Consider the following 119,631-nt stretch of genomic DNA (forward strand, 5'->3'; position numbering starts at 1 on the left):
GAGTAGCCAAATATCTTAAAAATTTATTTAAACTGACTGTGAGAGATAACCCCTCACATCGAACTATCTGGGCTGTGAGAGATAACCCCTCACACCTGACTAACGTTCATCGCTTAGATCATCTATGAGGGCATATCTAAAGAAAAGAAAACTCTTATTCAAAGCAAAAACACAACCAGCAAACAGTAGCGGCGGCCAGAGAGGAGATGAACGGCACAGCACGGATGTAAATGGACAGATGCATAGCAAAGAGGCCAACATTATTGATCTAATCGGAGAACACCTACAAACAAAAGAAAAAATCAAAATGGGAGGAGGATGGTAGAAACAGAGAGTAGAAAGAGAAAATGAAAGGAGGAAGAGCAGATCTACTCACTCTTCCTCTCAAATCTGTTTTCTGAGAAGTAAAATTAGGGCTGGCTTTTCAAGAATAAATAAATGGCTGCATAAATAGGGGGGGAAACATACGCATGCACGCATGGCATGAATAATCAAATAAAGAGCTATCATTTATTACGACTTATGCTCCGTTTGTTTCGACGTAAAATGGTTTCCGTCGTAAAATGGTTTCAGGGAAGTCATTTTTCAGGAAACCATTTTCCGTCGAAAGCATTTTCCGGTGTTTGGCGCGTATGGAAAATCGTAAATATTTTTTTATATTTTTATTCAATCATATTAACTTATAAAAATCAATTTTTATTCACAACATAAAAATATTAATGTAAAATAATATAAAAATCATCGATGACGAGATTTGGTCACTGACCGACTAGATTCTGACTATTTTCACCTGATTCCGGCTAATATAACTAGAATTCGAGATAAAGGCCAGAATCCGGACAGTTTCGTCGGAATCTGGGATAGCCGGATTCCTGCGAAAGTGGCCGGATTCCGGCAGTTTCGCCGGATTCCGGCACAAAAGGCCGGATCTGGCCAGCCGGGAACCGGCCTCCCTCGCCAGGGCCGGCCGGAATCTGGCTCTCTGGCCAGATGGCCGGAATCCGGCCGGTCTGGCCAGATCCGGCCAAATGGCCGGATTCCGGTCAAATTGGTCGTCGGAATCTGGCTGACCGGATTTCGGTGAAGGTGGCCGGATTCCGTCGTCAGATTCCGACGACATTAACGGATGTTGGATTCCGATACCGGCAATATTTCGATGGTGGTCGGCTGCTTGAACGTGAAGGTGGACTGTGCCGTTTAAAATAGATCGACTGCGTCTGGCATCTTCGGGAAATGATTTATGCTTTTAAAAAGCATAAATCATTTTTCGAAATTTACTAAGCATTTTTGGTCAAACAGAAATCATTTTCCGGTTGACTATTATTTTCGCCCCTACCAAACACCGGAAAATGCCGAAATCATTTTCCAGAAATCATTTTACGCCGAAACAAACGGAACATTAGTTTAAGCAAACATGAAGACATGGAGTCAATGACAGTCGTACTATAACAGAAAGATCTATGCATAGCTCTCTTTCCACATTCATGTGCGCATATGCTTGCGCACCGCAAAGCAAATAATTTGAGCCTTGATCGAGGGTCCGACATTATCGAAAATATAAGGGTAAAACGTAGAACACAACAGAATAAATTACAAAGACGAAGAAAAAAATAAAGGCACTTGAAAAGTGAAAAAAAATGAAGAAAAACAATAACTTCCAAATCAAAATCAAACAAAAACTTCCAAATATAAGGGAAAAATATAAGAGAAGTGTCCCAAAAGCGAAGGAACAACTATTTTTCCTGCGTGGAAAAGAGTCCACGCAAGGAGTTGACTCTAAGCCGAACCCAAAACACAATTTTATTACAGACATAATGGGCTTCGATCATTAGATCCCCCTTGACAAATTCGAGAGTTCCTTTCTTGCCATATGCCATAAGAAAAATGCTAGGCTTAGGGCTGTTTCGGATTGTTGTTTGACATGCATGTACGTGTCAATTATATATATTACATATGATTAATGGAGGGTACATACTGTTAATTTTATTTTTATATATTTAGTGGCTTACATGTCTTATGCTTACATGTATCAAAAATTGTAAAAGAATTGTAAATGTAGCATTGCTAGTGCCAAAAACAGCTGCAGCATTAAATTTGACTAAGGGTGCGTTTGAGATTGCGATTTCGTAGACAATAAGTGCGATTTTAAACCAAATCGCAGAACATAGATCGTTTGGGAATTGCGTTTTTAAAAATTGTGATTTGAAAACGCAGAAAATCTGCTTTTTCAAATCGCAGATAAGATGGTGCTTTTTTGAAAACGCAGAATTTTAAAGGTAAATTAGCGATTTTAAAGGCCAAACTGCGATTTTGCCAAACGCTTAACTGCGTCTTTAAAAATCACTTTTTTCAAATTGCACATTTTAAAATCGTTATTTTAAATCGCACTTTTTGAAATCGCACTTTTTGAAATCGCAAACCCAAACGGACCCTAAATAATACAAAACTATTTTATGTTTGACAATATTTTGTATTATTTAGTAAATTAAGAAAAAAAAATTATAAAAGAAATTAATATTGAAATAAGAAATTGATTTTTTGGTATACTTTGTGTCCTATAATATTGATAGAACGAGGACCGACGTGGCCGGCCGGTGTCATATATATATATATAGAAGAATGATTAGGATATGATGCAAGAATAAAGAGTGGAATAAAGTTAGCACCCAAAAGAAAGTATATATATATATATATATATATATATATATCCATCTCGGACAATAGACAACTGAATTGTAAATTTTACTATTTAAAGTGTCCTACGCCCTGCCACGATAATTTTTGTTTAGAGAATAGAGACTTCTTTATACAGTGGAGGGAAAAAGTATCCTGGAAGCTAGGAGTGAATCAAGCACTTTTCAACCATATAATATATTGAGAGCGGGTCAGAAAGTTGAACACCATACACGCAGGCAACAGAAATGAAATCCAAACCATGATCAACTTCTTTCTTTTTTTTGGTTAAATAATTAAATAGCATTTTTACGGAAGAACATTAACCATGCTTTTCTTTAATTAATTAATGCATTTATCAAATAATTTTAAAAGAAGAAAATAAAATTTTCCAAAAATAAATTAGGATAATCAATAGATGGTTTGTTGGATCTTGAGATTTGTTTGAGAACGTAATTACGTGGTGGTTGGGCCATCTCGAACCACCCCCTTAGGCTGGGATGGTGTAGCTACCTTCGAAACCTCTTTTACGGGGGTGGCCAGGCCCCTATCTCTAAGTGAGGTGCTGAACCAGCCACCCCTAGAAGACAAAGAGGGGAAAACCACCTCTTCAATCTATCATGCACCTTTGTTTTTTTCGGAACTTTTCTTCTTCTTTTTTTCTTTTTTTTGGTGTCAAGTTGAGATGAAATTTTGTAAAGTGACAACATTTTGTTGGTCTTATATGGCTTTTTAAGTCATGAAAAAAATTTGTTAGGCAGGTTTCTAGACGATAGATAGAAGAAAGTATCAAACTGATAAAGTTATAAAATATAAGTATCAATTTTGTCATTTTTTAAAACTTGGATACCTAGCCTTTTTGACAAAGAGGTGCATCACATCTACTAATTATGTATTTAACCATTTAGTTAATATAAAACTCCCGAACAATCTCCAAAGAGTGAACTTAATATATGCCGACAATCTTACTTCTTTTTTCGTTAGGGGATCCTAGGGATAGCTTATTAGCTTATAATAGCACAATCCTACAAGCTTGTGTAGATAAGCTGAGTATCAAAGAACTAAGCAAGCATTAGCTAGGCCTGCCCCAAGATAAAACTACTGCGCCTACACACTCTGGGCTTAAGCTTTAGTATAATTGGTATGGGGATTTCCTCTAAATTTGGTTGGAAGAATTTTTTCTAACCCAATCTATAAAACTACTATGCATGTGTCCCTTTTCTTAATAGTTTTATTATAATAATAATAAAATAAAATAAAATTACTTATCACATGCTAATTAAAAAATTATGTACTTTTCACATGTTAAGAAATACATGACAAGTTTATAAATATATTGGATTGAAAGAAATTTAATTATGTCCATTTGGTATTTAGCATTGTGGCATGTATTTCGTATATCTTTTGTGCATGAGGACATGTGTTTGCTGTAGGGATGGGTCGTGGACTCGTGGGTGCATGGCTGCTCGGAATTTCAACTAAAGGTTGGAATTTAAATGCGTCAAGCCACTAATTAATTAGTTTATTAGCTTATAATAGCACAATCCTACAAGCTTGTGTAGATAAAGTACTTTTGCTGTCAAAATGGTTTTTGCTATAAGGGGACGATATTGAAGTTGCAACCTTTTCTTCCTCGATCCTTTAAGAAAGTTAACTGGTCTCGCATTGTCAATTTATTCATTGAGGGTTTAGCGATGTAGAAAGGAAATATAATATAATTAAGCTAAAGTTTATGATTTTAAGGACCACATGCGGGTTCATTTTTAGATTCATTAGCTATAATGCTTATTTACTAGGCTTCTTAATTAGGCTGTGGCTTTGATACATTAGGAAGAAAAGAAATTGTTAACTGATGCGGCGCACCCGGGTTCTTATTCAATTAATGCAGCTTGGGTGTCGCGGATCACAAAATCAAAACAAACACTAGAATCGCAATTCTTCTCAAAACTAAAAAGAATCAAGAAATTGAGAAAAAAGGGAAGAAAACTTAACCTTAGAGAGTTTAATTCTTATTGAAAATGGATAAAAATACAACACAAATTACGGCCTAAGCCGTCCTTATTAGGCTTATATATAAAATAGAATCGTAACCCTAAGAAAAAATAAAATAAGATACCTAGTCACAATCTCGATTGTTCGAGCATTATTAAGTCGTATTCGAACAAGACATGCAATGAAACCTAAAAACACAAAAAAACCATCATCAATTGGAGGGGAACCGATCGAGACTTCGATCGGACGCCTTAGGAATAAGTATAGAATATGCTACAACACCTCGTTCGACGTAGTTCGATCGAGACTTAAACTGAGGCTCTCGAGAACAGTTTTTGTATTGTTTTCTTGACGGTTCGTTTCGATCCATGCAATAAATATTTGAATGGAAAAATCTTTCAGAAATACGAATATGTAGCCCTAATTATTATGACTAGTCTACTTGTAATCTGATGGTGCATGCAGGCCATGATGAGAGTGAGGGAGTACTTCATAATTCATATTATTTCATACCATTCGTACACTTTGGAAGAAAAGAATCAAAATTCTTCTGGTCTGGCCATCATGTGCAATCGGGCCCTTTAGGTTGGGTTCTGCTTTTTGTGACTGCACATGCTTCCCCCTTGTGAGATAGAAATACAGCTGAAGTGATGATTTGTGAAGTAAAACCATATACAAGACTAGTAAGACCTCAATTGTTTTTTAAAAAACAAAAGATACCTTCACTTCCCTAAACATGAAGTATGAAAGGTGAAATCATACTTCCAATCATGTAAAGTTAAAAAACAAAACAAGAAAAAAAAATGATAGAAGTATTCCATGAAATAAAATCGAGATACAAATATACGTACGTACAATAAGTATCCCACTCAAAGGGCGAAGTCGGTATCGATCATGGGCAAGTACATTCCAAGGTCGACACCTTTTCCGCTCTTGTAAGGTTATTTTTATTAACCCATGTGCTGCAAAGCTATACGAAGAGCCATGTAAACCTTTCTTTGTGAAGTGTAATAGCAGCCGCTAGATACATGGAAACAAACATTGAAAAGGCTGCAGCTAGAGTCCGGAGGTATGTGGTTGGAAAGCTGACCAGTCTGGCTGAAAATATTCACGTCTGCGTGAAGAGAAGTGGGGGGCCATAACAAAGGAACCATTACAAATTTTGGTGGGGACTTGGAATACCCAACTTGTCCTCCACATACCTTAACTATATCATAAATGAAATATTTTAAATATATATTATATATTACCTCCAACTTGTTATTACACGATCGAGTTAAAAATAAAAATGCTCGTGGTACATTTGTAGCTGTCGCCTTACATGATGATCACTACTTTGAATAGAGTAGTGTACCCAGTACCCGTATAATATTGGTATCCAACACGATGCTCTTTGGATTTTCTGCACTATCTCACTTTTTCTAGTGTTAAAATAACATAATAATAAAGAGGGTTTGCAAATGAACGGTTTGCATGGTGACGTGCAAACTTTTTGACAGGCCATCCTACGAACCTAAGCTAACCTAAGCTATGACCACTATAGAGAGAAGTGGACTAGTCATTAATTATTATTCGATCAGAACGCGCGTCTCTCGCCTATTGGTAAAGTTTCTTCAACTTGTATTCTCGAAGTTCTATAAATACCCAACAGAGAGAAGGGTTTAGGCAACTCAGATGCTTAGTTGATTTAAGCTCCAATTTAGAACTCCCTCACTGATCATTACCTCTCCCTCAATCAGTCTTTCGATTTCTCTCAAACTAGCTAGATGGCCCAGAACAAGTTAACCTTGGCTTTTCTTTTCCTTGTTTTGATTTTCTCCCAAGAAACTCAGTGTGTAGAGGGAAGGAGTTTGCTTGTGGCGAAGAATAACGAATTCCAAAACCTCGGAACTCAAAATAAAATCTATGAAAGGGATCAAACTATTAAGCACGGCGGAAAGTTGCGCGGTGATGACTCAGCAAACGAAGCAATTACTAAAGAGTCTCCTACACCGGCAGCCGTAGGTGTGTCTCAGCTGATAGATCCAGGTCATGACATCGATGACTTCAGACCCACAGTCCCAGGCCACAGTCCCGGTGTCGGGCATTCCATTGAAAACTAGGGCTACTTCTTAGTACTCTTGCGTTTTCATATAACATGCATGTTCTCATTTATCGCGCAGGAAATAAGATGAGCTCATCACTCATGCAGCTGTCTATATAGCCTCGTCGTTTGCATTTTATCATGGATGTAAGATTTGTAGGGTTAAAGTTCTTTCCATTAATTTGCTTGTCCCCACGTCCCCAAAAAATAAAAAATAAAGAACGTTTGTATTTATAATCTACGCTCTATTTAGGTTACCGCTTTGGATTTCGGTTCATTTTAGTACGCAACTCAGTATATATATATGGATGTGCAGCATTGTAATTCGTATATTTATTTGGTTTTCACTGAAATCTTATCGAATTGTTTATGTTTCTTTATTTTATTTTTATGGTGACCTGATCACGTACACAAAAGGTCGCAAACGCAACTAATTGATGGGGGAAAATTCCTACTTGCTGTGAGTGACGAGCTCAATGTACAAATCCGGTTTATCCAATTAGGTCAGTAACCAAAGGCAAAAGCCTTTTGACCGTCCGTCAGATTTAACTAAACTAATTAACCACATTCACATGCCTTTTAAGTTGATAAATTTCTCCAACGTACAGAGAAAAGTATGTTGTACATGACGCTGACGCATATAATATATATAGCTCGGAGAACCATCAATAGTACCAACTACCAAATGCCTAAATGTTTGTCCGGTACTCCTGAAGTAACCATAATTTGTATTTGGGGTTAACTTTACAAAAGGGTAATGAACTATCCGACGTTTTGATAGAAGGGTACCAAGTTATCATTTCTCTCCAACCGGGGTGTTAAACTATCAAAAACCTTCAAATAAGGATATTCCGTCAGCTTTGAGCGTTAAATCCTGACGGAATACCCAAAATACCCCTATTATTTTTCTAGAAAAAAAAATGCTAGGATTTAAGTGTAAGGTATTGGTCAGAATTTAACGAAATTTGCAAAAATACTTATGTCTAAATCATTGAAAAGTTTTATAAAAAATTTTTAAAAAATTAACACACGAGTATTTTGAGAATTTTGACATGATTTAATGTACAAAGCTGACGAAATACCCTTATTTGAGGGTTTTTGATAATTTAATACCCCGATTTGAGAGAAATGATAGTTCGGTACTCTTCCATCAAAATGTCGGATAGTTCGGTACCCTTATGTAAAGTTAACCCTTTGTATTTGATAAACACCTCACTTAGTACTCTTCACCAACCCATTGGCTGAAGTGTTTTCACCATAAAAATGACAAATAGACTTATGAGGAATGTCTGTCAACTATGCCCAAAACCGTGTCCCATTCATTCAAAATTTTAGCACTCTAATTACCAAAAAAAAAAAAAAAAATTATATTAGCACTCTTTATAGCGAAAGAACCTGGCCTACAGTGCTAATTAATGCGACCCACCGAACTCAAGTGGCAGGTTTTATTAGATTACATTCTTATGCTAACTTCATAAAATGATAATCCTCACTTCATCCCCTTTTTCTTTTCTTTTTTTAAGGATTAAATATATACCATGCATTTTGGTACTGTAGTTTGCAGGCTTATCAAATAGCTAGCTACCCGAGTTTTTCAAAAGCGTGAATCAAGCTACTTAATTGGATTTTACACATTTTTTATTTTACTATCTCCGCCAATGTTTTGTAAAAATAACTAACAACTATTTTGCCATTTGTACACGTGACCACATTACCACTTACGGCCTATAAAATTATGCTACGTGTACACCTAACCAGAGTAGACTTGTCATATTACTCATAGGCTGTCATATCAAGAAACGGAATTAGGGAGTATTCGATCCTTGTAAAAATAAGAAAAAAAATTTCTTTTCATATTTCTTTTGACAATTTTGTTCTTATTTTTACAAGGACTGAATACTCTATTTGAACCGAAGAGGAACCAAATATGTCATATCAGTTAGGGGTGTACAAGTATGGCGGTTATTAACCAGAAATAACCGGTAATTGCCAATAGCCAATAACCGCTAACCGAGAAACCGGAAAACTGGAAATAACCGCAACCGGATAACCGGGTACCCTGTTGCGGTTACCAGTTATTACAATCTGAAAAACCAATTAATAACCAAGTAACCGCAACTGATTTTTATTATTATATAAAATTATAATTATAATTATATATATAAATATATAAGATTAAGGCAAAGATGCCAGGGAGGCCGTAGATAAGAGGAAATCTTATTTGCCGTACAGGGTTGGATTTTTCACCTATGTGAACAGGTTAAGCAGGAATGTGCATCCCTTCTAATTAATTAGCGCGATGCTAATTTTTATTAATTAATTTTTTGGGATTTGTTGGGGCTAATGTATTGAATAATTAATTTATGCAAATATGAGCAGAGTAGAAGTATTCCTTGTTTGCAGGGGTTTTCAAATTCTCAACTCTGGATCCAGTATTTATGTTAACGTGAATATTTTCAGTGTTTATGCTAATTTGATATTAAGCCCCCCTATTTTGGAGTTCCTCATTTCCACCAGGACTGCTTTGAATCCACTTGTTTTAGAACATCTTGCAACTTCTACGACATCTTAGAATTCTAAAGTAATTTTTATTTTTTGAATAGTTTCACAAAACCGATTATCCGGTTAATAACTGGGTTAAAATAACTGAATAACTGGCGGTTGGTAAAAATCGCAACCGGCCGGTTGCGATTGCGGTTATTGAAATAGCAATAACCGATAACCTTGGTTGTGGTTGCGGTTATGAGCTAATAACCACTACCGCATCAGTTGTACACTCCTAAATTTAGCCCTTACATTAATATTCAAAGCAGAATTAAGTATACAATACATGTGCCTCCATAATTAACCCGAAAAAAAAAAACAAAAAAACAAAAAACAAAAAACAAAAAACAAAAAACAAAAAAAAAAAAAAAAAAAAGCCAACTAATTTCAGGTCACCCCCATTACTATACTTGAGATCTAGCCCGTTTCAACCCCATTGCTCTTTCAACTGGTCCTGCGCTTCCATCCCCATCCAATGCTAGCTATGCCTGGCCTATCTGCCATTTGGTTATATTTTTTTCTTTCTTTTAATCTTATCCTTTAATCTTACCCCTGAACTCATTTCAAAAGTGCGGTTGTTGGGTGTAGGTAGCTCATTGGACTGCGTAATAAGGCTAAAAAATTTTAACACTACCAGCAAACCTGATCACAAGAAATTAGTATATTAGAGCTGTGTATAATTATGTTAAGGTCAATTTCGGGTCAACTCGCTCAACTCATGGGTGACCCAAATAACCCATATAAATTAAATTATATTTTTTTATAATTAAAAAAAGAAAAACCCTCAAAAGGCTAAAATTAATTCATATAAATTAATTTTTCTAATAAAAAAAATTTTATTTATTTTTATTTTTTATTTTTGCATTTTAATTAATAGACAGATCTAAATGGATCGTGTTTGAGTCAACCCAACTAATATGAGTCCCCTCAATTAGCCAGGCCCATCTAAATTATTTGGGCCCGGCCGGCCCACCTGATCGGGCCAACTGACCTGAATACATTGCAGCATCCGAGATCGTAGATATCTCGGAACCACCCGAGATTCAAGGGATACGAATCACAAAACGTACGCTCGAAGTCGCTTCAAAGAGGTAACGGATCCTGAAAGATCCGTACGCCCGAGTCATGCGGCTGTGGATCTCAAAAGATCCGTACATCCGAGGTCACATTGCCTTCGACTACAAATCCCTGGAACTCCGGGATTCTCATACCAATCTAACTGCACCAAAACCTCTATAAATACATAGGAATATTAGGTTTTACTGAGCACTCTGTCTTCTCAAAAATTACTCTGAATACTCTCTCAAATTGCCTACTAACTTAGACATCGGAGTGGGATTGTCGGCATTTTCCGACGCAGTCCTTATTTTGCAGATCCCAAGAAAGGCGAAACCAAACGAATTGCAAAGTGACATGTCACCTACCGGAAAACTGTATCAACACCAACACAACCCATTTCTTAAATGAGTTATGCGGGTGATCGAGATTGTGTTGAATCAACCTAACACGACTTGTTTATTAAGTGGGTTATGTAGGTCGTGTTAGGGTTGATTCAAAGGTTATATTAGACCCTCTTACATCAATTTTATAGAATATTTATGAGATATTTATATGATATATAGCATTTATCCGTTACCAAAATGTTTTTGTCTCCCTTCCGACCATATATCACCGTAGTATATATTTGCTGCATTTAGAACAGTACGTATAGCTTTCAATGAAATGCTTCAAACTATTACAGTGTGATGAAAACAATTAGTATATATGTATAGCTTTGGCTAGCTATTACACTAGTAGACAAAAAGTCCAGCTAGGTGCAACAAAACTAGACGTAGTGAAAGATTACAGAAGATCTTGAAATTATTCTTGAACCTTGGAATATTTCAAAGATACCATAGAGATTCTCTTTCCGCTAGAGTCGCTATCAAACAACGACCGTTTGCACGTTCTTGCTGCATTTTTATTAAACCAACCGGCCACCAAGGATCCCCCAACATTGCTCGTGCGCTACAGCCCTGCACAAAAGAGAATCAATTTCTCTTTGTTCTCTTTTGTATATATAATAAGCTATCATTACTGTGTTTATATATATGAAGTATCTGATAGCGAGGGGCTTCCCTGGTTCGAGGAACCAACTACGCAGAAGTTCTTTTGCAAGATTCTCTGTTTTTAATTAATTCTGAATGGAGGGGCCGGGGCACTTTGGAGCTTTAATCATTTGCTTTACTTTGACTTATACGGCTAAAACTAAAAATTACTAACAATAACTTATTTTGTGACAAAAGGGAGTGGTCGGGCCTCCAACGGGGTTGGTGGCTGTGGTGCGTTTGACTTGAGTTTTTTTAATTTCTAGGCTATGATTTTGTTTTTTCTAATCAAAAGCATGTCCACTAAACAGTATGAAACAGGCTCAGGTCCATTGAGATGAAGGTCTGATGCATATGCATGTACTGACACTCATTCGCAGCAGGAAACTGAGCTCGTGATTTCATCCATCAATCCAAAGGTGCGGCGTGGATGTGTAATTTCACTCAATCAAGACATTTCTTCGATATTCACAGATATTTTTGTCATACGGTGCAGAGCCGCAGAGGTTCTTTTGGGCTCCGATTTCAACGGGCATTTATTGGATTCAAGGAAAATATGGAATAATACGTTCTGAAAGTGAAAAACATATACAGTAACTTGTGAAGAAGGCAACATTAGGTTTAGGAATGACAGAGAGGCCGTAACTCATCTCCGGCCATATATGGTGCAGGATCAATTAACTGAGGTAAGTTTCAATACATGGCAAGTACAATCCTAAAACAACCAACGCATTCCTAAAGTTAAAACAATTGAACTTTCTAAGCCAGCATCTTTTCTAATCCAAGCGATCTTGTCCCATGATTTTCGGTTGAGCTCTCGTTGACGTGGCCTTTGCCTTATCACTCCCCCTCAAGTTGGAGGGCGGTGGAGGGAGGACTCCAAGCTTGATACGAAGATTATGAAAATGAGCTTTGCAGAGGGCCTTGATAAAGACATCAACCACGTGTAGAGCGAAAGGAACATACCGGCTAACAAGAGTGCCAACATCTCGGGATGAAATAACCGCCCTCTAATAACCGTCCGCTAACCGTCTATAACCACCAACAGAATAACCGCAAAACTATTAAAACCACTTTAAAAAACCGTAAACTGCCTTACATGGACGGTTAACCGTTTTTACGAAGGCAGTTAGCAATTATAACTACGAACCACCTTTATTTTATATATATATATATATATATATATATTTTATTATGAAACGACGTCGTTTTGATGTTTAATACCAAAACAGCTTTGTTTCACTCTAGGTTAAAGAACTGCACCTCTCATCTCTACTATTCTCAACTAATCAAGCTTTAAACCTTTCAATAAAACCATCTATTTTTTGTTTTATCCGATGAACTCACTTATTTCGAATAACATTGTGGTTTTAGAGGTTTTAGACAAATGGACCAAGTTCCATTTGATAGTAAAGCATCAAATTCCTTCCCCATAGCAGCCTTCCATCATGGATCAACAACAACCTTTGAGTAACATAAGGGTTTAGTCCCACTCATTTAAAATTTAAAAAAAAAAAATGAAAAAAAAAAAAAAAAAAAAAAACATGCTTGAATAAATACACTTTATCACTAATGAGATCAAGACACTTACAGCTAGTAGGACTATAACCAAGGAAAATGTAAGCCTTAGATCTATACAATTTATGTGAGCTGCAAGGTCTGAGCAAAGGGCAACACTTGTAACCAAAGATACAAAGCATTGAATAATCAGGTTCTTTGTTGAAGAGCTTGGTGTGTGGAGTTAAGTATTGAAGGAAATGCGTTAGCAAACGATTTATGATGTAAACTGCAATAAGGAAGGCATCTGCCTAGTACCTATTTGACAAATGAGACTTATCTAAGAGACTTAATCCAATTTGAAGGACATGCTTGAGTTTGCACAGGTGTGAGGGCATGATTTATGATGAAGGATTCCATGTTCGGTAAGAAATAAATGACATTGAGAATATTTATACTCACCCCTACCATCCGATTGCAACTGTTTGATATTGCAAGAAAACAGGTTTTCAACTAGAATCTTGAACTTTACAAAACACTCAAAAACCTTTGATATGTTGCGGTCGAAGTGTTCTGAGCCAATTAGTATACAGTGAAAAGTCATCTACAAAAATTACATGATACTCGCATCAACTTATTAATTGAACCGGTAAAACCCAAACATCACAATGGATTAATTCAAAATGACGAGTATAGATGCAATTAGATGAAGAGAAAGGTAAACGTTTGCCCCGAATGACATGAATCACATATAATTTTATTATGTAAATCATCACTTGAAATTGGCAAGTGAGTATTTTTATAACACGGGATACAATAACATTGGAGGAAAGTCTTAATGTAGAGTGCCAACCCGAGAGGATGGTCTTTATTCGTAAAGAAGCTGTAAAGAAACATTTATTCTTGAGAGAATTTCTTTCAAGTCGCAATGGGTAGAAACTATTCTCACTCTTGCCTTCCAAAAATTTTACAAGTGTTTGGGTGTCCTTCGCAAAGAATTAAGATGAGATTAGTATGAAATAAGAATCATATATTGTCAAGACAAAACTTTTGAATTGTTAAGAGATTAGCAACTAATTAATTTAGGACACTGGAAAACATTTTTGAGGTAGAATTTAGAAGCACAAGAATGTAAAGCAGAGGAATGTAAAGTTATATAACCAATATTTTTTATGGCAAGACCTCCTTAATTACCCATTGCTACAACATATATAAGTACCTTGGAATGGCAACTATATGTTCAAATTCTCAAGCTAATTTGATTGCTACAACATATTTAAGTACCTTGGCATTGCAACTATATGTTCAGAATTCAGATTCTCCAGCTCATTTGTGATGTGAGCATTAATCACTGTCAGCATACCACTGTTGTTCTTCTATTTGATATGCATATATAGTCCATTCTATGGAAATAGTCAAAAGCTTGATGATTACTCTTAAGCAGATTTGACTTGGGGCACGATGAATAAAATTTGTGTTATTTACAGAATTGGTGAAAATTTGTGTTATTTGCAAAATTTGTATTAAAAACATTTTATTGTATAGTGATAAACTCTATTTATAATACATGTGTATGGATCTAGACTCCATGCAATGAGTAGGTGGTGTAATGGGCAGCCTCCATAAAAGACTAGCTATCTAAACCTCACTTGTTCAAACAATTGTTCAAACAGTTCACATCCCATATACTCAAACCGTTTGAACAAGTAGGAGCAGAATAGCCTCTCATGTAAGACTGCATTATAGATTACTCGGGATGTGTCCCATATGAATATTTGGTACAATGATGGTTACTACAATATAAGGGATTGAATAATGTTATATACTATAATTTTATCTTATTATTGTTTAACGATGTTGGCTTGACACTCTAAATTAATCATAAAATCGTTTTTATTATTATGTAATGAGGATTAACCCAATAGTTAGTCAGAAGAGTTACATCAACCTTAATAGATGAATGTTTGATAGAATTATAATATCTAGCATTTCTACTTTCATTTAGTTGGGAGTGCCACATCAACCTTATTATATAAATATTAAACAAATAATATTTAATATATAAGAAATGCTTGGTTATACACTCTCATTCGGGCCATCCCACTCCTATCCGACCTTCATTTACGTGGACTAATAATATTATTAAAAAAATCAAAATTCCACCAAATTCTCTTTACTATTTTTTATATTATTAATCCATGTACACAAAAATAAAATAAAAATAAAACGAAAATGAACAATCAAACATTTCTCATTAACATAAATAATCGCTCATGCATACTCCCCTCGGTTTCGTATGAGAGGAATCTAAAACAAAGAATCTTTACCATTTGGCGGCTTGTAATCATTAAACCCACCGGGACATGTTTAGATACCATAAACAAAGAATTTCAAAATACAGAATCAAGTACGGCCATCCTTTTTCTTTTAGGGTAATAATGGACAGATGTGTTTCTTTGATTTTGTTTGACCAAAAGATCACGAGCTTCTACACCAGCCATCCACATATAATACAATACATCTCTAAGTGGAGCGTGCAGATCAGATGGTGGGGTGAGAGGCCGACTAATTATACTAGTTGTTCTAAATTAACATATCTTAGTTTGTCAAATAGATCGATTAAGTAGATTGCCGTCTTCTCAGACCTTTGAGCAGTTCAGCAACTCTTCAGCCTGACGAGAGGTCATCATATATACAGTCGTAGGTCGATCGATCAAGGATCAAGCTTCAAGCTTCACTTTGATATATTTTATTTTCATTATTGTCAAAAGAAATAATTGCATGAGATAGATCGAGGTTAGGAACAAAAGATGAGTAGTATTAACGACCATCTTTTGACTTTTTTTATTCTTTTAAAATTGACGTGACCTTTAAAATTATAATTGAATTTAAGATGTCTCACTATTGAATTTTGATCCAATAATAATATCAACGGATACGAAAATTAGTTATGGAGAAAGATCGATCTTGGATCCCATTAACGTCCGTAGTGGATTAAATTATTAGTCTCTCTGGGGGTGCTTTGAAAGTCTATGGCTTACGAATCTATTTAAATTGACATCAAGCAGTCCAAACTTAAGGCCGGTTTATAGAATAATTAGCGGTTAAGATTCTAATAGGGGGCTTACTCTCCAAGATCATAAAGACTAATCGAAACAAGAATTATCATCGTGGGGTTTTCTAGCTTCTTGGTCTCTGTTTATAATTAAGATCTAACCACTTGTTGCTAATAATTAAAGTGATCGATCTATGTAATGAATTTCATATTTAGTGACGTCTCTACCCACCTATCGGTCTTTTCTCTCACATACCTTTAAATTTCTCTGACCTTCATCTTCTCCTTATATTATTCACCACTTACTGATTCTTACAACTTCCCATGACGTATAGCTAGTTTAAAAAAAAGAGTCCAATAACTTGTTACAACCACCCACACAGGTTTGTTTTCCTCCCGCGCGCACTCTCCAAAAAATTCAAGTCAAACTCATGCATATATGAAACGTACACCACCAAAATCACCATCTTCATGATTATTGTATCTCTAGCTAGCACTATTCTATAGGAGTTTGTTTCCAGTACTGAATTCAATTGAACTCATTTCATGTTATGTTTTCTTCACAAACCCTTTCATTAATTGATTGGTTCTATATATTCAAGCCAAAATTATCAATAATATTCACTTTTTCTATACTCTTTTATCATAAAATAGAGCAATCTTTACCCTTTAACATCTCCACGCATTCTTTTGAGTGTAAACAAGATTAATACAGCTGTTTAATTTTTGGAAAATACTTATGGCCAATTTGATTGTCTTCGTGACAGGAGTTTAAACTGCCCATTTGTAATTTCGCGGAATTTAATGAATAAAATCGTCATATTGTTATCAAAATAGTTGGAGCTATCATTGTGATATGTAGATGGCATAACATCGATCATGAGTTCAAATTTTTTTCAGATAATATCTATTATCTTTAAGGCTTTTCCCCATTCAATAGTGATTTGTTTGGATGGCTAAAAAAAAAAAGAATAAATAATAATGGTTACAGTTACACACAACAAAAATACTGAAGAGAAGTTGCGTCTTGCCAAGGGAATATTGTCTTTCTTCGCTGCTTAAGCCCTTACTGGCATGGTGAGCATCAACGGGTATTAATTTAGTAAACCTACGAGGTATTCGCTGGATGCATGTACTCACATCCCCAGCAAGAATATATGGACTACGCATGTACATAGATAGACTTCAGCTAATTTAATTTTTTGCAATTCAATTATTAATTAATATTAATCCTAAAATTTAAAAATTTAATAGTTTAATTCAATATGTGTGTATGTATAATTTATTTATTAAAGTTTTAGACATAATGTTAAAATATTAATTAAATTATTAAATTATTATTTTTTATCAATTTAAACTTTTCGATTAAATGGTGGTTTAACCTCCTCTTCTTTTCTTTTTTTTTTTATTCTTTTTGATTTTTATGGGAAAGGTGGGAGGCCATCATCACGGAATAATTTATTTCTGTTATATTTATAAAAAATAAGAAATCGGTCTGGTGGGAGAAAATAACGTATATAAAAGATGTAAGAAACAGATAAGCAAGCATTTCACTTAGATTAATGAAAATTGGATCAAGATATTCGTATTAATTACAGCTAATTGTACCCTCCGGCGCAATTAGCTGTCAGTATTGGCAGCCGCAAAATTGAGAAGCGTGGATATCCTAGGGAATCCACTGGGTAGGCATGCAGGTAGATTCCTAGAAGAGTGTGCTACTGAACTTTTACTAGTCTTGTACATGCAGCTTAATTACAAGCTGTAGAAGACAAAGAGAATCACACGTTAGAAAGTTGCACAGCAGTAAAGGGTGGAATCCCATGTGCAGCCCAAGCTCCTAATTAATCGACTTTGTTTAGTAAAAGCTAACTTCATGCTTATTTAAAATGCAAAGAATTAATCCAGTGGAACCAGCCGCTAATGTACATTGTATGTAACCATATTAAGCCCAAAGAACGATAAGTTATAGAAATTATGAAGGTGACCATTTCATTTTTACTATGCCAATTGATATGAATGCTTACTGATCATGGAAAATGATATTTATTGATCAAGTTAAATATGATGACTTGATTTCGATCTAATTAGTCATTTTTATTGATCATAGGTTTTATTTTCTGGATACTGCGCGCAGAGAGGGAAGGCCAAAATTGAACCCCTCCAGCCTCCAGGCCAACTTATCGGGTCAGATTTTGTCCCCTAAAAAAATTGAAAAAAAGAAAAGAAAAAGAAGGAAACGTTTCATCGGCACGTGCAAATGCTCAAGTACCAACATTTTTTTTTTTTTCCCTTTTCCTTATAAGAGAACCTTGGAGAGAAATATTGAAAATAAAAAGTAAAAAGAGCAACATTTTTTTTTGGATGAATAATAATAAAAATAAAAATAAAAACGACTATGTCTAATGTCTACATATATTTATTTCCTAGTGAAAAGGTGCAGCCAATTGTAGATGTGGAATCTTCCATAATGCTTGGGGATTCACTTTTTTTTTCTAGCTAGCTTTCTCCTTTTCTTATTTTATACTTCAGATACTCAGATAGTTTGGGGCCTCGGCCTTAACTCACATGCATGCTTTTGCTTTTGAACTCCTTAAATACCGACGTACGTGATGGGTTCTCAGCATTCATTCCTTCATTTGTAAACATTAGACCCCTCTTCTTCTTCCACGCATTCCACATATATACATCTTCAAATCCATCATTTCTCTGATCACCATGGGCAATGCCAGTCGCACTTGCTTGTTTTTTCTAATGATAATTTTCTGTCATCAACTTCTCTTCATTGAAGGAAGAAATTTGAAACCAAGGAAGAAGTTGATGTGTGTAAAATGCTCCAGTCCAAACACTAAAGGCATTGCAAGAAAAATTGTTGCAAGCCCAAGCCATTTGCACCATGGTATTAAAAGTACTGAAGCTGCAGGATCCGTTGAAGCTTTCCGACCAACAACCCCAGGTCACAGTCCGGGAGTTGGCCATTCCGTTGGCAACTAAAAAAATTAATTTGCAAGATTTAGATCGCATGTAGTAATATGTTAATGTACTAGTAGTCCTGCATGTGATCAGGTACGTTGCTGTCAATGTGTTCCATTTGGATTCCTCGAAGGTGTTTAATTAGACTTTGTGCTTTTAATTATGTATGTATTTGGACTTTGTAATTGGATTGTTTTGTGTTGTATGAGACTTGTTCTCCTATGTAATTTGTTGTGTTGCTATCTCATCTGTATTCCACATCTCTCTCTCTCTCTCTCTCTCTAATAGCAAAATCAAACAACATAATAAAACTCACGACTCTTTCCAAAACTAAGAACCAATCAAGAAATGTGAGGCTTGTGTACCGGCACAGAAAAATTAATGTAGGATTTTTGTACTAAGCTTGTGATCTTGGGGAGCACCGGTACTTATATAACTCAATGTTATATATATGGTACATAATGAACGCAGGATTCAATTGAAAAAGAAATAGTTAAGGACTTAAGTTTATAATTGAGACTTTTAATAGTCATTTACATTTATAGTACTCTCACTTAGTATACAATCGATGCGAGCCTTAACACGTACATACAAACCTTCATAACCCACCAAATGTTACATTTTGTTACAACTCATACATGCGTTAGACACATTTATTTTACTTTTTGGGTTTTAACGAAACAGTAGCGACTAAGGAGAAAATCAACGATACAATATGAAAGTAAATTCTTCCTTAATATATTCCTTATGTTAGTGCTGGTTGGCCTTCTTTCGAGGCTCATTCTTGCTGGTAGGTTCTTCCTTCCTAGTGTTAGTGTTCTTTTATTTTCCTGCCGGTGGGGGTTGCTTTCCGGCCTTACGTACTGATGTTGTAAGAGGCCGGTTTTATTGGCTGGTCCCTCCTCAGTCCTCCCATGAAAACAATGGTTAACAAAAAAACGTTTTTTTGCATATTTAGGGTTTCTTTTTTTAACTTTATTATAATATTGGTCGCTTTAAAAAACATGAATTTAGTCTAACCCCTCTAAAATTAAATTTCAGTTTCGTTTCTCATGTATCTATTCTTTTGTTAAAAAAAAAAAAAGAAAAAAAGAAAAAAAGAAAAAAAAAAAGGAGACAGACTATCTCTAAACCTTAAAAGCCTATCATGTCAACATCGCGTGGACATAAAAGAACAAATGAATCCAACATAATACAGGCAGAGAGTTCGGGGCAACAGTATGATCAGCAAGCGATAAAAAACGTCGTCTTACCCACGTCGTTTTTCTTCTAATTAATTACAATTTCTATAGACATATTTTATTGACAAAAAAAGGACAGTTAGTGTCGTATATACTAGAATTATAGGAATATTATTTCTTACAAGGTTTTGTTTTTTATGTGAAAATGTCTCTAAGTATCTATGAATTCTGTGTCTCTGTGTACGTAAGAGATGTATTTCTCACTACAGAAATATTAGATGGTCTTCTGATTCATCCCTTTTTTTTCTCTTGGACCCTTTTCCAGTGCTTAATTTCCCATGTCAAAAATTCACCGCAAGCCCGGCCTTCACGTCAATCAAACCTAAAGAGCGAACCTCTTATATTTTGGAATATTGTCCAAAAGATGGAATTTGGGTGATGACTACCTCATTGCATTAGGACTGGTAAATTTTTATACAATCTATAAATTTAACAAGAACTCAATAGGAAATTAGTAGATTAAAATTGCGGGATCCGACTTGTTTAATATAATGAGTCGGGTTAGTTATAGTTGATGACCTAGCCTATTAATTTATACCCATATATACTTTAACATAACTCGAATTTGACATGTAACATAGGGCCGGGGTTGATAATTTTATACACGACCCGTAAATTAATCGGACACGAAGAAATTAACATGCATGGTAAAGTTAAGGGATCTGACCTATTTAATTAAATGCATCAAGTTATAGTTGACTTATATAATTTTATACTCATATCTCGATATGATCCAAACCCAACAACAAAAAACAAGTCACCACCCCTACATTGCCTAACCCATGACTCAAGAGACCCACTCCATTAGATTAAAAAACAAAAAATCAACGGGCGGAAATTAGAGATCTCAAAAGTAAAGCTATGAAAACTTCACCAACCCCTATACATGGTATTTTTGAAAACAAAATGATAATAAAAACTATACACATCTCACTGGAATAGCACTGTGAGTCTGTGCCGGGCGAAAGGCAACTGAGTCCCACTAGTTTCTGTCTGTCGTACTTCCATTAAAATTATATGCATGTAACACGGGACCCAATCACTTCCCCAAGCTGGGGAAATTAACTACCTTTTGTTTGTTTAATTAATTAGTTCAATCTTGCCATTAACTGCAAGGGAATATAATTCCTCCTTGGTGGTTAGTGATCATGTTCATTAGCTCGATCGGAGGCTTATGAAAGCTTGGAACTGCAAAAAGTTGATCGAAAAGATATAAAGTTAAGTCGTCTAATCTTATAAGAAAAGCAAAAAAGAAATGTTTAATTATAGTATCCAATTAATCGGCATAAGTGTTGAAATTTGAAATTAATTAACCTTTTGCAGGTGTGGAATTAATTAATTAATGTTCCCTACGAAAAAACTAAATCATACATTAATGTAAAATGTATTGTAAAATGTTATTATTATTATTATTATTAGAATCGAGTGCATTTCATAAATAAACATTTAAGTACAGTGCTCAAACGCTTGTTTGAATAGAATAAAGCCCTGCAAAAGTTTCATAATTAATATATACATATATGATGTATTCTTGAAAGTACGTTTAAATAATTAAAAATATTCTATTGCTATGGGTACGTAGTGGGATGGTTAGTGGCGGAAGATGCATGTGGAATGGTGGCAAATATATTATATATACGTTTACATTATATTGTATGGCTCTTATGCAAGCTCCTTGAGTTAATTGTTTGAAAATGTTAGAGTATATTAGGAGATTTGATTTTAGAGATTTATTGTAATTATTGTAATCTCCTATAAATCAGATTTGATGGTAAAATCTGATTGATTTGATTGTAATCAAATTCGATGATAATCAAATCACATATTTATCTATTCAAATTCTCCTATAAATAGAAGTCTTATGTATTGTGAAAATATAAGTGAATAAGAGTACGTATAATGTAGTAGTCATTTAAGCTTTGTGCTGTAAACGTAAGTCATAAACCGAACCACGTAAAAAAATTATTGTTCTTATTTTATTTATTCCGCTTTTTATTTTATATTTCTATGGCATTATTTTTTCTTTCAGAAAAAACAAAATACAAGGAATCAATCTGAATAAAAGTCCATTAATAAACCTGGAAAGATCCCTTAAAATTGTGTTGTTGGGGCTTATATATATTAAGGATCTACATGAATTCGGTATGTAGTATATATAATTAATAGATTTTTAAAATTATTGGAATGTGAAAGTTAGTCGTTCAGACAATTTTTTACCTTAATTAATTATGATAAACTCAAAATTTCAATATATTATGACCCATCTAAGCTTTTGGCCCCACGTGCACTTAGACATAGTTGTCGTTAAGTTAGTTTAAGCTGAAGGCAGAAATCGGTAAATTCAACCACTTTAATTTGTTGCTTTCTCTGCATATAGTTTTTAACGATCGAACGACAAAGATACTTTTGACCAGAAAAGACCATCTAACGACAAAGATACGCCCCTAAATCTTTAATCTTAAAATAAAGGCCGCTCAAAGTGCTTTGGTAGGTTTCTTAAAATGCTAGCTATTTTTTTTTTTCTTTTTTTTCTATTTATAGAGTTTTGGCGTAACATGGAGATCGACAAAGCCTTGTGGGTGGGCAACTGTACTATAAAATACGCTATTTGAAGCATGCGCTTTGTACGGATTATGATTCGGTTTAAGACTTAAATAGGAGTAAAGGCTTGAACTGAAAGTGAGACCGTCGATAGAAGCTTTTCTTATATATTCCTTTTCCCCCCTTTTCTTTGTCCTTGTTTGTGGTGTATACTATATATGCATGTGGGTTTGAATTGAAATTGCCTAACCACTGAGTAATGTTAGACCGCGTCACTCTCATATATATTCTCTTTTTGTTCTTCTAAAATTAACATGTCTTTTAAAATTATTATTAATTTATGTTATATCACTATTGAACTTTGATCCAATGGTAATTTTGAAAGCTACATCAATTTTAAAAGAAAATTAACAAGGAAGACATAAGAGTTAGATATATGTTCGATCGCTTGAAGTTTTGAGTAGTAGCTGAAAAATTAAATTTATCTGTTAAATTTTGTTGCTTAATTTTTTTTTTCCATTACCACATTATCACATGAATTTATAAGAAAATTGTAGTAAAAATTATAATATCTCAATTACTTTTCCTATATATATATAGTTTAAGATCTGTCCGGCCTAGACTCACTTGGGAAAATTAATACTATCAGTGTTGATCCGAAGTAGAACAAATATTGTGTAATTAAGACGATGAGACCCTGGTCAAGTCTAGTGGCCCCTGTGGAGGCCCGTTGGACTTCATTGCTGGACTTTAATTTCCATGGATTAAGATAATTAATTGAGGATTTACTAGTGTGTGTTTATGAAAAGTTTACCCTTTAATTTGGAGATCAGTATATGCTATTATTGCTATATGTGAAATGGAGTAAAGTTTGTTTCTCTTTCTCTTTCCCTATTCGCGTTTTTAATTAGTTGACTGACTTGGTAATTGGTATATTCTGCTCCAGTTATAAGATCCTCCTAAAGTTATAAAGTATATACCATACCAATAATTCACAAATATTTTGTTGACATGAGAAAGTCTAGTAGTATATTAGATTTTTTATAGGGATAAAAAAAAAAAAAAATGTTAGGATTTAGGTGTTGGTTAGAATTATTGGAATTTGCAAAAATACCCATACCTGAATTTTTAAAAAAAAATTAAAATTTTTTTAAAAAAAAAAAAAACACATGAGTATTTTGAGAATTTTGGCAGGATTTAACGACAAATCCTAACGGAGTACCTGTAATATTTGAGACTTCTTAAAAATTGGATACCATAGTTTGAGGCGTTTTGAAGTTCACTACATTTAAGTCAAATAGGTCGATAGTTTGATACCCTTAAGTGGAGTTATCCATTTTTTAAAAATAAAATAAAATTGAGCTAATCTTAAGAGGGATATAAATTTTCTACAAACTAGTTTATTGAAAACTCATACAAATCAGCCTAGCTCTAAAAGCAACGTGCGTTCTTTAAACTATTAAAAAAGCATGTAAGAAACACATGCAATTAAAAAAATATGTGTTTTTCACATGCAAGTAACACATGTCATCGTTAGAAGTTGGTTTGTATGAAATTTATGTTCATTTAAAAGCTATTAAATCATGTCACATCAGCATAATCAGCTATTTGTAAAATATTGACATGGTATATAATATATATTTTTTAAAAATTTAAACATTAGTTAAAATTGCACATCAACGTTCTAAAATAATTATAGAATAAAAATGTAGTTTATTTACATTATATGCGACCGCTAATACGGTTCTCTCTTTTATGACCGACAGGCGCAAGTTACTTTTGTGCCTCTTTTTCTCTATTAATTTGTTGGAACATATATAATGCCACAACCAACAAAAGTGCAAACAATAGTTTAAGAATTTCTAGTAATTCTGCAGATCTGCTGGAGTATATTGTTGATAACATTATAGTGGAACAGCGCGCATTACGTGCCTACTAAATCTAATCATATCAACCTAGATTTATCTGAAGAATCTCGCCTAACCTCATCAAATGATCTAGCAAGCTAGTTTATGCCTATATATATATATATATATATATATATATATATATATATATATATTCTAGAAGATTATGATGAAGCTTAAGTAAAGCAGAAAAAATCCCATCATTTTAATATCTTTTGTGCGATTGGGTCGTTTACTAAGAGCTAATATGGCGGTTCCAACCTCACATAGAAGTTCGGAAGAACTGGGTTGTGCTTTTCTGCTACGTACGTCTGTCTTAATTTATACTACAACTAGCTTGTGTGTGTGTGCGCGCTGTGGCATTTTACATGCTGATCAGGTTAATTGTGATCGATGCAGAAATTGACTGAATCAGTCATCATTTTCCAACGACCAACTCAACTGTCTAACCAAATGCTGACAAGTATTTAGACAAGATTGTTTGTATAAATTAAATTCATTCTGGTTAAGGTAGAAGTAGAATAAAACGTGTAACGTTCAGACTCTTTCTCTATAAATTGAGTCTTGTATACATTCAAATAATTAAAGAAATACGTAGTCAAAATATGACTTTGACTTGTAGATGTAGGCAATAGGTCAAACCACCTTACTTCAGTCTCTCTTTCTTCTCTCATCTCTTTCTTAAATTATGTGATCTTATAATGAGGATGTCATTCTCTAAAGATACAAATGGATGAAAAGTTCAGTGTATTTGGTAATGAGTTTTGTTATGAGTTTTTTGCTTAAATAGAAATAAGAAGTTCTTGATGTAATATAAATGTGAATTGATGTATGAATTCTTTATAAGAGAAAAGTGAAAAAAAAAATAATAATAATAATAATTGTTAAAACAGTTTTCGGCTCGCTAGCACAAGCTTTTGGAGAGTTCTTCTTGTCTTTTCATGCAAAACAGTAAGGTCAGTAAGAGTACTTGCTAGGGGTGTCAGCTTATCTCACTCCAATGCTTAAGTCAATTCTGAGGAGAATATGAATCAAGTGTTTAATCGCAATAATTTTCAACTAGAATGTAGCTGGATTTTCTGTGAATATTTATAGTAAGGGTGATGATCGGTTTCTCCCGGAAATGGAGGAGTTGATCCTCTAATCATGAGTTTCTTAGCGTCTGGGACGTGGGGTCTCACACGCCCAGCTAGTGGAACTTACAGTATCCGAACGTGGGCTCCCCACACGTCCGAGTTATGCTCCTTTGCATGTCATGAACATGCGTCTCCACGTTCCGAATCACATTTGGGTTTTGCTCATTTGCATGTTATGAACATGTGCCACCACATTCCGAATCATGGGGTGCCTATGTATTTGAAACGTGGGTCTTGACGTCCCAGGACACCTCCGGGTATTTTGGGGGCTCGATCTCTCCATGAACTCTTGGGGAATTGATGGCCCGGTTAAGGGGCCCTAAAGCTTGCTTTCTTTGGGACCTTGAATAGTGAATGGGCCGACTTTGACTGTCTGGCCCATTGAATAATTATTGAGAATATTATCCAACAATAATAATTATTATTATTATTATTATTATTTAGTAATAGTTTTGAATGGATGTTGATTTTTTTTTTTTTTTTTAAGAGTAGTGAAATCAAACGTTTGCCAAACGATGCCTAGTGTTTGGTCTTTTAAGTCCTCTAAGCAAGATCTCTTTATAAAGTGATATACTCTGAAACGAAGAATAGGCAAACTTGGTTTATTATTTAATTATTTTTTAGAAGAGATTTTTCTTTTTGAGACGTGACTCTTCTCTTCTCCCCTTCCGTGATGAAACTCTACTAAATTTTATTTTTACCTAATAAAACCCTGTTCAACATAAAATTCACCTTTATTTTCTTTTATTCTTCTTTTGCCCTGCGTTGCCTACCTTTGACAAGCCATCTTACTCATCCATTGCTCTGGGAATGAAGTAATTTTGGCCCATAATTATATGGGCCTTTGCAGGACAAGACTAAGATGAGCCCATGAGCGATAGAACTAGGAATCAAAAGGGAGGGCTTTCGGCCTTTCCCAACTGGACCAGGGAATTAGCCTCAGGTCCATCCTTTGTCGTCAGAGCCCACCTCAGATTTTCAGGCTGTACTGAGCTGGCCCGTCACACCGCCCAGCCCATATATCCCATTTTCAGGCACATCTTTAATTGAGTTGTTTGTTTGTGACTCTGTGAGGTAGACACGAGTCGCACGCTACAGTATTTAGCTTAAGAATAATGTTATTTAATATATTGTTACACTTGTAGTATTGAAAATTATCCTTTAGATTAACACCTATTAAAAAAAAATTAGAGTTGATAAATACTGTCACATAAATCCAATTATATATAACAGTCTATTACCATTACTTGCGAGGTAAAGTAAGCTTTACCACATAGAACAATTTTTTGTTTTGTTTTTTTTTGTTTTTTTTTTTTTTTTTTTTTAAGTACATTGATAGCATAAACAAAATACAAAGGGAATGAGCTCAACCCTTTCGGGAAGAAAGGGAGGTGAATCTTTACTACTACATAGGGGAAAATAGAGTAAGGAGAAAAATAAGTGGGAATGTGCCCTAACGAAATTTAGCCGTGGCCCAATAAATCACGCAATGGACGTAGAAGTTAGCACTTATGTGAACTTTCTTAATTGTCAAGAAAAAGGAGAAGATAGTAAAGATAATGTGTCAGAGATGAGATCTGCAATCCGCCATGATAACAATACGAGAGTCTCATTCAATAGAGAAGATGCTGAGATTGAGGGAAATCGCCAATGAAGCAGCGAGACGGGGCAGCCATGGCCTCTCCACAGCAAACTTTCTTGGTTTGGGGCATACAATATATGGTGGGCCTGGGTTGAATGAGGTTTCAGGCCCAATCCTCTGGTAAGAGTATATACATTTTTTTTTGAAAGTCGGAAGAGTACGTATATACATGCAATAAAATTGCCTCTTTCATATTCTAGATGAAACAAAGAGTCTCATCATATTAAATGCATGATTAATTATGCCTAATTAATTATAGAAGTGACTAAGTTTGGAACTAATGATGCTAATAATAAAACGAAATCTTAACAGTTAAGAGAAACACGTACCCCATATATTTAATTTTGGATAATTACGTGTACCTAATCAACCATAACTTTATGGAGCTGGGAACTTGACATTGACATAAAATAATAAAAATATGTGGCTGAAGTTTTTCTCTTTTCTTTCTTTCTTTCTTCTTCTTCTTCCCTCTTTTTTTTTTTTTTTTAAGTGGGGGAAAAGGGGAAAGGGATGTGGCTGAGGTGTTCAACACTGGATCCGTAATTCCGTGGACTATTTTATGAAGTTACTGTTTTTTTTTTGTTTTTTTTTTTTAATTAATTTTAAAGAGCCAAGTATATGATATATAAAACCAAGGGAGAGCATAGGGTCGTGGCCGTCTTTTTTTTTTTTTTTGTTCAATAGAAGAAAATAGGAAAATTAATATTACATATGTGGGAGGGTCTTTGTAACTCCTTAAACAAACATAGGAAAGAAATTGTGACAAAGTGGGAATGCTTTTATACACAAACTGAAAAAAGTAGTTCATCTAACTACAACATGTACATCAACACTAACACGTCTAGAAAACTTCAAAACTTTACATTCAGAAATAAAAAGCACAGCTATAACTAGATGTCAACAATAATCGGCGCAAAATTCCAACCTGACAACATATGGCGGCTCCTTAATGGCAAGAACAGTGAGAATGAAATTTTAACCTTCAATGACCATTAAAGAGCAACCAAAACAGGCAGCTAACCGACTGCCGAGAAAGCAGCCTGGGCTTCACCCAAATTAGGGTCATAAGGGGGAGCTTCAACACATTAACAACCAGGAAATTACCACTATGATCTATAACAGTGGCTATTGCACCCTCTTACCCCTTGCTTTCCGTCTCTAAACATTACATCCATATAGGATCAAAGCGAGGGTACAATCTCTTATAAAAACTTAATCAGTTGGTTCACGCCTAACCGGAAAAGGGCTTCTCTTATAGGACTATAATTGAGCTGAACTGAGCCAAATAATTAATGTTCAAGTTCGGTTTGTTTAAATTTTTTTTTCGAACACAAGCAACGAGACACACACTAAGCCTAGCACCGAGCTTATCATCGAGTTAGATAATATGTTAAAAGCTTTATTCATTTATTTTTCGAACGAGCTTAGGCTTATTCAATAGCTACTTAATTAATTTAGTCATTCCATATATAAAGTAAATGTCTTTATTGTTTAATATTTTTTTAAAAAAAAAACTGAATACTAATTATTAGTTATTTAATTATGGTTAAGAATTATTGATTAAGTAAGTGGATAAATTAACTCAAATCTTAAATAATCTAATCTTAATTTTATATGTTTATCTTATAGTATATATATACACATACACAATATATACATACACATAAACTCACTCATATACAGACAAAGGCACATATATCTATAGAAGCTACTCATCCATTCACAGTAAGGGACCAGGGTATTACAGGGCACGGCAGAGAAATTAAAAGCCCAAATTGCAAATTTTTGAAGTTTTTGTGTAACATTAAAAAATGCATGATAGTTTGGGGCACGAGAAATTTCTCCTTTAAAAAAAAAAAAAAAAAAAAAAAAAAAAAAAAAAAAAAAAACCTCCTCCACAACTAGCCGTGGGTTTGCCGCGATCCACAATTGTGGGGCTTCTTTTTTACTTTATTTGAATAATTTTAATTTTCTTATTTCGTTTTTTCTCCTAATATTTTGATTTTTTTTTTCTTCATTTGTTTCTTAGTTCTTTTAAGTAAACTTCCTCTTTTTTTTTTTTTTTCATTTTCCTGATTTTTTTTCTCCCTTTTTGTTTCTCAATTTTTTTTTTCATCCTGATTTTTGGCCTTTTGTGTGTTTTTTTTTTTTTTTAATCTTATAGATGATATTTTTGTCATTTTGTGTCACATAAAAGGTCAATCATACCCCTCCATAATAATTTAACAAAAAATCCTAACAGTGGAAGAAGGCTGTGTTTCGATCCCCATACCGTAGCCAGTGTTGTTTCGCTCTTTGCTTCCACTTCATGTCCTCAAACTCCATTAAGTCATCTATCTCCCTTTGTAGAGCTTTTATCTGGGGGACCACAGTCGGGCATTCGTTACTCTGGAGAGCAGCCAGCTAGGCAGTTTTCTCCTTAATGAGCTCTTCCTCCTTCCCAAATTTATGCCCCCCCCAATCCAGTAGTGCCCTACGGCAGGTAAGGTCTTCAGCAAGTTTTATGAGGAGCTGTATACCTCTCAGGGGACTTATGGGGTGGAGGATTGCATCAGTGGTATTGACACAAGGGTCACGGAGGATATGAACAGAAGGCTTCTTTACGGCTTCTCTGAGGAGGAGATCAAGGCAGCCTTGTTTCAGATGCATCCTCTCAAGGCTCCGGGTCCGAATGGTTTCCCCGCTGCCTTCTATCAAAGAAACTGGTCCACGGTGGGTAGGGAGGTGTGCAAAGCAGTCTTAGCTTTCCTAAATGAAGGGCAGATGGACATGGGGATCAATGCTACCAATATAGTTCTCATCCCTAAGGTGAACTCTCCCTCTAAACCCTTTGAATATAGGCCGATAAGTCTGTGTAATGTAATTTACAAATTGATCTCTAAAGTCCTAGCAAATAGATTAAAGCCTATCCTCCCACACATAGTCTCTCCGGAGCAAAGCGCTTTTGTTTCAGGCAGGTTAATTTCGGACAATGTCCTAGTAGCCTTTGAGACTCTCCACACCATGGCTTCTAGGCTCTCGGGGAAGGAGGGATACATGGCCCTTAAACTAGACATGAGCAAAGCTTACGATAGGGTGGAATGGGACTTCCTTGAGGCAGTGCTTCTTAAGCTCGGTTTCGAGAGGAGATGGATCAACCTCCTAATGGTGTGTGTCCGGTCAATCACCTACTCTATTCTCATCAACGGAAGATCTATAGGGAGAATTTTCCCCTCGAGAGGACTGAGGCAAGGAGACCCCCTCTCTCCCTATCTTTTCATCCTTTGCGCTGAAGCCCTGAGTTCTTCACTGCGGAATGCAGAAAGGACCAGAGGAATTACAGGGGTTCCGATCTCCAGGGGAGGCATCCGGATACACCATTTGTTCTTTGCAGACGATAGTTTATTATTCTGCAAAGCGAACTCAAGAGAGCTGAACCAGCTTGAGTCTATCCTAGACTGCTATGAGGGGGCTTCCGGTCAGAAATTGAACAGGGACAAGACGTCCATCTTCTTCAGTAGAAATACCCCACCAGTAGTCAGAGATGAGATCCTCTCCAGAGTAAGGGGTGGGCAGATTCAGAGTTTCGAGAAATATCTTGGACTTCCAGCACTTGTAGGAAGGTCTAGGGTCTCCTCTTTCAACTTTATCAAAGGGAGAATCTGGGCAAAACTAAATGGATGGAAGGAGAAGTTTCTCACACATGCAGGGAAGGAGGTGTTGCTCAAGGCAGTCATCCAAGCGATTCCCACGTACACTATGAGTGTCTTCCGAATCCCTAAAGCCCTGACCAAAGATATCAATGCTATGATGGGGAAGTTCTGGTGGAGCTTCAAGGACAATTCCAGTAAGATCGCCTGGATGGCCTGGAGGAGAATGGGCAAAAGCAAGAATATGGGGGGTTTAGGCTATAGAGACATTGACTGTTTTAATACGGCATTGCTGGCCAAACAATGTTGGAGGCTTTTGAAAAAGCTGGACTCCCTAGCAGCACGAGTTATGCGTGAAAAGTACTTTCCCAAGTCGGACTTCCTAGGTTCTAACTTGGGGAAGAAGGCCTCCTTTGCCCGGAGAAGCATCTGGCAGGCAAAGGGTCTTTTACAGGAAGGCTTACTGTGGAGGGTGGGAAATGGGAGCAGAATCAATCTGTGGGACGATAGATGGATCCCTGATCCACCTCACAAAATTCTTGACAAAGAAAGGGTGCTTCCTAGAAAAGCAACAGTGGCCGACATCATAAACAGGGAAGCTAACTAGTGGGACGTTTCCCTCATCAAAAACATGTTCTCGGAGGAAACCGTGGATAGGATTTGCAGTATTCCCATAAACCCTAGTTTCCATGAGGACAAGCTCATCTGGAGGGGGACCAAAAAAGGGGGCTTTTCGGTTCGCAGTGCCTATCATCTCGAAATGGAGAGAAGAGACAGGGATAAGGGGAGTTCATCCTCGGTGCATTCTGATTCCCACCTATGGAGGCGTCTATGGAGCCTAAAATTACCCCGTCATATCCTTCTATTCATATGGAGAGCATGCAATGAAATTCTACCAACGAAAAATAACTTGTATAAGAGGAAAGTGGTCACTGACCAGTTATGCCCAATGTGCGGCTCCGAGGCAGAATCCGTCAGCCATGCTCTGTGGAGGTGCGGCTCGGCTCAGGCGATTTGGGGCTCCTGCAGGGGGCCCATTCAGAAGTGCTCGACAGGGGCGGAGGAGTTCCTCAGGGTCTTCGCCGATCTCTGCGATAAGCTGGATGATAGGAACCTCGAGTACTTCGGCGCAATCGCTCACAAGATCTGGTCCCGGCGAAACAGGGTGGTCTTCAGAGGTGCGATCCTGCCTCCGAACATCCTGATCAGAGAGGCCTTCGATCTGGTGGAGGAGTTTCGGACTACTAATTTGCAGGTTGAAACCTTAGGGCAAGGGGAGCAGTCTACCAGGGTTGGTTGGAGCAAACCAGAGGAAAACCGCATCAAGATCAATTGGGACGCTGCTCTGGATGGGGGAAGGAAACTGATGGGGATTGGAATCATCGCCAGGGATCATCAAGGTAGAGTGAGAGCAGCCAAGTGTGAAATCCTTCCCCATGTCAGGGACCCAGTGGCTGCGGAAGCAATCGGCGCTCGGAGCGCTGTCTCTTTTGGCTGTTTTATGGGGTTTCAATCGGTTGATCTAGAAGGTGACGCCCGAGAGATTATTCTAACTCTCTCTAATCTGGAGGAAGTGGATTCCGTCCATGGGCATTTTTTGGCCGAGACAAGGCAGATGTTGGGATCGTTGGTGTCTTGGAAGGTCTCCCACGTGAGACGAGAAGGAAACAAAGCAGCTCATAGTCTAGCAAAATTAGCTCTGTCAAAGCAGTGTAATCAAGTGTGGATTAACTCTTGTCCTAGTGAGTTGGTGTATGTAGTAAATGCTGATAATTAATGGAAACTATGATTTCCTTTCAAAAAACAGTGGAAGAATGTAGCATTGCAACCTCTTTGGTAGTCCAGTAAGCCCAGGGTCAAGGGCGGACCCAGTTGGTGAGTGGATGGACGAAAGTGTCCCCAAAAATTTTAAAATTTAACTTCAAATATATAAAATTATAAAATTGTCTTCCCAAAATAATTTTTTTGTCTCCCCTAAAAAATTTTCTTTATATTTTGCCCCTCCCCAACCCACGTCCTCCCCTATGCAAAGTCTGCACTAAGCCAACCATTTAGCTTTTTTTTTTTTTTTTTTTTTTTTTTTTTTTTTTTTTTTTTTTTTTTCCTTTTTTACCCCTTTCACCTCTGAAACAACAACTACGCCCATCTGGCCATCTCTTTTTCTCCCTTTTCAACGCATGGCATCCCATGGTAGCAAAAGCCCCCAATTCTCAGCAAACGCCATTTGAGAAAGCGAAAGGGCATTAAAGCACCCAAATTGTTCACAACAATCCTAAACCCCACAAACCCAAATCTATGAATTCTGTAAATTTCATGTCATGGTTCTTGCCTCTTGGTCTCATCAAATTCCTGGGCTTTGAAGCACAATAATGCGTGTGTGATGAGTGGTTGTAGAGCTGGTGTAATGGTGTGGCTAGCCTGGTTAGGGTTTCGGCTTCGAGGATTTTATTAAGAGAAAAAATCTGAGCTCAAAAGTACCATTTTTATTGAACACTATAAATTGTGCTTAGTTTATTTTACTAGTACTTTATACTATAAATTATGCATAGTTTACTTTACTAGTACTTTATACTATTACTATTGTGTGTATGTGATATCATCAAAATTTGAAATTATAATTTTGAATTGAATGGGTATTTTGATGTAAAAAAATTATACAAGTTCGTCCCCCCTTACCAAAAATCCTGATTCCACCTCTGGCTAGGGTTTATACAAAAATTGAAAGTTTTGAAATATTAAAAATTATGTGATAGTTTGAGGGGAATATGTGTAACTTCTCCAAAATAATAATTATTCTTCAACTACTAGTTGAGTAACAATTTTCTTTTGTAATATGAAGTTAGAAAGATAATCACTTGTTTTTTAGATTACTCACTTTTTTTTCTCGCATTCACTTGTCCAAATAAAAATTAAAATGATGCATAATTATATATATAACTCTCACATTTGAAATATTTAAGGGAAAGTACACTGTAGCCCATGTGAACTACCACTACATTCGCACTTATGTATTCAAACTTTAAAAAATGATATTGAAGACTTTTTATACTATAATCACATGTCAAATTAAACACTCTTTTAGAATTTGTCGTCATAATAAATGAAAAAAAGGTCAAGTGGGCCACATGCGACCACTTTTGCATATATATATATAATTGAAAAAAAATAAAATAAAAATGGGATAGTCAAACCACACTTGCATATATGGGATGGTTTGGCCACCCCTTTGGAGAGGCCAACGTCACCCGTATTGTTTATTTTTTTAATAATTTTAAGGATATTTAGATAAGAAGAATTAAAAAGTAGCCACGTGACAATTTTTTTGTTCATTTTAACACCAACTTTAAACGTAGTGTTTAATTTGACAAGTGGTGATAATATAAGGGGCTCAATGTCACTTTTTAAAATTTAAATGCGTAAATGTAAATATAATGATAATTTAGAGTGCTAAAGTGTATATTTCTCGAATATTTAATATGTAAAAATGTAAAATTTGTCCATTAATTAAAAAATTACAGTATTCCAAAGCAAAGCATTTTGAATTGAATTGAAATTAGGGTTTTTTTTTTATTTTTTTTATTTTTTTTATTTTTTTATTTTATCACCTATCAAATTTATCGTGATGAAGAATTAAGGCTCAAGGAGTCTAGGCTTAAAAAATAAAAAACATGGTGAGGAAAATGTTTTGTGTGCAGTGTGTTTTTAGAGATGCAGGGCGTGTTTGATAAACATCATGCAGTATTTTTATTTTTTAAATAGCAATAAGAAGTGATTAATGTAATATAAAATAGTAAAAAGTTTTGAATTTTTTTTTTAAAAAAAGAAAAATGTTTAAAGGTTGATGTTATATGTTAAAAGTACCAAAAAAAAAAAAAAAAAAAAAAGAAGCCCACTGTCTATTACAGCAATTGTCTCTGATGATTTCAGTATGGTTTAATTCAGTCCGGTTGTACACTAATTTAGGGCTTGCATGTACACAGTGGCGGACCCAGCCTCCCAAATATGGGAGGGCCAAATTGAAAGGAAAAAAATTTGGGGGAGCAAATCTAAAAAAGTAAACAAAATTAAGGAAAAAATTTTATTTTATTTTATTTATTTTAAAATTTTTTATATTTTTTTGAGAAAAATTCTGGGGGTTGGGGGGGCCAAGGCCCCCCCTAACCCCATGTAGGTCCGCCATTGCATGTACAGAACAGAGTAATGGGTTATTAATTTTGAAATTAATAAAAAGTGATGATGTGATATAAAAAAATGAATTTTTTTTTTATTGTAATGAATTTTTTTATTTGAATGGTAATAAAAAATTATTAATGTGATATAAAAAGTGAAAAAAATGAAAATGTTTTGATGTTGATTGATTTTGAAATATAAAAAAGTTCAAAAAAAAAAAATATATAAATAATATATGCATTACTGTGTACTGTTCTACAACTTAACAAACAAGGCCTTAGTTGTAATTTGTACAACCGTCCGTTTGTTTTTGGTTAATGGAAAGTTTACTTTTTTTTAAAAAAAAAAAAAAAAGAAAAAGAAAAAAAGAACATTACGGTCAGAAGTAACGTATTGACGCGGCTAGGACAAGTGGAGTAGCTACACCAAAACAAAAAGGAGAGCAGACAACACATCGTGTATTCGTGTGGAATGGTTCAAACTTCAAATGCCTATGCGGTCCCATGCATTTATTCAAACCGGCGGGCGTAGACCTGACCACACATTTACGCAAAGGGGTCCACTTGAATCTTAACCGTCCAATTCGAATCATTCGATCACCAACGTCCGTCAAGTCACACCAACCGTTCCAACGGACGTTTTGTTTGGCGGCCCACCTGTCCCGCAGAAGAAATGACGGCAAAAAGACTCGGATCCAGACCATCGAGGACGTCAAGCCTATAAACGAACGGTTCAGATTTTGACAACAAGGCGAGGGAATCTTGGGAACTGCGACAGCGCCGCCAAGTTGTCACTATTGCGTCAGCCGTCAGGTGCCGCAATTGTAATCTAACTTAGATTCTCCTCACGGTCAGCAAGGCTCTGGGGAATCTTCTAGGGCGCATGAGTCCAACTGCAACGAGTTGCCTTTTATGCAACATGACATGGTCATGGGAGTAATTTCAAAGAGAAAGGCTATTTTTTCAATTATTGTTTACACTTTTTTTATTAAAAAAAAAAAATCATAAAATATATAACATTTATTTGTAAAAAAATAAATCAAATGATAAATTTAAAAATAAAATAGATAAGAGTTGGACAACAATTTCAAAATATGTCCCTATGACATTTTAGTTTGTTAAAATTTTTGTTTTTTTATACACATTTTTAAAATAAAAATATTAATAAATAATTAAAATAGAAAATACTCTTAAAAGCATAATATTTTATGTCACATCAAAACACATTTTCAAATCAAAAATAAAAAACAAATTAATAAACATGATCCATATGATTGTGAATTCTACGTACCAAAACGATTTAATATTATCATTAACCATTGGAACTTCTATATCCTCTATAGAAATTTGAAAGAATTGTTCACAAATTTTGTGTTACAATATGCATCATAATAAATTAATCATCTTTAACAAGATTAACAATCCACTTGTACAAGATGGTATTATAACTGGGAGTTTTACGAAATTAATTGTATCTCTAGAGCAAATGTATTTTCCAAGAACAATGTCCATATATTATAGATAGAATATGTTCTTTACAAGAATGCATGTGCTTTTCATTCAAATTATGGTAATAAATAATTTAAATAATAAAATTGAATAGATAAAACTTATCAACCTTGATTATGACTTTAAAGTCCAGGAGAAGTTATTTAATAGACCCAATGTAATATGCATTTTATCTGATAATTATTTGCTAATGTAGTTTTTTAATCGGTCAGCCAAGTAACGTGTTTCATCCCTGGGGCGTACCCCCTTTTTTTTTTTTCTCCGATGCTTAAAATAAGATTATGAAATAGGTTTAATCATAGAAAAATTTATTACATTACATTGGTTACGAGTCAATTATGTTCTCAGATAAAATTATTAAATTCACATGTAACTTTTCAACATTGTTAGAGGTTACATATTTGAGTAGGAGTCTACATGACACACATACGAGTAGTTATGGTAGCTACTAATAATTATTGTTTTACTTATATTGTAGTGAATAATTAATGCTAAAATCTAAATTTTTATTTTACTATTATATTATTTTATTTTATTGACGTAGCAGTGTCAATTAATCCTTGTAATTTACTAAAAAAAATATACATACTCTCATCTCTTCAAACTAATACCCAGTTTACAATGTCCCACTAAACTACTAAAAATTTGTAATGTATTCATTTTGGCCAAATAGGACAATTCAACTACCTCCAGACTAGCTAGTGAGGGTGGTCAAACCACCGCTATTGCCTTGGGGTGGTTCGTCCAGCCACCCCCCATTTGGGGTGGACGAACTACCCCCCTCTTCCAGCCTTATTATTATTATTTAAATTGTAGTTTTAATTTTACTTTTATTTTTTATTAAGGATATTTTTGTCATGAGGAGTACATTGCTTTTTTTTTTTGGTAATTTAAAGAGGACATTGATGCAATTTTTAGTTCGAAAGAACATTGTAAATTAAGTGTTAGTTTGAGTGAATATGTGTACTTTTTCATGTATATATTTTTTAATCATGACCGATCTAATCACTTTATCATGATAGAACAGTAATGATAAGATAAAAGCTTAATTTTTAGCATATGACATTTATATGGATTGGTGTGTGAATTTGTTAAACAACACTAACCTTTATTATTGATTAATGATAAAAAGTACATTTTTCATCCGTAATGTTGAGGCGACAGTCGAATAAACCGTTGGGAGTTTTTTTTTTTTTTTTTTTAGCATTACTGCTTATTTATTACAGGAAATTGTGAGGAAATTGTATTAAAATAGTAGTAATCTAAACATATTCAAGAAATTTTTTAAAGCAAGCAACACTGTAGAAGCAGTTTAGTAATATCACGTTGATGGAGTGCGAAATGCGTCATTTCGTGTTCTTCTGTCTCTCTGTCTTAGAGCCCGGTTGGTCCTCCGAGGCCATTCATTTGCTATTATCAGGTTGTGCTTGCTTTCTAAGCATATACAGGCTCCGAGGCCACTGGTATCTCACAGAACCCTAGAAATTTCTCAGATGATTGAGACTTTTTCTAAGATATGGACTTCGAAACCCTAACGATCGGTGCTTCGGAGCAGCTCTTCATGTACAACCGCAGGTGACTCTTAAAACTTTGCCTCTCCATCCTCTATTTCGCACCCGATGTTTCCTACTTTCTGTTCTCTAAAGCCGTTTTCTTTTCTTTCGGTTTCTCATCATCCACTCCTTCTATCTGTTTTTCTCCTTATTTCGATGCTTAGAAAAAGAAGAAATCTGCTTTCTGCTACTCTCGGAAAGTTGATTGCTTTTTCGTTTCCGTTTCTGGGGCCTGTTTCGTGTGGTTAAGCTGGTTAGTATACTTGGTTTAAGTGATTATAGTTCTCTTTCTGGAGAATCGATTACTTACGAAGGGCCTCTGGAGCTATCGGTGTTAGGTTTTTGCGATTAGTGAGTGGATGAGAATCACTTCCAAAACTGTGGGAAGAAAGGGTTAAGGACCAATTTACAGGTTATATTGTTTCTGGTTTCGTACTCTATTTTTCTAGTTTAATTTAAAACGGAAGGAACGAAACCAGTGGTTACAATAAGCAGGAATAATTAATGTGACGGAACTATTAGAGGCTGGACTTTGTTTTAAACATCTTCTGCTAATGCAACATTGTTGGGCCTACTCATATGTTGCTTTTGTTAATAGTATACTTCTTAATGTGCCTTGTTAGTTGATATCTTGGCCCCCGCATGTTTGTATCACTTTAGCTCTGTTTGGCTACTGAGAAAAAGAAAATGAAATTTGGGCCCCCTCTTAGTCATGCAAATCTTTTTAAGAAAAAAAATTGTGTCAGAAATAAATGTCAATACAACTATTAATGCGATTATTCCAACTATATTTAGTATCATATATTTAAGGATTGTAGTTTGGTTTGTCAGCATTAAATACACTATCAAGATAACTAAAGTTCTTTTTGGCATGTATTTCTTTAATTTCCTTCTAGTAAGGAGATTTTGTGTGGCAAGTTGTCTTTTTTATGTCAACTTTTAAATGTTATGGTTAAATGCAAACCATTCTCGCATGTTGTGTTAATTGTGATTATGTCTTATTCAGGGGATTGTTTCACCCAGTCAGAGCTTTCCAATTTATAGTGGTTCTTTCATGTAACCTTTTTTTCCAAGCTACATGTGAACCAAGCTCCATGAATGGGATGCCGAAGTCGGTGGAACATGATGCGTGTAAGTCCTACAGAGATCGATACGATGTGGGGTTTGTGGATATTGATGTTGGTGATATCAGCTCAGGATATGGAAGTCCGATGACCCACTTAAGTCCTGGGACTGTTTGCACTGACTCTCATTCATTCTGCTTCCCTTCAACATTACCTGGGTTTTCTTCTAAAGAGCATGGACACAAAGCAGCTGCTTTAGAAGTTTCTGGGGGGCAGCCTGATGGTCCTTTACCTGAAGAATCTACTAAGGACAATGGGTGGGCGAGTAACAAAAGCTGGTCATCTGACTTTGGTATGTTTAAGTTGTTGAAAGGAGGGATTGTTTCTTGTTCTTTAAACTCCAGAGAGTATATTAATGAGTTATCAGACATTCAAGCTGACAATCCTAATCAAAATTATCTTTCTTCCTCTAGAAGATCTGTACTTAATCAGAATTGCAGAAGTTTTAGACCAGAAAAGAACTCTGAGAGGACCAAAGCCGGTTCTTTTGATGGTTCTTCCTCTCCCAATGTAGAAATTAACCCTACTGTACTGGATTGGGGACAAAAGCATTTATATCTTCCTTCATTAGCTTTCTTGACTGTGGCAAATACATGCAATGACAGCATTTTACATGTCTATGAACCGTTCAGTACTGACCTTCAATTCTATCCATGCAATTTTAGTGAGGCTTCTCTAGGACCTGGTGAAGTAGCTTCGATCTGTTTTATGTACTTACCTAGATGGTTGGGCTTGTCCACTGCTCATTTGATTTTGCAGACAAGCTACGGTGGTTTCCTAATCCAGGCGAAGGGCTTTGCCATTGAGTCGCCTTATGGAATTCAGCCTGTATTAGATCTGGATGTTTCGTCCAGTGGAAGGTGGGCTAAGAATTTGTCTTTGTTCAATCCCTTCGATGAAACCCTTCGTGTGGAGGAAGTGACTGCATGGATGTCACTTTCTCTAGGGCATACTTCTCTTTACACTGAAGTGATTTGTAGTATAGACAATATTCAGGGCTCTAATGACCTTGGTTTGCCAAGTGTTAAGGATCAGTTGGTTGTGAAAAGTGGTCAAATTGGTTCGCCATTTTTGGCAGTAAGGCCTCGTGGAAACTGGGAGATTGGTCCTCATAGCTTTGAGACAGTCCTAGAGATGGACCTCTCAATTGAGTCTCAGGGCAAAATCTTTGGTGCATTTTGTATGCAGTTGCAAAGGTCTTCAAAAGACAAGTCTGATACGGTTGTGGTTCCTCTTGAAGCTGAACTAGATGGGAAAGTTGCCCATGATGATTTTTCAGGATCTGTTTCAACATTTCTTGAACCTCTAGTGGGATGTGATACCAGTGGAAGTATTGCTGTTGCTATCTCTATCAAAAATGGTGCTTCTCACTTGTTGAATGTTGTTAAGATTGGTGAAGTTTCAGGCACTAAAAATTTTCATATCAAATATGTGGAAGGCTTACTACTTTTTCCTGGCACTATCACACAAGTTGCTTTGGTTACTTGTACTCTCTTGTGTCTTGAATCACGCGATTCTCCACCCGAAGTATCCGGTATATATAGAAGCTGTAAGTTATTCATACTGACAAATGACTCGAGTACTCCTCAGATTGAAATTCCTTGCAAGGAAATAACCCGATTCTGTGCAAGACATCAGAAGGATTCTTCTCTTGGAAATGAATATCAGTCTGAAAAAATTGAATCTGGCAAGACGAGGGCAGGGCCCTTGGGCAGTGGCATCCATTCACCGTCACAGGCCAAGGTATGCCGATTCTACTTGCTGTATGTCTATTTATACATATCCTTTATGGTTGACAGATCATTGTGGCACTAGGTCAGCTATGAGTTTGTTTTTAAAAGTCTAGTTACTCTGTCAGTTGTTCTAAATGCTTTACATCTGCATGTCAAAGAACATTACTGTGACTATGCATGTGCCTCACCTGAGTAAGCAAACATTTCTTTATGATTTAAAAATAGTGACATGTATTCTTCTCTTGTAATAATATTATACCTTAGTCCAGTATGTATACTGGACAGCATTTACTTATCAAAAAATGTATAATGGACAGCATTTAGCTGATAAGTAGATTGAAAATGCAGAGTTGAGCTTTGATGAAACATTTTGACATATTGGCTCATGAAAGCTTGGAAATGTAATAGACAACAAAGAAGATAGTTGGCTTTTCAAGATCTTTATATATGCCTGTGATGGGCATGGCTGAACATTAATTTTTTGCCAAAGATCTTTATATGTTTTTATACATTGTTTTGCATTAGAATTTAAAGGATACTGCTGAATGTCTGATATTTTTTGTTGGCGGCAAGAGAGGTAGTTACCTTTGTTGAGTAGGTAGTGAGATCATGTGTGGGATGTTGCACCATATTAGCAAGAGTTCCTTCATTCTGGCTGTCTTTGCAGTTCTTTTACTTCCTTTCCACTGTTCTCCTGTAGGAGATCTTCTACTTTCTTTCTGGACCTATTTTATTTTCAGTAACGTCATTCCTAATCTGCGCCCCCCCTCCCCCCACCAAAAACCCACAAAAGACAAAGGAAAAAAGAAAGATATGTACCTAAATGCAGATATGTTTTTTGGAGAAATACATGTTCCTTTTGAGCATAAAATTTAAAATACAATTTGCACCCTCATTTTGTTTGGTGTATTTTTTAGCAAGTTTGATTTTTCATGAAATCTTTGAAACGACCCATCTCTCTAATCAAGAGCTTCACATTTCATTTGGTAATTGAAAAGAATCTAGAAAAAGGAAAAAAGAGTGAATCGAATAAATGTTGCTTGATGTTGATTGGGAACTTAAAAGTGGGAATCCCATTTTTTATATTTATTTGGTGCTAATTCAGTGAAATGGGAGGGAATGTTAAGGTCCAGACTCCAGTTTTGAAAAGGGGTGATCGTATAGGAGGCTACCCACATTTGTCTGTTGTGATTTACTGTCGTTGTGGTAGAGAGAGTAGTTACTCAAAACTAGAGGCATTACAGACTCTGAATATTAGCACTTCAGTTATGTTGTTTCTTGTTATGTACTCTCATGTGTCTATGTTCTCAATAACCAAGATGCTTTTGTGAACTTATTATCTGAAAGGCTCTGGACGCAGCGGAGGCAGATGAATTGGTACTAGAAAACTGGAAATCTCAAGGTACCGTAAGTGGCATGTCTGTGCTTGATGATCAGGAGGTATTCTTCCCAATGGTTGAGGTTGGAAGTCATCGCTCCAAGTGGATCACTGTAAAGAATCCAATCCAGCAGCCAGTTGTAATGCAGCTTATCCTAAACTCTGGAGAGATTATTGATGAATGCAGGGGCCCTGATGGTTTCACACAACCACCATCCAGTAATTTGGTTCTTGATGAATCTATCCCTCCAGCAAAATATGGGTTTTCTATAGCAGAGAATGCAGTAACAGAGGCTTATGTTCATCCTTATGGTAAAGCATCTTTTGGGCCAATTTCCTTCCAACCTTTGAACCGATGTGGGTGGAGAAGTTCGGCCCTGGTAAGGAACAATCTTTCTGGTGTGGAGTGGCTATCTTTGAGGGGATTTGGAGGGTCACTTTCGCTAGTCCTACTGGAGGGGTCTGAGCCGGTACAGAGTGTAGAGTTTAACCTCAACTTGCCAATTCCTCTGAATATTTCTCCCCCTGATACTTTGGTGCACATGGAAGAGATGATTTACGCCTGTTCACAGCCATTGTCAAAAGAGATTTCTGCCAAGAACACAGGAGACTTGCCATTGGAGGTAAGAAAAATTGAAGTTTCTGGAACAGAGTGCGGGAAGGATGGATTTATGGTGCATAGTTGTAAAGGTTTTGCTCTTGAACCTGGGGAATCAACAAAGTTTCTGATATCGTACCAGTATGATTTTTCCGCAGCCATGGTACGTAGAGATCTTGAATTGGCCTTGGATACTGGTATTCTTGTGATTCCCATGAAGGCGAGTCTGCCCCTGTACATGCGCAATATCTGTAAGAAATCAGTGTTCTGGATGCGAGTGAAGAAATCCTCTGTAGCAGTCCTCCTTGTTGTTTCCTTAATGTTACTGGTATTCTGTTGCCTATTTTCCCATGTCATAGCATTGGGTTCTCTGGATGACTTGTGTAAGAGTGAGCGGAGTTCGATTGCTACCACTTTAAGGGGGGCTGGGAAATCTGCTCGTACGCATCATAAACAGAGTAATGGTAAGTTGTCTGTGTCTGGTGAGGTGGATAGTCTATTAAGGTCTATTGGGGGTGACAAAGCCTCAGTTCATCCTTCGGGTAGTAGATATCCTGATGATCAGGGTGGGGCCCCAGAACAGGGAATGACTGTTCAACATGTGAGCCCAGTGATGGAAAATCTTAAACCAATTAGCGATTCATTAGATGATCAAAAGGAAAGAGCATTTCCATCCTCTTTGCTGTCAAAATCTGTAGAAGTTGACACTTCTGATACAACAGAAGCATCCCAACCAGGTAACCTTACAGTGAAAACTGGGAAAGAGAAGGGAAGGAGGCGAAAGAAGAGAAAAGGTGCTGGTTCCAAATTTACAGGACTTTTTGAAGTTTCTAGTAGTCAAAGTGGAAATTCTACACCATCATCTCCCTTGTCCCCAGTCATATCTGTAACACCTAAACGTACACGGCCACTGTCTCCTGATATGGAACAAACTATTGAGGCTAGGTATCCATTTACTCAAGTAGCAGGCCGACTCTGTGAGGTGAACATATTGGAGCCCAGGGTTTCTGTAAAGCATTGCAATAACAACTTGCTCTTTTCTACTCAAGACCAGCCTTCGGCATCAAGAAAAGCTACTATTAAGCCTGTTCTGTTGCCTTCTGCTACGTTCCCTTGTCCTGGCAGGCCTGCCCCAGATGTGTTATGTCCTTCCCGTTTTCTGGCATCAAATTCCGCAATTGCTCCACATGCTCGAGCTCCTGGGTCAAAACTCTACAACCAGAAAGAAGAAAAGGCAGGACTTGGGGATGAATATGCATATGATATCTGGGGTGACCATTTTTCTGGACTTCATTTAATGTCAAAGGATGTCACTTCCATGATCTCCAGTCCTACAAAAGATTATTCTGAGAGCTTCTTTGTAAGGGGTCCACAAACCTTCCTGACAAAGTCTGGATTAAAATCTGTAAGTTTTGAAAAAGAAGGTTAACGATTAATTAAAAAATAATCCTTAAATTTAGTTGCAGCTGCAAATCTCTCCTAAGCTTGCACACGTATAGTAATTTCCATTCGTATATGAGATAATTTTTCACTTAGAGCTTTTCATTTTTAATTTTGTAGAAGGAAAAAAGAAATGCAAACATTTTAGTCATCCACAAATGCACTAAGTTTAAATTTGCTCTCTGAAGTTTAAAAAGTTACAATCATGTTGTCAAATAACTATAGTCACAATTAACTCATTTTGTCAGTTAGATGTAAAGGAAAGTGTTTTTAGAACAAATTTGATTGGCATGGTATATGCCACATGGATAGTTATCCAAGGGACAGCCATGTAGGAAAAAATTCTTATTTTTTTTTTAGAAAAAAGTTAAAAACAAGAAAACTTTTTAAACATATCTATTAACATGAGAAATCATCAATTTTTGTAAGAATAATAGAAAGACCTAATATCACTTTTTTAAAATGTTCAGAACCATCTTTTTCCTTTTTTCCTTTTTTTTTTTTTTTTTTTATGAAAAAAAAATGGAATCTAATTGGAATTTATGTATTAATTCACTCTGCAAGGATGCCACGCCAAGTAAGAAATAAGTTCTGTATGACTAGATTGTCAGAAAGATGATGGTGTAGCTTTTGATTGTCTGATAAATATATCAATTTAATCCAAACTAAAAAACGTTTAATATAACTCTTAAAGAACAGGATAAACTGTAATTAGGCCTAACCACATGGAGTTAAATTGTAATTTACTCCCAAGATAAAATGATGGAAAAAGATAAAGGAAGGGAAAGTAATAAACCTGTGGTTTACTTGGTAAGAGAGGTAACTAAAATAGCCTCAGAATTTAGACTAACATGGCTTTCTGTTTGCTTTTATCTTCTGCCAAAGTTAAACTCTGATCGTTTCTCTGTCCTTTTTCCATAAGTAACTGAAATATAACTCGTCTGTAATTGTTTGTTTGCTTACTTGTGATATCCTTTCTAAAACAGATGTTATTTATTTTTTATTTCTCTATCCCTGTTGATGTATAACTTCTTTGCAACAGATCAACTTAGCTCTTTCAGATAGAAGTCGTACAGGTGATTTTTTTTTTTTTTAAATGAATATTTTTATCCAATTTTGACAGTTATATAATCCTAGTCTTAGTAAACCTGTTGATTTTAGTGATTCATGGATTTCTAACCTAAGACCATCTAAGGAAACTGGGATTGAAAGTCTATAATACCTTAATTTTGAGCTGTATCACCCATTTAAAGTTATCTATAATATGTAATATATTTCAAATTCTATTGAAATATTATGCTCCTGTTTGATCAATTACTCATTGGTTTTCCAAATTTGTTTCTGGATGTATTAACGCGAGTGTATCGATAAAGACTTCCGGTAGTTCACAACTCCTAGTGACAACCGGTTCCTAGAGATAAGAGTCCTACTTGTATTGAGCGAAAGAGTTTTACTTGTATTTAAGTTAGTTTAGATTACTGATTACAGTTTTGTATTAGATAAGACTTATCTCTAAGAGATAGAATTAGATCAGGTAGCTAGAAGCTAGAAGTTATCTTGTATTCTATGTAATCTCTATATATACTGAATAGACGCTCACTAGATGAGCAAGCATTCAAAGCCAAATAATCTGTGTTTCTATAGGATGACTTTTGAAAATTTCTGCAGTCGCAATTTATTTGTGATTTATGTAGTGCATTCTCAATTTTGGAAAATGAAAAGAAAGAAACAAAGAGAAAGAAAAAGAAAGAAAAAATTCGATGCAAGGGACCACAAAGAAGGTACATATGGCTTTGCAAAATGCCACCCAAATATACCTGTGATGGGCTTATATTATTGTGCTTATGTTTGATTGTATTGATCATTCCTTCTATTTTTCATGCAAATGTAATTGACAACAATTATTTCCTTTATCGATAATTATGATATATATATATGTGCTTTTCTTGAAGTGTGTATTTAAAATTCAGATTAAATTGGGTAGGATTTTTATGCCAAGTATATTGAAGGAGAGGAATGGATAAGTGCTTTCAGATTGGCTATTCTACTTATCTATGGAGGAATTGACACTATGATAGGATTGTATTTAAAATTTAACTAAGCAATAATGCTATTAGACTATTAGTAGCTCCTCTAGTAGTATTCTAACCAATCTGCCCATGCCTGGATTTTCGCTAGTCTAAGTTTCCTTGTGGTGTGAGAGAAACCAATGGGTCAGCTTGAGACAAATCTACTGAGTTTGTAATTTATCCCAATCTTGTTGCAGCGCCTCAAATTGATGAATGCACTTCCAATTCACGTGGAATGCGAACATCAATCGAGTTTAAATTATGGTAGTTTGAAATTCTCCAGGTACATTTGTGTTGTGGAATTAGCTGGAACAGGTGGTGTAGCACACGTTTGGGATATGGCCATGTTTGGCTACAATCTACCAAGTAATTCTCTGTAGCCATGCCTGCAAATGCTCCAGCAAATCCATGGATGAATCAAACTGGACCCGGCAGCCCAAACCTCTGTCCTCTTTTTGAACAGCAGTGTGATGGTTCTGCGTTTGTCATTATGGCCAGTACCTTTTTCTCCTTGCAGTCGTACAATAATTGAATTTGCCCGTTCACGATTCATTATTTGCACTTCGTTTAAGTCCTTGCTTCCTCTGAAACAGTCGAGTTAGTGTTGCATGTAGACATGCGCATGTACATGTACGAGCAATAAAAGGAATCCCTATTCAGAGTCGTAAAGATTGTTAGAAGGCCGTAACTTTCACATTGAAAACGGGCTTACGGCACCACTGCAAAAGGAGAGACGATGAATGGTCACTTCGTGGACGTCCGTGAAGGCTGATGTTGACATGCCCGTGGATGTGTGTGGGAAGAGCCGGCAACTGAGAAAGGCTCTTTGAGTGATCTTATTGCAAAGCAATGATCGTATATACGAAATTTCGGGACCATTATTTGTCACAAGAAGAGCTGGCATGACCGTGTACGCAACTGGATAGCGACCTTGCCAACCTAAAAGCAAAACTCTTTATCTTTTCATCATAAATTTATATGCCATCATTTCATGTTATAAGATTTTGTGCAGAGGGTTGAAGACTTGAGATGGCACGCATGTTGGGTTCGGATCGCGTTGAGGAATTAATATGTTTATATAGGTCAATTTTAATCTAACCCATTTTAATTAATCGACGAGTCAAACCTCTTAACTTTTAACCCTCTAATTTTATATTATGTTCGTATAGGATTTACGGGTCATGTCAAAAATTTATTGGCATTATGTGGCATTTCAGATTCAGATGGTGTCGAAGTATAGTTATAAAACTATATAGGTAAATTATAATCCGATCCATTTAATTAAACGAGTCAGATTTCTCAACTCTACCCATTTAGTTTTGTGTTGTGTTTGTGTCGAATTTGTAAATTCATGTAAAAAATTATCAACCTTATTGAAGATCCATATAATTGTCTAGGATTTAGATAAAGCTTTGCTTACCCTTCAATCTTTTAGTTGGTTCTACAGAAATTGGACCCATAGAGGTGGTCCATTTCAATTGGACCATATTTTACAGCCAATGAGGATTGTGACTGCTCCGGCCCATTGTTTTTTTTTAATTTTTTGGGGACCTCCTAAAGTCCAATCGAGTACAATAGATCAGGTGAGTTGTAATTACGTTGACTTCCTATTAGGGGTGGCGAGCAAAATCCAGATACAAAAAAAAGGAAAAAAAAAAAGCTACCGTAACTACCATAAGAAGGAAAGTACCCTAGGTCCCTTTGATTTTTTTCTTATTGTATTTTTATTTTTTATTTTTTTTTTCCTTTTGAAAAATGGTATAATTGTAATTTAATGGGCTCCGTAAAAAAAAATGACGGAATCTATACGGTAGATGGAAGGATTGATTTGATAAAATAGAAATTTAGGAAGCGATTTCCAAAAATACCCTAAATTCATAAATTATTGGATTAATTTTCTCTTTAAATACGGCAACGTTTGAACTAGAGAGAAACTGATAATTAGACTGGAAGTTGATTAATTGGAATGCTACAAAGTACAGAGTGGTTTGCTCAATCATCAGTCCCGAACATTGGTTTAGATAATTAAACGCACGTCTTAAATTCCAATTTTATAAGGAAAAAAACAATAAAATACACTTTGCGTAATTATTCTTTTACATTTTTATTAAAAATGAATAAATCGAACACACGGAGTCACGCACCATTATTTCTGCTCGATCTGTAAAATCATCATTTCACCCAGTTGTACTGCAGATTAAGCTCACATGACACGCTGTCTTTGGATCATGCTCAAGGATCGTCTAAGAGATCTAGGAAAGCCAATGGAGATCAGAAAGTAAAAGGCCCTAAAAAAATCACATTTGGAGCCCTTAACAAGTCCCCAAAGACGCATTTATATGATCTCAAGTGCCCTAAAATCGATTTTGTTCACAAACACATTTGACCATGTAAAAGGTTTTTCCCACAATTTTCAGGAATTACAAACTTGTGGTGATTTTATAAGAATGTGATCAACATATACAAGTTGTTTTAGTCAGACAAGTAGTTAGAATTAATATTTTAGAATATTCTCTATATTAGGCTAGGCCTTTATTTAAAGTGTTTTTGTAGGACTATCTTTGATTGTCTTTCTTTATTTAGTCTTCGTTGTTTAGGGAGTATATTTCTTATATTGAAAGGAAATATATTAAAATGATATATATTGTATATTATTTTCCTTTTATAAGATTGATTGTAATCAGGTTTGCCGGTAATCAAATCAATTAAATTTGATTGTCATATTTATCTATCTCAATTCTCCTATATATATATATAAATAGGAGTCTCCTGTATTGTGAAAATATCAATGAATAAAAGTAAAATGTCGCTATTTAAACTTTATCCTGTAGACGTAGGTTAAAGACCGAACCACGTGAATCCTTGTTCTTATTTTCTTTATTCTACTTTTCATTTAATATTTCTATAGCATTAATGTTTCTTTCATTGGCTACGTTGTCTACCGCACACTATTTCCTCTATAAATATCATACAATGTAATACATTTTCATATATTTCAAGAATTTAAAGATGTAGCTCTAACGGTCTTCAACAGTCTCTAACCATATACAAAACTCTGGGATTTATAGAGGACAGTTGTATAATATAGGCCTCAGCCATGAGTTCCATGAGAGATTCTAGAATTGACTCTCACAAGTGAATGAGAGAGAAGGGATGAGGAAGACTTTCTGCATGTGTCTTTGCTTTTGCCCTTTTTCACAAATTGCATCAATCCTTGTTGTTGTTGTTGTTTCACTTCATGCTTTTGGCCTCACTAGTCACTTCAATTTGAGCCCAAAATTTTATGTTGGGGCACTGTCACCTTCATGTTTGGGACCACTCCAAAAATAAGAATTATGAAGTGCTTTGCTTGGGACCATTTCATGAATTCTTCTTTCTTTTTAGTTTTTCTCCTCTTTCTTTTTAGCCCAATATGAGAATTTATTGCTGTTCGTTCCATGATCAGCAACTTGGCTATTATGGACTCTCTGGTAGTCTGATAGGCATGGATCACTCTCAATTAAAGCCTGCATGCCATTGATGTCTGGTCCCTATATAATACAAACCTTCAACTGGTAAATTTATACTCATTTAACCACCTAAATAAAAAGGAAAAAAAAAAATATGTAATTTACTCATAAACATTTGTAATTTAGTATAGATAAGTAGAACCAATCTTGTTTGCACTACTGGTGTTCTTCAATTGATAATCCTTTTTTAGGTGTTTTTCTTTTTAATGACGGGAAACTCTTTAAGACATGATCATTTCGTATACCTAACTCTGTCAGATAACTTCTAGACCCGTGCAAAACGCTTCCAAAAAATGAATCGGATAAAACCCTTTCGCCTATGGGCATGTATTTTTAAGTGTTTTGTTTGAATATATATATGGAACTAATAAAAAAATTGTAGTACAATGATTTTGGTGGGGGTGACGCATGGCTTACAATTTTATTATTGTCGATATTTGCACTGAGGAAGCTTTGTTGCCATTATGATGAAACTTGCACACATGAAGATAGAAAACATCTCATCCAAATATGAAGAAGAACTAAAGCAACAGGCAATGAAATAAACTCGATCCTGCTCGAAAAGAAAGAAATGTCTTCAAGAAAATCTTTATTAATAAAATAGTACTCTTGACAATTAGAATTAATTTCGGTGGAAGTATCTCTTTCTGTAAAAGAATGAGAAACAGTTACAGATCCATATCGCTTATTTAATCCTGGCAAATATCGAATTAATGCTTTCCTTTTATAATAGTCCTTTAGGCCCTATGGCTTTTTCGGCCAAAATTGTATTTTTATGTTTTATTAAAAATGATTGGTTTAAAAAAAGTGTTAGAATATTAATTTAAGGAGAAATTTTTCACTTAACCTTCGTAAACTTCCATCATTTTTGTAATTACCCATAATTTATTGTATTAATATTTGAATATTTGAATATATATATATATATATATATATATATATATATATATATATATATAAAATAGGAGTATTTTAAAAATTTTGATAGAATTTAACGAAAAATTCCAATGAATATATGGATGAAATTAAAAAAAAAAAAAAAAAATTGAAAGATTAATAAACTAACTTGAGAGTTTTTGAAGTTTAAGGGGAGTAATTGCGAAAGCAGGGACAGTTCAGGGGACAAGGATCCTCTTCATTTCAAATGAAATGGATAGTATTCATTTCATGAACATGATTTAAAGTTGGTATATCTATTGGTGGACATGATTTCACACTATTTAAATTTTTTAAAAGTACTAATATTGACTTCATATACACCGTTAAATACACAAACTTTAAATCATGGCCATCAAATGGAGAGGATCCCATTCCCAATTTAGGAGAGTTAAGTGAATTTTTCCCTTAATTTAATAATTAAATTCGCTCATTCTTATCAACTTAAGATTTTGGAATAAATTGTGATTAAACATGATATCAAAGTCAAAAATCATGAGTTTGAATCCACTTTAGGCCTCTTGTTAAGGAATATGAAGATGGCTGTCTCGCGCACCACATCCATCCACATTCGGTCGCTCTCACTTTGACTAGGAGGATCAGTAGACTATGAACAAGTACGGGTGGCAACTCTGCTCGCATGTCGAGGCATGAAGATTGACTATATAAGTCAATTTTAACTCAACCTATTTAATTAAATGGCGGGTTAGATCCTTCAACCCTAAACTACTATATGGGTCATCTCTAACTCGACTCATTTAATTAAATGGGTCAGACCCCACGATTTTAATCTGCTAATTTCGTGTATAGTTTGTAGGTCGTGTAAAAAATTACCGAACCCTAAAAACAAGGAAAGTTCTATTTAAAAAGCACGGTGGCAATTAAGGTTTGTGTTCTCTCTCTCTTGTAAATGTAAGGCTGAAGTAAGGACGAATATCTAATATTATGTCAAAATTTAATTATTTGATTCAGAAATTGGTTTTAGTTGTGGGAAAGGCTTTGGAGGCACTTGCTTTTTGGCCGGACAAAAAAGGACAATGATGGATATGTTCCAAGATCTAGTTGATAGGGCGAGCATGTTTAATTACATGAAACGCACGCTCACGTGCTTATACTAATAATTTAATAAATAAATGCATATTATCATTAAATCCCATGCACCTAATCTTCTTTCCCGATCGATCTTCATATATTATTATTTGATTGATTAATTGATGCATCGGGAATGTCACTTAAAGTCCACTTTTAAACTACCTTTATTATATATTCGGGAAAATATTGTTACTGTTACATAAATAATTACCCTCGATCCCTTTTTATTTTATCATTTTCACTTCCCAAAATCCTATGAAAAATTAATTCTGATATTCGGGAAAATTAGTGTTGCTTTCGATGATTAATTCTGATAGTTGACTGACTAGGAGCGTCAACTCTAAGTCGACGCTATTAGTGTCGCCCCTACGGGCCGAATTTATTGTAGTGACATGTGCATGCATAGTGTTAAAAATCCAACTCATAATAATAATGACAAACATTTCAATAAAGATAATGAAAAGCTATTTATAATTAAAAATAATAATAACAAGATAGTTATAGAGATCTCACGATACATTAAATACAAAGCGTTAAAAGATGTATAGTAATATAGAAGATGAACAATTATAATAATTTATAATTGTAGTAGAAGTTGAATGGTTGTGTAGTTGTTATAAATATCAATACATAGGTGAGCTCCCATTGAGTTGAAACCGGTTTTTTGGGCTAGTTCCTTAGGCGAAGCCCGCGCCTTAACCTAGTCCATGTGAAGAGGGGTGTGAAGTATGACCATGAGTTTACCTTTCAAGAATGGGTACGCAAAGTGACCATTGCCTTGAGAGAGTTTTCTGTCATTAAAAAAAAAAAAAAATACCTCGTAAAAAAAATTACATCATAATACAATTAAGGGAATAACTTCAATAAGGCAATGGCAAAAACAATGATAGATTGACACTTCAACATTAGACGAGAAAAGTGAATATTAACAAATCCTAGCAAAACACTAGATTAAACCCTCCCTTTCAATCTTTTAGCCTTAAAAAAAAAAAAAAAAAAAACCATTCTAGCCCAGACGCCACCGTCGCCACTGCCCCAAACCAGAATTTGGGGTGACTGCCACCGGGCCGCGCGGCCACTCCCCAGTGGCCACACGGCTACCCTCGATCCATGGGGCGGCTGCACGGCCACCCCCGGGGTTTGGGGGTGGCCTTCGAGCCAACCCTTCTGTCCTGGCTGTCACTCACCGTCGGCCCAGGTCGATTCCGACTCCGTAGGCTGGCCCATTGGCGGTGACTGCGGTTGTGGTGGCAGTGGTAGCGGGTTGAGTTGGGAGGTGGTGAGGGTGAATAGGGATGGGGTTTCAGCGGGTTGGGTGTATGAATTTGGTGTGATTGAGTGTTTTCACCTTGTAGTGCTTTAATGTACTAAACTGACATGTCGTTTGCTTATTAGTGGGCAAAAACCTCATGGTTTCTGCCATGACCGTATAAAAGGGACTCTCTACTGTTCATACTTATTTTAAAACAAAAAACACATTAACAAACAAACAGATCAGTTGTTTCTTGTAACACACTCCACTCCAGTCCTTAAACCTCAAGGAAAGAACAACTTTAATAACCATATAATTAAGATCGATCCAGCACATCGTGGAAGTTAATTGCTGAAATTAGAGATACCGGGCAGACCATGTATCTGAGTAGATGTTACCAAATAAAATATAGCGACAACCAAGCACAAGCAGATGATTGTGCTGAGTACGTTGATGATTGTCCTCATTTCATGTCTCCATGTTTTGGATGCCACCAACAATCTTTTTCCCATTCATAAAGTAGATGGCTAGACGTGTGGATAGAACTTATCGGTTTTTTATCTCACAGAAAAAAAGACAAAATGATAAAGAAAAAGAGGCTTCTTTTTTATCCCTTAGCTATATATAACTACCTTTATGCTTCCTCCTATGCCATGACTATATTCTTTTTCTTAATGGGTAAAAGAACTACAAAGTAGAACAAAATAAAAGAGTAAAATTACATAAACCAAATCAAAGATCAATAAAATTAATAAAACTACCCATGTAACAATTCATTCTAAAACAACAGCTTCGAAAAGGATCCTCGAGATGAAAAAATGATGTGGAAAAGCTGCTAGCAAGATTGGGCTCGTAATAAAAATTTGCGAGTAATATAGACGGCATCCAAAAAATTCTTAATTAATTAACTTGAGACAAGCAGAGTGTATTTGAAAAGCAATAACTGATGTTATATATAGAGGAATGGAATTGTGTTATAGGGGAAGGCATGCATATTGTGTAGAGGGGATGAGCAATTTTTGTTTTTCCCTGTCAAGGACTCAGGCAGCTGGGTAAGCCCTTGGTCTTGGCTAGGCTAACTAGTTTTGCAAGCGGCCAAAGATTCAACCAATTTATCGTCCCAAGGCAACTAAATAGATAGCACATGTGAGGCTGCAAGGTCAATGATCGATAATGTTACAATAGATTTTTTTATTATTTATTTTTTCCCTTTAAAAGAACCCTTTTATCCTGAGACAAATTAAAAAAGGTGGGTGCATGCTATATGAGAGTGGGGAAAATGGTACATCCAAGCCCCACTTATTCCATATATTGGTTTGGGCACCACCTTGAAGGTGACTGCTACCATACTCCAAAAAGGTTTGTTATAAAACTAGTATTTAGGAGTAGTTTTTTCATGGTACGTTTCTGTTTCATATTTGTTCAGAGTTTAATTCTTGTTTTTGTCATTTACTTTTCGTTTTAATTAAATATTTTACGTATTAGATTACACCTATTCAAAAGACTGATTTTATGCATCATCAACTACCATGTCACATTGCTCGATCACATGAAGAAGGCATTATATATAGTAATAGCCCTTTCAACAAGCATTAATCAATTTCTATCTTTCATATGACAATGAATATGGACAGGCATTAACTAAGCTATTAATAATCTGCTCATCATTATGGTCTTTAAGTGAGTGAATTAATTAAGATTATCATTAATGACACCCTATAGTTGAAATTGGTAAATTCACAAGAAGTATTATTAGTTCCTCATCACGTGCTGGCAAAAGTTCCTTTGCTACTTTCACTAAAGTACTCACTTCTTTCACTTTTTTTTTTTTTTTTCTTTTCTTTTTCTTTTTCCCTAAGCACTCACTTCTTTCACTTTGAACGTTAAAAGAGAAGCCTAGGAACAAAAAGAAAAGAAAAGAAGAGAGAGTAATTAACTAAAACACATTTTTTTTTCATAAGTTGGAAGTGGTTAAACACACTGCACAAATAATATCCTTTTAAAGTAAAACTCATGACATGATGATTTGAACTTGGAAAAAGAAAAAAGCATGCCATAGTATAAAAAAGAAATTGAACATAATTTTAAAAAAAATATATTTTATCGAACTAATTTAAGTTTTTACCCGCTGCAAATTAAGGACACCTTGTTTAAGAGGGATTAGACACAAAGAAGGAAAAAGGTGCACGTTAAAATAAAGCTTTTGTGTCTCTTATCTTGTAACAACAAGAGTGTTTAAGAGGCATTAGGAGCCAATGAGAGAGAGAGAGAGAGAGAGAGAGAGAGAGAATCTGAGCGTGAACTGGCAAGAAGAGCAGCTATTCGCTTGTCTGCTTCACTTTAGCTTTGTTTGTGACAACCCGCTCTCATCATGATTCATGAACTAACATGCGCTCCTCTCTCTCTCTCGCTCGCGTACACTATATTTGTATGAAGAATTGAAGAACTATATCTAAAACTGAGAGAGAGAGAGAGAGAGAAATTCAATTTTCAGTGTCTGTCTCCACCTCTCTCGCACGTTCCTGTGTTAATCCATTTGTTTATTTCCAAAGGAAGTATTATTTTATTTAATATTTGAAACAAAATAGTTTACTACAGTTGGTTCTTGTCCCTCTGTCGCATGTTCCTTGGATGACGCTTCAAGCTCGAAACCTCGTCGTTTTCTTCTCCTTCTGCTGTGGCCTTTTGTTGCTTTCGTTCACTCTGTTCGAGATATAAAAGAAACCAAAAAAATAAATGTATTTGGCAATTTCTGTTTCTGGGTCTCATTGCTTCCAGTTTCCCGCTCTCCCTAAAAGGTATGAAAACTCTCTCTCTCTCTCTCTCTCTCTCTCTCTCTCTCTCTCTCTGTATCACTTTTTATTTTAATGCTTCTTAGATTCGTGATTATTATTTTTAATTTCTGGTCATCACTTGCTACGCATTTGTCATTTTTCAGGGTATATTAGTTGTGTTGCATCTTTCTCTCATTTTCTGGGAAAAAGTAAAAGAAGATGAATACCAGAGTGCGCACTACTCTTCAGGCAATGAAAGCTCCTTTGAACCTTGATAAAGTAAGTGCGTACCATCGTTCTCTTTTGGTTATTTATTTTTTGTTTATTTATTTATTTATTTTTTGGTTTTAAAAAAAATTCGCTGCAATTGAAAGGTCTGATCAATTACAATTTCGAGATGGGTGTGTGATTTTTCACAAGAAAATGAAGCTCTGGCCAGTCTGGAGCTTGAAATAGTAATATATTTATATCTAATGGGTTATCTGAGAGAGATGAGTTGCCTTAATTTCAAAGTTTGATTTATTTTCAACTGAAAAGAAAAAAATTAGCTTGGAGTTTCTCCTTTTAGATATTAATTGCGTACTCTTTCCTTCTGAAATGGAAAAGTTGGTGCTTTTGATCCAAATCCGAATTGGGTTCTTTCACTTCTTTCAAGAAAGGAATAGTTTCTTCCTTTAGGCCCCACCCCCCCCCTCTCTCTCTCTCTCTCTCTTAACAGTTCGATTTGATTAATGTCATTTTGATGTTGAATTCACAAAGAAGGAGAAGATGGAGACTCGGGGGAGCAGAGTAATCGACGCTAGGAAACATGTGACCAATCGACGCCGATCAAATAAAGAAAGGAAAATGGCCTTACTTCAAGATGTATTTTTCTCACCAATATGGGTCTACTTACTGTTTTCTTTGTTTTTTGTTTTTTGTTTTTCTTTGGTTTGATTAAGGTGTTCTGGAACATGCAGGTTGATAAGCTAAAAAAGAAGCTCAGACATGAAGAAAATGTCCACAGAGCATTGGAGAGGGCTTTTACCAGACCTTTAGGAGCTCTACCTCGTCTTCCTCCTTATCTCCCTCCACATGTTAGTATAATTCCCCTTTCTCTTTCTCTCTCTCATGGAACAGATATAAAATTTGCAAACTTTTTTGAGTGGAGAAGGGTTAATAACTCTATGGTCCTCAGTATTGGAATTTTGTCATACATTTTTCTCATTAACTTTTAATGAATTCAGGATAATGAAGGATGTGATTTCGTTTGTTTGCAGACATTAGAGCTTCTTGCTGAAGTAGCCGTTTTAGAAGAGGAGGTTGTTCGTCTAGAAGAGCAAGTTGTGAATTTTAGACAAGGTCTCTATCAGGAAGCTGTGCACCAATTCTCCAAGAGGAATGTGGAAAATTCGGGTGATTCGATGGATCATAACTTGATTAGAAGCTCCAAACATCAGCGATCAAAGTCTTTGCCCCAAAATGAGCTCAATTCAGCAACATCCATGGCCAGACCTCAACCTTCTCTTACCAGAAGTACTTCAAATAGGAAGCTCTTGTCGTCTGATACCGGCCCTGATCGAACCACAAATTTTTACAGTAGGCCAGCTATGGGGAGACAATCTAGTAAGAAACCCAATTCCTCTCCATCTTTTCCAGAAAATGGACGAGGAAAAGAGAATTGGTTGTGTGCTAATTCTGTAAAGGATAAGCAATCTCCCGAAAAGAAATGTACAAAAGTTGTAACCCCAGTGAAGAAACCTCCAATTAAGCATGAATCAGTGGAGAAGTGTGTTGATCCTTTAAGGTCTCAGGTATACAAATTAGCATTATCCAATAGGACTTAGTCTGTACTTTGTTATAGTCATATTAATCACGGCTTTTCTGTGTCTCAGATAGAGAGCAGATTAGTAGACCAGGAGAGAGCACAGGAGAACTCTTCTTGTTCTTCAGATGATAGAATATTGGAAGCTGATAGCACCCCCAACAAAGTATCTGAGGATATATTGAAGTGCTTGTCAAGCATTTTTGTGAGGATGAGCACATTGAAGGACAAAGTAGTAGAATCAGGGACTTGTCAAACACTAGCTTCTCATGCAAGCAACAGAGAAGCAGAATTCCGAGATCCATATGATACCTATTCAGAATTCAGAAATAGAGATGTTGGTCCTTACAAGCATCTCTGTTCAATTGAAGCAAGTTCAGTTGATTTCAACCGAACAACAAATGCTTTGTTTCTGATCCATAGACTAAAGTAAGTTCTTAGCTTTTTGTACTGATGTTTTAATGGTGTGGGGGTGTGTATTTAGAGTCTTATCTCTGATGAGATGTATTCAGGGCCCTATTTGGAAGGCTTGCCGCTGTGAACTTAGAGGGTCTTACGCATCAGCAGAAGCTTGCTTTCTGGATAAACACTTACAATTCCTGCATGATGAATGTAAGATGTCTCCCTCTCACCAATGAGTCCAGGATTTTCATAATGAAAAATCAAGGATATACATTTTTTAATATAACTTTGGGTGCTGAATGGCTGAGAAAAAGTGATTTACTCTTACCCAGCATGAAATACTAAAGCAAGACTATACTTACTTACGTGGTTATGTCAATTTTATAGGCATTTTTAGAGCATGGGATACCTGATACCCCTGAAATGGTTGTAGCACTAATGCAAAAGGTAAGATTTGTCCATCATTCTTGTTATCCATAGTAAAATGATATTCTGATTATGCTTTCCCCCCCCTCTCCAGCTATTAATCTATTAAAAAATATGGACATAATGTATCAAATTGATATACATACTTGAACAGGATTTGTGTAATCTCTCTATCAGATATTAGAAGTGGCTATCACTTTAGTTGAGATGCTAACTGTCATCATCTTTAGAGAATCCCTATTAAGCTTGTTTACCTTACATTACAATTAAGAACATGGCTTCTCCAATATGTAGCACATGGTTAACAGCAACTGTTGGATAATCATTTTTGCAATCAACTAAATTTAGAAGTGCTTGCCTCAGGCGACAATCATTGTGGGAGGACAATTGCTTAATGCAATTACAATCGAGCATTTCATCTTGAGATTGCCTTATCACTTGAAATTTGTAAGTCATTATCTCAACTTCATTATGCTTTCAGGCAGGAGTTTTTTTTTTTTTTTTTTTTGGTTTGGTAGGATTTGATTTTCTTAGGGACCCCACCTCCACACACACACACACACACAAAACTAACTTTAATGTCTAATTAAAATTCCTTTTTATTTATTAATTATTATTACTGCTCAACAGACATGTGGAAAAGCTGCAAAAAATGATGAGATGAAAGTACGAAGCATATTTGGATTGGAATGGTCTGAACCCTTGGTTACATTTGCCCTCTCCTGCGGAAGCTGGTCCTCCCCTGCTGTAAGTTTGTATTTACTTCGGATGATATTCTTAATTTATAGGGGAAGTTCCCTAACTTGTACTATGAGAACATGATTCATGCGTTCAAACAGTGCCTTGGTATAGAATGTGGATGAATTCAATGTTCTGGTACTGAAATGTATATGTTGTTTAATGAAGGTGAGGGTGTACTCAGCATCTCAAGTTGAAGAAGAGTTGGAAGTAGCAAAGAGAGAGTATTTGCAGGCAGCAGTTGGCATTACCAAGACAAACAAATTAGTAGTTCCCAAGCTACTAGATTGGTATCTACTTGACTTTGCTAAGGACTTGGAGTCATTGCTGGATTGGGTCTGTCTGCAGCTACCCGACGAACTTCGTAATGAAGCTGTTAGATGCCTTGAGAGAAGGGGAAGAGAACCCTTTTCACAGTTAGTACAAGTAATGCCATATGATTTCAGTTTCAGGTTACTTCTACAACGATAAGAGATATATTTTTTTTTTTTCAAATCTTTTTCTTTTCATTATATCTATTTCTTCAGTCTGTCTAGTTTGACCAACTATGGATGTGGTTGGGGTTGTGTACTGATATACAAGTGAGAGTACATATATAATCTATAGCATTTGTAAGTGTGGGCAAAATTTTGTTGTTATCAACACATGGGTTCATTATTTGGGAAAGCGTAAATGAATATGGTGAATTCTTTGATTCAAAATTTGAAAGGTGAGTTGGGGCCTGATTGATCCGATCCTATGATGTCAATGTTAGTTGCTACAGTTGGAATTGTGGTTGTGGAGAAGAAGCAAGAGCAACTAGTATTAATCCATTTCATAATTGAAAGGGAACACACAAATGATTGCTTTAGGAAGAACGATTGAATCAATGTTGAGAGAGAGAGTAGGTAAATAAAGCCAGGCAATCAACGACACAGCACACTTGAAACAAAGCTTAGAGATCGACGTACACCACGTGAAACTGATTAGAATCTAACCCTGTCCGACACGGCGTGTTCAAGCAAGGTGACAACATGCTTTCAAAACCTCTGTCGTCTACTGGTCAAAACGACAACCATCTACAAACATCTCTGCTTGCTTCTGATTCTTTCTGTTGTCAGTATTATCTATTCCCATTTGGAACTTCGCAAGCTTCCTGTGAAAGGCCAGCTAGACATTTCTCTGTTGCTGTTGACTGGGCGTAGAGTCAAAGATCATCATATCCCAAAAGTCATGGAAGCTCAGATCTCATTGGTACAGGGAAATTGGCAGCATACAGTACGGCTGAACGGACTCAATTGGAGACGGTACTTTCAGAAATGTTCCATTAAAAATTACTATTAGAGATTCAAAATTTAATAGTGATTCATTTAAAACCTAATTGGTGATTTTTACTGTCCCGTTAAAGAGTGCACTCGAGAGTGCTTACACTCTCGAGTAAGAATGTGTTAAGCATAAAACATTAAAACCTCAGTAATTTACATTGTCTCGTAGGCTTTGTGATCTAGTTCAAATTGTAAAATTAACATAAATAGTCCATAACCAAATCTCATTATATGACGTCATGAATTAATTGCACACATTCATTAATGAGATGTGTTACATGCACTTCTTTTGTACATCACTTTTTTAAATTAACTATTGAATCCATAGGACCTACATGTGAATTCTTGTAGGTTCCCACAAATCTAATGGTTGATTTTAAAAAATAATGTACAAGTAACGTACAAAAATCATTTATCTTCCCTAATACTGTCATCATGGACAACCAAATTGATTCTCTTTCCATGATGAAAACAGAAAAACTATTCATTTAATGTTACAAGTGATAAAATTAAGATAAAAATAAAAAATAAAAAAATCCAATGGCATGATATTTTATGGTTCTTTTTTATGGGTGATGTGTAGAATACATAACTTCAAAAGATAAATACAAAAGCAATTTCAAGCAATAAAAGAAAAACCAAAAGCATCAAAAGTGAGGTCTCCTATAGTCATCTCAGGCTAGCCCATACAGTCGTCATCGTACTTAAAAAAACTAGGGCTCATAACATTAAATCAGAAACAGTCATGATGTTATAAAATTGCACAGTTTATATAAAGACATTCACGCTTAAAAATCCCCCGTAATTATCTGTAAAATTGGACGAAAAATTCCCCACATGACAAATATTGACATTTTCTAACCATTATACTCCCTGCAGTAGATGTTTAAAAACACAATTATGCCCTCTTACATAAATTTTTTTTTTTTAAAAAAAATCCACCATAGCTTGATGGTAGAGGAAGCCATGGCAGACCAACCTCGTTGGCCATCGCCAGAGACCCACAACCATCCCTTGCCATGGAGACCTACAGGCTATACAACCTTCCCCAGCCATGAAGACTCGCGGCCTCGCCTTGGGTCTTTGGCTATGGAGACCCACGTCCGAGGTCATGGAAGATGAACCTCCATAGCCTCTATGGCCAGGCCGTGTTTAATTTTTAACTTTCTTTTTAAAAAAAAAATTCACATATTTGATGCAAGATATATATTGATCACTTTAAGTCGAAATTCGTCACTTGTAGATCGTATGGAGAATCTTCCATCCAATTTAACTCTAAAACGCTAACAGAAGGGATATCCTAATGGTGTTGCGTAGTTTGAGGGAATCAATTATCACTTTCTCTTTCTTTCTTTCTTTTTTCTTGGCAAATATAGGTCGATTTGAGAGAGATAGGTGCAATTTCCCCAATATTTATCTTATTTTATTAAAATACAGACCATTTTGTGAAGTTTCAACTATTATGTGACGGACAGAGTACCATTACACCAACAAGCATTTTCATTTTGATGCGGATGCCAAGGTTATCACAAAATGCGGAGGATGGTATGATATATTTCTACAAAAAAAAAAAAAAAAAAAAAAAAAAATGAAACCAGTAATGGCAATAATTTGACGACAACCCTATAGTGAGGTATAATAATACAACAAGAAACAATGGGGATGAAGCTAACAGAATAAAAAGAATTGACAAAGCTCAAATACAAACAGATCAATGATACATTATATACGCATTTTTCCTGCTACTTTTTTCTCTCTTCAATAAGCGACCTAGAATCCTACCGAAGGGATATGCGGTAGCAGTAGCATCCTTGAGGCGGAAGAAGAGCAAAACGTTATGGTCCAAATTCCCCAAGTTGTCTATAGAATAGAGCAGCAAAATTACCCATGTTTGGACCTCAACCAAATGGTGAAGGAACAGGCACTGCAAGTGCATCTGATCTCTTGATGCTTCCCATACCACAGATAATGCATCCAGGTGCTGAGAGAGCTGAAAATTTGGCCCCGCAAAGATCACAAACATCATATCCTATGGTTGACAGGCGGCTGAGTGTAGCAGAACAGAATTGGGAGGGATCCTCCAAGGGATCAATGGACTTGTTGGACAAACCCCTTTGAATACACATGTCAATCAGGCTCCTTAGTTCATCCTGCTTACCCGAAGGTGCTTTGGACAAAAGGAGTTCAAGCATCTGCTTGGCATAAGCATAATTCTGCACCTCGATGTTTCGCTTGATGGCAGTTCGGATGCAATTTATACGATGTTTTGCCAGAAGAGGCAATGAACCTAAATGACGTGACAGCCTTGCCATCTCATCCTTTGCACTTATTGCACTCGGGCCTTGGACTCTCTGTAACCGCCCAATTTCCTGAAGTGGAATCCAAATGAAATGCAATTATTAAACAAAACTTCATGCCCACATAAAAATAGGTTAAAGAGAGTCTACAGAAGGTAAAAATTTCATGTACGATTTTAAAAAGTAAATATCCCAGTTACACGAAAATATGTCGATAGGCAATAGCTGGGATGATTTGTAGAGTTGAAACACATTTAAAAAAAAAAAAAAAAAAAAAAAATCTATTTACTGAAATGGTATCACAAGAGTCACTATAACAGAAGCTTGGTTGAACTTAAAGTTAGAATTTGTTGGTTTGTTCGGGCTAGGAGGAATAATAAATATGGTGTATATTTTGTGTAATGCCTTTGGTCACGCTTCAATCACATGTACTAATAATAATAATAATAATAATAATAATAATAATAATAATAATAACCATAAACCATCCCCAAACCAAATAAATAAAATTTCACTAGGAAACTAGAGAACTATATAAATTTGCAACCAATACTGAATCAGGTTTTTCTTATCTTTATCTATGTTCATAATAATGTTGCATCAAACAAAGAGGTAATTAAATTCCTTCAATGATTATAATCAACAGAATATGGAGCAAAAACTAAGAACATGAGGTAAGATACACCAATCCCTCTTTGCCATTCAGCACTATTGAAGGCCTGAACCTCCATAATTCACAGCCTTCTTCGGAATTTATAACGAACAACCATCAAACAAACATGTAGTTGTAAAAACTCAGAAGCCTTCCAACTAATTGCTGTTGACTATGTCATCATACATTTAATATCAAATATATCTATTAAATCAAATTTTTGCACCAGTTGGCTTCTGTCACTTGAGTGCAAGTATGACGAGTTGTATTAAGACCAATTGCACGTTTTATTCAAAAACCACACTAGCCCCTCCACACCCCTTGAAGCACCTAATCCTAGGTAAATCAGGACTTGATCTGAAGTCTCTAGTACAACAACAGAGACTTCAACAGTTAAGCTAGGAGGAACAATAAGCCATCTACTCTACAACTCTTTTAAACCCTGGTTAGTGCTCAAAACACCAAAACACACTGACCGTGTTAACATTTACCCCAACCAAAAAGTACGTTAAACTGAAACATTAAACACTATCATTTCAAAACATAAACTTTGAATTTGGGTTCTTAGAACAAAAAAAAAAAAAAAAACCTATAGCAACTCTGAAGGTGGGGCATGGGTTACATTTATTAATACTTTCTTCTACTAAACAAAAATAGGCCACCCAGGTGGTTTCTATAACTGGGGTCAGACAAAATCTATTGGTTGACATTCCAAACAGTAACAACCATCTGATCACGTCGAAACCTGGCTATAAGGGTAAGTGCTTTCCAGATCAGTCATAAAATCTTTTCTGATGAATAGTTAGAAGAAAAAAAAACCCTAAGACCTGTCCTATTCAAAGTGTCTTTAGCCTCTACAACTAGATATGAGTAGGACACGTTGGGAATCAGTAAGGGATTCTAGAACAATAGGGGGGCATCATTAAAAGGAAGACTGTTTCAAACAACAGCAAAACGCAATCCTGCAGTTCTGCGGTCCTTTGGCTTCAAGAAATAAGGGCTCATTCTACCTAATCATTTGAAAAGGGAATAGAGATGAGAATACCTGAAGAAGAGTAACTGCTATCTTATACTGAGCACAGATGGTTGCTTGAGCTTTAATATCAGCTCCACGAGACTGATCTTTAGCTAGAGCAAGAAAAGCTTCATCAAAACAAGATAATGCATCTGAAAGTTGATTCTGCTCAAGATGAGTAAGTCCAGTCTTGAAACAAACAGAAGCAGCTGCCCCACGGGGAACCTATTATGAGAAACGCCATGAAATTAGAAAGAATGAGACAAGCTAGATAAAAGCATGTCCACTGGGCATATAAATAGTGCAAGCAGCCAATGGATTATGTCCAAAAATTCCATCCTCTTAAAGCTTCCCATTTACATGTAGCAGCTCAGGGTAAAACACCTCTTTGATTCTCTGTTGCATACTTCCCCAACACTCCCCCCCCCCCCCCCAACCAAAAAAAAAGGAAAAGGAAAAGAATTTTAAAGAGAGGAGGCTTGACTGAGGAATGTAGTTTCTTAAACAATTTATAGGTTACTACATGATATAAATTAATACAAGAAAATAATAGTCGATAGAATTTGTCCTTACAGTTATAAAAATATTATCACTAGTTCCCCACTGCAATAAAAAATCATAAGAGGACAAGTGGCAAGAAAGAGTCTCCACCTCCTAGAACTTTATTTTCTGCCCATAGTAAATGTGAGAAAGCAAGTATTCTTTGTGCGTGAGGGTGGTGTGCATGTAACATACACATATCTATTTATATACTTATACATAAATGTAGGCACGTATCCCTGTCTATGTTTACCTGTCCAGGGCGCACAGAAGACGGGGGAGAAGCAGAAGCGGCCGGAGGTTTTCCTGTATCTGCAGAACTCGGAGCTCCAAGTACACTAAGATCAAGAGGTTGTGCAGAAAGTGAGACCTGAGCAGCCCGGACCTGAGACTGTGGCAGGACAGCTGCTTGACCCAAGGATTGTGGTGGGACACCACCATCAGGAAGTCCAATGGACTCTAATGAAACGACAGGTTGCTGGGTGGCTTGGGGAGGAACACCACCATCAGGAAGACTAAAATCAGCTTTAGATGCATTGACTTGGTTAAGTGTTACCTTGTTTTCAACCCCTTGAGAAGCTTGGTCCAATTTAGAGAGATAAGTTCCCGGGGGAGGCAGTGAGGCTGCAACCTGAAGGGAAGGTATTGTGTTCTGGAAAAAGTCCTCCGGAATAGGTCTAGCTGTAACTCCCAAACCCCCAACCATAGAAGCTGGCTGTGATACTATTGAAGACTGTGTCAATGAGTCCATGCCAAACAGATCACCAGGGGCAGACACTGTAGGAGCAGTCACCATTCCACTGGTAGCAGGAGAAGGTTGGGATAAAAGCTGGCCAAGGTCCTGTGATCCACCACTTAACGACTTGGTCCTACTCATGGGCGGACCTAACCCCTCCGCAAGTTTAAGCTGCTTTGTCGCTTCTTTAATCTTATTCACATCCACCGTAGCAGATGCAATTGGCTTGTCTCGTATTCTAATGTGTATCTTTTTAGTTTTTGATACTCCCTCCTCATCACTACTGCTACCATCAGCAGCAGCACCATACATTGACTTCTTAAATTCTTCTTCAGCTTTAGCCTGTTCATCTGCAGCAGTTGAACTCGCAAATTGTTTACCAAGGGTTTCCAGACCCATCAAGGAATCACCCCTGGAATTACCGTCAGGAACTCCATTGGACTTATTAGAGATATATTTAACTGAAGGCATTTGAAGACCATTTGGCTTCTTGTCAGCACCTGCAGGTGTAAAAGCTTTGACCAAGCTATTTTCCCTTACTTCTACTATGTTGCCTCTGCCTTTAATTGAACCCAGGTAAACACCAATGTGATCTGTAATAATGGATGGGATAGGACCATCATCAGTCCTCATGTATGGCATCACTTCTGCAGCTAGCTCCCACTGAGGTATATTCTTCAAGTTAATAGGGGTTTTGATTTCCCAGTTCCCACCACCCCATTCAGGTCCCTTGGGAACCATACTCTCAGCTGAAAAGTTGGCAAAAATGCCTTGTGTCCACCCGGTAGAGCGGACTCTTAAAATCCTTTCACAATATCTCCTCAATTCTGAATCAGTGCCATCCTCTTCCAATTTTTGAGCAAGGCGCCGCATAGCACTGGGGTTAAGGTGGCATATATACAGATCAAGCATGCTTTCATAGTCTGCTATAACTTCGAAAGTTTCTTTTGCACTGTCAAACTGACCAAACCTGCAACCCTCTCATAATTAGAATACCAAAAACAGTGACCAAATTTATTAGTAATGAGAAAACGATCACTTCATCATTTCAATACTTGAGTCTTTGAATCCTGGATATGAAAAACTAGCATACTTAATAGTAGTATGCTAATAGAATATTGTTAGCATTAACATTTTTTTTTCCTTTTTTTTAGTTAGGTGTCTCTTTTGTATAGTTCCTATGTACTTGGATTGTACCCTTTCACTTTTTAATAAAATTTGATTTCTCATCAAAAAATAAAAAATAGGGATAAAAAGTTATTGGAGATTAAGCAACATTAATCATAGAAAGAATACACTTAGCATGAGCATAGCTCATAAATAATACGCCAAGAATGACTTCCCACCATTACCATTTTCCAGAATTACATGCATTTTGACTGCCATAAACCATTACTTGTCCTCCCTATATAGATAAAAAATAGAAAGTCTTAACAAGGAAAGACGGAGAAAAATGACGAGTATGAACACAACCAATAACTTTCATCAAACAAATCCCCTATTTTCATCTCCCCCTTAGGCCAGAGTATAGATATCTAGCAAATCCAGTGCAGTACAGATCTCCTAAATTTGTTTTTCTCCATTATTTAGTTCAGATACCTCTCGACTTACTACCCAGTATATAACTCTCCATGCTTATCATTACACTCATCATAATGTCCTTAACACAATTATAGTCAACTTCAGTACACAGTCACCTCATTATTACAACGGATCTTTCATGGAACCAGCAACTAGAACACCCATCTCATTAATAAGCATAGAAACACCTCCCCCCAGCACATAGCCAAACATTCTTAAGTCCCACTTAAGGAAAAGCCAGGAATTTATACACCAGCTCAAGATCAGTTATGAAAGAATAAAAAATAAACAACAACAACAATAATAATAATTGCCGCAGACATGCCATAGAACAATATTCAGGAAAAGGAAATTGGCAGGGGCAATCAGTAAAAGAGAAAAAAAAAAATAAAAAAAAATTGACGACCATCTAGAGATCATATTAGAACTAAACAGTTTCCCCAAAAGCTTTCCAGCATCACTTGTTTCATGCAAAAGTTCATCATGAAGTTAAAAAATAATTACTAGTAGACAAGCCACAATAAATTATTCTGGAAAAAAGAGTTATGCCAATTACTAGTAGAATCAATATTTTTCCAGGAAGATATTTGCAGCATCAGCAATTAAAATGAAAAATTGTCATATCTGCATACTTGATACTCGCATATCCCAACTGCCGGAACCGGTGGAACAAATGAGAGGTTGGAGGACATCTAGGATAATCTCTAGAGCGTAAGAATTCATCTTTCAAAACAGATAAAGCAGTAGAAAAACGGAGAGCTTTGATAGCATAGACACCCCGCAACACCTAAGAGCAACGTACAGCATCATCAGAAACTAAAGTAGACAGGTAAAAAAAAAATTGCAAAACAACACATTATCTATCACTCACCTGAGTAAACTGTGGGCCAGCTTGGGATAATGATACAGCAAGATCTCCGCAAACAGGAGAACCTCTAGCTAGTATATCAAGAGACCTTGGAGTTATACGCAAACTGTCAAACCTTCATCAGATAACAACTTGAGGTGTCAGAAATCATTTGCTCTCATACAGGGATACATAAAGAAAATATATAAGGGCATTAAAATCCAAACTTTATAGCTTATTCAGGGGTAAAATTCAGTAAATTGTAAGATAAATGTTCCAGAAAGACAGCGTTTGTATAGGTCAGAGAAGAAGAAGGGGGGGGGGGGGGGGAACCTTGATGTTATTTGGTACAATATTTCTGACAGGTCAAGCTTCTGTTCAAAACTTTCTTGCATAGTGGCAAATCCAATAAGAAGAGGTTCAAGAAGCCCAACAAGACAGCTCTTGACCTCAACCGCCTTCTTTTGTCTGGGATTTATTTCTGTCGGGTTGGCAAGCAACAATCGATCATTCAAAGCACCAACCAGAACTGCACAAGAGAAGTTTGTCTTAATAGCTCAGAAGAATAATGGTTAACTTTAGAATTAGAATCCATTGCATGTCAAACAAACCAAAAAAGTACACTAGGCTGCAGAGTGGTCTAGCATGCTAAAAGAAACAACCTCAGCATCAGCAGTATAAAATACATACCAGCGTTAGGCATGCTGATAGAGAGAATGGTCCTTGCTTTTCCATCCCAGCCAAGCACACTAATTGCAGTGGCAGTAGAAAAGAGAAGTGCGGGCCCAACCCATAGAAGGGATCTAAAGTGCTCATAAGTTAAGTGTTCAAACAAGCATTGAAACCTCAAGTCCTCAACGATACAAATACACACACACACACACACACACATAAATATATAAAGACATAATTCTCACTCCAATTTATTTGAGGATATTGAAGGAAGTCCTTTATCAAATTTTGTGCAGCTGCTTGCCAGTATATCAAGATCAGCAGAAACTATAAGCACCCTTTTCGTAGTTAAAATTCCAGCAACATAGCCCCTAAGAGTTTCTTGCCAGTGGACCTATCATAGTTGAAGAATACAAGCTTTTCAATAAGCATATTTAAAACCATTGTAGGCTTAATTGAATGAGACCAACAGTGGTCATTGTAATGAACATGCTTCCGAAAATATAAAATTGGATGTAATTAGAAAGCAATATTATGCTAGATGCACAGGCACAAGCACAAAAAAAAAAAAAAAAAAAAAAAAAAAAAAAAAAAAAAAAAAAAAATAAAATAAAAAAAAAAGGGCAAGCAAATCTTTGCAAATCTTTAGTTGGTATGTTTTATTTTTATCTACCAATGGTTCTTTTTCTTTTTTTTTTCATTCTAAATTGACACATTACAAGATTATTTGATAGTTAATGGTGACATTAAAATTCAGAGGCAATATGCATTATAGGTGAAGGTAGCAGTGTCCAAAACTCTATGCCAGTAAAAATTGTCCATATTGACTGTCAGAGAGAAGAAAACCACAACTAATTGGCTACAATAATTGTAAATTTTGGCATGGCAAACCCCAAAATATAAGTTTTGGGGGAAGGTAGAGAACATTTTGTTTATATATATTGTTATTTATTGAATAGGATGTAATAAACAGCAAGGTGCACGCACACACACAATATACAAGCATAAGAAAACTAGAAACTTCTTTGGCTTCAATCTCCGATTGAAGGATTAGCATGTCAGATTTTGCAATAAATGTGGAAAAGGGAGTGGAAGTTCAAAAAAGAAAATTGGAGTCGTTTATATCAAACTATAGTACTATATGGGGAAAAAAAATAAAAAGCTAGGTATTGATCAGAACATGAGAACCCATTAACATTCATTTTGCAAAATAGAGGTCACCTCCAATTAAAATCCAATTCATCTTACAGCCCAAGCAACAGTGCTCTTTGTTGACCAGCAAAGCTTCTAGCGTTCACACTCTCCTCCTCTTCCTCCTCCTTTATCTCTCACACACACGCAAATGCTAATATTTTTAATTTGATCCCACTTCGAGATGTGCATGTATCATGAATCTTGTGGTCACAGCCAGGGTACAGTTTGAATATTCATAAACTAAATGAGGTCAAATAAGATGCTGTTAGGGCTTTAGGCTAATGCTAGAAACCCTCTGCGTATACAGAAAATGCCAGCTAGCTTAGGTGGTAAAGCCTCATCAAAATGGTACTCAAGGCCATGAATTGAAATCCATCCTTGTGCTAACTCCAACAAAATCTGTCCATCACCCAGTGGAACTCCACGAATAGCATTGCTTTATTTAGGGTGTCACTTACTACCATAATCCTTGCATCTTTTATTCTTTTTGTTTGTTAAAAATAGTCTTAATAAAAAATCATGGGAGAAATTCTTCAAGATTTTCTATATAAAAAATATCTAAAAAATGCATACTTACTGACAGATTCAGTAATAAACCAATAACACTGCAATACATACAATATAAGATACAAGAGTTATCACAATCCCACCCACCCACCCCTCCCTTCCCAAAAGTGCCAAGTCAGGGCTACTAGCAAGTCAATGCCTTGCCTAGGCAATTAGACAACCCTATACTGAAAGTTCATTGCAGGAGACAATTGAAGATTTTGCAGAGCCAACATGATATTCACTAATATATTCAAAAACAGATCATACTTACTAGAGAATTCCAGTTCTAGGGGCATTTTAGTAATTTTCAGGTTCGGCCCAATTGTATTTAAATTACTAGTTATTTGGTTATGAGTCTAGCCTATTCTACTCTTGTTTAGGTTTTCTTTTGCTATTAGGAAATGTTTATTTAGCTTTTTCCATATTATGCTCGGACTTTGGTACTGTATAAGCAGCTTGTGACCCTAGTAAACAATTTGAAAGAACTTTATTAATAAAAATTCAGCATATTATGCTTTCTTCAATGGTGAAAGTTCAATGGAATTCTTCTAGGTGAGATGCTAGAAAGCCGTAGTGAGATTCCAAGGTTTTACTAATCTTTTCTTTTCCTACTTCTCTTTAACATGCAGCCTCAACCAAACGTTGCTTAGCCACCATTAACCCTTAAAAATCCTGTCTCAACAAATCCAATATACCCATCATCAATTAAAATCCAAAAACCCCAACATATTTACTGTTCCTGGTACCATTAAGGGGTACTGGACAGCACCTCTCTTTATTTGTTTTCTAGTGTTAATTCAAATACAAACCATCTGTAATCCTTAAACTAGCCTTCTTGATCATAAAACCCTTAATACTTAAAAAGTCTTTTGGCCCACCTATATTGATTGTAAAAAATGCTAATCTCTAAACTAGAAAGCCCTACATTATTCCCATTTGCAAATAAAAGCAACTGACTAGTTTTGCATTTTGCTACACCATGTATTAAAACTAGTGGACAGAGACTTTTTAGCTCAGCGTCAAATGCATTATCACAGCCAGGGGTTTCTGCAAACCAAACAACAAACTGGCCTACTGCAGCAATGTCAACTATGATTCTGGAGGTTTCTAATTGACCTACATGTATACCAATGAGTCCAGAGTTTCCTTGAAAATTGAAAATTTTACCTGAAGTACAATCTCGTTTGCTTTCAACTTGATTAACTTTTTCCCTTCAGTTTTCGTCGATATATAATGACCATCAGCAGTTGAAAGGCGGTATCCATGAACCAGCTTTGCCAAGCCAATCTGATTCCCATGCGAAGCAAACATCAGAGTTGACTCTACAATTACAGAAGAATGAGATCAGCATATTAGGCTATATAGGACAGAATATTAAACAAGAAAGATATTCTTTCCCAAGCACCTAGTGGAGTAGAAAAGATGCGATCGACTTCAGTGTCAAACATAAACTGCATGGGTCCCCGAATAGAACCAACATCAGCAGATTTATTCTCTTCAAGTACACCATTCTTTTCGTTAGCTTCTTGTGAAACCGATCCTGGAAGAATATATAAAGCCAGTCCACTCTTGTCATCATCAAGAACTGCAAACTGATTTTCATTGGGACCAATAAATGCAGCATCTTGACCTAGAAAATAGAGGGACATATATTTTGAATATTACTGGTTGCATAAAAGAAAAATTAAGATAATTTTGAGAAACAATAGAAGAAAGAAAGGAGTTTCGAACACAGGCAAACCTTTGACTGTGCTATATTTGCTGTTTGCTGTCAGTGAATCATTATTTTCCCAATAAAGCACGACTTCATTTGTAGCACTACCAAACTCATAAACAACAAGAAATAGGTGCTGCTTTTTACTGTAAAGCATGTACTTCACATGGTGCTCCACATTTCCAGGAATCTGGGGAAAAAAAAGAGAGAAAATAACTTCAGCAGCAACTTAGACATGACGTTGCAGTCACTAACATGAAAGTTGAAACCATGATCTAATGGAAGAGAACTTGTATAAAAATTATATTTATGAGACAAAACGGTATAATATTTCACAAAGAATCAACCACTTTCTACAATACCGATGTATAAAGTTTCTTATAGATACTATCTGCTCCGGTAGATAGATTATATGCCATAAGATTTACGCCATCCACATAAAAAGCCCTGACAGGATAATGAAGAACTCGATTCTCTTTATTGAAGAAATTTAGCTCCAAATGTAACGGCTGCGAGTGATGGTGTCAAACACAAGTTAAGGAAAAGCAAGAAAGATATTACGATCAAAATCAAGTTAAAATATACAACAAAGTTACCTGGCAAACCGGAATGTCCTTCAGATGATGTTTAGCATCCAAAACAGTGATGAGTGGCAGCTGAGATATTGGAGCATTTTTCGCATGACCTTCCATAAAATGCTGTAAGAATCATGCACAAATAATGAGTTAACAACATTAAAATTGAAGGAACATGAACATAGGGAGTATGACTTGGACCAAAAGCAGTTAACAAAAGCAGAAGGTCAGGCAAAGTTCGTTGGACTTTGGACTTCAATGATCAAAGTTGCATCCAAAGCCATAACAATTTTGCCATAAAAAATTTCTTAGAATACTCATTATAACAAGGCATATTGAACAAAAGCTTTTACTTGGGATAAAAATTAATTAAAAAGCAAGCAACATACACTGTAAAGAAAAGCCTTCCGAGCAATGTCTGTCATTGTAAGCTGACTATGGCTGCCATAAAGGATACAATTGTCAACAACTAATATATGATAATTGCAAATCAAAATTTATACACTGATAGCAAATCATCAGAGAAGATTGAGGTTATTCATATGAATATCATAAATGGTTCTAAAAGAATTGTTGCTTTTTCAATCTCCATGCTTTGGATATACTCAAAATTTATGGGCAATGAGGTCAAACTTAAATGGCATCTACTCTCTCGATACAAACAAAGTGGATAGTGAGGGCGGTTGGCTCGGTACCATGAGGTGCATGTCCAACTCATCAATAAAAAGGAAAAGATACACTCGCAATTATATTCAACTAGATAAGGCCTTAAATCATAATGAAAAATTTGAGAGTGTAATTCTAAAACTTGAATTGAGGAATTAATGTGTAAGAAGATTATCAATGGGAAAAGGGCTTGATTGCAACAAATCAATATGAGTAGCTTATTCCTAAAAATAAAAGCAATCACCCAGTGTTGCTCCTGCCAACATAGGGTCTTGGATGGAGAGTTCTACTATGGTCTTAACCTTCAGCATTTCAGCAGCAGTATAACTTTCAAGAATTGATCTTCCAAACATGCAATTTTTTTTTTTGATAAGTAAGAATTCATTAAAAAGCGCAGAGGAGCGCAACCCTAGTACACAGGAAGTATACAAAGGAGCCCCTAAAAAGAGGATTGAAATGAACAAAAAAGTAAAAAATCAGCGTACGGCATACTACCCAAGCTATGAGCCGACATCCAAAGATATAACATATTAAGCACATTTCTACAAAGAGCCCCAACCTGTACCTCCACATCCTCAAAAAGCCTAGAATTTCTCTCACGCCACAAGCCCCACAAGACACATAGAGGAACCTGCTTCCAAATACGGTGAACAGGACCACGACCTAGCAAAGTGCCCTAAGCACTCAATAAATCCACAACACTACTAGGCATAACCCACTCCACCCCAAACAATCTATAAAAAGAACTCCAAACAATCCGAGCCACGTCGCAATGAAGAAGAAGATGATCAACGGATTCCCCATGCTTCTTACACATAACACACCACTCTACCACCACAACACCACGCCTACGTAAATTGTCATGAGTTAAAATCTTCCCTAAAGCCGCTGTCCAGACAAAGAACGCAACCCGCTTCAGAGCTTTGACACGCCATATGCTCTTCCAAGGAAAGGAAGTTGTCTCGTGACAAACTAAAGCTTTATAAAAAGACTTCACTTCAAAATTCCTCCTCTTGGAAAGAGCCCACACCGCCCTATCAACCTCCCCATGCCGAACCCTAGTAGAGTATAACTGTTCGAAGAAGGACATCACCATCTCCACCTCCCAATCTTGAACATTGCGCGTAAAGAGAACATTCCAATGAGTCACGCCTCCTACCACAGACAAATTATCCACCACCCAAGCATCAGGAAAACGCTCAATAGAAAATAAAGCTGGAAAACCAAGCTTGAGAGGCATATTCCCACACCATAAATCATGCCAGAAGCGAATATGAGACCCATCACCCACCTCAAAACGCAAAAACTTGGCAACATTATCCCACCCTTTCGAATAAACTTCCAAACACTGACTCCAAAAGGCCCCCAAACATGCAATTAACAGCTCAATACTTAACCATCACACCAGAGAATAGTACTTTAGAGCATTCACATCCGACCCAACAAATTTTAGCTAAAGAATCACACTTTATTTTATTTTATTTTAACTACCCACTTTTTCAAAACACCTACACCCCACTCTTTATTTTAACTATTCACTTTCGCTATTCTCAAAGAGGAGAGAGAATCATACGGTTTTTTTTTTTTAGTTTATTTACGCATTGTTAAGCTACATCGCTAGCCAAAATTGGCATCTTTTTGGCTAAATTGGCTAGCGGGATGAACATGAATTATTTGCCAATTTTGACTAGCCAAAATAACCTTTGGCTAGCTCAATCAGAATGCTTACTCCCGAAAGCAATGGCTAATAATAAATTATAACAACTTTAACTGATATAATGTCTTTTATTCATAAAGATGAGAGTACGTAAATTTTTCATACTATACCACAGATCTTCAACAAAATTTCTACTCGTCATAAGGACTGAGTGACATTTGAAACAGCACATAATCCACTTATCTTTACAGGTATTTCTATCCTGAAGCTTGGGGACTATACAACACGTCCCATCTTCAATCAGTCCAGAATAAATATATTACGTCTCTTCATTTAGCTTCCGTCTAAAGTTGAGTTTCGGTGTGGTAAAAGTTTTCACAGTAGAGTTCGTTTTCAGGTGCCAAAATTTGTGACCAAGTTGGAAATTGATTTTACTATGTCCCCTCTAATAATATTTCTGTCTTTCATATTCAACAATGACAGGTTCTTCCACAAACTCAATATATCACCATAGTATAACTTTAAAAATGCATGTCCAAAACCTTAGTCACATATCAAAATGTCGCATGTGTGTCCGATGTTAACAAGAGCCAATATGTGCGTGTGCTCACATATAAAATTAGCCAAGAAATTTAAAACCTTTCTTGACAGTATCCACTCTTGAGCATCCAAGATCAAGAATAAGCCCATTCCAGATTTTAGTATTACATAATCAGATGTGACATCCAAACTACACTTCCCATGGTAATGACTACATACATATTCTTCCTGGTTTACAATAAATGTGAACTCACCCTTTAAGATGATGTTCATGAAGTTGGGCTTGAAGTTGATGGTCAGCTAATATTCCAGATGCACCCAAAGATGAAAGCTTTTCTCTCAACACAGAAGCTGCACAGTACCCCTACCATTAGCATATCTAGTCAAATAGCAATATAGCAACCGAAACAACATTTTTAAAGATTATATACATAATATTAAGATCTAAATAGGATATGCCAGCTTTTCTCATAAGAACATTTAGAAGAGAGAAAAGATTGATCACTGAGAAAAAAAAAATGCTACCAAAAATATTTAGTTAAAACAAAGACGCCAATGAAAGAGTTTTTTTTTTTTTTTTTAATGATTTTGTAAGTAATCAAAATTGCATAAAGAGCAAAGGGCTCTATCCAAGTACACAAAAAGTATATAAGAGAAACACCTAATAAAAGAAGACGAGATCCAAAAAGTCAGGAAATTATAAATAAGTAAACAATCATAGTCAACTATCCATTGTTCCACCACCGTCCTCTTGCAATATTCAAAAATTCTAGCGTTTCTTTCCCTCCAAATGCACCACATCAAACATGACGGAATCATCCACACCGCTGCACTCCAAAACTACCAAAATGTCCTCTCCAACTTGCATAGAAATCTACCACCCATCGAGGCATAACCCACTTTAACCCACAAAGACCGAAGACAGAATTCCATAACGCCCAAGCAAACTCACAGTGGAGTAAAAGATGATCTACAGTTTCCCCACTCTTCTTACAATATGAGATTCTACTTTCTTAAGTTATCTATGGTGAGGATCTTCTCTAAAGCAGCCAACTAAGCAAAGAAAGCCATCCTCAAAGAAACCTTTTTTTTTTTTAAGTAAATTTAGTCTTATTGAAAGTGTAAGGCACCCCTAAGAACATTGGAAGTATACAAAAAAAAACACCTAACTAGGAATAAAAAAAGAACAAGGAAATCAGTAAAGCTAATCGACAGTGGGGATAAAAAAGCTACCGTATGAAAAAATGAAGCTAAAATATCTTCCATAGAACTCTCTAAATCCTCGAAACACCTAAGATTTCTTTCCTTCCAAACACACCAAAAAATGCAAATTGGCACTATCTTCCAAATCGCAACACTCATTGGCCTTCCAGACTTCCACCAACAGGCAAATAATTCGATAACTCTTCTAGGCATAACCCAAGACATATCAAAACAAGTAAAAATGTTATTCCACATAGCAGAAGCCACATCGCAGTGAAGAAGAAGGTGGTCCACAGATTTCTCATCTTTCTTGCACAAGCAACATCTGTCCACAATGATGATATGCCTCTTTCTGAGATTGTCCACAGTAAGGATCTTGCCTAGGGCTGCCGACTACGGAAAAAAAACCACCCTCGAAGGAGCCTGAATCCGCCACACACTCTTCCAAGGGAAGCGTCTACCTTCAGAGCAAGCCAAGGAACTGAAGAAGGACTTGACCTTGAACAAACCTTTCTTGGAATAGACCCACCAGAGCCTATCTACACGATCTCTACTCAACATGGCTGAGTGCAACAACTGGAAGAAGGAAGCAAAGACACCCACTTCCCAATCATGCACCTCTCTAACAAAGCTCACGTTCTATTGAGTAGAATCGCCCAAAACCTCCATATTATCCGCAACTGAGGCATCTTTCACCCGAGCAATACCAAAAAGATCAAGAAAAGATTCCTTAGAACCGTATCCTCGCACCACAGATCATACCAAAATTTTGTCCTAACCCCATCCCCCACCTCAAATCTAGCAAAACTAGAGAAAGTCTCCCACCTTTTCCTAATCTTCTTCCACAACCCCACTCCAAAGACACCTACAGGCTCAAGGGAGCACACCCACCCCACAAACTACCAAACTTGGAGACCACTGCAACTCTCCACCAAGCATCTCTCTCAATTCCAAACCGTCATAACCATTTTCCTAACAAGGCGCGGTTGAACATCAATAAGTTTCTAATACCCAGCCTCCCTTCTGGAATTGGGGTACAAACCTTCAACCAACTCACCAGGTGATTTTGAACTATTCACCCATCCCACCCCATAGAAAATCATGTTGTAACTTCTCAATGTGAGCAGCAACACTCCCCAGGATAGGGAACAGAGACAAATAATAAGTAGATAAATTGGCGAGGGTACTCTCAATAAGGGTGACTCTGCCATATACTCCTCTAGGGGAAGGGAGCACTATCATGGGGGCTAAGGGCAAAATAGAAAAATTTGACCTCAAACAACCCTCTGTTGAAAGGTGTCCAAGCAAGTTTGTCTTCCACACCCCATCTCTTTCTGATAGAATACAACAAATTGAAGAACGAGGAGAATGACTCCACCTCTCAATCACACACTGCTCTAATAAAACTAGCATTCCAATGTAAGTGATCAGCAACAAAAGCACCCTTAAGGCAAGCTATACCGAATAACTCTAGGTACGCTACCTTGGCCTGGCCCCCACACCATACATTATGTCAAAATCTAATCTTAAAACCACCCCTCACCGCAAAACTAGTGAATCTAAAGAACACCTCTCGGCCCCTCCTAATGTTTTTCCAGAGACCAGCCCCATGCGATTCATTTACCTCATTTGAACTTCACCCTCCCCACATGTTGTCATATTTAGAATTCACTACCACTCTCCATAGAGCCTCACTCTCTATAGAGAGCTCGATTAAATAGGGAAAGGACCCACCACAACTTGTCCTTCCCTTCCCTTCTCATTCTCACTAAATACAGCATCCTAAAAAACGAGATAAAGGTATCCATCTCCCAATTATGAGGCGCTCTAGCAAAGCTCACATTTCAGAATGGAACAGCCAGAATATTCCACGAGCCGCAACAAAAGCATCCTTTGCACAAGCAATACCAAATAAAACATGAAAGGCTTCCTTAAGGGTCAACTCTCTCACACCAAAGATCATGTCAAAATATAACCTTAGAGCCATCTCCCACCTCAATTATGGTATGACTACAAAATTCCCCAACCTTTCCTAATATTCTTCCATAAACACACCCCATTCATCCCAACAAGCTCACTAAAACACCACCCTCCCCCTGAACTTCCATAATTAGAGTCCACCACCAAGTCTCTCTCTCATGCCCATAGCAACAAAGCCATTTACCTAAAAGAGCATGATTAAACCTCTACAAGTTTCTAACCCCCAACCCTCCCATATAGATCGGCATACAAGCCTTAGACCAATTCACCAAGTGGTATTTGAACTTTTCGCCTAGCCCACCTCATAAGAAATCACGTTGAAGCTTCTCAATACGGTTTGCAACACTCGTAGGGAAAGGAAAGAGGGACATAAAGCACGTATGTGAGTTGGATAGGGTGCTCTTGATAAGGGTATTCTTTCCTCTCTTAGACAAGTACAACATTTTCCAATTAGCCAGCCGACGTTCAATCTTCTCAACAACACCGTCACATCAATTTTTTTTTTTATATATAAATAATTCATTTCATTGAAAAAGGCAGAGGGATACAACCCTAGTACACTAGATGTATACAAGGAAAGTCCACCTTACATGCTAAAAGAAAAACAAAAAATTCACTTTTTGTATACTTCCTGTATGCTTAGGGACGTCTACCCACCTGACCCCGCCAACAATCTAACACCCGTACCACCCTGGCAGGCATCTCCCAATGGACTCCGAATAGGGTAAAGATCGCACTCCACAAGTCTCTTGCCACTTCACAATGGAGTAAAATATGATCAATAGATTCTCCACCTCTCTTACACATGCAACACCATTACATCACTAATAATCATCTCTTTTTCAGATTACCCAATGTCAAAATCTTCCCATGAGCTGCCGTCCACACGACAAAACATAACTTGCAAAGGGACTTTAACTTTCCAAAACCGTCACATAAGTGTTTAGCCTTATAAGAGGCCCCCAACAGAAAACCAAGATACTTCATGAGTAGAGACGCAACCCCACAACCCAGAATCCCAACCAACCCAGCCACATTATCAACATTTCCCACATGACCCAATTCCAACTTGGCTAAGTTCGCCTTCAAACCCGACACAAATTCAAAACATAAGAATAAGCTTCATAAATTGCGAACGTGATTTGGGTCAGTCCCACAGAAAAGCAATGTATCATCAGGAAATAGATGGGAGATATCAATCCTAGTCCCCATAGAGAAGCCAGACCACAAGCCTCCACTCACTGCAGCTAAAATTATCCTACTCAATACCTCCATCACTATGAAAAACAACAAAAGAAACAAAGGGTCGCCTTGCCTCAAGCCCCGAGAGCTGTTAAGAAGCCAATGGGAGAGCCATTCACTAAAATCGAGAAACATTGACAAAATACAGTGAGCTATCCAAGAACACCATTGAAGAAGGGAGGAGCTACGTGTATGGTTTACTTTGATTTTTAGTTTATGGAATTCCTGTATCCTTATGTTTCTCATACGAGCGATGCGTAATATCGCCTTCCTACAGGAAGGGGGTGTTACACCAATCGTTAAAGACATTTGGAACAAATATACATCTCATCATAGCAACTCCAAACAAATGCAAGATTTTTCTGAAAGATATTAAGTCAAAGATAGTAGATTTTCCACATAGCACAGTGGAATAAAAAATCAACTCCAATCATGAGCAACCAAAACAAGCCATTAACAAGATTTTGTGAAAATATTTCACACAAATACACATAACCACAAGTTAAATGAGCACAGATAGGTGGAGCCTTTTCTTTTTCCTGTGAAAATATTGAGAAACATATAAACATTATGTTCAAGCATATATGCATATTCAAATGGACAATCACCTGAAGATCCCCTTGCACTTTGCAAAACTGCAAAAAGTTGTTTCCTTCCTTCCCTAGAGTACGCAGCCCTACCTTTCAAATTGTCTCCACCTGTCATATTCTGTAAAAATAAAAATGAAAAAATACGCATCATATAAAATTTGCACTTCAGATAATAACTAACAAGGCAGTGAACCATTTAATTGATTGAACTTAACTGCAAACAGCAATGCTGCTAAATTAAGTTTTGGGTGAACTTCTAAAGTTTTGATGCGCGGTAAGGGATAAACCGCTTCTCCACCCTGCTGAGAAAGGATGAGAGGGATATCAATTGATTCAATCGCTGCAGAACAAAATGTGAGAAATCCCAGTCAGTGCAATATACTTTAACATTATATGACAAGAAGCAAGATAAGTTGTCAGGATGGTAGTTATCAACATCTATGCATTGTTAGCCCAAGTGTAAATGTAAGCACTGAATGTCATATACAGCAGAAAAAAACTACAGCATCTCAGATCTAGAATTTTCAACAGCCTTTAAATATGCTATTACTAAGTAATAATTATGCAATGAGCAGTCATGGTAACAATACAATAGCAGAATGAAACAAAATGACTTCCAGTTGGTACATTTATGGGGACAAGAGCATGTAGCAGCAACTGACTCAGATTGCTATGTGAAATTTAAGAATAACAATTGAGTGAAAAGGAGTTAGGATGAATATTAAGCTAACCAGCCGGCTCAAAAAAATTTGCTTGCATAGGCGGTCTATTAGGATTAAGCATAACTCGAGTTTTCCACACTTGAAGAGTTCCATCCATGGAAAGAGTGACAAGTAACCGCAATATTGGGAGCCAAGCAACTGATGTTATTGGTTGGGAACCCACTTGTGTACTGAAATAACAATGAAAAAAAAAACTATTAGAATCTAATTAACAAAAACAAGAGATAAATCATATAGTATATCATAATTAGAACAACTTAAACAAAACTCAAAATCATATACATGCTATAAAGCACAAGACCCAAAAATAAATATCTAAGTTTTTACGAAGGTATGACCAAATATCCCTTCAATAACTGTTTTTTTTTTTTATAAGTAAGACAAGAGAAACAAGAAAAATAAACACCCACAAAGACCCAACCACAACAACCCAACTAAAACCAAAAACCCTCAATAACATTACATCACAACAACCCTCTTCCTTTTGCCCCGAGTAGAACCAAGACTCCTAACATCATAATTGATATCGCACTCAAGGTTATGAAGTTCCCTATTCCCTTTAACCTTAGGAGTGGAGAATGGGACCTCAAGACGCTGCACCTCAACCACTTGAGTCATAACATCCAAAAAACCTTTTATGTTCCCCTCAAAAGAAATCCCCACAGTTTGAAGGCACAGCGCAGCGTCAAAGACGGCATCGGGAGAACCTACAACCTCTTCGGAAACACCTTCCTTCGAAGATTCACCCACTTCAACCGGCGGAGAAGAACGGCTGTGCGAAGAAGGAACCCACGCTGACAAAAGTGGACCGAAGGCTTCCTAACTGCCACGGACTCCAAAGATGGCGAAGGATGATGGCCCAGAGGAGAATGAGAGGCAGTGATTGCCGCGAAAGACTCGGCTAACAAAAACTTGTTCAGCTGCACATCCTTTTGCTTCCAAGAATACCTCATCACAGACTTAGACTCCGAAAGATAGATAGGTTCCCCAGACTCCGACATTACGGGAAGCAAGAGACAAAGTCGTTCACCCAACTCTTCTGCCCCTGAGGAAACACCAAGAAAAGCTAACCCACAGCTTGCTTTCCAAGTCTGAGGAGCTTGCGACGAAGAACCCAAGACCCCTAAGAAGTCAAGAACAAAAACTAGATCCGGGGCAATTGAACCAAGGCCTTGGCTCAGCAGCTCCGAAAAAGAGAGGGGAGGGACCAGTAAAGGAGGAGTTGGACCCAGTATAGCAAAGACCTCACCTAGCCAGACCAGAAGCACCACCGGCGGAATCTAGAGACACCAGAAAAGACACCTGACTAGAGGATGCTAACTGGGATGAGAAACCAGACCCCACTGAAGCAAACCCGACCGGGAGCGACTCAACAACCTCCGGAGAAGCCATGGGTGCACCAAATGACCGGCTAGAAGAACCCACCACTTCCGGCATCGGTGAAAAGGCCGCTGAGGGTGAAGAGACGCCCTGACCTCATTCAACAAACTTAGATCCATCTACCATTGTACTCATTCATAAATCCGTGAATATCATATAAGTAGATCATAAAGGCAACCCTAAAAATCATAGCCTGGACCCAACAGCTATCTTTTTGTTGGCCTGGGACCAATAACCCATTTCTGGAGATTCCCAAGCCCATAATGATTATCTGATTGATTCTCACAAAGACATGAAAGCCTTTTACTTTGAACCATAGATTTAAGAGCCAATAATGCAATGCTCTTAGCAGCAAGCTGGATGTGGAAAGATTGCTTGGAATCTACTTTTCTAAAATTAAATCTCAACCAACCCAAAATTAAGAAAGCAATAAGAAAGGTAAAATATTACAACTTGTTTAATAAAATGAACTCTAACTGTAAGAGAATGAATACACTCACCCTAGTAGAATTAAACAGTATGCAGGCAATATTCCAACTTATCCTTCATATAATATAACTATGTTGTTTTCCTTTATCTCCAACTTGAGAGAGAGAGAGAGAGAGAGAGCAAGTCAAAACCATTTGAAATAACACGTTGCCCTGAGAGAAAACCCTACAGCCATAAACAACTTACATTCCAATCATACTAGGTCGCTCAGTTGACACATCCCAGGCCAAAAGCGTACCCCGTCGATCACCAACAAAAATCCATTCCAATGTTGGGTGAAAAGCAAATGCCCCAGCGCCAATCAGCTTTATAGTGCTGTCAACTGCAACAATAGTTGAAGTTCGATAAAGATATATGCCACTTGAAAGTGGTAATATACAAAGTCCTCTACAGGAAAGAATCAGTATAGTTTCTATCTCACGTTGCAGTGTGTAATGAACAGCATAGCTATGAATGTTGTATGCTCGAATCAAACCATCTGCATAAGCCACATACTGGAGAGGAAAAGAAAATAAGAATCTTACAATATCACTGAACAAAAAGGTCAAGCAGACTAGACATATAATCTAAGCAAAAATACGTGTCCCAACTAACAAAGAAAATAGAACTTTCAATCTAACAAAAACAGATATGCTACCAGGACAGGGAGGCGAGGATGGCAAGAAAGATTGACAATAGGTTTCTTCAAGTCTGTCTTAATTTTTGTAGGTGCCCTTCCTCCTTCAACAGTTCCAACAACTTCATGCATGCAAAATAGTTCAACAATTAAAAGTTAGTATAAAAATTTTCAAATCAAATACGTAGCAGTATTGGATGGTGATGCAAAAAAAATCCAAAGTGCACTTACAATAAATGAGAAATGATATATCCATTATAAAATAAACCAACCAACAACCTACCTGTTACGCTCATCCTTCGGTGAAAACCGAAAAACACAACAGGTTGGAGAGGTGTCAAAGCAAGATGGACTTCTATATCAGAAGAAATTTGTTCCATCTTCTTTTCAGGAGAGTGCAACACACAAGTTTGCTCAGCATCAAAATCACAAGAGCGAATTGTACAATCCTACGAAATAGGGAAAAGAATCATATATTGTTTATATGCATTAAAAAACTCCATGCAGATAAAAATATAAACTAAGTTCTATAATGAAACTTGATACCAAATAAAGTTTAGAACAAAATAAAGGGAAGCAACAAGAAAAACTTGCAGCAACAACAAATTCAAGAAAAGATAAATTAAATGAAACCCACACGTCTATCCCTATAGATGTAGCAATAAATAGCAAAATAAAAATAACTTCACAGCCTTTGAATATTTAACACAATACAAACATCCTAAACAGGAGGGTGTATTGGGAACCAACCTCAAGGATGGCAATCACAGCATGCCCACTTGTAGGACTATAAGACATGCGGACAGCAGGTGCACCAACGTCAATAGAAGAGATCTTGCTTCCTGTTAATGCATCAAATTCTGTGCATACAGAAATTGGACATCAACATGTAAAAAACTTGTTACTAGCTCTAAAATGGTAAAGAAAGCACCATAAACATTTTTTTTTTATAAGTAATTGACACCTATCACTAAAAGTGTAAGCCACCCCTAAGTACACAAGAGAAAGCACATAGTTAGAAGAAGCAAAAAGAACAAGGAAATCACTATAATTAATCGTAAAAGGAGAAACATAAACAACTGTCCAAAAATACAAAGTTTTGGAGAATAAAGACTTAATCTCCTCCAATGTCCTCTCCCGGTCCTCAAAACTTCTGTCATTCCTTTCCGAAAGCACCATAAACATAAAGATTAACTTGTCAACAGAATGAAGTCACAAATAAGGACATGTTCAACATATGAATCTTTCAAGTTGAATAAAAGCAACACAGCTTTTCACCCTTTTTTGGACATCTTCACACAAAATATGAGAAACACAAGGTCCTCTTAGAAAAAAAAGCCACTCTCATCAAGCTTAAAATACTAAGTAATCCCATCAATATACTAATGCAAGCTCTGTGGGAACACAATAGTTGAAATTCTAGTAAGATGTAGCAGTTCCAGACCCTTACGAACATACCATATAATTCAAGATATAAAAGTTGAAATTCTAGAAAGTGACACTTTGAGGCATCACGCATTCTAGTGTATATCTCATACAAGTAACAAGCAGTGCTTGCCAAGTTGCCATGCTCAGAATGTTTGCAAGCGCACAGAGAAGCACAACAAATGCAAAAGGCACGCACACTCCATGCCTAAGCAATGGAATATCATTATATCAATAAAAATAAAATTAATTTACGAATAATACCGAAAACAAAGATCAAAGTCCAAGCAATAGTTTTCGATCAAATTCCAAAGAAAATGCACTTGAGGAGCTGATTCAACCAACAATTGAGTAAAGAGGTGTTCAACTGACGAGAGCAACAAAATCAACAATGACTTGACCTCGGGTTTAAGCTTACCGATGATGAAGTTTCCGATGGCGACGGCAACGAGTGCCTGATGGGGATGAAACGACGCCGCGTGCGGCTGCAAGGGCTTCAGGCCCCGTCCCACGTGGCGCAGATCCAGATGCTGCACCGTCGTCCACTCCATGGATCCTCGCCCTCGATTTCACCTACCACTCCAACATTACCCCTTCCAATCAGAAAATCTATACACACACCTCCGTATATATTCATAACACATAAACGAATTGAGAAAAGAAAAAATTCGAGGAAAAGAGCGAGTGATAAGATCTTTGTTTAGATTAAGAAATTGCAGGAAATGGCATTACCTGTTGAGAGCTATGCGAAATGGGAGTTCATTTAAAGAAGACTGGTTTTTTTATCGCGACGGGAGAGAGAGAGAGAGAGAGAGAGATCACAGAGCAAGAAAGTCTGAGCAAAAGGAAAGAGAAGGTGGGCGTAACGAAGGACAGAGACGTCGAGAGTGCTGGACCGGCCTGGGCTGGGATTTGAACGACTTAAAAATGGGTCAAGCACTAAGGCCCAGATTGGTGTTGATGATATGATCCGGATCCGGAGTCCCGAGTCCCGAGTCCATTTTGGGCGGGCCTAAGAAAGATGACCCAAAAGGATTTTGGGCGGGCCTAAGAAAGATGACCCAAAAGGATTTTGGGCTTGTAACTTGCAAAGATTCTTCGTCCTATTTTCTTATCCTTTACAAGATAAGTGCTCTTTACTTTAAGAATAATAATGGAATGCTTTAAAAAAGCTTCTAGGGGCTTGGCAAAGTAAGGGGTGGCGGCTGTTCTAAAAGCCATATACATCGGTGGCGCAGATTTTTAAGGAGAAATATTATCCGCATGGGAATGTTTTGGAATCTGGATTGAGACATATGCTATCTTATGCCCGGAGAAGCATATAGAATGCTTAAGAACTCCTAAAGGCAGGGCTTGTGTGCGAGATGGGGGATGGGGGATGATCAGTATTAAAATTTGGAAGAATAAATGACTCACAAATTCATCAACTTTTGCAATGCAATTGCCGGTGGAGAGATGGACAGAGATGCAATAGTCAATGAGCTAATTGACGAAGATACTAGGTGGTGGAACGTGCCTCTTGTTAAAGAGATTTTTAATGCATATAAGGCTGAAAGGATATGCAGTATGGTAATCAGTTCTAATAGACAAACTAGTCAATTAATTTGGATTAATTGGTAAGTCAACAATAGAATTTTCTATTAAAAGTGCATACCATATGAACAAAACAAAAACATAAAAAATAAATAAATAAAGCGATTTTTGCCGTGTGTGGAAGAGGTTTTGGAACATAAAAGTTACATGGCGTTGAAAGTGTTTCATTTGAAGCAATGAAATAACATGCTGCCAACCAAATAAAATTTATTCAAAAAAATTATTACCCAAGATCCTCTATGCCCCTATTTGTGGGGTGGAGGGATGATTTTCTGCGCATATATAGCATGTGAGCTATTAGAAAAGCTTAAGAATATGAAGTTTGAATTAATAGACAATGTAGCCACAAGAATTTGGCTCCGCATAGATATAAAGTGGTATTTGGAGGAGATCATACACGCCTCACCCAAACTTGTAAGAAAGTGCAAAAGAAGCAGTGTAGAAATTTTATGAAGTGGAGTAAAGGACAAAAATTATTGTGAAACGTACCTCAGTCACACTAGTACCAAAATGGATGTTCCCCCTAACGATATGATCAAAATTAATTAGGATGTATCAATTGATAAACACAAGAAAAAAGATAAGTGTTGGCATAATCGTTAAAAATCATGAGGAAAAGGTCTTGGCAACCATAAGCTCGTCCAAATCATATATAATTGACAAAATTATAGCGGAGGCCATACTAATTTTTTGCCTCTCTTAAGAGGATTGTACAAAGTTTGAGTTTTGGGAGGTGTTCGCACGTAATTATAGGGATACGATCTAGAGGCACCAAGCTTATCCATTGGATTGGTTAAAAAAAAAAAAAATTGCATGAAATTAAACCACATTGATATCCAATATTATCTCAAATGCGGACGTGACGGTCATAACAAAACACTTGATGAGTCCTTATATATACATAAAAGCTAATTGTGAATGGCAATATCGCCCATAGTTTTAAATGGCAATTACTTGACAATGGGCATGAAAATTGTTCATGGAAGATTGGTCCCTGGAACTCACCCCTAGCAAGGGAAGAGACTAGCTAGAGAAGTCATGTTGCTAAACTTGATTTTCTGGTCTTCCAATTACTATGGTTGTTATCGTTTGCTAACGATCTCTATCATCAGTCATCATCCCACTACCATCCATACCATTACCAACAGCTTCATCGCCGTATGTATCGTATGATTACGCACGAAGCTAAGGACATGTGAGCTCATTTAAGGCTGCCTCCCTTATTTTGTCTCCCATTTGGATTTAGCCACAAAGTTCTTCATAAGGGGCCATACAACTTGAAGAGCAGCTATTAAAGCACTGCTTGTCTTTATCTATTCCCTTTCAACATTTGGGATTTCTTTTTGTGCGATTGCTAATGAAAGATTCATCTTTAAGGTGTATTTGGAATTGTGATTTCGAAAATAATAAGTGCGATTTTAAATCAAATTGAAGAACATAAATCGTTTGAGAACTGCGTTTTTAAAATTGCGATTTAAAAACACAGAAAATTTGTTTTTTCAAATCGCAGGTAAAACTGTACTTTTTTGAAAACGTACAATATTAAAGGCTAATTTGCGATTTTAAACGCTAAACTGCGATTTTGCCAAATGCTTGTCTGCGTTTTTAAAAATCACTTTTTTCAAATCGCACATTTTAAAATCTTGATTTTAAATCGCACTTTTTGAAATCACAAATCCAAACAGACCCTAAAAAGAAATCTGGACAGAATTTGATGAAAACGATAACATAAATTAACTCTTTCTTTTTCCCCATTTATGATATTTTAATTTAAGAAGATCTCACACTGTTTTAAAGTCAAAAAAAAAAAAAAAAAAAAGATCGCAATATATAAAATTAGTTCTTCATAAATTATATATTATCCGCCTATTTTTTATGTGTATCACATACTCCTCAAGACACCCTTACATTGGCATAAAATCATAATATGATGGTAAGAAATATGAAACGTTGATACATTAATGTAGCAGGAATTCTAATTAAGGGATTTCATTAATGAGTCCGTAAGAAGTTCTTTGCACTTTTGCATTGTTATTAAACATATGGTTAAATATCCTATTAGTACTTGAATTTTAAGCTTTTTTAAATTTAGTACTTGAGTTTTTATTTGTCTTATAGGTAGATCTGAGTTTAGGATAAAAATCACTTTGATATTTTTGTTACATTTTTCGTCCAAATATTAACGATCTGCCACGTGTCAACCGCTGATGTTGACATGTAGCAGTATATAAAAAAAATTAAAAATTAATTAAAAACTGAACGACTCCCGACCGGCCAAGGGGTGGCTCCTCTTCTTTTTCTTTTTCTTTTTTTTTTTTGCCCTTTTTCAATTTTTAAAATTTTTATTAATTTTAATTAATTCTTAAAAAAAATTTAATTTTAATTTTTTTTATACAGTGCATAACCTTTGAGTTTTATCTAGTATTGATCGAGTGGTAATTAATGCCTAGCCAATTTTTTTTTTAAACAAAAAAAAAAAGAAAAAAGAAAATAACATATTTATGAGCCTAAGGTTTGAGATTTGTCTGGCTTATGTAATGATTTAGGAAAAGCAATAGTAATATCTACATTATCAATCTAAAATAACTAGTCAATTTGAAATTGTCCTTAATTACTTATAAAATATAATTTCACTTAGTAATTGTAATACCCCGACTTTTATATAAGTCGCAAAACATAAATATTATAATTCCACATGGCGCTACTACATTTACATACACTGGCAGCGGAAGAAAACATGTATGATTTTTTTTTTAAAAGGATCACATCTCACTCTTCATCACATAATACCAGAGCTTCTATCTGAGATAACATATTATAAATAGAACATAATATTATTACAACAACATAAAATTACTATTGTCTTTAGGTAAAATCAAATATGCCACAACGACATTTACACAAATAATTTTAAATATTGACTCAACATGAGTCAGTCATTCAACAGGTGAGAGGCCTCCTGCAAACCTCATGAACAAAATCCTAGACAAGCATAAGGGTCATCATTTATCTCCTCCTCAGCAGTATTTGTAAAATTACCACAATTTTACAAGGGGAATATATGAGTCCACCACTTAGTAAGTATAAAATATTTTGACCATACATGTGTGACGTGAGCCCCTCTTTTTCCTTTGAAAATCTCTATCTTAAATTTACTAAACGGTAATCTTTGTAAGATTTTCACAAAGGTATTTACTTTCTAAAATTTCATAACCATTTTGTAAATCAAGCCTAGAGTTTTGTTAATACATACTTAATAAACACCCAAAATGTTTTTCTTTGCATGTAATATCTATCAAACCCATATCTCATACCATGGAGTATTAAAACAATTTATATCAAATTAATGAAAAACGATAAATAAAAACATAAAACACTATATATCATACCACATGCTTGATTCATATAATAAATACATTAGTAAGTTCATTTATCACATTTCACACATTTAAATATTCATTTTTCATTTCATATTTTCATATGTCAAGTGTACACTTCCACTTAACCGTTGGAATTTGTTAAGTATATACCCCCACTTAACCACTGGGTTGCTACTAATTTATCCTCTTATAACTTCGAGATGCTAAGTGTACACTCCCACTTAACCGCTGGAGTTTGCTAAGTGTATACCCTTACTTTCCTTTGAAACTCATTTTCCTTTAAAAATTCATTTTCTTTAAATACATGAAACATATCATAACAACATAATTTATCATAATAATATTCCAAAATATACAGGCTCATAATCACACTAAAAATATTTTACAATTTATGCAATAAAACATCAAGTGTATGGTTAGTAAGTTTTATACTTACAGCTATGGCTTAATCTCCTGAAATGATCCCTGGTGTATTTACTACGTACTATTTCTTGTTGAAGGAATAACTACACATTTTTGTTCCTTTCTTTTACTATCCTTTATTTGTGTGTGTAATGGACGAAAGAAAATAAAAGAAAGACTTTTGTTTTGTATCTTGAAAAATAATACTCAGAAACCAAACAAATGATAACCAATACAAGAAGATGCATTGGTGTACTCTTATAGCCAAAGGCTTATAAACTATTGAATGATTTTGTTGAGATTTGCTTCTCTCACAATTAGTCTTCTTTGGTTAATTTGTTTGCCAAGCATTAATGTAGCCTACCTTTTATTTCTCATATTGTTTAAAGGCTTTTGGTTGTGATTTGTTTATCTCACGATTGATCTTCTTTGGTTCATTTGGTTGTCAAGCATTAATGTAGCCTACCTTTTATTACTCAACTTGTCTGAAAGTGACATGCATATTTTGAACTTATCAAAACAATAATAAAGAATGTGTATTTTTACAGACAAAACGTGGAGATGAATTAATTACATGAAGAGAAGCGCATGTTTTATCTCTCATTTTTTTTACTGAACGTTGGGACGGAGCCAGAAACTCTTACGGGCAGGGGCCAAGGGCCAAAAAAAATTATTGATAGGGGCCAATAAGTTAAATTTTATTTTTTTACCTTATGATTTATTTTTTTACCTAAATTTTTTTTTGTTGTTTTTTGGAATTGAGGGGGCCATAGCCCCTGCTAGCCCCCCTTAGATCCGTCTCTGGCTCTTTTCCTTGTTAAAGCATTCTTGCTATCATTTTTTTTTTATTCACCAGCTTTCCTGCCGTGAAAGCTGACCTTATTTCTACAACATTTATATATTGGATGTAAATGTCGCAGAGAACCAACATTACTTACATCTTTATGCTTTGTTGACTTCTTTGACTTTTAATTTTATTCATGTCATTTATTTTCAATGGAAGGAACTACAAAGCCAAGACTTGCTTTTCTAAAAAGAACCTATGTAAACATCTCTTCTTCTTCTTTTCCTTCAAACTTTCATATCTACAAGGTTAGGCTTTAGCCTTGTTTCCTATATGTTTCCTAGACCATTTTATTTATTACTCATAGACACTTTAGTTGACCAAATCAAATATTTATTTTATTTGTTAAAACTTCTAGTATTATTTTCTAAATTACTTCAAAATAGTATCTATTACTAGTTCTAACTACTAGCCACTAACCTTAAAAGAGATTATTTTATGCTTTATTTGCCTTCTAATATTCAATAGCTGCGTTGAATTTCCATGCCCCTTTACCAGAGAGTTCGATGTTGCAATACATCAGCCTCCACTTTCGGGTTAGCCATATACCGAAGCAGAGACGGAGGGAGGGGGAGGCTGGCAGGGGCCATGGCCCCCCCCCCCCCCCCCCAATTTCTTTGAAAAAAAAAATTTCTTAGGTTAAAAAAAAAAATCTCAAAAAAAAAAAAAATATATAAGCTAAAAAGTTAACCTATTAACCTCTACTAATAATTTTTTTTTACTATCGGTCTCTGTCCATAAGAACTATACCGAAGAAAAGGAAACAAAACAGAAACTTGGCTGGGTCGTCATTGTCGACATCCAAAATAAAATCAAATATAGAATCTTGAAAGATTTTATTTTTTATTTTTGTAAGAAAATCTTGAAAGATTTATGTCAATCAATAAATGGAAGAATCCAGATACTGTACCTGTGGGAGAGCATTCATGACTCAGCCAGTCAATGTATAAAAAAGGTTGGGATGGGGTCTATTTCTTCTGGTCCCCTAGCTAATGATTGAATCTTGGGTATCTTCTTTTTAATTTCCTTTATCAATTATTCAAATCAACATCAAGGTCTAGCTGTAGCCTCTAGTCCTTATCTTGCACGAGCGCAGAAATTTAGTTTGAGATCCATTAATTTGGGGACCATAGGGTGCGTGGGAAAAGTAATATTGCACTCATATGTATATAGATATCCTCAAATTCCACTACATTCTTACGTTCAGGATACGCTATAAGTTGTTTATTTCTTTTCTTTCTTTTTTTTTGGTTTTTTAGGTTTATCTACGTTTCACCTGATAGGAGTAATGTCACGATATATAGAATACTAGAATCTATGAAGAGGAGGCCAGGAGAGGAGTCGTCCTCCTTGTTTCCATTTCCTTCCCCTTTTCTTGTCGTTTAATTTTCCTTTTTGTTTCTTATTCTGTGCCAGTTGTTCTCTTCCTACCACCTCCACCTTTTGGCCTTTCCATTGCTCCATCAACTGATCAACAGCCCCCCTTCCATCTCGCCGCCTCCTTCCTGGCACGTGCTCCGGCCTCACACTCGTCTTTGTGTGTGGACGGAGACGGAACTAAAAATTTAACTTGAGAAGAGTTGGAATGTGTTAAAGGTTTTTTTTATGGGCCTAAATATTATTTTTAACAAATGAAAATTCCCCTGTATGTCATTGTGTGTGAGCCTCACTTTCCACGTACACCCATCGCGGACTTGGCTTTTAAACTTATGTGTCTTCTTTATGACCAAGGGACCATTTTTCTTTATTCTTGGAAAGGTTTCTAAATACCCTTAAGCCTAAACAGTTTTAATCATTCTCCTTGTTTATCAATTATCATTGTTCAAATAAATTAAAAATAAAAATAAAAATACTTAAGCCACTAGATTTATGAGTTGTAGCGGACAAGCTAAGGTATGTTCTTGAAGGTAATTAATCTTTGTAGAATAATGCCAGAAGTTCTGGAGCCACGTGCATGGTTGGAGGTGAACGAATCGTTTTACCGAAATTGCAAGTTGAGTCAAGATTTATAAAGGTTTTGGAAGTTGACTAGTTATATTACAAATCTTCTATATATGGTTGATACCTTTGAGGCTAATTGGCCCCCAAAATTAGTTTTATTTTTTAAGAGTGATCTTTGATCTCTAGAATTAATGTTTCCATTTGGTCACCAAATGCTTGTGATGATTTATTTTGATGCTTCGTTAGATTGAAAGAAGGTAATCAAAAAGACGAATCTGAATTTTAGATTTCACTGATGTAAAGCCTTTCAATCTCACCAACATCTATCGATTCCCATGTAAGCGCGCAGCATTACCCAAGCTAGGACGGGTTCAAAAAACTTTTCGAAGGAGCTAGCTAGGGACAAGATTAGATAGCAGATAGTGGAAGATGTTGAGGAAATTATATATCCACTCAGAAAGATATATCCACTCAGAAAGGTTGTCGGCCTCCGGGCCGATATATGGTCAACCTACAAATAAAATCCTAAATGATATTATACTGGCACTACTCTCTGGAATCGCCCAATCCTCCGATGCACTATTTATTGTTTTGTAGATTATGAAGAACATCATAGAGCGTGCCGTTCACAACATGCCGGAAAACAACATCAACAGAAGATATTAGCAAATCAGAAAATAATCCTCAAAAGTCCACGTATGATGGGGAAGGTCACAGGTGAGTGAGGTAAGCTACGATGAAATCATGTAACACAACAGGCAGGGGATCCAAACTAGCTTGGATATGTAATTGCCTTATTTGGAAAGCGAGAAGGGAATTGCTGTGGTGGAAAACGCAAGCCCACTTTTAAACCGAAAGCCTCTTTGAAAATTCTCCTTCATATAATAAACGATGTCTGGCAAGTGGCCTTGTCCTATGCTTCCTGCAGGTCCCTTGCAAATATGGAAAGCACCAATTAGATGGGCCATACGGAATCTAGCCCGCCTTGTCCCTGAAACGCAAAAGATAAATTGCTTCAAAGAAATTTTATGATCACAATATTTAATTTGTTCAAATTTTGTAATCATTAATATAAGAAAGACATTAAGGCTGACTTTTCAAGACAGATCGACTCTGTAGGGTAGCAGGAAGCCTGGCCTATAGATAGACTTGTTACTCTCTGGTCTCTATACACTGTATGGAATTTTTCCATTCAGAATTCTACGTGGAGGCCAGTTTCCATCAACTGATCAACTTGCTGTCGATGACGACCCAAGGGCCACCCACATTCACGTACGTGTAATGTTTAGATCCGTTAAACAAGACGGTACACCACGTTCAAGATGATAATCCATCAACTCCATTTCCAAACAAATAGCTAAAGTTATTTACTTTTCTGCAAGAGAAATGATAGCTAGCCTTTTGGACAGAAAGGAGATGATCGATCAGCAGCATTGCTTCACAAATGGAGGGGTCTTTGGGAGGGGATATGGGATTGGGTTTGAACTTTGAAGGGGGAGGCCTTTGCAGTTAGCCTTGTTCATGTAGAACCACGTGAGATGAGGTCCATTGCAATGGCTACAAAGAGCAAGGAGTTATAGCTAGAATCCTAATCCTAATTAATTAGAACCCAAGGGGGTGGAGCTAGATAGGGGCCTGATTTTGAAGGTTCAAATTATAAAAGCTGATTTGATTGAATTGATGAGGAGGAGGAGTACTCCTTATTGTTTAGAGGGTTACTTGAGGTCTGAGGACCTGATCTCTGATCAGGTATAGAGATAGAATTTCAACCTTTGAAGTTTGAACATTTGATCTTGGAGATAGTAAAACACACAAGTAACTACCAAGCCAAAGAAGGTTGGTATATTTGAGTCCCTTTTATAATATCAAGTAACATATATACAAAAGGAAAAGAAAAAGAAAAAGAAAAAAAACTTATTCTGACAATCGACATAGAGTTACAATCTGACACGTTCTTTAGGTACATCCAACCAACAATGAAAATGTAAAAATAAGATTTTATGAATTGAAAATTCACAAGTTTTTATCTGAGCCTTCAACACATGTTTATCTCAACCATGATTTTAACTTTAATAAACACATATATATTATCAACATAAAATCATAAAGTATATAAAAAAAACTTTGAGATATACAAAAAACCAAATTGAGTTGGAAGAACTGTACAAAATTATCATGCATGTGGTCTAATCACATAGTTCAATGAGGGCAGCGTTTGTATTTCATTGCTTTAATTCAAGGTATATTCAACACGCAAGGAAAATTGTGAAAATAAGGTTATCCACTTCAGAACTTTCCAACCCAATTTAAAGTTAAGAGGTTTAATGCTTTTGAGTAAATTGTTATATTGATATATAATTGAAATGCCGTGGAATTAACTCTTTATATATATATATATATTACAAGTGTTGATCAAAATACTGATTTTCATTATCACATGATCAAATTTTATGATAGTTGTATACCGGTGTATTAAATAACATTAAGGCTCGATCATTTGTATTGCTTATTTTACTGAAGAAATATAAAGAGAAGAATTCATCTCCTTCCACTATCTTACTTTCTTTTTTTATTAAAAAAAAAAAAAAAAAGTTAAAGCAAATAAGAGAAGGAAAACAAGGAATAAAAAAACCGAAAGAGGGCTAGTTTCCGACAACAAACCCAAATGAAATAGACAATGCTAAAATCTAGAAATAAAAAATAGAAAATTGATCCATAAATGATCCCAAATGAATGATAAACGACACGGTGTTCTAGATCTTTGACAAAAACCAAGAAAAATTCCGCATAAAAGCAGTACAAATATTGAAATATAAGGCACGGACAATGGCATGATTATTGTGAGACCCTTTCAACCATATCCAAACTTCCAATGCAAAGAATGCAGACATGAACATGACTCTCGAGATTCTGTTTAACCCTATCCCAACCCTTACTACCGAAGAGCATGTGAGGGGGCCGGTGACACTGTCAAAATCCGAGCGAGATCCATCGCTGAAGAGGATGCATCTCGATCGGATGCAAAAGTCTCCCGGCCCCTACTTGTTCAAACCACGAAATCAGAGACAAAAATCCAAAACAAAAAAACACAACAGAAAAACCCACTGTCCTACTTAAAGCAGAAGTGATCACAGCTGTAAAATAATGTAACACGTATCGCTTCCACCTTGGTTTTTTTGGTCGTGAATTACATTCAGACAAATTAACAATCAGGATAGACTTGGGAATTTCCACCTTTACTTCGTGTGCAAGAAACATTAGCATGGTATATAGACAAACTAGCTCAGCTAAACTGTAAAAGAAGCGAAACCCCGGCCCCCAGGCTTATACGCATCCGGACCGTTGATCCTAGCTACTAACAGTCTTAAAACAGTGCCACGAACTTAAAAATTATCTGAAGGCGGCTCTATTGTCCAGCTCCCGTTGATGATTGCAGAAATCGACGACTTATATTGAAGAGGGCTTGTTATTAATCATGTTTCCCAGCACTATACCTATACGACTATAAGAGTGTGAACAGAGCGAAGTATAAAAGAGGGAGGCAAAGCAAAATGCCTCTCGCAAAGGAGGCAACCGCTCGGACAGCGACGGAGGAGATTGCACTCTCTGTCTGATCTATCTTCTTCTCTTAAATCTCTGATCTTTTTCACAAAAGAATACAACAACTGCGATATATATATATATACCAGTTTTTCCTCTAGCTCTCTCTCTCTCTCTCTCTCTCTCTCTCTCTCATCTTTATTCACTAAGCTAATTAAACAAGATGCGCAACATGACGAGCTCAGCCTCCGCCCGAGGCATAGCCGCCATTGTCGGCGTGGGATCGAACCTGGGCCGCTCCATCGCCCGCAAGTTCGCTCACGAAGGCTACACCGTCGCCATTCTCGCTCGCGACTTAGGTGGATATTCCCTTCTCTACTTTTACCTGAATATAATTAAAACGATACAAGAAATTAAAGATTAGCATGGGGTCCAATTTTTTATTATTATTATTATTATTATTTTATATATATATATATATATATATATATATATATATATATATATATAAATACAAAGAACAATTATCAAACAGTATGTTTTTTATTTTATATTCCTGGGTCTGGCTTTTCTATTATTTGTTTTGTTTCTGGATTTTCCATTAGAATTGGCAGTGGAAATATGTACATGTATAATATCTATGCTTTAATTTGTAGGGAGATTGTCGAGGTTTGCGGACGAAATAGCGAGGGAGGAGAAAGCACAAGTATTTGCGATACGAATCGATTGCTCGGACTCGAGGAGTGTGAGGGAGGCATTCGAAGGGGTTCTCTCGCTTGGATTTGTGGAGGTTTTGGTGTACAATGCTTTCCAGCCGGTGTCTTGGCAACCTACCCACTTCACCGACATTCGCATCGACTCCTTTGAGAAGACCCTCGCCGTCTCTTCCGTTGGTGCCTTCCACTGTGCCCAACAGGTACAGTAGTACTGGCACATATATATACTCGTCAATACCCACGAAGCCCTTTGGTTAAGAGAACTAGATTATGGAGTTTCAGGCTAAAATTTCTTCCCTTCCTCGGTTTCTTTTCATTGATTTTCTTTTTAAGTTTCCTGGGTTTGATTTGATTTGTTTCTTTTATATTTTCTGCTTCAACAAAATCTGAAAGGTTGTTCCGGGCATGGTGGAAAGAGGAAGGGGGACAATTCTATTCACGGGCTGCTCAGCTTCTCTCAACGGCGTTGCTGGTTTCTCTGAGCTATGTAATTTCTCGTTTTCTTTTCTTTCTTTCTTTCTTTTTTTTTTTTTTTTTTTTTAATTTTTTCCAATCAGTCTTACATAAATTAAATTATAATATCCAAACACCATCAATTTGAAAGATTCACTTCCTCTATTTGGTCAATGTTGACAGAATCACTTCAGAAATAGTTATGTCTGATACTTGTTTGTGTGATTATTTTCCGGTGTACAAATGAGTCAGGTTGTGGAAAGTTCGCGTTGAGAGCACTGTCGCAGTGTCTGGCGAGGGAGTTCCAACCTTTTGGAGTACACGTCGCCCACGTCGTCATCGATGGCATCGTTGGCCCATCTAGGTTCGTTCATACCCCAAATATCTATACTACGACATTGTTTATTCTCTCTCTACTAGCATATGGATTCCATACTCTTTTTTCTTTTCTTTTTTTCTCCTTTTCTCTCTAACTTTCTAATCAACCAAACGATGCTAATTAAAAGCGAGTCATTAAAAAGTTGTTACTAGGTACGTATCTAGTTATGATTAGTATTAATAGATACAAGGGGGAAACTTGCAGGGGGGCATCAACTTCGTCACAGAGGGGGTTGGTTGGGGAACAACAAAGCGGAGGAGGTGATGGGTCAATGGACCCAGACGCGCTGGCTCAGACCTACTGGCACTTGCATGTTCAGGACCGAGCCGCTTGGACCCAAGAGATTGACCTGCGTCCCTCCAGTCCCAGATTCTTCTAGTGCCTCCATAAAAGTGCTACCCTAGTCCCTAGCTATATGGGTATTAGCATCACTATTTCCCAATAGTAGTAGTATTTCCGTCTTCTTCCCTACACTGCATGCTTCTAAACCCAATTACTAGCTGGACCCTACATGCTTCGAAACAACTTGGAGGATTCACGGATCGACAGCCAACGGGTCCCACACTTCTCCCCAAGTGGCTTGGAACAGGTTTAACCAAGTTGCATATTTCGTAGATTGCATGATTGCTTCTGTTACTCTGCTACTTTCTTTTCTTTTTCTTTTATTTCATACTCCGATTTGGGTCCCAAGAAATTTGTTGTTGGAATTGTTAATATAATAAAATTTTAATTTTACGATGTCTATCTGTTCGATCAAATAATTAAATTATATAATAATTTAAAATTTATTTAGTCAGATAAAACCCATAATAATTTAACAATTCAAACAATAAAATAGTTGAGATCTCTATAGTTGTTCTCTACTTTGATTTGGGTGTGTATATAGTTTGTGATTAAAGGATTGATTAAGCGTTGTACTGGTAAAAATGTGTTGATTATGCGATTGATTTTTTTGGGTGGGATGGATCTCAGTACGGAAGGACCCACGTAGGGGAAGTTGGGGTATAGGTGTAGTAGCTCGGGTACAGCTTTGCATGGACAACAGAAGGACTGCGTGTTCTAATAGAGGACACACAAAGTGGAATTGGCACTTTTTCCCATTTTTCGTGCACATAAAAACAAGGAAAAAACATTTTATACGACTACTGCAGAAAAAGGTCACGAAATACGAAAAGAGGGGCGATATTTCAAGAGCAGCCGTAATTTGGTGGGACTCACTTGGATGATGCAATCAGGGTACAAGTCCCATCCCAAAAGTTAATTACAGCAACGTATCCTGACATTACCCTAGCGAGCTTCGGATATGGCTTTTCTTAATGACGGTTAAGAATTTAATTAGAAACACACAATCATCTTCTTCTTCCTAGAAGAGTCCAAACCGGATAGGGTCCAAACCGGATCAATCGCAACAGCCCAAAATATGATATTGTAGCAATAGTTCCAAATATGATTTGAAAACTGAGATCCAAACAAGTCAAATTTTCAACAATTAGGTAGCAAATTTGGATGTGATTTTTGTAATTGGGATTAACTGTTTTTTTGGAGATTCTTGGACCAGGTAAGCACTAGCTGTATTTCCTCACCCTACAAAATCATAAGCCAAGAAACTATGAACACCACCACTTCTGATGACCACTGTAAACGGCATAACCACCATCATCAGAAAGCTAGGGCATAGGGTCAACAATCAAGCACCAGCTCCAAAACGGCCACCATAGGCATTCACTATCACACGTGATACCTCCTTAGGGTCTGTTTGGGTTTACAATTTTAAAAAATGCAATTCAAAAATAACAATTTTAAATTGTGCGATTTAAAAAAGTGATTTTTAAAAACGCAGTTAAGCGTTTGGCAAAATCCCAGTTTGGCCTTTAAAATTGCAGATTAACCTTTTAAAATACTGTGTTTTCAAAAAAACACTTCATTGCCTGCGATTTGAATAAGCATTTTTCCACGTCTTCAAATCGCAATTTTTTAAAAACGCAGTTTTCAAACGATTTATTTTTTGCGATTTAGTTTAAAATTGCACTTTTTTCTTACGAAATCGCAATCACAAACGCACCCTCACTCTCAAAGCTGTATGTCCCCATGCTATGCCAATTGCTTTTAGACGACAAAATGGTGCTGCATTTATGACAGTTAGCTACAAAAATGAAAAAGCGACAACTGCATACTTGCTTATATGAGTAATTCTAAACGTCATACCCATGTCCTTCTTGTGTCCCTCTAAAAATGATGTGGCTTTTAAAATCACCATGTGATCAAAATTCAATTTTAATCAATCACAAGTTCAATGGTGATTTTAAAAGCCACCTCATTTTTAGAGGGACACAAGAGGGACATGGGTATGACATGTAGCATTACTTTGCTTATATGGAACCAACCATTCCTCCAACCTATACTATTCACTCCAATATATTGATGGCTACCTTATGTCCACCCTAGCCTGAATAGTGTGCATCATTAACATATGAATGCAACTGTGGTTTAGGTTCATAATATCAGGCACGGTAACCAACAAAATCAAACATTAAAGAGAGAACTAAAGTAACCCCCTGAAAAATTGCAGGTCCAGAACTTATTTCCATCACTTCAGGGGGCGCAATTGGCAGAAAGCATCTCATCTCTCTGTCATGACAGCAAAACATAGAGCACCTCGAAATCTATAGTTCCTGTGTCCATAAGTCTCTGCACTCTATCAACATTTATAGACTCTGGAATGCCGTTAAAAAGTAGTATGTGGGGTTGAGTTGGCATTTTACCATGCTTTAACCCCCGATGTTGTGAAGCAGGCATAGTAGATGTACCAGCAGAGTCCCTGAAAGGCGGCAATCTCATCATGTTTTAACTAAAGCCCGTATCATACCTAGACAAATGGTGTGGCAGACTCCCGTTTTGATATTTTATTTGAGATTGGTGAATTTGTGAAGGATCAACAACATATGATTGAAAAGTTGGAACTCTATCATCATTGTGGTGAGCAAACTTCTGATGCCTCCTAGTTGGTTTGGAGGCTCCTAAGATTGCGTTTCCCCTGATATTCACCTGTCTCAGGGGAGGGGCCTCTTGACGTTGATTATGATTTCTAGATTTTGCGTGTCCTTGAAATGTCGCTTTTCCATGTCTATCAAAATGCTTCCCCTTTTCTGGCGAAAAGGTTTTTCTTGATTGAGATGGTCTTGTATGATGGAATTGTTTCTGATGCTTAACACCTAATTATCATCAGAAAATAAGTGTGAATTGGAATCTTTTAAGACTCTAAAAAGAATGAATCTTAAGCAACTCTTCCTCCCTTAATTCCATTATCCCATACCTCCATTTGTAGACCTTGTCTTTTTCGTATTCTTCATTGCTCTTACAAGTCTTGCTGCTGTACCTCGTTTGTGCTTCTCAGCAAGCACTTTCATTCTTTCTGATTCATTACTCCAGCGCTATAGAAGGAAGCAGAGAAAACATACCAGTAAACCAACCTCTTGAAAACTCATTACCTGATAATATTATCATTTCATTGAGTAACAAATTACCTGTCTGAAAGTTCTCAACTTATAGAGGTTACGGCCCTTCACAAGCAAAGGAAAAAGAGGAGGCAGTCTATTACTCCCCTTGCTCCACAGAACCTCAACCTTGTAATTAGAAACATTCATTGGATAGATGATAAATGGCTAAACAACACGGTGTTAATAAATAAATAAATATATGGTAATAAAAGCATATATCAATTATCAGCAAATCACTCAGATTGTTAAAAGTGATTATAAATGCATGTCACTTGGGTATCCAGAATATGCACAAACTCATCAAACTATAATCACCCTACCGTAAATGTATGTTGTTGTTTGGCTGCACCATAGCTTTCCTTAACAACCCTCCCAGCAACAGTTCTCTTCCCTTGAGGCCTACCATGCCTTGTCACCTTATTGAACCTGTTTGAAATAAATTCCTTAATTTACAAAGCCATATAAAAATTTTGAGCCTGGATGAAACATCAAAGATATACGAAATACATAAAAGAAGAGCAAGGATGATTGACTACCTTTCATAAACTTTCTGCGTGAACAGAACCACATCTCCCTTACAGACATCACCTGCAATATACTAAAAATCTTCTTGGGTGTATCCAAAATGCCACACACCCCCCCCCCCCGGCCCCAAAAAAAAAGGGAACAAACACATGGTATTTACCTGTACAATTGATGACAAAGGTTGATCTGGGATAAAAGGCCTCACTGCTACCATCTTTCATCCTGAGATGGAAAAATATATTTATCTAAAAGGATATTGTTGAAATATGGTTACTAAGATATAAAACAAATCTAAAAGGAAAACATCTCGCCCTCACCAAAATGAGTCCTTCTACACATGCATCCCTCATCCCCCCCTTATCACCCCTTTATAATAAAAATCAATTTTTTTAAGGAAAAGAGGGTGACAGGGGGAGGATGAAAGACTCATCTCTAGCATTTCCCCACCAAAATTCTTTCCTTGCCAAAACATAGCATGTTAACAAACTTATCTACATTTCCACGTTTCGTCCGACAAGATCTTGCTGACATATTTTATATCTACCGATTCATAAATGATGAATATGACTAGCTTTTTGTCATGCAGCAATTTTCTTATGTAACAAAAACACTGATTTTTTTCACTTAGAACTCAAATAGTCATGGGTCAATATGGAACAAATTGGACTGGGACAGTAGTCAGGTAACTAGCAGCCTTCCGAGTTTTCATGGACACATTATTTCTTCTTTCAAACCTCACTTTTTCCATTTAAGCCCCGAAAGTAGTTGAGAAAAGTTATAAGTTGGGGTTTCATAAGAGAATTTAATATCTCACAATATGAATTCCAGTGCTTGTTAGAAGCAAAAAAAAGGTTACATTCCAGTACACATCAGCAACGTGATAACATATAGAAGTTAAAGATGTCTTTCTAGATATATTAATGAATAACATAATGCCCCTAGTAAACTCCGTCCCGTTCTGAATTCTAAATATTCTTCTTATCCCTTCAATATCTTCATAAACCCTTTATAATAAGATTGATTTATTACTTATGTATATATATATCTTCATAAACCATCATCCTACTCCATTGAACATGCAGGAAACATTGGGGAGGAGGATGCTGGAGCACAAAGATACTTTCTCAGATATATATTGATCTCATATATCACCCATGAAGAAGTAAGGATTTAATCTACAAGCTCATGTTTGCATTAGTCCCACTTAACCCAAAATTGGCTGTTAAGATCCCCTATAAGTAACATTTGCGTAGTGAGTCCTACATCCTTAAAATATCTCAGGTGCCCAAAATCCTATTCTGGCCAATTTTCATCTAAACATGAGTAATCAAATTAAAAATACTTTCTTTTTTTTTTTGCTTTCTAGAAATGAATGCTTCTAAATTCAACCTCACTGAAAATTTTATAAAATGAACACCATTATGGATAGCATTGAGATATATTCTTTATCACAACAACTGAGTGGCATTACAAACTGTTGCTAAAAAAACAAAGATAGTTGCAAATGAGAACACACAAGTCTGCGTATATTTTTTGATCGAGTGATGATAGTTACCTCCAGTGTTCCTTAATTCTTTGTATGCAAACAGCCTTGGTCCCTGCTAGCCTGAGGCCATGCTTCCGTAAATAGGATTTGCAGTCTTTTAGAGTTAAAGATTCTAAATCACTCCCATCTGCTGAAGACAAGAAATAAGGTCCACGATTACATCATAATGAGAATGAGAAGAGCGGGTTTTCAAAAGTTTCACTAGCAATGGCCCATCAAATAAGAAACTCATATACTTAAGACAAAAGTAAAAACAATCGGTGCCTGAACTCCTAAATCAACTTCGAGAAATTTCAATATTTTGACGTTTAGACGCAATGTCTTCTTTGTTCTTTTCAGCCTTTCCCTTAATCACTATCCACAGTACTCGTAACTAAAAAGATCAACAATTTTTTTTTTTTTCTTTATAACAAATGATAAATTACATCCACCAAAACATTTACCTTGTAAGCTTCTGCAGTCAAATCATTTTATTTTGTTTTTTGATGAATTAAAACTTTCATAACCAAACTCATCTGTACAACTCTCCAATTAAAACTGGATCCAATCTCCTAATTAGGGACAAACCCCACCAAAAGGATCAACAAACAAAAAAACTCTGCTATATGCACAACAGCAAACAAATCAAAACAAACAAGCTGCAAGTATAGCAGCAGAGCCAAGCTGTAAAACAGAACAACAAAACTAAACTCCCGTCTCACAACCTGCATAAACCTCAGCCAACACATCAGTAAAAAGTTGGCATCAAATCCAATCCCAACACACTACAAGTTCTGGGTTTTCTGCAGCAGCTCTGTTAGCAAACAGAGACTCATCACATCACAAAGAACCAAAATCTATCTCCCCTTACAAGTTCCATTCCTGCATCAACCTCCAATTTTTAACTGAATCTTTAAAGCAGCAGCTATGGATGATCTTCGATCTCACTTCCCATCTAACATGAGCAACAATCTGTTCTTTGGTCCAAGGAGTATTCCCATGAACCAAGTCATTACACTGCCTCCATATGTGATAAACAGCAGCCCCCAAACTCAGCTTGCACAAAGTAGTCCATAGACCTTTACCTTTAAGAACAACCGAACTCCAAGTTTCTATAGCCTCCCACTCCATTTCTGGATCAAAAATGAAACAGGCCGCCATCAGCTTCCTCCAAATCTGTCTACTAAAGCTGCAACTAAAGAAGAAATGATCTCTACTCTCTTGCTTTCCATAGCAGAAAAGACAAAGGCTATTGCCTCCAAATCCCCAAAGGCACATTCGGTCCTTTGTAGGAAGAGCATTCCGGAAGGTTAACCAAAGAAGGAAAGAATGTCTAGGAATGGCCTTAGAAAGTCAAATATATTTACCACAACCAAAAGGCAATGAAGGCCAATTATGGGCATATGAGTCACACAAATTTCAATGAGAATACACCGAATTGATGAATGTACCTCTTTTATTATTATTATTATTATTATTATTTTCAGAAAATTTTGGAGAAAAAAAAAATTAGAAAAAAATAAAAATAAAAAAAAAAAAAAAAAAATTAGACACTTTAGCTCACGCTTAGAGAGAACCAAGCACGAAAAAGAAAAGGAATTGAAAAGTAAATCTGTTCAGCTAATTCTCACATAACTAGAATTCTAATCCTGGAATCAACCAATCTATGTGACGCTAAACTTTATGACACATCAATACCAAGCAAATTGATAAATTTGATTGGAAGAAAAATTCCGTAAAGTCGAAATTGAGAACCCTAGGAATACCTTTAAGAAGGCGTACGACTTTGTTGCATAGAGACTCATCGTCACCGCCCGCACAATCATCGTCGTCTTCTTCCTCTTTGTCGTCCTCGTCGTCGTCTTCGTCAGCATCGACTTCGTCATCATCATCAGCATCGTCTTCGTCGTCATCATCATCTTCTTCTTCTTCGTCTTCATTGTCGCTGTCTTCAACTTCTTCTTCGGAAGACGAAGAGATGCATATAAAAGTGCGCTTACGCTTGCTCTCAGCCATGTCAACCCAGGAAAGAGCAAAATGTAGAGATTAAGCAAATTCTATTTCTTTATATATGAATAGTTCGTTGGAGTCTTGGAGATGATATAGAAACTTTTATTATTATTATTATTCTTTTATTTTTATTTTTTTAAAAAAGATAGATGATAATAAAAGGATTAAAATAAACCGGTCCGTTTAACAACCCGCTCGGTTTCGCCCGATCCGAACTCGAGCTCCATACTGTAGAAACCCTCTCAATTAATAAGTGATACATACCCGACTCGCACGACAAAACTCGAAAAGGGTTCACGAGTTCAACTTGTTTAAAATTCAACCGAATCGCTCGCCCAGCTCGTTTGCCCGACTCATTAGCTCGTTCATATCTCTTATATATTACTAAAAATGAGTTATATAAATTTAAGCATGTATATTATTAATTAAGCATGATATGTTATATATGTTACTTAACATTTATGAGTGTGTATTAGTTAACGTAAAGATTTGTTAGTTCATAAACTAACATATTATCTAATTAATTAACATATACTAAGTAAACGTAATTAACTATATGTTACTCGATATTTTTTTGTATATTATCTATATATACACGCACACATACTAAATAAACATATAGTATATTAGTTAAGTAAATATTGTATTACATATTAATTATTATACTTTGATAATAGTGTTTAGTATGTTAAACTAACATATTAATTTATTAATAATTAGTATAGAGGTATTCAGTCTTGAACTCCGCTTTGATCATACATTGAAAAATTTAATAGCTTACATCGAGCTCTAGTTAAGCCGAGCTTGTCGAGTAACCTGACTCAACTCGATTTGGCTCAGCTTAAATTTCATTCTCAACGAGCTCGATCTCGCTCAAATTTTAAACGAGCCAAACTTGAACACACATTTTATAATTCGGCTCGATTTCGAGTTCGACTATTTAAGCTCGACTCATAAACAAGTCATTATTGAAATCTTAAAACTCAGTTCTGCTCGATTACATCCCTAAATGATATAGAAACTTTAGAAAGTATAAAAGACGGAATAGTTACGCCGCGAACGGAATCATCGTCATCCTTAATAAATTTCTTAAATCTTAAATATTATTTTTTATCAACTCAAAATTTACCGTTCATAATTTATTATATTTCTAAAATAAGAATGATCGATTAACTAAAATTCTACTAGTTAATTAAATAATAATTAAACTTTAAGAATTATGTATATATCCATGATATAATACTCTAAAATGATAAAGATATTAATTTATAACATTTTTAGAATTTTGTTGGGTCTTAAATGTATAATTTTAAATGATTGAAATTGAGATATATTAATTTCATATCTTAACAAATGACAATAAAAATTTTATTTTAATTTGAATAAATTAAATATAATTAGATCTCAAGTGGTAGTGTTACAATGTGTAACACTTTATAAACCAAATCGAGAATCATCTATTCAAATACGATTGTGAATTTGTAATTTTTCACAAAAAAAAAAAAAAAAAAAAAAAACTCTAATGAAGCGAGATTAGAAATTGAAATTGACAGTTTTCAAATTAACACCTCTATAAAATTTACATGTCTCTTAAAAATGTGAGAATCATGTATTTTTTAGTGATATTAAAAGTGTTAAGGGAAATTTTATTAAAAGAATCATGTTTGTCATATACTATTAAAAAAAGATGTGTTTTTTACATTCTAAGGGACACATTATTTATATACTGGATTGGAGAAAAAGTTTCTCAAACCTTATTTAAAAGAAAACTCTGTTCAATTGAAATACACGAAGATGAAACCAATAAACAACACTGATTTCCTTGGGGAAGGTCAAGTTGGATCATCAGCAAATTTTCAATTGAGTAATGCAATATATAATGTCACATTAGCATGATAGAATAGTGATGTAGTGTATAACATTACTCATTTCTATTCTGGGATATGAGCACTAATTGTTTCTAATTAATCAAGAAATTTCACGCTTAGTGGAAATCGATTACCGACTAGGAGATGCAGCAAAAAGACTGGGTCCGATAGTTCTTTTTTCCCCATAAACGACTTGTAAGGTACGTTCATCTATGACAGTCTGACAGAGATCATTGCCAACCATTATCGAGGACTTTGTACATGAAACCAAATGGGACGCTGTAAGAGAAATGAGTCATTCCTTGGAACATACCATTAAAACTAAACGGGAATATGCAGTAAAAACCTATAGTTATCTGCAGTAAACTGCCCGCAAATGTAAGCGTTGAGATAGAGGATAATTCGTAATTCATTGTATTCAGCTCAATAACTCGTATACGGGGGATAAGAAACTCACTGTAAATGCCAGGGAATGGGACGTGTTGGGTCTAATAAAATGCTAACTTTTAAAAGAAATCCCAGTAGCTCAAAACCGTCATCAAGCTAAAATCAAGAAATCAGAATTCTCCGACAAGTACACACACACACACAAAAAAAAAAAAGAAAAAAAGAAAGAAAGAAAGAAAGAAGAAGACTAGGATTTTATGCACACTTGGATTTGATGGTCTCCTAGAGAAAATGGGGTGAAGATGAGCAGAGACTTTTGATTAGAAAGAATGAAGCCCAGAGTGTGATCAAGGCAACTTTGGACATGTCACACCAGCCCAATGTGTCAGAAAATCAAGTGTGATCGTCAAACAAGTAACAAACATTTGATAAAATATTCTCACCTGCTACTAAACAGACTTAACTACAGCTTTACAGAGGAAGCACAAAATTCATGCGCCTCATCGCTTGAAGGAGCACAAGGGTCAACTCCAATCCTGAGTGCACTCAAGCATGGCCCGTCAAGATGAAAATAATCCAAAACAAACTGTGCTGACCCTAATAGAAATGGCAAATATCCCCCGATAGTAAAGGTCTAGAAAGTGCCTTAATCATCCATCACCAGCTCTTTTGCAGGTCAAGTCAGCATAATGCTTCTTGAATGCTTCTTGGATCTCCAGTATGGGCTACACAGCTTTTATTGAGCTTTTGCAAGGGTCCGGCTAGATACACCATGCAACAATTTGACAAACCCAAGGAAGCTCAACTTTCCATCAGTATGCCTAACCCAATCGTGAAGAACAGCGTGAACAGGCACAGAAGGGCTGAGGCCAAGTTCCTGAAAAAATGTGCACAAAAAATCATGGATCAGACTGTATTGTGTTTGTTGACAAGATGAATTCAAGCTTCACTGTTTCTCCAGCCAAGTCAAGAGTTCTTTTTCATCTGTAGGGAATTTTGTATAGAAAATGTGAAAAGAGAGTAGCTTTTGATGATCTAATCATAGCCCGCTCAACATCTATTTTTATAGATTTTAGAACGCGGTACGATTACAATAATGCCCATGTAACCATCTCTCTAGCAAACTAACCAGTCACACTAACAAACTTGTTAGCAAACTCTAATAACATCATCTTTCAGCTTTGATGAGTAAACCGGCAGAATATTCAGTGTCGCATTCCAACCCAATAAAAAGGGCAATTAGAAACTGAAAATTGAACTGAACTTTTTTTTTCTTTTTTAATAAATAATTGACCCCAAGGTTAGGAGGAAGGGAAGATTCGAACTAGTGCTTTAGGTTCATATCCAAAGCACTCTTAGAAATCATGTTTACTCAGGCAATCGGATTAATTTATTTTTGAAAAGTTAATCAATAATCACCCTGAAGATCACTGACACTGTATATAGATCATATTGGACCAAATCAAATGTCTGATATAAACACGACTTCCTTGTATAATTCATGAACATTTACATTAGAAAGCTAAAGAGGTTTTGGCATACTTCAGCATTACTAGGCTAACTTATTTTTCACTTTTAAGCTGTCACCCAAAACATGTTGCCAATAGTCCATTGAAGAAACTATAAAATAGTGTTGAAGTGCATAACAGGATTTTTTTTTTTTTTTTTTTTTTAAGTAATAATCCAATCTTATTAAAAAGGTGCATAACAGGATTAAAATCAGAAGCAGCTACAAACAATGCCAAAGGCAAGATACAGAGACAAGATGAGCCCTAACACTCACTGGCGTATGACACACATACACACAGCTTTATGCAAAAACACAGATTCAGTAACAAGCAAACATTTTGAGATTTCACCAACTTTCCCAATAGTGCAAATATTCCCATTGCAGCCAAAAGAAAAGTAACATTTGAAACAATTAAAAAATCACTATCTATTCAACTGCTTATAATGATTGATTCTCCAACTAAACCTCAAAAACATCTTTGTTTTTTTATTGATAAGTTATGCATACAGTAGTTGATTATTAATGTTTATAATTTCAGACAAAGGCTTGCACGCACACAATTTTGTTATTGTTGAACCAAACATACCGAAGCCAACTCCTCAATGACAATAGCCCTGTTTCCATCCTTCTCAAAAAGTTCATAGGCACAACGGGCATGTTGCTCCCACCGATCAAGAGCCTCAAGTTGATGCACGCTTAGTGCAGCTGCACAGAACTCCTCAAAGTCCATCCTTCTGTATTGCAATGCATTAAGCTGTGACCAAATAGATGGAACCCAATTTAGCAATAAAGTTAAGAAAAAAAACAGAGAAAAATAATTGCAACATCCATCGAAGTTGACAAGGCACCTACCGACACTAGGAAATCAGGGACTCGTGACTCCTTCATAGCATCTGTTGCATTTTTCATCAAGGCCTGACAAGAGCAAAAAAGTGAGGATAATTTACAGCATACAGTTTAAAAAGTAAAACATATGGAAAGAAACCAACCGCTTTGATATTCTCTAAGCTTATGGTGCCGCTCTTGTTTGGTTCCAACAGTGCGTACTGCTCCTTCAAATAAAATAGCTCATCTACAGTCAACGTTTTAGATAGAGCCTGCGACAACAATGAAAAGAAAAATGTAATGAACTGTTGACACTATCACATTTTGCTTTCCAGAGGCAGAAAAACAATTTAGCAGATCAGACTTAAATGATTAAGCTAGAAAAAGCCAATACTAGTAATTGCATGAACCTAATGTAAACGAACCAGGACATAAAGAATTCAACCAAACATGAAGAGAAATTTCAACGGCAACAAAAGAATCTAATAATTCAGACTCGCATAAATACTACAGAGAAACATATAAGTCAATCATCTCCATTTACAAATGGCATCATATACACACCTTTAAAGCAGCTTTTCGAAGAGAAGATGATCGCATATATGCCTTCATGAGTTTAAATATTAGTATGTCGAGTGGAACTTTTGCATCATTAAAATTTTTAATCCATGGATGACCTGCAAGAGGAATGCCTGAGGAAAAACTATACAGATATAAGAACAACAAACAGAACACTTCTGGCAGTGGATAAGGCACTCACTTAGAGCTTGAGCAGCTGTCATTCTTTTCCGTGGGTCTTTATTCAATAGGCGCTTAACAAAATCTTTTGCCTCAGCGGACAAAGAGGGCCAAGGTGGTTCTTCAAAACTTGGATCAGCTTTTAATACAGCCCGAAAGATCCCAGACTCAGTTCTGGCCCAAAACGGACGGCTACCACACAACAGGATATAAGAAATTACACCAATACTCCATACATCTGCCTCAGTACTGTACGATCTATGTAGAACTTCTGGAGCTACATAGTATGCACTACCAACTATGTCATTAAGCCTTTCATCTGCAAAGCAATTGAAACATTTTAAACTATTAACACTTCAAAGAGCTATAAACAGAAAGTAGTGCAGCTTATGTATCAAAACCTTGAGGACTAACCTGGTTTCACGAAATCTGACAAGCCAAAATCTATGGCCTTCAATTGTGAGTTTTCATCCTTTGATATAAACAGGAAATTCTGAAACAACAATTAACTACACTTAGATGAGAATAAATCAATGAAGACAAAAGCAGAGTGCAACTATCACAAGCAGTAGGAAAATATGAAATCGTTTATACAAACATTGCTGAAAAAATGATTTAGTAAAACAACTACATCAGGTAAGCAAGTATTTGCTTACTGATCTTCCATAACTTTAGTATCCTGAAAAATTGCAGCCTACCAGCATTGAGTACACACTACTTCCTCTGTTTCTCTCAGCCCTCTAAAGAATCTAAATTTCAAAATGATGTTTGACAGCGAGGGGGACAGGGGATATCTTAAAGCCATCTAGAAGGATTGAAAGGGAGATAATTACATCCAAGCAGTAATCTATATCCAAATACATATAAAGGTAAATCGCACACATGATCTATTGAAAAGAGGTGTTTAGAACTTATTACAGAATCCAAGTTCTATTCAATTTAAATGACAATTACCCTACCACTTAGTGAGAAAAGAGAGACATCTAGTGCAGTTTAGAAAATCTAAGACAAATCACATTGCAGTCTTCCTAAAAGGGCAGGAAAAAATAGAGTTGTCAAGTGGAAAGACCCAACAGGTGCTCGATTCTGGGCTGAACTGGTTCAACCAGACAGCTTGGTCATATTGTAAATTGTAATGCTCATGGAAAAAGTTTTAAGGTTTTTGTAACAGCATATTCCAATTACTAGGTGAACTCCAGCAGAAATCAATATAATTTCCTAAAGGTAATGAAATAATAAGAATATACTCCACCTCAGGTTTAAGATCACGGTGCACCACACCCTGGAGATGGCAAAACGCAACAACATTTAATATCTGTATCATGACAGCCTTTGCATCATCTTCTGTATATTTCCCACCCCTACAGAAGAAATAGAGTATGTATTTATAAGCTAATATGCATATGATAGTTTTATAAGCTACTGATCAGCTTTCTCTTTCATAAATTTCTTTTTTCTACTCCTTGTCCATTAACTTTAATAGGCTGAAAGAGTAACCTATTGGATCTTTCTAGCAAAGAAAGAAATACCTTGATAGTATTCTATCCAAGAGCTCCCCTCCTTCGCATAACCTGAGCGATGTATGACAGTTAATCAGAGCTCATTAAAATAAAATTCTGTATAAGCAAGTGATGATGAGTCCTCCCACTAATAACCAGTCCCAAGATACGGAAAGAAAAAACTCAAAAAGATATTTTCCAAATAGTTATAAAACATTAACAGCAACATCTAATTCAATGAAAAAGTTGCAGTCAGAGCTTACTCCATTACTATATACACGTTATCATGGTCTTCATAAGCATCATAGAACTGTACTAGATTGTTATGCCCAGTCAATGCTCTCAATATTTTTACCTCCCTTCTCACATCCTCAATGGCAATGGCAGTGGTCATCTAACAACAATAATGAGAATAATGATAAGCAAATAAGACAGGTAACAAAATCAAAAAAGACAGCACCTTAGAGTGCTATACACTAACATAAAAACTTCTCCCAGATCCAACATAACAATAGCAAGTTTGACTGAAAGCAAGTAACACTGGATCAACTAACAAAACAGATAACCAATCTGTCAAAAAAAACAAAAGATACAGTAAAAGAAGGCACAACGGTTACTAAAAGCTGATTTGCTTCTAGCGCTTGTAGAACTTGTAAGAAAATGAACAAGTATGTTATATATAAACCATGCGTTGAAAAACAATAGAGTAAAATGGATAATATCCAATCTATATAGCATTAGGATGACAGACATTACAGCATTCAGTTAGAATATTAAATTGAATGATTAAATTTGCTCATTATTATTAGCTTAAGCTTTTGGGATAAGGGATTATTTAACATGGTATCCAAATTAAAATATTCTGTGTGTTGGACCTCACTTGTTGCAGGAGAATTTGAGTCCACACGTGAGGGAGAATGTTAGAATATTAAATTAAATGGTCAAATTCACATCTATCAACTTAAACTTTTGGGATAAGTAGTTATTTATCACATGTTAATCTCCAACATTTAAAACCCATACGAGTGAAACCTTATAGCATAACTTATTAACTTTAAATATCTATTGCTATTACATTCTATCAGGTTCCTTAAGTTAATTCCACATAGCACTTATCCATGGCATTATCCCAATACAGATAGATTATTTTCAAAAAAGTTCTCAAAATTGCATGATATTTACACAAGTTAAAGAAGAAAAGGATTCTTCCAGTCTTCACTACCTATTTTAGAACATAAACAAATTCTAAGAAATTAAGGGTAACACATTTTCCTGTTCCAATGGAATGAAAAATTGGCCTAAAACCAATAAACATTCAAAAACAAATCAAATTTAAGAGTAAACATTTTATTCTAATTGGTTCCATACTCCATAGCCAAGCCCGACATTTGTTGACCAAATACATCAACTTAACAAGAAGAATGACATAATCATAGTCAAATGTCTCAATTAGTGTTAGTGCCACTACCGCAAGTTCCATTTAAAGAAACTGTCAACTCCAAATCTCCAATTATATCAAAGCCCCACTCCCACCTCACTCACGTAGAAACTGGCAACAGCGATCAAAGAACTCTACATATTTGTCCATGAAACACATAAGCATTCACATAAAACCATTGACAAAGACCGTTCTTCTAGAAAACAAATCAATCTATTTCACAGCGAATGAAGAATAATAACAATCCGCCTATGGATCCAATCCCTAGCAATGTCAAAAGCATACTGAATTCACTAATTCATAAAAAGTAACAAACACATTCATGCAACGATTGAAAATCGAGCAATATTAGACATGAATAAGGCGAAAACCTTGGCTTTGGGTATGACTTTTACGGCGACCTGTTCGCCTTTGAGCTCGCCCTTCTTGAACTTGGCGGCGCAAGTATACCCGAAATGTCCTCGCCCGACCTCGTCTCCGAGCTCGAACTTGCTCCCGAAATGTTTGGAGAACCCGAAGCTCTTGTCCAGCCCGGTCACGCGCTCCGCCTCGCTCCCCTCCGGTATCGATGCCTCGTTTGGCTTCACCGAGCCGTGACGCCTCGCCAGCGCGGCCCGTATGTGCTTCGCCGGCGACGGCGGTGGGAACGGCATCCTGAAGAATCGACTTGGCGTCGAGTTCGAGCTCACATTTGCCGGAGATCTCGCCGGAGACTTCTTCGAGAAGAGGTAATGCGCCGGGCTCGGACTGTAGAACGGGAAGAACGGAGATTTCTTCCCGTTCTGCTCGCTGGTAGGGTTTTGGCTCTCGCCATTGGCGGAGCTCGAAGTCTTTTTGGTGCTATCCCTGGCTGGAACAGCGCTATTGCTGGCCGGAATAGAATTTTCCTTAGCAGGTTCAAGATCGGATTTTGGAGAGGACGGGCTGGGGCTCGTGGAAGGTTTGGAGTTGCAGAGACCCATTCGATAGCCTCCCAAATTGAGAGAGTGGGGATTTCAAATCCAATTCGTCAGAGCATTGCAATTCTTATGGATAATGGATTTGAAATTCTTCGGGAACTTAAAAAATATGGGTTTTATATACAACTCAGGTTTGTCTCCGAGTGACTGAAATGCTAACAATGGTGGGAGAGAGAAAAAGAGAGAGATCCATAGAAGGTGATAAAAAGGAAACGACGATTGCTTCTTTTTGTTAATTCAACAATTAAAAAAAAAAAAAAACAAAAACAAAAACAAAAAGTGTTACTCCGTATTAATTTCTAATTGACCACAACTCGGGGTACGTGGGGACTTTGAGTGGTCGAGTATGTCGAAGCTGATGCATTCCACGTGGCGCGCATCGGGGCAGGTCATGTGAGTAATTTGATTTATTAGTTGTGGTTTTGTTCCTTAATTGATGCGATGGGATGGCATAAATAAAGAAGGCGAAATTTCCTTGATTTTGTTTCTATTTGTTTTTTTTAGACAAAATGAGCGTTCTGGTTTCGTTAGCTTTGTCTGGGCGATTGAGGCAAACGTGACTAAAAGTCAAAACCACGCCGTTTATTTACCTTCCTTATCAGACAAGCTGCCTTGGCAGAATCAGTATTCTTTTGTTAATATCGAAACAATGCTGAATATATATATATTATTAAATCTAAATCGTTAAAAAATTACAAAAAAAAAATTTATAATTATTTTTTTACAACACTAAAACCAAATTTATAACTCTTTTTAACTACCATCTTGCTATAAGCTATGTCCTGCACATTAATTTTTTTAATATGAGCCATTAAATTAGTTTAAAATATTGTTAAAAAAAGTAAAATCAACCAAATAAAAAAAAAAAAGGTGGCTGAACCACTCGTCGCTAGTTTAATCATCTTCGGTTCCCTTTATTTAATATATCTTGGATCATAATATCCGTTTGTGTACCCTTTTTTTAAGAAATTGTTCAGTATTAATTGTATACTTACAACAACAATAATAATTGAGTTGCTAAGCTCAAGAAAAGGATAGCTCATGGAAATGGCTGACACAGGAGCGGTACAAATCACATGCAATTGGGAAAAAATGTAGAATTAATGAATGCGCGAAAGGAAGCGTGAGGTTGGGACCATTTTCTTATTTTTGGATCATAGCAATGTTCATTGCATCATTTAGCTAAAAAAAATAATAATAAAGAAAAATTGTGCTTCTAGGCCACCTAATTCGATCGCTTAATATCTAAGTCAATATATGTGAGCGATTCTTTATTCTATTTTCAATCTCAAACAACTTATCTCTTTCATCTTTATTTCTCAGATTAACCGTGAATGCGATTCACCTCAATTCCTATTTTTATAATTTTTTGTTTTTCTTCTATTATTATTTGCTAAGAGAGGAAAAAATAAAAAGTCTTACAATGAAGAAAATAAATTCTAGAGCAATTTTTAATACAACCAACGTGAGAATGAATGAAATTCATCAACCATTATGCATCTCATGTGAAAGGAAAATACTTACTGCACAACAACCATATACAACAATTACACAACTCTACTTACATAGAGTGGGACCTATGTGAGTGGAACCTATCACGTGGGTCTCACCCATGTGAATAGAGTTATGTAATTGTTGTGTATGATTGTTGTGCAATAATTACCTCTCCAGGTGAAAATAATGGATGGTAATTCAACTTGTACATTGATATTTATGTCATACTAATCTTTTTCTTTTTTTCTTTTTTTTTTTTGTTTTTTTTAAAAAAAAAATCTGTTTTAAGGTTGGTATGAATATTGAATCCTTTATGGTACTTGTTGATACAATTTTTGGTATGACCTTGACAAGTTAATGACAACACACCATTGGATGTTCTTCACGTCTTCAAATCACTGCAAAACAAATAATATCAAGAGAACACATCGGAATGGCCAGCATTTCTTACTTCGATGCCTAAATCAGTATTTTAGTGAAAAGTATGTTTAAGCACAATAATTCAGTATGTTGTTCATACTTGATGTATATGCCTATTTATATATAGGTTGAGTAATGAGAATTCTCGCAGCCTTAAGATTTTGTGTTCTTTTCTTTTCTTTTTTCTTTTTGACCTAAGAGCTCCATCAAAATATGACTTTAACTCGGAATTATTTACCTTCCATATTGATATTAGCGAGATTCCCGACAACAAATTAAATCTGAGATTAGTTTTAGTTTCGGATTTCTAAGAATTGGGTGCGGTTCCGAAATATCTGGAATCACGTATTGCGCCTATCCCGAGACAATACGTTTTCGGGGCTCCTAGGTATTCATACTCGCAAGTTCATATCTGATGGCCACGGGTCCACAATCACCGACAAATCCATGTAGACTCAAAGGCTTGTAATTCCCAAAATAAACCGGAGCGGGCGGGATTATTCCTAACCGTTCTGTTTATAATTTTTGTTAAAGGACGAAATATACTGAGAACATCCAAAACGTAGACTGCAGCATCCGGACCAAGTTGACCCACCTTCAAATAATACGAAACAAAACTGAGCTTTAGTGAAAGAGAAATGACTAAGCCATGCATGTTTACCAGTCAGTCCACCCGTGGGCCACATAAGGTTGTAAAACATAAATCAGCATTAATTTAACAACAATTTAACGAAAAGAAAGAGGGCCTTAATAAAAGTCAACCAACAATAATTGTCAAATGACATTGACATACTAGTTATTAGTTACTACAACGCATTTTTCGGTTAGCATGTTAATACAAAGTTATGAATTTTTTAGGTAATTCATGAGAATGAAACCTCTGTGGTTGGCCTCTAACAATAGGACTAAAACTGAGAACAATGCCCGCTACCTGGAATTGAAGCCCACTCTCCTGCTGGTCTAATGGATAATTGGCTTAAACATAACTTAAAAGTTCAAAATGATCACCGATTACATTTGTATTTATTTTTTATCGTAATTGAGGCCTTAAGTAAAGAGCACTGACTACATTTTTTGTCATAATATTATTTTTACCATAATTTGGGACTTAATTAAAGAACATTGACTAACTTTTTTTGTCATAATTGAGGCTTTATTTATTTATTTATTTTTGTTTTTATAAAAAGAAACTTAATTATATTATCACTATTTGGAGCCTTATTTAATTGGGAGCCTTAGGCAATTGCCTAATTTCCCTAACCATTCAGCCATGATTACACAAATATTTTACAAAGTTAATAGCCCTTAATCAATCATTGTTTAATAATAATAATAATAATAATGACTACACATTGTCACATTATATTTGTGTGATATATAGTATTACTCATAAATCTTATTGAGTAATGTTAGAAACCACATTTTTATTCTATAACTATTTTATAATTAATGATGATGTGACAATTTTAACCAACTCTTTTATTTATTTTTTATAATAATGACTAATCTAAGATTTAGTTATGACAATCACATTAATATCGTAGGATAAAAATGTAATTTTAATATTAATAAACCTTATTCCTCTTCATTAATAATGCTAGAAACCACATTTTTATTCTATAACTATTTTATAATTAATGATGATGTGACAATTTTAACCAACTCTTTAAATTATTATTTTTTTAATAATAACTAATCTAAAATTTAGTTATAACCGTCACATTAACATCGTTGATAAAAATGTAATCTTAATATTAATAAACCTCATTCCACGGCTACTTTCTTTCTTTCTTTCTTTCTTTCTTTTTTTTTTTTTTTTTTTTTTCTGATGATGGGGAAAAAGTCTGGAGGGGGGTTTTCATGGCTACGTCATCTATGTGCCGTGTGCGTGTTGATCGTGCAAGTGGTAAATGATTAGGTGTACGCATGTGCATGCTGTTCGTCGTGATACTCTTTCAAGAGTGTTGCGTTTTGTTAGTTTTTCGTCGTTGCTTTA

General features: G+C 36.1%; 7 protein-coding genes across 12 annotated transcripts; 4 read left to right on the top strand and 3 right to left on the bottom strand.

Moving 5' to 3' along the window:
• The first annotated feature begins 31,760 nt into the window (after window positions 1-31,760).
• LOC133862691 (uncharacterized) lies at window positions 31,761-32,777 on the top strand. Its single transcript, XM_062298538.1, has one exon. The coding sequence runs from the start codon at window positions 31,761-31,763 to the stop codon at window positions 32,775-32,777; it is 1,017 nt and encodes a 338-aa protein (XP_062154522.1).
• Window positions 32,778-38,043: 5,266 nt separating this feature from the next.
• Window positions 38,044-44,529, top strand: LOC133862611 (uncharacterized). Of its 2 annotated transcripts, XM_062298452.1 has the most exons (4): window positions 38,130-38,253; window positions 38,396-38,643; window positions 39,238-41,098; window positions 42,436-44,529. In XM_062298452.1, the coding sequence occupies exons 3-4, from the start codon at window positions 39,326-39,328 to the stop codon at window positions 44,491-44,493; spliced, it is 3,831 nt and encodes a 1,276-aa protein (XP_062154436.1). In that variant the 5' UTR covers window positions 38,130-38,253; window positions 38,396-38,643; window positions 39,238-39,325; the 3' UTR covers window positions 44,494-44,529. The 2 variants fall into 2 exon arrangements, with proteins under 2 accessions (XP_062154435.1, XP_062154436.1); XM_062298451.1 differs by lacking the exon at window positions 38,396-38,643 and having other exon boundaries at window positions 38,044-38,253.
• An 11,128-nt stretch (window positions 44,530-55,657) lies between these two features.
• On the top strand, window positions 55,658-60,207 carry LOC133862402 (uncharacterized). 4 transcript variants are annotated; one of them, XM_062298201.1, is made up of 12 exons: window positions 55,659-55,857; window positions 55,961-56,160; window positions 56,301-56,415; window positions 56,896-57,000; window positions 57,096-57,212; window positions 57,396-57,929; window positions 58,011-58,369; window positions 58,453-58,552; window positions 58,730-58,789; window positions 59,132-59,215; window positions 59,399-59,515; window positions 59,675-60,207. In XM_062298201.1, exons 3-12 carry the CDS (start codon window positions 56,356-56,358, stop codon window positions 59,975-59,977), a joined length of 1,839 nt encoding a protein of 612 aa, XP_062154185.1. In that variant the 5' UTR covers window positions 55,659-55,857; window positions 55,961-56,160; window positions 56,301-56,355; the 3' UTR covers window positions 59,978-60,207. The 4 variants fall into 4 exon arrangements, with proteins under 4 accessions (XP_062154186.1, XP_062154185.1, XP_062154184.1 ...); XM_062298202.1 differs by having other exon boundaries at window positions 55,658-56,160; window positions 56,899-57,000; XM_062298200.1 differs by having other exon boundaries at window positions 55,659-56,160.
• A 2,194-nt stretch (window positions 60,208-62,401) lies between these two features.
• On the bottom strand, window positions 62,402-86,581 carry LOC133862240 (uncharacterized). Its single transcript, XM_062298014.1, has 25 exons — window positions 86,425-86,581; window positions 86,111-86,265; window positions 85,018-85,127; window positions 84,551-84,716; window positions 84,289-84,389; window positions 84,073-84,145; window positions 83,838-83,973; window positions 81,792-81,952; window positions 81,276-81,400; window positions 81,079-81,178; window positions 76,300-76,396; window positions 73,572-73,623; window positions 73,204-73,305; window positions 72,970-73,116; window positions 72,635-72,797; window positions 72,299-72,523; window positions 72,061-72,215; window positions 69,416-69,544; window positions 69,169-69,286; window positions 68,812-69,007; window positions 68,503-68,614; window positions 68,264-68,418; window positions 65,568-67,020; window positions 64,805-64,999; window positions 62,402-63,179 (listed from the first exon to the last, which is right to left on the bottom strand). Exons 2-25 carry the CDS (start codon window positions 86,241-86,243, stop codon window positions 62,709-62,711), a joined length of 4,875 nt encoding a protein of 1,624 aa, XP_062153998.1. The 5' UTR covers window positions 86,244-86,265; window positions 86,425-86,581; the 3' UTR covers window positions 62,402-62,708.
• A 10,777-nt stretch (window positions 86,582-97,358) lies between these two features.
• Window positions 97,359-99,678, top strand: LOC133863980 (uncharacterized). Its single transcript, XM_062300160.1, has 5 exons — window positions 97,359-97,751; window positions 98,049-98,308; window positions 98,502-98,595; window positions 98,814-98,925; window positions 99,145-99,678. Exons 1-5 carry the CDS (start codon window positions 97,616-97,618, stop codon window positions 99,317-99,319), a joined length of 777 nt encoding a protein of 258 aa, XP_062156144.1. The 5' UTR covers window positions 97,359-97,615; the 3' UTR covers window positions 99,320-99,678.
• A 1,366-nt stretch (window positions 99,679-101,044) lies between these two features.
• Window positions 101,045-106,540, bottom strand: LOC133864466 (zinc finger CCCH domain-containing protein 62). 2 transcript variants are annotated; one of them, XM_062300806.1, is made up of 8 exons: window positions 106,254-106,540; window positions 104,518-104,638; window positions 103,123-103,184; window positions 102,974-103,025; window positions 102,758-102,863; window positions 102,465-102,563; window positions 102,254-102,371; window positions 101,045-102,152 (listed from the first exon to the last, which is right to left on the bottom strand). In XM_062300806.1, the coding sequence occupies exons 1-8, from the start codon at window positions 106,501-106,503 to the stop codon at window positions 101,785-101,787; spliced, it is 1,176 nt and encodes a 391-aa protein (XP_062156790.1). In that variant the 5' UTR covers window positions 106,504-106,540; the 3' UTR covers window positions 101,045-101,784. The 2 variants fall into 2 exon arrangements, with proteins under 2 accessions (XP_062156790.1, XP_062156792.1); XM_062300808.1 differs by having other exon boundaries at window positions 104,518-104,635; window positions 106,254-106,539.
• A 2,504-nt stretch (window positions 106,541-109,044) lies between these two features.
• LOC133863535 (CDPK-related kinase 5) lies at window positions 109,045-115,935 on the bottom strand. Its single transcript, XM_062299511.1, has 11 exons — window positions 115,134-115,935; window positions 113,588-113,718; window positions 113,355-113,396; window positions 113,078-113,186; window positions 112,240-112,318; window positions 111,848-112,144; window positions 111,652-111,764; window positions 111,252-111,359; window positions 111,115-111,177; window positions 110,849-111,016; window positions 109,045-109,629 (listed from the first exon to the last, which is right to left on the bottom strand). Exons 1-11 carry the CDS (start codon window positions 115,722-115,724, stop codon window positions 109,489-109,491), a joined length of 1,842 nt encoding a protein of 613 aa, XP_062155495.1. The 5' UTR covers window positions 115,725-115,935; the 3' UTR covers window positions 109,045-109,488.
• Between the last annotated feature and the right edge of the window lie 3,696 nt (window positions 115,936-119,631).

Source organism: Alnus glutinosa, chromosome 3 (genome assembly GCF_958979055.1).
Source record: "Alnus glutinosa chromosome 3, dhAlnGlut1.1, whole genome shotgun sequence".
Classification (NCBI taxonomy): domain Eukaryota; kingdom Viridiplantae; phylum Streptophyta; class Magnoliopsida; order Fagales; family Betulaceae; genus Alnus; species Alnus glutinosa.

What these genes read in the sequence shown, in the direction of transcription:
- LOC133863980 (XM_062300160.1), top strand. Translation starts at nt 97,616, where the DNA reads ATGCGCAACATGACGAGCTCAGCCTCCGCCCGAGGCATAGCCGCCATT. An exon ending in CATTCTCGCTCGCGACTTAG is followed by an intron (nt 97,752 to 98,048) that starts GTGGATATTCCC and finishes TTTAATTTGTAG; the next exon opens with GGAGATTGTCGAGGTTTGCG. An exon ending in GGCATCGTTGGCCCATCTAG is followed by an intron (nt 98,926 to 99,144) that starts GTTCGTTCATAC and finishes GGAAACTTGCAG; the next exon opens with GGGGGCATCAACTTCGTCAC.
- LOC133864466 (XM_062300806.1), bottom strand. Translation starts at nt 106,503, where the DNA reads ATGGCTGAGAGCAAGCGTAAGCGCACTTTTATATGCATCTCTTCGTCT. An exon ending in AACAACAACATACATTTACG is followed by an intron (nt 102,564 to 102,757) that starts GTAGGGTGATTA and finishes TCTAATTACAAG; the next exon opens with GTTGAGGTTCTGTGGAGCAA. An exon ending in GACAAGGTCTACAAATGGAG is followed by an intron (nt 102,153 to 102,253) that starts GTATGGGATAAT and finishes GATGATAATTAG; the next exon opens with GTGTTAAGCATCAGAAACAA.
- LOC133863535 (XM_062299511.1), bottom strand. Translation starts at nt 115,724, where the DNA reads ATGGGTCTCTGCAACTCCAAACCTTCCACGAGCCCCAGCCCGTCCTCT. An exon ending in TTGGATAGAATACTATCAAG is followed by an intron (nt 113,187 to 113,354) that starts GTATTTCTTTCT and finishes TTTCTTCTGTAG; the next exon opens with GGGTGGGAAATATACAGAAG. An exon ending in TCATTGAGGAGTTGGCTTCG is followed by an intron (nt 109,630 to 110,848) that starts GTATGTTTGGTT and finishes ACATTTTTTCAG; the next exon opens with GAACTTGGCCTCAGCCCTTC.
- LOC133862240 (XM_062298014.1), bottom strand. Translation starts at nt 86,243, where the DNA reads ATGGAGTGGACGACGGTGCAGCATCTGGATCTGCGCCACGTGGGACGG. An exon ending in CGACCTAGTATGATTGGAAT is followed by an intron (nt 81,953 to 83,837) that starts GTAAGTTGTTTA and finishes TTGTTATTTCAG; the next exon opens with TACACAAGTGGGTTCCCAAC. An exon ending in TTGATAAAGGACTTCCTTCA is followed by an intron (nt 69,287 to 69,415) that starts ATATCCTCAAAT and finishes ACTTATGAGCAC; the next exon opens with TTTAGATCCCTTCTATGGGT.
- LOC133862611 (XM_062298451.1), top strand. Translation starts at nt 38,195, where the DNA reads ATGGACTTCGAAACCCTAACGATCGGTGCTTCGGAGCAGCTCTTCATG. An exon ending in CTCTTCATGTACAACCGCAG is followed by an intron (nt 38,254 to 39,237) that starts GTGACTCTTAAA and finishes TGTCTTATTCAG; the next exon opens with GGGATTGTTTCACCCAGTCA. An exon ending in ATTCACCGTCACAGGCCAAG is followed by an intron (nt 41,099 to 42,435) that starts GTATGCCGATTC and finishes ATTATCTGAAAG; the next exon opens with GCTCTGGACGCAGCGGAGGC.
- LOC133862402 (XM_062298200.1), top strand. Translation starts at nt 56,356, where the DNA reads ATGAATACCAGAGTGCGCACTACTCTTCAGGCAATGAAAGCTCCTTTG. An exon ending in CTCCTTTGAACCTTGATAAA is followed by an intron (nt 56,416 to 56,895) that starts GTAAGTGCGTAC and finishes GAATTCACAAAG; the next exon opens with AAGGAGAAGATGGAGACTCG. An exon ending in CTCCTTATCTCCCTCCACAT is followed by an intron (nt 57,213 to 57,395) that starts GTTAGTATAATT and finishes GTTTGTTTGCAG; the next exon opens with ACATTAGAGCTTCTTGCTGA.
- LOC133862691 (XM_062298538.1), top strand. Translation starts at nt 31,761, where the DNA reads ATGGAGAGAAGAGACAGGGATAAGGGGAGTTCATCCTCGGTGCATTCT.